The 128108-nt window shown below is 42.3% G+C and overlaps 1 protein-coding gene and 1 non-coding gene across 4 annotated transcripts; both read right to left on the reverse strand.

Annotated features, from left to right (window-relative positions):
* Positions 1-25065: 25065 nt before the first annotated feature.
* Positions 25066-108715, reverse strand: Ercc6 (ERCC excision repair 6, chromatin remodeling factor). Of its 3 annotated transcripts, none has more exons than XM_048339223.1 (21): positions 108624-108715; positions 105012-105447; positions 101794-101914; positions 99351-99459; positions 92864-93605; positions 76975-77103; positions 71493-71651; positions 64137-64272; positions 53924-54094; positions 53316-53492; positions 49616-49732; positions 47032-47127; positions 36246-36461; positions 35508-35618; positions 34616-34735; positions 34106-34200; positions 32432-32577; positions 31461-32084; positions 27581-27785; positions 27019-27097; positions 25066-25944 (listed from the first exon to the last, which is right to left on the reverse strand). In XM_048339223.1, the coding sequence occupies exons 2-21, from the start codon at positions 105431-105433 to the stop codon at positions 25522-25524; spliced, it is 4398 nt and encodes a 1465-aa protein (XP_048195180.1). In that variant the 5' UTR covers positions 105434-105447; positions 108624-108715; the 3' UTR covers positions 25066-25521. The 3 variants fall into 3 exon arrangements, with proteins under 3 accessions (XP_048195180.1, XP_048195182.1, XP_048195181.1); XM_048339225.1 differs by having other exon boundaries at positions 105012-105443; positions 108624-108711; XM_048339224.1 differs by lacking the exon at positions 108624-108715 and adding an exon at positions 107915-108280.
* On the reverse strand, positions 69768-69875 carry LOC125347386. The gene has a single exon (XR_007210174.1). It is a non-coding gene; the product is annotated as a U6 spliceosomal RNA (small nuclear RNA).
* Positions 108716-128108: the final 19393 nt, after the last annotated feature.

The following is a 128108-nucleotide window of genomic DNA, read 5'->3' on the forward strand; positions in this document are numbered from 1 at the left end:
GAAGGTGAACCAATTGATATTTGTTAAATTCACCCCCCCCCCAAAGGGCATTAGTAACGAGACGGTTCTTTTTCCTTAATTCTTGTGCAAGTAAAAAATATATTTTGCAATTAACCAAATTCGCCGATCTGTCCCGCTTGGACACTCTGATAATTCACAACCTAAAAGTGTACTTTCTTTATCTAAAGACCAAGGTGACTGCTTTTAATTTTCTCTAACCTTTTTACACTCGGTGTTCACCAGCCTCATAACGTTAATTGGCTTCATACACGGATCATCAGTTTAATGAAGAAATAAATCCTGTGTTGCTTTATGTTTTAACAGTGATTGCTTTAATGAGGAATGTGACGTGTTCCAAAATCAAAGCTGCAGGAGACATTACAAGGGGCTTGGGTGAAGACAGAAATGCGTAAAGTTAAAACACATTGAGTCGTATTTCAGCAGATTCTCCTATTTGGGAGGGGGCTCCCCGCCCCCACGAGGGGGTTTCGGTGGTCCGCAGTCTCCCCCTCCAGTTACTTCATTCCCAGCAGCTGCAGAAGAGGCTTTCCATACAAGCGTTTTCTGGTTACCAAATAGAGTGTGCCCCTTTACCTCCTGTCCAGCAGGGCAAAAAGAAGCCAGAACAGAGAACTCTCAAGGTTATTGGTGTTTTTAAATAAATAATAACTGAATAAATAAAGTAGCATGCACATCTCAAGACTTGTATGCAAATGTGCTGCAAACTCAGCTCCCTTTCCCCCACATACATCCTTAGTGCTGAAAACTGAAGCCCCTAGTTTTAAAGGGAGGAGACTCCAGCTGAGGCCAAGGGGGAACCCGGGGCTCTGCCCCTTGCAAATATTTACCAAAGAAGTGCTGGGCTCCCACCCAAGTGACGAGAGTCTTACATCTCTATACCAATTAATAGCAGACTAAATCCACTTTCTCTAATGTGTGTTTGATGTTTTTGCTCATTTTAAGCTGTTCTATGAAGAGAGAAAATAAAAGAAACCTGTCTTCACAAAAAGCTAAGAACAGCAACATCATGCAGGAAATAGGAACAGGCCACTGGAACCTTCCATTGCTCACAGGTGAATTAGGAGTCAGTTTAAACTGATTCTTAAAAAGAATCTAGGTCCGTAGAAAATGTAGGGATTTAAAGCTCTGGACTAAAAGTCCTAGCACCACATCCTGTATTTACTTCTTGCTGCTTGCCCTTGTTAGGGAAAGTATGTGGAGACACTAGGTAGATAGGTAGGTAGGTAGCTGATAGATAGATAGATAGATAGATAGATAGATAGATAGATAGATAGATAGAATGTATTTTTTTATTATTTTAAGTAATTGTACAAAGGGGCTTCAATTCAACACATCAATTAATGAATACAATGCATCTTCATCAATGTCACCCCTCATTTTGTTCTTCCCTTCATTTCTCTCGGCCTCAACCAACCCCTCAAGTTACTGGGTTGCAGACACTTTTGAGCCTCAACACATGAACATATGTAAGACTTGACAACTCATTTGTGCTCAGCAGGGATTTTCCTGGCTTCCTTTTGAAAACTTTCCTTAGCAAAAGCAATTTCAGTAAGCATAGCTCAAATTTATAACAGCGAGGATAAACAGATAAAATCATTCCATTAACAGAGCAAGGGAGCAAAATAAACCACATTGAATTTCTAATTATGTGTTTTAGAAGGGTGCAAATGTTTAACAGGGTTTTGGGTTTTGTTTCACTGCTGTTTTGATGCCCATTAAATGATTCTCAACTCAGGCTCCTGTGACTGCACCCCTCCCCGGACAGAGCCTACACTGGGCATGTGACAGGCTCTCTACTTATTGGCAAATCTCAATAAAGTTGGGGTTAGCTAAACACGATGCAATGTTAAAAGGAAAAAAAAAGAGTGCAGCTTGCTGAAATTCCAGATGAACAGGCAACTGATTAACAGAAACAAGTTTATACAAAGAGATAGATACACATTCGGTGTTGGTAGTGGGGTGTGTGTGTGTGTGTGTGTGTGTGTGTGTGTGTGTGTGTGTGTGTGTCTGTCTGTCTGTCTCTCTCTCTCTCTCTCTCTGTCTGTGTCTGTGTCTGTGTCTGTGTCTGTATCTGTGCCTGTGTGTCTGTGTGCCAGTCCTGAGGTTTGAACTTAGGGCCTAGGTCCTGTCTCTGAGTGTTTATGCTCAAAGCTGGTGCTTTACCATTTGAGCCACCATTCCGCTTTTGTCTTCTTGGTGATTGATTGTCTCACAGACTTTTCTGCCCAGGCTGACTTCAAATGCCAATCCTCAGATCTCAGCCTCCTGATTAGCTAGGATTACAGGCGTGAGCCACAGGCATCTGACTTACATTTTATTGTGTTGGAAATTCCATATAATTCTAGTAACTTCACTTTGTCATCTGGTGGCTGTAGGATAACATAGGTTCCATGAGGTTCTCTGAGACCTTGCAGCTCAGCTTGGGCTTTTGGCCTTGTCCTTGCTCAAGCTCATGAGCATCACGAGGAAAGCAAACAGCGTGAGAAGCAGATGCATAGCTCCATAGTCTGCATAGCCAGAGCTCCATCCTAGCAGAGCATGGCACTTCCTGCCTCACATGCTTCCTGCCTGAGTCATTTTGAAAGTGGGGCAAAAGTTTATTCCTTTACAAGTGCTAGTAGGAAGAACAAAAGATCTACAATATTCTAGATGTGTACCAGTAGCTCATGCCTGTAATCCTAGCTACTCAGGAAGCTGAGCTCTGAGGAGCACATTTTGAAGCCAACCTGGGCAGGAAAAGTTAGTAAGACTTTTATCTCCAATTAACCAGCAAAATGCCAGAAATGGAGGAGGAGGAGAAGGAAGGAAGGAAGGAAGGAAGGAAGGAAGGAAGGAAGGAAGGAAGGAAGGAAGGAAGGAAGGAGAAAAAAGGAGGAGAAGAGACTTTATCCAGACCCTGAGTTCAAGCCCCAGTAGTAGCACGAAAAAAATTGACACTATTATTAGGGCATTCAGACTATTCTTCATGGTACCTTAATGTCAGGCATATATCACTTGACATGTGTGCAAAGAGCAAGCTTTACTGTCCACGCTGCACTCTGCACACTGCACTCTGAGCAGCGTGATTCACCCATCTTAACACCCATCTTAACCTGGTGAATCTGAGTAATGATTGTGGAAGAGACTGCTCATGCATTCATCTAGGGATGTGTGCAAAATCTTTAGCTCTGCTTGATTTTGATTTTGTAGAAAAGGACTCTTAAAAACTAAAGGCGGGGCTTGGAATGTGGCTTAGTGGTAGAGTGCTTGCCAAGCATGCATGAAGTCCTGGGTTCGATTCTTCGGCACCACATACACAGAAAAAGCTGGAAGTGACGCTGTGGCTCAAGATGTACAGCACTAAACAAATGTCCAGCACTGAACACTGTAACATAGGATTATATTATTGTTATTACTGTTATTGTCTTGCTATTATGGTGCTAGACACTACTATACTTAGACACTCTTATTGTGTCTAACTTTCCTCCGGGCTTTCTGGGTGAGAGCCTACCAGAGCTCCTCTGGTCTTCCATGGTTGTCAAAACAGCCATGCCCATGGGAGAATTCTGTGGTTCTTCCACCACCCTTTTGCCTGTCTGGTTATGTTTTCTTTTTTCTTCTTTTCTACTTCTCACACTTAACTGCCTCATTTGTTGAGCTTTACTTAGCACAATTATTTGGCTTATTTTTAAAAAATCCAAACCAAGGACCTTTGAGCTGGCTTCCAGGTATTATATTTGTCCAATAGAGATTTAAATCCGTTCCCTTTAACCTGGGCATATCTCTACCACTTGGCCCCAGTCCTCACCATTCCCTGTGACTTTTCCTCCAGCACAGCTTCTTGTGGGCACACCAGGCTGAGATGCAGCACTATGTGCCCCATCACACACAGGCACACAATCTGTGCGAGTCTATCATTATTCTGGAAGTGTCAAATGTTAGGATGGGAAGGGAGTATGTTGTGGGGAGGGGGAGTCTACAGCTGAAGGAGAACAGTGACACTGATTTACGCTAGTGATGCAAGGAGCCAGCCATGGAGGTCTTGGTGAGGAAAGAAGACAGGGAATCAGGGAGAAGGGACCTTGGAATCATGGGAGAAGCATCCAGAAAGCAGGGGCTCTGGTGGAGACCCTTCTTAGGACTCTGGAGGGCAGTGCTCAGATGCAGCCCACCCCAGCTGGAGCCTTCCGCCTTCCTGGGCCTCCTGTAACAGCTCCAGATGGAGAAGAGCTCACAGACACCAGCTCCCATCCCCCGAGTTTGCAGCAGAATAAAGGAGTTTTTCCAGGACTCAACTCCCACCCCACTTCCTGCCTTCCTGCTATGGGCACAGCGAGACCACCCTAAGCCAAACCACACCGGTCTTGGCTGTGTTCTACAGGTGCAGGGACTAGGGCAGCTTCTGACATCCCACCCAACAGGGATTCTGCGATCACTCCACCAGAGCAGAACTGCTTCCTACACAGAGTCGCTAAGTCTCACTGGGTATTATTAAAACATAATAATGACTTGCTAACAGGAAAACAAAATCAATCCAAGGAAATCGCAGATCCAATCCAGTCAAAAATAGAATAAAGATGTTAAGCCTCTATATCTGAATTATCACACCAATAATCCACCACCTACTCACTCTCAAAAAACCAACAACCTTCGAGGTCAACTCTTGGGTGAGTAGCACTTCCCCACAACACTTGGAGAAGGGAGCCATGGACTCCACAGGACCATGGCTGGCAGATATGGTGAGCTACAGAAGCAGAAATTGCAAACCCCTCTCCTCATAGCTCCTCTCAGGAACCACACATGTTTTCCCTGAAACAATCACAGTCGATTGCCCACGCTAAGTGCTCAATAAATGTGCAGGATTTAATTGCAATGACTATTGAATAAATGAAATAAGTTTGCTACATGAATGATTAGTAAACACAGTAAAGCCTTCCCATTGCTAATAGACTTGAGCTATGTAAACAGTCGTGGCGGCAAGGCCCAGTTTCCCAATCAGGAGGACTTGGAGTCAAATGGGGCTTCTTAAGACTCCTACATTTCTGTATCCAGGACAGCCACTAGTGGGTTATTCTCCCAATCACAGAAATCCTTTTCTCTCCATCCCCACCCCACCCCACTCACACTCTCTTACACACACACACACACACACACACACACACACACACACACACACACACACAAATAAAACAAGAAGTTGGGATACTGGAAGGATGTCCCATGGCCATTGTATAGAGCTTGCCTGAGCCAGACCCTCAGCGATAGCAGTGGGTCCCAGAACACATCCTGGACAAGGACAGACCTTCATTTATCCAACACTGCCCTGCAGCCTGGTGTTCAGGTGTTGCCCGCCGCCCGGCGCCCGGCGCCTCCAGCATCTTCCTTCTCTGCCTCCCTGAGCAGGAGATGAGGCCAATCCTGGGACCCACTGTCATCTTCACCTCCACCCTCTCCTCCCTTCAGCAGATGCTTGCAAAGAACCACATTGGTCCCACTGTAGGTTAAAACAAGAGGAAAAAACAGTAAGATAACGTGAAAAGGCTTGCATGAGATGCTTATTTGGCTAATATTAGTGCCCCATTGGATTGTGCATTCTGTGAAGGTGAGCAAGTCAGCTCATACTCATCCATGTACCTGTACACAATAGGCATGCGGTAAGCATTTGTAGATGCATAAATTAATAAGGTCAGCCAGATTGGTGGCTCACACTTGTAATCCTAGCTACTCTGGAGGCTGAGATCTGAGGTTTTCAAAGCCAGCCTGGGCAGAAAAGTCCATGAGTCTCTTATCTCCAATCAAGCACCAAAAAAAGCCAGAAGTGGAGCCATGACTGGAGTGGTAGATTGCTACACTTGAGCAAAAAATTCAGGAACAGCACCCAGGCCCTGAGTTAAAGCTCCAGGACTGGCACCAAAAATAACAGAGACACCCCAGACACCGAACAAAATCAAGTGTCTGCCTGCTGTGTGGCCCTATGTCCTCCACTCCCCTCAGAACAAAAGTCAGCACTTAAATCAGCCAGTGAGCACAAGAGGACCAGCAATGGGCTCTCCTTCCCCGGGCTGCTCTGAGCATGCTGAAGGCTTTGAAAGTCACAAAGAGCCATCTCTAAGGAAGACATCAGGGGGGGAGGGGGAATGGGGGTATGGAACACAGGCCCACCAGGTCCTGTCTTATAAGAAAGGCATTTCCCTTATCTGCACCCCACTGAACCCACAAACCATTCCCATTGCTCCCTGTCTGCATTTGAAGCCTAAGGTGGCAGAGTCACAGAGTCTGCTGCCTGCGACTCTCCAACTCTGCTGCCACCCTTTGGAGCAGCTTTCTTCCATCTGCAAAGAGGAGAAACAGTCTCAGGTAGGGAGACGTCCTTTATGCAGCAGAGGAAACACCATGGTGGCCATAAACAAGTGTCACCTCCCACTCACAAAGCCAGGCAGCTAGGGGTGGTGACTGGGACAGCACTTTGCATCTGTGTTTCTGTCCTGTCCTTAGTCTAGAAATACCCCTTCCTTTGTCCCTTCCCTCCCTCCCACTTCTCTCCCCCTCCTTCCCCTCCCCCGTCCTTCTCTCTCTCCTTTTACTTCCCTTCTTCTCCTCTTCCCTGCCTTCTCTTCCCTTCCCCTCCACACTGTTCCCCGCTCCCATCTCTGTTCTCTCTCTTCTTCCTCTTTCTCTCCTCTCCCTCCCCCTCCCCACTTCCCCTCTTTTTTTCTCCTCCTCCTCCCTCTTCTCCTCTTTCTTCCTCCTTCTCCTGCTCCCTCCCTCCCCCCTCCCCTTTCCCTCTCCCCCCTTCCCACTCCTTAATCCCAGCCTTTCTATTTAACTGTATTTTGGGTTTTGCGGGTTTTTTTGCTGGTTGACTCGATATCATGGACTTTGAACCAAGATCCTCAGATCTCAGCCTCCTGAGTAGCAAAGAGTATAGGCATGAGCCACCAGCTCCTGATTCACACATGATTTTTTAAGGGAAAAACTGGGATAATAACACTACCTGCTTTTGTAAAATGTATTTTTTACACTTAGCAGTACATCACAAATATCTTTGCTATAAAATTTCCTTGCTGTGCGCCAGCAGCTCATGCCTGTAATCCTAGCTACCCAGGCAGCTGAGATCTAAGGATTGTAACTGATTTGATCTTTTATAGATTTTTTTTTTTTTTTTTTTTTTTTTTTTTTTTTTTTTTGGCCAGTCCTGGGCCTTGGACTCAGGGCCTGAGCACTGTCCCTGGCTTCTTCCCGCTCAAGGCTAGCACTCTGCCACTTGAGCCACAGCGCCACTTCTGGCCGTTTTCTGTATATGTGGTGCTGGGGAATCGAACCTAGGGCCTCGTGTATCCGAGGCAGGCACTCTTGCCACTAGGCTATATCCCCAGCCCCCTTTTATAGATTTTTTGTAGATTTTTTTTTTCCAGAGCTGAGAACTGAACTGGGGGCCTTGCCTTTGCCAGGCAGGTGCTCTTCCACTGAGCTAAATCCCCAGCCCCTTTGTAACTGATTTGAAGTCACCCTGGACCGGCAAGTCTGTGAGATCCTTGTCTCCAGTTAACCAAAAGCCCGGAAGTGGAGCTGTGCCTCAAGTGGTAGAGCACTAGCCTTGAGCACAAAAGCTCAGAGACAGTGCATAGGCCCTGAGTTCAAGTCCAAGAATGGCATGCATACACACACAAAGTAAATATTCTTCCTATGAGTAGGCAGGATGTATGCCTGGTAGCTATTTCAAAGACCTACAAAAATAGCTTAAGCAACATAGTTATTTTCCTCCAAGGCGAGTTCCAGAATTCTGTCCCAAGAGGATGCTATGCCACACTTGAATTTGATTTCTCTATCATGACGTACAACCCCCACCTACATAGTCCCAAGAGTCACCTCCCTAAATCTGTACCCTGCTCAAATAGAAAAGGGGAGCAGAGGGAACACCCATCCTGAGGATCCACACCCCTTCCATGATCTGTCGTGGCCTCCATTGCTGCCCACAGCTCTGGCCACACCAGCTGTTAGGGCAGCTCGGGAACCAATTTTATCCTGGCATTTCCATGTAGGATATATATACAAAGGAACTCCTATTATGGAAGAAAACAGAATAGATACTGAAAACAGCTGTCAGCCTTTGCCACAATTGTGTTTTACTTTGGAAACTACAAGGGACATTGATATGTCTATTATTTTCATGAAACAAAATTTCAGTTGAGAAATGATCTGATCGAAGAATAAGCATATCTGAAACTCCTCAGAACCACACCACTTCCCACTGACACTGAAAAACTGAAAAACTGCAACGCGTGAATCAACTCCTTTGTCTCCAAAATCTCCAAGAATGTGTCCATGGCACACAGTGGGAGAAGTACAATGGCAAAGGTCATTGCATGGCCTGAAGGCCTTATCAGTCCCCAGACCCAATCAGAGGCTTCACAAAGCCTGCAGATATCGTTTAATCTCTCTGACTGGATGCCTATACTGGCCCACACCACTGGGGTCCAAATCCATGGTTCTTGTACAAGTCTTCCAGGGGCCATCGTGTGATGCCCAAGGGTCTGCACACAGGGCTGCTCAGGGCTGTAGTGAGGGCTGCAGATCATTTATGAAAGGGAGCCTTTGCCCTGATTGCCCAGCCAAGCTCTTTTACTGCTCTCATCATCCCAAAGACATTCAGCTGGTAGCCACACCAATGTAAATAATTTTCTCTTTGGCTTTCCTTGCACCTTGAGTACCTTTTATCTCCTTATTCTGTGTGTGCGCATGTGTGTGTGTGTGTGTGTGTGTGTGTGTGTGTGTGTGTGTGTCCTGAGGCTTGAACTGAGGGCCTTGGTGTTCTCTCTGAGCTTCTTTTGCTAGTATGCTACCACTTGAGCCACAGTTTTACTTCTGGCTTTTGGTGGTTAAATGGAGATAAGAATCTCACAGACTTTGCTGTCTGGGCTGGGTTTGAACCACAATCCTCAGATCTCAGCCTCCTTAGTAGCTTGAACTACAGGCTAGAGTCATTGGCACCTGGCCATCTCCTTATTCTTTTAACAGGCGGGACAGTTATGGGTAGCTAGATGGAGGGCATAACCCTACCCATACAACTTTACAGCCTCAGGTCCCCCCTCCCCCATCAGTCATAGCAGAGCTGGGGCCAGGAAGGGACTTGGGGATGGCAGGCAGGTGTGAGGAGCAGGCAGCCCACACCACAGCTCCCAGCACCAAGCACTTGCATGGAGAAGCTGTCTGGGGACAAGAGTCAGAAGCAGGAAACTCAAGGCCAAAAGATTCTAGGCTAGGGGTTAGAAAAGTGTAGAAAGCCAGGTGCAGGTGGCTCATACATGTAACCCTAGCTACTCAGGAGGCTGAGACCACAGTTCAAAACCAGCCCAGGGAGGAAAGCCCTTGAGATGCTTATTTTCAATTTACCTGCACCAAAAAAGGGGATGGGGGCAAGGATACGGAAGCAGGCCTGAGGCCAGAGAGAAAGTCAATGTCAAAAGTCAAAGGTCAAAGGAATCAAGCTCCAGACTGACCTCTACCCCTAGGCAGTGCTCACCTAGCATAGAGTATGTGGTGAGCCTTAGGGTGCCACTCTGAGAGCCCCCCCCCCAGTGTATCCCCCCAGCCTAAGGGGCTGTTGCCAACAGATGAGACTCTGCCTATAGTGAGATTTTGTAACATCTTTCTGAGTCACTAGATAAACTCCATAGCATGTAAATTGAGGGAAAGTAGAGGAAGGCAGTAATCTAGGCAACCCTGTCTCTGGGAAGTGGAGGCCATGTGTGGGGAGAGGGGGGGTCCCTACATCCCTAGGGTTTTCCCATGCCCAGGGCCTTGGAACAGGGCTGAGGAAAAAGTAGCAGGCCATTTCAGAGGCAGCCTGTTTTCCCAAGGTCAAGGAATGCCTCAAACCTCAAATTACCCCCTTCCACTCAGCCAGTGCCAAGGACTGCCAGCAGGTGGCGCCAAACTGCAAAGAGAACACGGCTCCTTTTCCTCAACTATGGATGAAAGACAGGAGGGCAATCCAAATGACGCTCCCTTTAGTCCCTACTCCTTGCCTTGCTCCAACGAACGGACAGGTGAATGGGGTTCAGTATTCCTCTCAAGAGAGCCGAGCACCCCTTCTTCTGGTTAGTGAAAATAAAGATATCCCTTTCATGAATGGGTCTTATTGAACAAAAAGTAGGTACCAAGCCTGTCCTGTGTGCCAGAGGGTAGAGATCAAAGAGGTCACCCAGGCGTCTTCATACTGGATGTGTCCCCTGGGAACATTAGAAAGTCCTTCCTGCCTTCAGTTCTAAGCCCGGCCCTGCCAGCCACACTCAGCTGTCCTGCACCGTGTCCCTGCAGCTCCAGTGTGGGGAGTCACCCCAGGGCTGTCAAGGAGCATCAAGCCCTTTCTTCATCCTTTCAGCTCCAAGGCATCCCTCCCACTGACTTCAGGACCCTGGCTCTCCTCCCCTTACTGCTTTGAGTTGTCCTTGGCGATCCTTTCCAAATGTTTTTGTTTATTTGTTTTTGCTGGTACTGGGGCTTGAACTCAGGACCTTACACTCTTGCTTGGCTTTTTTGTTCATGGCTGGTGTTCTAACCACTTGAGCCACATCTTCATTCCAGCTTCATCATTGTATTTTTATTATTTTGAAGTAGTTATACAAGGTACTGACCATCCGACAAATGAGTTGATGAGTACAATGTATCTTGATTGATGTCGTCCCTTTGACCATTCTCCAGCTTTCTGCAGGTTGAATAGAGCCAAGAGTCTCTCAGATTCATCTGCTTGGGATGGCTTCAAACCAATATCCTCAGATTTCTGCCTCCAGAGTAGCGAGGATTAGAGGCAGGAGCCACTAGTCCCGTTCCTTTCTGCATGCTTTAGTGGCACATGCTGAAAGTCCATCTCCCTGCTGGCATGTCAGCCCCGTGCATCCCAAAGTCTACAACAGGGCCTGGTGTACAGGATATCCCCCACTCCTTCCCTGGCCAGCCAGTAACCAGGCAGGTTCTGGGTCTCTAAGCTGCCGCCTGCTGCACAAATAAGATGAGAGAACTGGGGAGCCAGCAAGAGTCACCCCGGCCACTCAGCTGTGCAAAGCCCCGCCCCACATCCACTAACCACTCACCCTGGGGCTGGACCTGGGCTCATGAATATTTGGAGGGGTGCTCAAGCAAATAGGGAATTTATCTGTCCCCTCGATTTTGGCCAGGGGTTGAGAGGGGTTGAAGTGAGCCCTTTTTGAATCTATCTCTCCCTGTGGAATTACAACTGTGGTTGTGCCCAAGGGGCCCAAACACGGCCAGGCGCCTGCCCTGAGCACCTTGGCGGCCGGTGCCTGTGGGAGCCACAAGCTGGCCAGGAACCTGCCCTCCCTTGGCGCCATCCGTCCGGCATCAGAGAATTCCTGAGCCGCTGCATGTTCCCTACAAACAAAAGCGCCTTCTCTGAGATGGAACCGAGGGACACTGGTGGTTAGGAGCTGGGGACCCGCAGGCCAGCGCCTCTGATGGCCACTGGGCTCTTAGACCCCTAGCCCCACACAAGATGGCCGGCAAAGTCATAAATCCATGGAGGGCCAGAGCTGGCTGCTCACTCTCTCCCCGTCACCCCAATCGGGAGCGGCTGGAACCCGCTGAGGGCCCAGGTGGTATGTGCTTGATAGGAGCCCCCTCCTACCCTACCAGAACCCAAGGGAGCCTCGTATAGGACCTGCCCACCCCTGCATCGCCGTCCTGACCCCTCCCCTGGAAAATTTCCCACTCATCCTTCTAGATGGGCCAGTCACCCTGCTGGGTATAGTATTTGCTTAGCAAACAGGTCCTCAGTTCAAACCCCAGTCCCATCACCACATGTTCCTACATAATTAATATCCATATCATTACTATATCAACATGTCAATTAATATAGTCATTAATATACAATGACCATATTAACAAATATAGTAATAAAGAAAATTATTAATATAATTAGTATAATGAATATAACAATTCACATAAAACTAACAATTCATATATAAACATGTATTCTATGTAATATATAATATATATGAATATATATGTGATCTATAATGGATTGAATCTATTAAAAATTAATATATTAATGAATATATAATATGAATTGTATAATGATAAGAATTAATACATTGCTTAATCACATAATTATGATTGTACTTCATTTAAATATTATGCATCTATATAATATATAGTATATAGCTATATAGTATATATGTATATGTTAATATATTATATTTACATATATAATATATGATATAGTATATACATATATATACATGCATGTATATATACATATGTTATACCTAGTATATATAATATACTATATAGAATATATATGATATAAACATTTATAAATACTATATTACATATAGTACATATTTTCATATACTATATATGTTATGCGAATAATAAAAGTAATATTCCAATATGATGCACACACAGAAGTAGACTCCTGAATACGATTTCCCACTGAAACAGGAGCCGGGTTGGTGCCAGTTCTATGCACAGGGAGTGACTCCAGGGTCAGGGCTGAGGGTGGAAGGGACAGGATGGGGGGCAGGGCTGACTGCAGCCCGGGCGGAAGACCTCGGAGCCAGGGCCAGGGGTCCCGAGGCTGCCAGGGCCGGCTCACCACAGCCCTGGCCACAGTCGGGTGATATCTGAACCCCAGAAGAAGGGACGATACTAATGGATGATAATCCACCAAATAAAATAGCATCTTCCAAGCCCACTGTGCTATAAATAGGTAAATCATAGCGATGGCTCTTGCTTTCCCCACGGATGCCAGTAACCCACGGAGAAGGAAAGATGAGGCCAGAGCCGCTTTGGCAGCCATCGTGGTTATAATGGATTCGGGCAAAAAAGAAAAAGATTATCAATGAAGGTTAAAAGAACAAACCGAAGTCAGAGCCGGGGCAAGATGTCCACGTCATCTCCAGTGATTTCCCCACAAGTCCCTGGCTGGCCACGGAGCCCTGAGGAGCCTGCCGTGCCCAGGGGGGCAACAGGGCTCAGCAGGGCGCCATGGACAAGATGCCCTGAGGCCCCCAGGAAGGACCAAACCAGGGTGCCAACACACTCAAACCCTAACAGCGAGGAAGTATTAGACAGCCACAAACAGGCTCTCTGAGCACTGCACATGGAAGGCCGGAAGGTAAGGAGGGAACACTGGCCACGGGCCCAGGTTGCAGGCAGTATTCGGCTCTGCACAGGTGGCAGAGGATGGAACTGGTGCTGCTGGAAATTGGGGTATAAGCCGTGTCTACAGTGACTGTGTCAGTGTGACCTGTTCAAACTTGGTAACTTCTACAAGAGTTTGTCCTTGTGTGTGAGAAAATCATGCGGCAATCCTCAGCAGCAAAGGGGAAATGCGTATGTGTATGTGCAGACAGAGAAAAAGAGGAAAGAAGGAGGGAGGGTAAACAAGCAAGAAGGAAGAACTAAAAAATGGAAGACCAGAGGAGGGGAGGGGAGGGAAGTGGAGAATTGGAGGGCACAGAGGGGGAAGTGAAGAGCGGAGAGGACAGAGGGAGAGGCGTATCTAATTAGCCCATTTTTTTTTTTTTTTTTTTTTTTTTTTTTTTGGCCAGTCCTGGGCCTTGGACTCAGGGCCTGAGCACTGTCCCTGGCTTCTTCCCGCTCAAGGCTAGCACTCCGCCACTTGAGCCACAGCGCCGCTTCTGGCCGTTTTCTGTATATGTGGTGCTGGGGAATCGAACCTAGGGCCTCGTGTATCCGAGGCAGGCACTCTTGCCACTAGGCTATATCCCCAGCCCTAATTAGCCCATTTTGATCAAAGACATATAAACATCCTCTGCCATTCTCATCTCTGCCATTCTCATAATTTTGCTTAAGTCTAAGGTTCTTTCAAAATGAAGATGACTTAAGAAAAACTGGTACTGGAACTTGAACTCAGAGCCTGGGTGCTGTCCCTGAGCTTTATCAATCAAGATTATCACTCTAGGTGCTGGGGATATGGCCTAGTGGCAAGAGTGCTTGCCTCGTATACATGAGGCCCTGGGTTCAATTCCCCAGCACCACATATACAGAAAATGGCCAGAAGTGGCACTGTGGCTCAAGTGGCAGAGTGCTAGCCTTGAGCACAAAGAAGCCAGGGACAGTGCTCAGGCCCTGAGTCCAAGCCCCAGGAATGGCCAAAAAAAAAAAAAAAAGATTATCACTCTAGCACTTGAGCCACAGCTCCACTTTCAGCATTTTGGTGGTTCATTGGAGGTAAGAGTCTCATGGACTTTCCTGCCCCGGGTGGCTTCCATCTAGGATTCTCAGATCTCAGCCTACTGAGGCATGAGCCACCAGCACCCAACTTGAAGATGACATTTTAAAATGAGCAGTATTTATATATACTGGTGCAGATATTTCTTTGGGGCACAAGAAGAAGAGTGATAAAAGGTGGGAAGAGGCCACACCTCTCTCATCTGTGGAGGTATCTGCCCATCTTGATCACTCTACCTGGAAAGGGGAGCTAGGTAGTCCAGGCTTTGGGCTGTGGATAGGAGCAGGCACTGGTCAGGACCAGGGGTTGAGAACATTGCTTTCCCTACCCCAACCCCACTGTGGATGGTGTTTGATATCACTCAACCACCAGCCAATCACGGTGGTCAGAGGCAGGTTACTATCCAGGAGAAAGTTCTCTCTGTGTGGAAAATCCAGCACTCTTCCTGTCAGAAAAAGGTCAGGAACTGGTGTTGAGTGAATTAGATCTAGGTGTGTGTAACACAATATCATCACTGGCTTGGCCGCAAACCATATATAAACAGTGTAATCTGAGAAATATTCATAGGAAAAGTCAGAAAGGCAATATGCATAGAAGGTAACTAAAGGCCCTACAATGTATGATTATAGGTGTCTTCATTAGTTTTTCAGACCATACATAATTTCCCTGCATTTTATCCTCATTACCTATGGGGTAAAATCCATGCAGAGCCTCTTATGATTACCCCCAACAGACTGCTGCTCACATTCCAGCAGGGTCTTCCTTGTTCCTGCCATTCTCCATTTCAAAGCATCTTCTCCTGTGCCTAACAATGTGAATGCATCTCCTCAGCCCAGTCCAGGCTGAGGGACTCTCTGGGATGACATTGGCCTCCAGTAAGGGCCCAAATAATGGGACATCCCAGTGCAGTAACTCTGCATCCAGTGATCCTTACAGTCTTACAATCCTGTCTGCACTGCCCCTTCTCTGTCTCTGTCTTTGTTGTCTCTGTCTTTCTTTTTCTTTCTCTCTCTCTCATCTCTCTGTCTCTGTCTCATACTGGTACTGGGCCTTGAGATTCAAGTCTGCATCTTATGGTCTTTTTGGTTTTTTTTACTCCAGGTGGTACCACTTGAACCACACCTCCATTTCTGGCCTTTCCCCCCCCCTTTTTTTTTTGGCTTGGTGAATTGGAGTTAAGAGTCTCAAGGATATGTGTGCCCAGAATGGCTTTGAAACTCAATTCTCAGATGGCAGCCTCCTGAGTATCTAGGGCTACAGGAGTGAGTAACTGGCCCACACCATCTCTTGAAGGCCTTTCCAGCTGTGTTCCCTGCGCACCCTACCACAGAGGGGGCCTTCATGTGATTCACCCTGAGAGATGGATAAGTCATATCTATAATTGTTACCAACAAACACAAATGAAAAAGAGTGGGGACAACAGGAGACCAGGGAAAGGGCTGAGGTTTGCTAAATCCCAGACAAACTACCATCAGCCACTTTTAGGCCATGTCACCCTGAGGAACTGGCCCCAGAGCTCAAGAGCCCTTCCTGGCTCTTCTCCCTCAGGGCCCTTGGGCAACCCAAGAAACTTCCCTCAGCCTAGTCTGGAGGCCCAGTTAAGTGGGGCTCATGCACTGTAGAAGCCCCAGGGGTGAGCATGCAGACCCTTGCTGCCAGAGGCCAATATTCCCATGCCAACTTTATTGCTTATACTGGTTTTAATTACTTGGTCAAGGAGTAGCTCAATATCTGTACTGTATACTTACCAATTTGCCTTTTATAAGTAATAAGTAATTTGTGGAGGTTACACTGAGACTATATAAATATGCTCCAGACTTACCATCCATTAGTGGTTCTTCTGTTTTTACTATGATAGATGCCAAATGGGTCCCCCCCCACCGAAGTCTATCATTCTTTTGACATTTATTAGTTGGCATTCTATAGTCACAAAATTTTTTTCCTTCTCCTTTGTCTATTTATTACCCGTCTACCCACTGGAGAGCCACAAGGATTCTTGCTTTATTTAATAATTATAATCCATTGCTGCCATTTTTATTTGGATGTCTAGAGTGTCCCAAATTTGGTCAACAAGTGATTTTTCCCATTTATACTTGTATCTGTTATGATTTAGCTCTGCTAATTTGTTGATATTACTTGCTCTCCCTTGCTTCCTTTCCTCCTTTCTACCTCTGGATCTAATTTGTGTGTGTGCTGGTACTGGGGTTTGAACTCCTTTTTTTCATACTCTCCTTTGACTTGTTTCCTCAGGGATGGCAACTCTACCACTTGACCCACAGCTCCATGGCTTTTTGCTGGTAAATTGGAGATAAGAATCTCTTGGACATCTATGCTGCCTTTGAACCACGATCCTCATATTTCAGCCTCCTGAGTAGGAATACAGCCACTAGCACCTGGCTGGATTTAAAAATATTTTGATTTAATTATGATCTTTCAATTTACATACTCATGGTATAATAACTATATCAGGGATATTTATCTATCACCTTAAATACTGGTCATTTTTTTTTGTTGGTAAGAATATTTAAACTTGCCTATTCTGCTGGTCACTGGTGGCTCACACTTGTAATCCTAGCTATTTCGGAGGCTGGGATTTGAGGATTGTGGTTTAAAGCCAGCCAGGGCTGTGAAACTCTTATCTCCAATTAATCAGCATAAAGTCAAAAGTGGAGCTGTAGCTCAAGTGGCAGAACACGAGCCTTGAGTAAAAAAGCTGAGACAGTGTACAGGCCCTGAGTTTAAGAACTAGCACCAAAAAATTGTATTTTGAAATATATACAAACCATAGTTAAGTATATTCACCTAACTATGCAATAGAACAGAACTACTTCCCATCTTGCTGTGACATCAAACTGATGATTTAATGTGTCAATATATTGACATGATATGCATTGATCAACTTCTCTTCATTTTCCTTCCTCCTACCACCCACAACCTGTTAAACATTCAACTCTCAACTCCTATGATGAGAACAACTTTCTTTCTGCTCCTAATTATTTCACTTAACATAATGATCCTCAGTTCCATCCATATTGTTACAGTGGACAGAGTTTCATTCTTTTTTTATGTCTGAATAATATTCCATTGCACAGATCATGTTTTACCCCTTCATCCACTGATACACAGTCTTGGCTATAATACTGCAATAAACATGGATATGGGAGCTGGGGATATGGCCTAGTGGCAAGAGTGCTTGCCTCAAATACATGAAGCCTTAGGTTCGATTACCCAGCACCATGTATATAGAAAACGCCCAGAAGTGGTGCTGTGGCTCAAGTGGCAGAGTGCTAGCCTTGAGCAAAAAGAAGCCAGGGACAGCACTCAGGCCCTGAGTCCAAGGCCCAGGACTGGCAAAAAAAAAAAAAAAAAAAAAAAAAACAACATGGATATGGCTTTGGCATAATAATTTTATTTCATTTGGATATAGACGTGGTGGTGAGATAGCTAGAATATACAATATGAAAAGCCATACTGTATTTTATAATTATGTGTTCATTTATATAATTCATGTGGTTAATTTATAATTTCATGTAGTCCTTATTCTGTCACCAGTATCCATTGCTTTTTTTAATGGCAAATATTCTGAGGCATCTGTGACTTTTCCCCCAATTTATTTTACTTTTATTTTTATTGTGTGCCCATCCTAGGGCTTGAGCTCACAACCTATATGCTGTCCTTGAGCTTTATTCTCAAAAGGGACACCCTACCACTTGAACCCACTTGGGGTTCAATCTATCATTTAACATGATAGATTATTGTGGTTTTGAGTTGCATTTCCTTGGAGGTGATATTGAGTATCTCTTCATATGTTTATTGGCCATTTATATGTCTTCTTTTGGGAAATGTCTATTCAGGCCTTTGGCTCGCTTTTTGAATTACTTACTGTATTTGCTTTTTGCTGTTGAACTGTGCAAGTTCTGTCTCTATTCGGGAGAGCAATCTGCAAATGGCTTTTCTGTCACACTGTTGTCTCATTTGCTCTGCAAAACTTTCCAGTTTGGGCGCGCGGTCCCAGCTCCCGAGTCTGGGCTGCAGCCCTGGCCGGTCAGCCTGCTTTTCATGGTTGCGATTCCAGCTCCTGAGTCTGGGCTGTGACCCTGCCCCGTCAGTATACTTTTTACTTCCCCAATAAATCCATCTTTTTACTTGAAAAAAAAAACTTTCCAGTTTGATGAAATCCTATTTTATATTTTCTCTGTGTCATGCTTGCTTTGTGTGCATGCTGGCCCTAGGGTTTGAACTCAGGCCCTGGTCACTATCCCTGAGCTTGATTTTGCTTCTTTATTTTGCTCAAGACCAGTGCTCCACCACTTGAGCCACAGCTCCACTTCTAGCTCTTTCTGAGTAGTTTATTGGAGATAAGTGTCTCATGGACTTTGCTGGCTTTGAACCGAGATCCTTAGATCTCAGCCTCCTGAGTAGTTAGAATTACAGGTGTGAGTCATCAGTGCTTGGTAATTTTGTGCTTTTACTGCCTGTGGTTTTAGGATTTTATCCAGAAATATGGATAAAATATGGAATATGGCCTAGTGCTAGAGTGCTTGCCTCGTATACATGAAGACCTTGGTTTGATTCCTCAGCACCACATATATGGAAAAGGCCAGAAGTGGTGCTGTGACTGAAGTGGTAGAGTTCTAGCCTTGAGGGGAAAAAAAAGCCAGGGACAGTGCTCAGGCCCTGAGTTCAAGCTCCACGATTGGCAAAAAAAAATCCTACTCCCGGCCATTATCCTGAAACATTTTCTGTTTTATTCTAGTAGTTTTGTGGTTTCTGGTCTTGCATTCAGGTCTTTAATCTACTGCCTTTTGGTTTTGTGCATTGTATGATAGGGGCTTTAGTTTCATGATTCTGTTTGTGGACATCTACTTTTCCAGCCTTGAATACTAAAGGAAGAACCTTTGGTTGGGTACCAATAGCTAATATTTGTAAACCCAGTTACTCAGGAAGCTGAGATCTAAGGACAGCAGTTCAAAGCCAGGAAAACCCATCAGACTCCAATTAAACACCAAAAAAGCCAGAAGTAGAGCTATGGGTTCAAGTGGTAGCCTTGAGGCCTAGATTTTAAGACAAGAAAGGAGAGAGACAGAGACAGGAGAGAGGAAGTAGAGGGGGAGGGAAGGATGGGGAGGGAGGGAGGGGAGGGAGGACAGAAGGGAGGAAAGAAGAGAGAAAGAGAGAAGGAAGGGAGAAAGGAAGGAAGGAAGGAAGGAAGGAAGGAAGGAAGGAAGGAAGGAAGGAAGGAAGGAAGGAAGGAAGGAAGGACCTTTTCTCCATTGTGTTATCTTGGCACTTCTGTCAAAAAAAAAAAAAGATGTTCTAAACTCAGCTTCAGCTTGAAACTGCCCTAGTGTTGCAGTGGCCCTTCTCCAAATGTTGTTTTCTTTCAGTGGAGAATGTCACGTACAAGTTCTGAAAACTTGTATATCTCAGCATGAATCCTTGAAAACTAGCTGACATCACCCAAGGCGGAAGGAAGCACTGGGCTCTGCTCTACTCCCCTGCTCCATCCAATTCCAGAGACACAGCCCCCAAGCTAAGTCCATCTTTCTCACAGGACCCCGGGAGGTGAACACACTGGGTAGATGCTTCCCTTCTTGGAATGATGGACAGGCCTCCAGATCTCAGACTGCCCACACCAAGATCCCGACTGAGGGAAACCCACCCAGCTTCTGTGACAACCCTCTGCTTCCCTCTCCTGGACAGCCCAAAAGCAGGTGACCAGGGACACCTTCAGTCCAGTCTCCCGCGGTTCCCTTGGCTTCTCTGTAGCACCAGAGTGCCTTTGGGAACACAGGAAAATCATGGAGTCTTTGCTTGCAGGATAAGGTCACTCATCACCCTGGGTACCTAGCTAAGGTCATGAGACCTCTCCAGCTCTGGCCAGGAAAGGTCAAGGAAGTGGAACTTTGTCCTTTGTCCCTCCTCCACAGCCACCAGCTCACTGATGGGTCCCATTGTGCAGTATGGAAGTAGGAGCTAATGGGAATCACTCACCAAAGGAAGTCAGTGCAAGTGTGGCAGGGAGAGATGGAAGAGTCCCTCAAAACAACACCACCATTTTTGTCTTTTTAATTTTTGAGGAGATGCCACTAGGATTTGAAAATGAGGCTATGTACTTGCTAGCCAGGTGTTTTACTGCTTAAGCTATAACTCCAGCTACCTCCCATTTAAAAAAAAAATTTTTTTTTGGCCAGTCCTAGGCCGTGAACTCAGGGCCTGAGCACTGTCCCTGGCTTCTTTTTTGCTCAAGGCACGCACTCTGCCACTTGAGCCACAGCGCCACTTCTGGCCATTTTCTGTATATGTGGTGCTGAGGAATCGAACCCAGGGCCTCATGTATACGAGGCAAGCACTCTTGCCACTAGACCATATTCCCAGCCCTCCCTCCCATTTTTTGCTCTTCCTTCCCTCCTTCCCTTTTCTTTCCTTCCTCTTTGCTTCCTTTTTTCCTTCCTCCTTTGGGGCAGGAGGGTTGATAGTGAGGTGAGATTTTCTACATTTGTAGATCACTTTTTGGAGTGTTTACTAGCTTCTCTGGGCTTCAGCAATCACCATTGAACACCAAGACTGCAGTTTGGGCATCCTTAAGATCTCCAGAGCATGTCTAGGGGCTTGGGCTCTGGGCAACTCTGCAGGGGGCACTGTTTAACAGTGAAGCCCCAGGGAGTCCGAGGAGGCAGTAGAACCTCCTCTAGGGCCTTCATTCTTATCCCTGCCCAGTAGCAGGAGGGCTGGAGTGGAGGCTGGGAGCCCAGCCCCAGCCTTGGAAGGAAGAACGTACATATTTCTGTGGTTTTAATACCTGCCTTCATGGGATTGGGGGGGGGGGGGAACCTCAGTCCATTTGAAAGAGCAGGGATCCCTAGATGTCTTGAGAGCATGGGGGGGGGGGGGGCAGGGGAACAACATCTTAGTCTGGCAAAAACAATTTCCAGAGTACTCATCAGGGATTTGTTCTGGCCCTAATTTAGGTCCGATGACCCCTAATCTGGAGTTGCTATAGACAGCAGTCCTCCAGAGGGCCCCACACAGCCGCCTCCACCACCCACCTAAGAACTTGCTGAAAATGCAAAACCTTGCCCTAACCCAGGCCTTTCCTAACACAGGAGCTTTGGAATGAGGCCCAGCAATGAAAAGATGATTTTTTAAAAAGTAATGATACTAGGAAGCTAGTTATCTATATGTAATTTACAAGAATATTTATGAGCATATATTGACTTTACTTCTTAAATAAGAAAACCCAAACATGGAAGCTAAGTTTATCATATTTAAATTTCTAAACCAGGCCTTGGTGACTCACGTCTGTAATCTTGGCTACTTGAAAGCTGAGATCTGAGGATCTCTGCCTGACAGAGGAGGAGAGTCTGAGACTCTTTTCAGTTAGCTACTAAAAAATCAGAGGTAGAGCTGTGGCTCAAGAGGTACCCTTGAGCAAAAGCAGCTCAAGGACTATGCCCAAGTACTGAGCTCAAGCTCCAGTACTGGCACATTTTTTTTTTTCTAAACTTGAGTGATGTAACAAAATTCATGGATGTTCTCATCTTCCCATATTTCTTACATGTTTTTAAAGGGTTGCTAAGCAAAATTAAAAACCTGTAACATACCTAGGAATAAGTCTAATAGGAAATGTGTAAGACTTTTATGAACAAATTAAAATTTTATCCAAGACTATAATGGACTTAAATAAAATGAGGCCTATCATACTAATGGGGACAATTTAATTATAAACAAGTCTATTATATTCAAATTAATGGATACACTAACACACCCTGATCAAAAGAGTCATACCACTTGAGTGGAAACTTCATAAGCTGCTCTACAATTTGTTTGGAAAAAATGAACAAGAATAAGACATGGGAGAGGGGAAGACAAAGTCAAGGAACTATACCATAAGCCATAACACACACTGTAAAACCAAACAGCAAACATTCAGTGTCTGGGAAAACAGACACTGTCCTAGCATAAGGCGAGGTGAAATTCAGATTTCAAAATGGACTACTGACTATATGAGTGAGGACATTTTTATCTGGGGGAAGCAATCTTTAAAAGGAAATTCTCCTAGAAAATTAGGCAAATACTACACAAACAGGCCATGTAGAGACCTACAAAACAGCCAATAAACATAGGTTTGGTTTTGTAACTAATTTGGAAAATTCAAGTTAAAACAAGACTATTTCTTTCACAAGGTTGGTTTGAGAAAACCAACACAGTACCTGCTGTTGGTCAGCGTGCACAAATGAGCCCCTTAATGGGTTGTGAATTGGAGGAAACAATTTTACTGCCTCCACAAAACCTATAGCAATTCAGTGAAAGGAATGCATAAAATGTTAAAATCAGAGGCAATAAGGATGGTATAATCCCATCCATGAGAATTATATATAATAAACCCACAGTTATAATAGTCTCTAAGAGCAAATGGTTTTTAACAAATTCCCTCTTAAGTAAGAGTCAATGGCAGGTAGTTCAAGGCTGACAAGGCAGCCTTCTTCATTCTCAGCTCATGATTTCCAGAACAACCCAGGGCCCACTGAGGCTCCAGTGGCATCTGAGCCAGCAAGAACAAGGGGAGGGGCATGAGGGGAGTGTACGCCCCAATTTCTTGTTTAAAGTCCAGTCTGGAAGTTGTACTAACATCTCATTGGCCAAAACTTTGTCATATGGACACCACTAAATGCCACAGAGGTTGGGAAGTATAGTTGAGCAACTACGAGTCCAAGTAAAATTCAGGGATTTAAAAATGAGTCCAAGTAAAATTCGGGAAGAAAAAGAAAATGGGTTATGAAAGGCAGGCGCCAGTGGCTCACACCAGTAATCCTAGCTACTCAGGAAGCTGAGATCTGAGCATTGAGGTTTGCTAATCTCCAATAAACAACCACAAATGGAAATGGCACAGTGGCTCAACTAGTAGAGTGCTAGTCTTGAGCAAAAGAAACAAGAGAGACAGAGACAGAGACAGAGAGACACAGAGAGAGTGCACACCCAAATGGATTATGGCAGTAATTTGTGTTACCTGTTGAATAAATGCCAAAGAAATAGGCTAGAAGAACACGTTCTGCCCACAGCTCTGGAACAAGAGCAAGGGCTGGTAGAGGAAATGAAGAGTTAAGAGTATTACCAGAATTTTTTTAAAATGATAATATACTCATAAAGTAACTAGGGAAATAAAAAAAATCTTGACATTTAAAAACTTTTATTTTAATGATATACATGTTAAATACACTGAATTTATTTACATTATACAAAGTGTCGAATGTTAAATGAAATTAAATGTTGTCTCTGTGGGAAAGTTACTATATATTATAAAGCTCTTTTACTTGGAGATCCTCATTCTCAGATCCCCACTCTGAAGCACACCTTCCCAGGATCATGGCAGGCCAGTGTGCCACTGAAGGGTGACACTGGCGAACCATGTCAGTACTTCACCATGAAAACTAGAGGAGCATGTTCTTGCACAAAAACTAAGAGCTCCCCAGAAACAAGCCAGTCATGAGTTTTGACTTCCTTCCAGGCAAAGTCCTTCCGTTTAGAACTCACCTGTTGAAAATCTCTGATCTTTAGATGATGATGGAAAAGTAAACAAAACAAAACAAAAACAGTATCATTCTTTCCCACCCCCCCACCCAGCCTTTCTATAGAACTAAAAACAGAGGAAGGGAGGGAAACCTACAATGCAAAAAATCCTCTTGGGAAACCTGACTGGGGCAGGATGGCTCTGTGGAAGAGAGGGACCCTTGGCTGAAGCTATTAAGCAACATTTAAGGAGAAAGCCAAGCCTGTCTCTTCTCTGGTCTGGGTCACAGGGAAGAGTAAATGACAGACTGATCACAGATGTCAGGGGTTAAGCATGAGCCAGCTCTCACGACTCAGCATGAAAGGGCAGGCAAGCACACCACAGAAAAATGAGAGGTAAAAATCACAAGCCAGAGAGCCCACATGTGCAGAAACAGATCGCCTGTGAAGCCTACGAGAAGACACTAACGAAACAAGACCCAAGAGATGACACAATACAACAACTGTGAGAGGGAAACAAGAAAAAGTTTGAGAAAAGTTAATTGAGGGTCAAGGTCAAAGTCACACCATGACAGCATCACAAACATAGAAACTGACTAGAAGCAGAGAAGAGCGCATAGCTGCACAGGGGCTATCCCAGAGCCCTTGGCAAAGCACCCTAAACAAACCAAACAGAGTGCTCACCATGTGATAAAGACAGGACTTACGCTGTCACTTCCTGTACTGAGGGCACATCTATCTAGGTGGTGTGCATGTTGTGGGTATTGGTGTGTGTGCGCATGCGTGCATGGTGTGTGTGTGTATGTATGTATGTGTGTGTGATTTTATGGCTCTAAGTTTTCCTTGTTTTCCTAACTTATCTCATTCTAAAGCCAACTGTTTGTGGGGGGTGGGGATACACTTCACGTTAATAAACAAGTATAGTTAGGTAAACTGAGGACATTGTAACTTGTCACAAATGCACATCTTATGATTTACCAAGCCATTTTGCACTGTCTCAGTACAAAAGCTTGCCAGCTGGGGGTGTCATGTCCTTGTATGGATACACAAGGTCCCAGGTTCCAGACCCAGCACCACAAACAAAACAAAACAAAACAAAATAATAATCTGCCAATTTAATAGGACTTTAAAAGGACTGTTTAAAGGCAAGTCATATGATTTATGAGAGAACAAATCTTTGAAAACTTGAAACATTTCAAAGTTAGGCATCAGGGATTGATTGTATTGTGGCTCAAGTGGTAGAACGCTATCCTTGAGTGGAAGATAGGGACAGAGCCCCAGCCCAGAGTTCAAGCCCTACAACAGACAAAAACAACAACAACAACAAAAAAAAACAAAAACAAAAAACAAAGTTAGGCATCAAAACACTGCTGCTACCAGATACTGATGAACTAATTTAGCAGACAGACCTGACTAAGTCTAAGACACATTTCTAGCACCAGTAGTACAAGGAACTGCATTTTTTGTCCCAGACTTTGAAGTGAGCAGTAATGTGGTCCCAACAGCATTTTTTGCATAAAGAAAGCAATGTGTTCCAAGAAGTAATTATTAGGTCCCTGATTTCAGAACATAATTCCTAGAGCCAAGAAAGAAAGTCAATATATTCTTAATATTTTCTTCTTTAGTTAGCATTATTAACTTTTCACTTGGGGAGAAGAGGTTCTTCTCCCTTCAAGTGTTCATTCTGAGGTAGAAGCCATTTAAAGTAAATGTCAAGTGCTGAGAATGCCTGTCCTCAAATGTGTGATCACGCATCACGGGACTAGTAGCCAGAAACTCTGCCAAGAGTAGTGTGCTCAGCAGAACTCTGGTTTCAGTTTCCAAATCCCTTCTCCACCGGAAGTTCTATGAAAAGTGCACAGATTTCTCAGAAGCTCCCGGAAGACACAAGACTGCGAGGTGGACAGCTTGGATTCGAACTCCTGTAGTATCTCCCGAGTGCTAGCCTGGCCATCCACATGGGCCTGAAAAGCAATGAAGTTCCTTATCTCTACCAGTAGGTCATCGTGTTCTGTGGCAGCAGGTGGTGGGGCAGAAGCCTCTGGAAGGAGTCCACTGTTGCTCTCCAATCGCTCTGGCAGAATCAGGTGGTTTCTTGCTCTCATCCTGGCCAAGAGTAAGGAAGAAGCAGGGACCCTAGAGGAAGACTCTGCCTCTTCTGCTTTGCCACTGAAGTGCTCTGGGGCACCATCTTTCCCCTCCTTCTTCAAGGTGCCATCCTAGAGAAAGAAGATCACTGCATTGATAGACTGACTCAGTCTCCAGAGGAAGTGGGAGGGTGATATAACCCAGGTAGCACCTGGCAGCAAGGTCCTGTGAGGCAGATAGCTGAGCAGCCACTCTAAACATGTCCTAAACAAAGCAGCAGAAAGGAAGGGAAACCAGGTGTCCCCTGCAACCTGCTCTGAGTGTGAGGGTGGAGGGAAGCAGAGAGTGGCTACCTCCTGAAGCATGCGAGAAAGACTCAAACTCTGGCTGCCAAAGGCACAGAACAGGGGAAGCCAGAAAGGTTCTCCATGCCTAAGTGTGTTTGGGTCAATTTGAAATTGGAGTTCAGGCCTGAGCTTTTAAAAAAGTTTTATCAGAAACCCATCCTCAATCAGAAAGACAGAGTGCTGGATAGTGAGGAGGGCCAGAGGTCCCAGAGAAGGGCTTGGAGCTCAGATGGAGCAACAGATCATGGAGAGACAACGGGCGCTCTACCTGGCAGTGTATACATATGGATACCATTCACAGTGGGTCTGGGCCTTCCTTATAGAGGTGGCCCTCTGGAACTGCCACATAGACTGTATTCTCACGGGCACTCCTGTCCTTGTATCAAGTTTCTAAGCGCAAACAGAGGCTCCTACAGATTCTATGCTTTAGGAAGTTAACTAGGCCTTTAGAGTCAAATGAAGACACATATAGGTTAGAGTTGAGAAGAGAAATCTGACTTGTCACTATGCCAGCAATAACCATTTTCGTTATATGAAAGATCCAGTGTATGCCAGATGGTAGTAGCTTATGCCTATAACCCTAGCTACTCAGGAGGCTGAGCTCTGAGGATCATGGTTTGATTCTAGCCCAGGCAGGAAAGTCTGTGAGATTCTCTTTTTTAACTAACCACCAAAGTGGAGCTGTGGCTCAAGTGGCAGAATGCTAACCTTGAGCAAAGAAACTCAGCCTGAGTTCAAGCCCCAGGAGCAGTACACTCCCACACCCCACACCCACACCCCACACAAATATCTAATGAAAATTTCCTGGCTCGTTCACCAGGTAAGTCTCATACATGCAAAGCACAAGGTTACAGTTACCTGGCATTTTTGTGTTGGAGATATTGAAGAAAGTGGCTGCACAGTTAAGTTAGAGTTCCTTTTCTGACCAAATCTGCTCCTAAGAAAAAGGATCACAGATAAAATGTTAGCTGCTGTAAATCAGAGACCAAAGTCCTCTTTGAACAATTAAACAGTTCCATCTTTGTGGCAAAGCTTTCAAAGCCTCAGAGCCATGTGTTTCTTCTCTATTGCCTTTGCCGGGTCCACTCTGCTCTCCTGGAAGTAAGGGCCACCTCTTGGGAGGGAGACAGCCCAGCACCCTCCATCAGCCACAGTTGGCATCCTGAGTTACTACTGACTGCTTCAAATGGCTGCTCCTCTTATTGAGTTTAGTCTTTCTTACTATTTTTATCAACTCTCTGATGAAATGAGTACCTTTCTCCCCTAAATAGTGGGCTCTGGAAAGTCAGGATGACAGTGAGGGAGAGGATAAGAACGCCATTTCCTCTCTTTACCCCAGTCTGGCGGTGGCTCTCTGAGGGCTTTTTATTATGATTGGCTTTAGGCTTGCCTGCAAGCACTGTGGGGAGGGCTCTCTTACTTTACTCCTGAAGGTGCGCCAGAAGTCCCCCTGTGGCCAGTCCAGGTGGGAACACCAGACGTAGCCCCCAGACATCGCTGACGTGAGAGCTTCAGGGCTCTCAGGGCCTCCTGGGCCACTCGGTTGGCTTCTGCCTCCACCAGCACATAGTCTGGGCTGGCCCCGTCCACGATGGCATCGTGCTTCACCACACTGTGCACGCCCACTGCCAAGAACAAGGAAACAGCAACAGTGATGTCTGTTTGTACCCTGGGTACTGTTTTCATCTGGCATAGGCCAGTGTCATGGGACAAATTAGGGACATTTTTAGCTGCCATTTTCAGGTGGTTACTATGACCTAGGACCTTCACAAATGCTGTTTCCATTCACTGCTACCCTATGAGGGAAGCTATTCATTATTCCTGCTTTGAAATAATTTCAAGAAAGACCCTGTGTTCCAACTTCAACATTTAACCTCTTCACTGCTACCCAGAACAAAGGCAAAGGTCTCCTAACAAACTCAGTGAAAGGGAATATATAAACCAGAGTTATAGAATTTCCAAAAAATAATCACAAAAATGCTATATATAAGAATCATTGAGGGGCTGGGGATATAGCCTAGTGGCAAGAGTGCCTGCCTCGGATACACGAGGCCCTAGGTTCGATTCCCCAGCACCACATATACAGAAAACGGCCAGAAGCGGCGCTGTGGCTCAAGAGGCAGAGTGCTAGCCTTGAGCGGGAAGAAGCCAGGGACAGTGCTCAGGCCCTGAGTCCAAGGCCCAGGACTGGCCAAAAAAAAAAAAAAAAAAAAAAAGTTAAAAAAAAAAAAGAATCATTGAGGGCTGGAGATATGGCCTAGTGGCAAGAGAGCTTGCCTCGTGTACATGAGGCCCTGGGTTAGATTCCCCAGCACCACATATACAGAAAACGGCCAGAAGTGGCACTGTGGCTCAAGTGGCAGAGTGCTAGCCTTGAGCAAAAAGAAGCCAGGGGCAGTGCTCAGGCCCTGAGTCCAAGGCCCAGGACTGGCCAAAAAAAAAAAAAAGAATCATTGAGGTATACTTGATACAGGAATCAATGGAAATGTTAAATCCTTGAATATTAATAAAAATAAAAGAACAAAAATAAATTTCCAAGTAGGAATTATAGAAATAAACAAAATTCCAAAACCCCACCAAAATACAACAACAAAAAAGCAAGGAATAAAGGGAAAAAGTTAATGATGTAGAGAATCGTGAATCCAATTTAATGAAACTCTTAGCTTGGACTGGGAATGTGGCTTAGCAGTAGAGTGCTTGTCTAGCGTGCATGAAACCCTTGGTTTGATTCCTCAGCACTACATTAAAAACAGAAAAATCCAGAAGTGAGGCTATGGCTCAAGTAGTAGAGTGCTAGCCTTAAGCAAAAAGGAAACCAAGGACAGTGCTCAGACCCTAAGTTTAGGCCCCAGGACTGGCAAACCAAACCAAACCAAAACAAAAGTTTAGCTTACTGAAAAAAGACATAAGATAAATAACTCAGTAAGCATAAGTAGGGAAAAGAAAATACATAATTACAAATGTGAAGAATGGAATAATTATCTTGGAACAGAGAGTACTTTGTACATTTGCATAAAACTTGAAAACTAGAAGAAAAAGGATAATTATATAGGAAAAGATAAAAATTTGTAATAAAGTCAATGATAAATATAATGCAAAGAAAACTAGAGGCCAATATCATTTATGAACATCGATGAGGAAATAAATATGATAGCAAATACAATCCAACAGCAATGTAAGAAATCATACATAATAGCCCAGGTAAGAGTAATTCTAGGAATTCAAGGCTGGTTCAATACAAGGAAATCCAGTATTTAATAACCCTTACTATATTGATTTCAAAGTTAATCATAGATATTTCATAGCTGCTGGGAATGCCTCTGACAAAACTCAACATCCTGATCTGATGAAAATACTCAGAACATTGGGCATTGATCAGTATGAAATAAAATATACAATAAAACCTATACCTTAGCCTTACATCAGACTAATGGGCAAATGCTAGAGGCTATTTTCACTAAGAACCAGAAAACTAAGGTGTCTATTAGCTCCAATACTATTGTTTTTTTCCAGAGGTGAGGACCGAACTCAGGGCCTTGCATTTGCCAGGTAAGTCTTCTTCCGCTGAGCTAAATCCCCAACCCCTCTAATACTATTTTGAGAGTTGTGGTTTTTGTTGTTGTTCTGGTGCAAGGGATGGAAACCAACCTTATGCAGGCTAAGTATGTGCTCTATCACTGAGATAAATTCCTAGTCCCTACTTTTACAGCTTTTAATGGTCATATAGCTAGAAAACTCTAGAGAATCAATGACAAAACTTAAAATAATTCACAAGAGAATAAAGCATAAAATTTGTATACAGAAACCTATAACCAGGCACATAAATGGAAGGAAGAAAGGCAAGCAGATAATTACATTCAATATGTGAAAGTTGAACTATTACCTTCAAAGGTAGGGAAGGATGGGGAAAGATGGGAGAGAAGGACAGAAGGAGTGACACTGATCAAGATGTATTATAAACCTGACTTCTGGAAAGGAACCCCTTTGTACAACTATATCATCATCACCATCATCACTACTACCACCACCACCACCACCACAACGAAATCAATAACTTTATTCACTAGCCAACTCAAGGATATAGTGGTAGGGAAAACATCTAATGCAGTCACAAAAGGTATAAAACAGGAATAAACCAAAGTCATGTCAACATTCCTGGGAAGATAAGATATACTTCCATATACACGGAGAGGCAGCCAGCCCTTGCCTTTGGCTGGAGAAATTCACTCATCAGTCTCCTTGAGCTCATTTGTACACTTACAGCAATTTCACTAAAATAACTTTTTGTTTCTTATGCAAACTACACACTGATACTGCAATCTATGTGGGAAAATGAACCAGCACGAACTTATGGGAAAACACTGATAAGGCAGGGGGCTTTGGCAGGAGCAGAGTCCTCAGGGCTGATCGCAAAGTCTATATACAGACAGCTCCATAGGAAACGGACTGCTTGGGAGGGAAGGCTTCCCAAGTCACTGGAGAACAGATTTGAAGTGCATGATGCTAGATTGGGGAGTTACTTGGTCCAAATGGATAAGAGATCTAAATGTGGAAAATAATATCACATAAGTGGTACATAAAATCATACAAGAAAACATGGTAACTTCCTGTCTTATCAAAGTATAGAAAAAGCTTTCTAACTACAACTCATGATGAGACTGATTTGCTACTATTATGTGTGTGTGACATAGTCCTAAGGGCTTGAACTCAAGGCCTAAACACTGTTACTGAGTTTTTTTGCTCAAGGCTATGGCTCTAGCAGTTGAGCCACAACCCTACTGGTAGCATTTTTGGTGGTTAATTGGAGGTAGAGTCTCACGGACTTTCCTGCCTGGGCTGGCTTAGAACTATGAGTCCTCAGATCTCAGCCTTCTGAGTTGCAAGGACTCTTAAGCATGAGGCACTGGTACCTGGCTTTAATATTTTTAAAATAATACTTTGATAAAAAAAAAAACGCAGTAAGAAAAACAAGACTAACTCAGAAAATATTTGAAACACATATACAAAATAAGTAAAAATAAATAGGGATATCAACTCTCTAAGAACAAAGGGAAGGCAGGTATTGGTGCTCCCACAGGTAACCCTAGCTACTCAGGAGACTGAGAAGATTTTGGTATGAGGCCAGCCTAAGAAAAGCTCACCAGACCCTATCTTGAAAGTAACCAGCAAAAAACAGGTCTGGAAATGTGACTCAAGTGATAAGATGAGTGAGTGTAAGGTCCTGAGTTCAAACTCCAGTACTACCAATAATTATTTATTTATATAAACAAGTAAACAGAAACAAATTTCCCAAAACTTACCTGACTTTTTGAAAAGCTTTTCTAAAACATAATCATCACTGTTTTGTTCTCTGGCCTGGCTCTCCTGCTCAGAGTCTTGCTTGTTGTACTGCCTCTTCCTCACCAAATGTGGAACACGGGTTCCCTCAAACTTGGCATCTCTACGGCACTTGGCCTTCAGAGGTTTCCCTGACATCGCTTCACCTGCCACATCTTGATGTTTTGTTTTTGACTTGTGCTTATGAAAATGACTTTCCACTCGTCCATTCTCCCAAAGGGGTCCTGTCTGCAGTGGACAGATCTTTCCTTCACAGGATGGCCCCTCCTTCCTGGTCCCACCCACTCTGGGCAAGTTTGAGCAGTCACCATTTACACTGGCCACCGGTAGCCCCTCAGGTCCAGACTCCCTGCCTGCTTCTCCTTCGCACCCAGCACTGCTTCTGCCACCAGAGGGTAGGGTGCCACTGTCGTTACACCCTACCACTCCCATGGCCTTGGGCTCCGCCTCAGTCAGTGTGGCCCCCTCAGCAGATGTGTTAGAATCTGGAAACTTCATGCAGTTTGGAATGGTGTGGTCTGTTCCAAGGGCTGGTGCGACTTTTTTTCTAAAACGGCGAGCGGGTGTCTTCACATCTGATCCAGTTCCTATAAAGGGGAAAAAACTCAGCTCCTGTTACCCTGCATGATTCTTTTGTTTGTGTGTGCCCATCCTGGGGCATGATCATACTCAGGGGCCTGGGTGCTATCCCCAAGCTTTTTTGCTCAAGGCTAGTGCTCTACCACTAGAGCCACAGCTCCACTTCTGGCTTTTTTGGTGGCTAATGGGAGATAAAGAGTGTCACAGACTTTCCTGTATGGGCTGGCTTCAAATCTTGATTCTCAGATCTCAGCCTCCTGAGCATCTAGGATTATAGGCGTGAGGCACTGGTGCCCAGCTCCTTGCACATTCTCATATAATCAATTATTCTAAATTAAACAACTTCATGTCATACCTGCAAAAATTGCACTTGTTTCGGTGCTCTGGCTTATGTCAGGGCTCGTCAGAGTGAACAGCTCATAAAGATCATTGGATTTGAAAAACCGCCTTTGTTTTGGATCTTTTAGCACTCGGTTTGTCAGAAACTGCTTGAAGATTTGTCTAAAAAGATAAAAGCAATACTGGTGTGAAACAATGCCTGGCTTGACCTCAAAATTTCCAGTGATGAAACGGTCACTGAGCTCTTCAAGTGGCTCAACAATGCCCTGTACCTGGCCTTGGAAATTTACTCTTAGGACATATGCAATGCATTAGGTGGTCATAAGGAATTTAAATTAGGAATTATACCATGTCATTTTCATCCAATGAGCCTTTTCCATTTCTGAACTTCATCATATTTCAAAAAAGATATTTAATGCATGTTTAGGACTCAGAGCCCTCCCTGAGCAGTCTCCTTCATGCTACAGTTGACTGTGGCTTCCATGCTCTAACCTGAGCAGCCTCAGTGAATCAAGGCTTCCTTGCTGTCAACATTCTCACTCTTCCACACTCTGCTAAAGCCCCACACCTTCATCCCTCTTACATAGATATCTCCATGAAACACTATTGCCCTTTCAGCTAAAACTCTCCTCTCATGGGAGTCAATTCATCTCCAACCCTCTACAACAGGCCCTTATAGGACAGAGATGGCTCCAATAGTGGCCCAAGGCTGGTGGGGGAGTTATGCAGAGAAAAGTACAAAGTCAATGTGGGAAAGAGGAGAAGCTGGCAATGTCTAGACCTAGCTACTAGAGTTATCAATGGCATAGAAAGTCAGTGAAGGAACAAGAATCCTGCTACCTTCTCTCCAAGGGACATCTGAACCAAACCCCATGGGACACACCCACACTGAGTACAACTGCCTCACATGTGCAAATGTTATTATGTCAGCTTCAACTCTCATTTTTCTCCTCCCCCACCCCCCTATCTTTCCTTCTGTCTTTTGGGTATTGGGTTTGAACTCAGGGCTTCATGCTTGCTCAGCTGGCACACTACCACTTAAGTCACTCTGCCAGTCCACCTTTTTCCTGTTTAAATAGAGATTACGTATCTAGGTCTTTTCTGCCCAGGTTGGGATCACATTGCAATCCTCTTCCTCTCAGCCTCCTAGGTAGCTGGGATTATAGGCATAAGATACCAGCCGTTGGTGACTCTTACGGTTTTTCTAAAAGAAAGTGGCATGCCATATTTGGTAGACAGGAAGAGCTCTCTTAGGTCACAATATCAAGATTTCATTTATCAGGCTGAAAGGCAATTTTGAAAACTCACAACAGTCCACCACAAGCTTATTTTGATAGAAAAGAAAAGAATACAAATTGAAACAAAACAAAAACCTGGGCTGGGAATATGGCCTAGTGATAAAGTGCTCGCCTCATACACATGAAGCCCTGGGTTCCATTCCTCAGCACCACATATATAGAAAAAAAGCCAGAAGTGGCACAGTGGCTCAAGTGGTAGAGTGCTAGCCTTGAGCGAAAAGAAGCCAGGGACAGAGTTCAAGCCTCAGGAATGGCAACAAAACAAAAACATATGCCCTTATATTACAGTAATTATCATTCTAAGATGAAAACATTTTTAAACAACACTTTAAAAACAACTTCCTGCACCACACTCTGGGTGTGTCATCAGGCTTGCAGCCCTTTGCACTGACCGGTGGTAAATCTTCTCCTCAATGGTTCCGGCCATCAGAAGCCTGTACACAGTCACCTGCTTCTTCTGGCCTATCCTCCACGCTCGCTCCCGGGCCTGCAGTGTGGAGAGAGAGACTTCTCAACAAGGGCCTGCCGAGAGCAAGGGACGAACGAAACAGAGCCAGTACCACCTTTAGCTCCCACAGTTAGAATTCTGTCTAAGAAGGCCACTTACACTTAGTCTATTAAGGGAAATAAACAAGCCAGCAGAAAGAAACAGAATAAAATATCTTGTTTGGGGAAAAAAGCTGCAAACTTTGTGGATGCTCCTTTCACCCCAAAACTAGGAGGAGGATGCTGGATAAACAGCCTGTGACTCTGAAAGTTGTTCTTCATGTGCAAGAAGAACAGGAAGGGACAAAAATGGAGACGGCACTTGGAAGCCAACTAGAACATCCAAGGATGCTCATGGTGCCAGGCATGAACTGTATTTCTACTAACACATTCTCACTGCGAAATGACAGACAGACCTGTGTGTCGGTGCTGGGGTTCCAGTCGGGGTCGTAGATGATGACTCTGTTGGCCCCAGTCAGGTTGACTCCCAGGCCACCCACCCTCGTGGTCAGAAGAAACACAAAGATGGATGCATCCTACAGGCAAGACCAACAACAAGGTGAACAGACCTGTGGTCCACGAAGGCTCCATATCTCTGCCTCTAGAGGCCCTACCCATAGCATCTGGTTGTTCCCAGTACCCACCACCTGGAGACCTCTGGTGAATGAAGATCCTACCCTGCAGCTCATGGGGGATGGGGGGGGGAGTGAGTGAGTGAGTGTGTGTGTGTGTGTGTGTGTGTGTGTGTGAGAGAGAGAGAGAGAGAGAGAGAGAGAGAGAGAGAGAGAGAGAGAGAGAGTGTGTGTGTGTGTTGAGGGTCTTGAAACTCAGGGCCTGGGAGCTGTCCCTGAGCTTTTTTTGCTTAAGGATAGTTCTCTACCACTTGAGTCATAGCATAGCTCCACTTCTGGCTTTTTGAAGGTTCATTGGAGAGAAGAGTCTCAGACTTTCCTGCGCAGGCTGGCCTCAAACTGAATCCTCAGATCTCAGCCTCCATAGTTAGGATTACAGGTGTGAGCTACTGGCACCCAGCTGCACCTGCTTCTATTATTAATCTTATTAATAGCATTTAAAAAGTGGGTTTTCAATTAGGAAAACACATATATACACATACACTCCTCTGAACAAGAACCTTCCCAGTACAAAGGCCTTATTTATTTACTTGCACACTTAATAATCCTGAGGTACATAGAAGCTAACTAAATGCAAAAAGCACCCTTACCCTCTGCCCAGCCCTAGAGGTGGAGAACACACTCATCCCCCACCTGCTGGCAGCAGCACCATTCACCTGTCATAATTCCTGGTTACCTCATTGTATTTTGCAATCAGAGGTTGCCGCGAAGCTATGGTAGTGCTCCCATCCATTTTGAGATAGGAGTAATTCTGGGCTCTCAGGAACACTTCAAGGATGTGTAGCATCTGTTGGGAGATAGGGAGACTAGTTCACAGATCAAATCTCCCCCGGTGAGAGCTTGTCCACCTGTGTCAATCCCACACCTTCCCCCAACAGACCTATACTGAATGGCTTCAAGCCAGACAAAACTGCTCTAAGGGTACACTGGTAAGTTCCTTATAGATTAATTCTCACAACTTTTCTAAGTAACTCGAGATTAGACCCAAGCTCATCTAGACAACAGATGTGATTAACTTCCAGCCAGATTACCAGTGGTTCCTATCCTTAGCTATTCAGGAGACTGAGATCTGGAGGATCAGGGTTAAAGGCCAGACTAAGCAGAAAATTTCACTAGACTCCATCTCCAAAATAACCAGCAAAAACTAGTCCTGGAGGTATGGTTCAAGTGGTAGAGTGCCAGTTGAGCAAGCACAAGGCCTCGAGTTCAAATCCCAGTATTGTCTCCACCAGAAAATAATAATTTCTGGTTTACATCTCTAGAAAAAGATTCAGTATCTCAGAGAGACTTGCTTTGGAGATATTATTTTGGATTTTGATATATGACGTGACACCTTCCTCACACCTTCTTTTTCACATTGGCAATCCTAAGTCTTAAGAATGGACTTGGTTTTGCATGTGGTTTGCATACTTACCTGTCTTGATTGAGAAAACAGCAGCACTCGCTGACCCTGCTTGTGCCATATTTTCAACAAAGACTCAACCACAATCATTTTCCCAGAACGTTTCCAGTACCCAAACTGATTTTCTTCTAGTTCATCATCTGTATGACCTCTAAGATTCTTGGGACCTCCAGAAAAGAGATCAGGGTGGTTGCAGATTTTTCTTAGGGCTACAAGTCCAGAGAAAATCTGTGATATAAAGGAACATAAGTGTGCTCAGGTTACCTCATATAAAATAGGAAGGGAGGAAAGCTACTCAGTATGTGACTGGATTCAAAAGTCATTCTGGGCAGCCTCTTTAGTTTCTTCTCTAATACCAGAATTCCTAGGAGCTATGTTTCAGCTGGATCTGGAATAGTCCACAAAGGCTCATATGTTGAAGGCTTTGTCTTCAACTCAACAACCTTCAGAGGTGACTCTTTGGGAAGTGACTGGATCATGAGGGATCAAGTTTTATCAATGGATGATCCTATCCATGGACAGGTTCATAATTCAATGGGCTATTGGAAGGCCACAGAAGCTGAGGAGGTGGAACCTAGTCAAAGTATAGTCCTTGGATGCGTCCTTGTTCCTGGTCCCTCCCTCCTTTTCCTCTCCTCCCCACTACCCTCTTCCTCTATAAGGCCAACAGCTATGTTCTTTCCTGTCATCATGTCTGCCTCACCACAGCCCAGAAACAACAGAGCCAAGTGACAGTGGACTAAAACATCTGAAGCCATGAGCCAAAATAAACATTTTCTCCCTTTAAGTTGATTTTTTTCACAGTGATGAATAACATAAGCTGCAACAAACCTAAGTTCCACTCATGTTCTTTTTCTGACAGGACAAGTTTTTCTGGAAATAATTCTTTTTTAAAAACTATGATTATTTTAAGTAGTTGTTCAAAGGGACATCAAGTCAACAATGTCACATTGGAACGACAATTCTATTTGAGTGAACACATTTACAAGGGTCATATCCAGTTGATCATTTCCCCTCACTAAAAAAAATTGCCATGCATGCAGTTCAGAGCATTCCCAACTTAATACATAAATCTGAACTTACCTCAAAACATATCAAAACACCAACCCAATCTAAATTTGGGGAAATTAGTCACATGACTTGTCAGATGCATCTAAATAGTACATTTTCAAGTGCAATTACAAGTTTCATAGCTTGGGGCTGGGAATATAGCCTAGTGCTTGACTCGTATACATGAAGCCCTGGGTTCGATTCCCCAGCACCAAATATATAGAAAATGGCCAGAAGTGGCGCTGTGGCTCAAGTGGCAGAGTGCTAGACTTGAGCAAAAAGAAGCCAGGGACAGTGCTCAGGCCCTGAGTCCAAGGCCCAGGCAAAAAAAAAAAAAAAACAAAAAAAAAAACACAAAAAAAACACAAAAAAACAAACAAGTTTCATAGCTTAATTATGCATCAAAGCTTGTTGAAGTTCCATCTGCCATTATATTATTCCTGCAGTGGAAAACAAATCTGAACAAGCAGTGCACAACTGAGAGAGACGTAAAGATGATCCACACACAGCAGAAAAATGAAGGAGGCTGGGATGTGTGCTCACTCCTAACCCCACCCAAGGTACTGCTCCAGACATCATATAAACCAAGAATGGGGGTTCTCTACAGCATCCAGAGTGTGTTCAAATCAAACCCAGTGGCCTGAGAGCTCAAGCAGAAAGAGAGAATGCATTAAGCCAATAATCAAGGGCCAACAGTAATTTTAAGTAGTAACAGTCACACAGTGACTGAAACTCTGAGCCAGGTGCCAGTGGCTCACACCTGTAATCCTAGCTATTCAGGAGCCTGAGATCTGAGAATTGCAGTTCAAAGCCAGCCCAGGAGAAAAGTTAGTGAGACTCTTATCTCCAATTAACCATGAGAAAACCAGAAGTGGGGCTGTGACTCAACTGGTCTAAAGTGCTAGCCTTGAGCAAAAAGGAGCTCAGAGGAGAGAGAAAGATGGCGCCGAGACAATAGGGAGGCACCCCGACTCGCACCAACTGAATAGCGAGCTGGGAACTCCAACACCCAACACTCCACCAAGAACCCAGCAAAACCAGCATCCAGAAGCAGTGGAGAAACGCAGGAAAACAAAAAGGAGCAAAAAAGAAGAACCGAAAACCTTCACGGAGCCGGAGATTAATCGGGGCACCCTCCCCCCACCAGCCGGCCCTGGCCCAAACAGGGTCAGGCTGGGAAAGGGAAACCCGGCGATCGGCAGACAGGTTGCCAGGAGCGCAGAATCCATATAGCGGGAGACCCCACGGACACAAAGCAGGGTGCGGACCAAGACACACCCAGCAGCGACGAGAAGTTCGGGTCCACACCGGATTCGGACAAGGGAACCCAGCGCGGCAGAAAGAGGGAACGGGGGAGCCACCACGACACTTCGCCAACCCCTGAAGGGCCAACGGCGGTGCGGGACACACACACAAAGCAGCAAAAGTGAGTCCCCCATAATCCCTTCCCCCAACGGGAGACCCAAGCCCGACAAAGACGATATATCTCCCTCCCTCCCCCTCCCCACTCCCGTGGGAACAAAGATTCCCCAAATCAGGCGGGAAGCTCCCAGCAGGCACTGGGAAGCCAGTCTAGCAGGGGAAGGGCGGAACAGCCCCAAGCCCCCAAAGGTTCCTGAACTGGCAGAACCGGCCCCGTCCCCTTCCCAACAGGGGCCAGGGACGGCCGGCAGGGCAAGCCCCACCCGAGGCGCCTAGACCTTGCGGACTCTTACAACTAAAATCACAGGCGCTGGTGGGCAATACCAGCCCAGCAGGGTCACCTGAGCCTGATCTCGTTCCCCCTCCTCGAAGCGGAGGCGAGGTCTGAGGGTGCCAAGCCACACCCGGACAGTCGATCCCACTGGGCCCCACACATACTGCTTCCCCCCCCCAACGGACTCGCGGGAGGGCGCAAGCACAACCCAACAACCCAGGGCTCGCTCTGGGAGGCAGACCCCACTTAAGTGCCTGTTGTAGGGGACTCACAGTGCACAGGAGGGCGGGGCCCCGGCGAAAGCGCCCGCTCTGATAGGCGTGCCCTGCACTGGTGGGCGGGGCCACAGCGACAGCACCTGCTGACGCAGACACGCCTACACAGAAGGGAGGGAAGATCTACACAGACTTCCAGATGCGCAAATCACAAAGAAACATAACTCAGTTCATCAAAGGACAAGCCAACTCGCCAGCTCCAAAAAGCAGCACGACTGGAGAGGAGATGGAGAATAAAAAAGCAAATGAGGACATGTTAACAGGAATGATCGAAACCGTCAGAAATGAAATCAGAAAACAATTCCAGGAGTTTAGAGCGGAAATCTGGAAGGACACCCAGGAAGCCAAGAAAGAAATGGAAGCAAAACTGGATACAATGCAAGCCTCGTTTAAAGAAATGGAAGCAAAAATGGATACAATGCAAGCCGCCTTTAAAGAAAATCTCCACACCCTGAGAATTGAAATGCATGAAAAAATAGATTTAAAATACAACTCTTTAAAGGAAGAAATTTCCACGATCAGAGCTGATATGACAACCATGAATAGCTCTCTGACATCCATAAACTCCGCAATTGAAACCATAACACAAAGAGTGGACCATATGGAATCCAGAATCTCTCGCCTGGACGATGAAGCAGCTGACAACAACCAGAAAATGACCACACTCCAAGAAAAGGTGAAGCTTCAGGGAAGATTACTCCAGGAACTAATGGACAAAGACAAGAGATATAATCTGCGCATAATTGGAATAGAAGAAGGAGCCGAATATCAGAGCAGAGGGCTTAATCATGTTCTCAATAAAGTTATTGCAGAAAACTTCCCCAATCTCACAGGGGACCCCATCCAGGTAACCGAAGCCTATAGGACACCTGGCAGGCCAGACCCCAGGAAAACCACCCCAAGGCACATAATATTCAAGACTACAGACCTCAAGATTAAAGAGCAAATTCTGAATTCAGCCAAAGCGAAGAAGGAAACTTTTTTCAATGGGAAGAGGATTCGAATAACATCCGACTTATCCACACAAACTTACCAAGCTCGAAGTGAGTGGAAGAACACCATCCAAGTACTTCAGAATAACAATTTACAACCTCGGATCAAATATCCAGCGAAACTGGAGTTCACATTTGAAGGGAGAACCAGATCTTTCCACACCAAAGAGGAGCTAAAGGAGTATGTGAATAAAAAACCAGCCCTACAGCGAATATTAAGAAGGGAAGCCCACCCAACAGAGATCGTAAAAGACACACAGACAGATTCAGAAAGAAACTTCAATAGCCAAAGTCCAGCAGAAACACAAGCTCACTAAAGACAAGAAGAAAAAAAAAAAAAACAACAGGAAAAAACAGCCCAACAAGAAAATGGAAGGAGAAAAAACACCCTTATCCTTGATCTCTTTAAATATAAATGGCTTAAACTCCCCGATCAAGAGGAGCAGACTGGCAGAATGGATCCGCAAGCAAAAAGTTGACATCTGTTGTCTACAAGAGACCCACCTTACAGCAAGGGACAAAAACAGGCTTCGAATGAAAGGATGGAGCAAGATCTACCAAGCAAATGCACCCACCAAAATGGCAGGTGTAGCCATCCTGATCTCAGACAAGCTGGATTTCTCTTTAAAGTCCACTCAAAAAGACAAAGAAGGACACTACATATTGATACAAGGAAAAATCCAGAATCAAGACATCACGGTGATAAATGTATACTCACCGAACAAAAGAGGCCCGACATATGTCAAGCAAATTCTCACAGAATTACAGAGCAAGATAGATGCAAACACAATCATAGTGGGTGACTTTAATACTCCTCTCTCTCCAAGAGACAGATCCAACACCCAGAGGATTAGTAAGGGAGCTGAGGACCTAAATAACACCATTGCCCAAATGGATCTAACAGACCTATATAGAACCTTCCACCCTACAGAGACCCAATACACCTTCTTTTCAGCAGCCCATGGATCATATTCCAAAATAGACCACGTCATAGCCCACACAAAGAACCTCAGCAAATACAAAAGAATTGACATCATCCCATGTATTATATCTGATCACAGTGGATTAAAGGTAACCCTCAACAACAAAGGATACCACAGAGCCTATACACACTCTTGGAGGCTAAACCCCACGCTGCTATCCAACACTTGGGCCACAGATCAAATTAAAGATGAAATCAACGAATTCATAAGCCACAATGACAAAGAAAACACATCACAAAGAAACCTATGGGACACAGCTAAGGCAGTACTGAGGGGCAAGATCATTGCACTCAGTACCCACATTAAAAGAATGGAAGCAGAGCAGGTGAATACCCTCACGATGAAACTAAAACAACTGGAGAAACAAGAAATGACAGAATCTAAAACGACTAGGAGGGGAGAGATTACAAAGATTAAAGAAGAGATAAATCTGATTGAAAATAGAAAGACCATTCAACAAATAAATAAGACTAAAAGCTGGTTCTTTGAGAAAATAAACAAAATTGACAGACCCCTTGCAAGACTCACAAAAAAAAGAAGAGAAGAGACTCATATTCGTAAAATCAGGGACTCCACAGGAAAAATTACAACAAATACACACGATATTCAAACAATCATAAGGAGCTATTTCCAAAACCTCTACTCAACAAAAAACAATAATTTTACAGAAATGGATCAATTCTTAGAGAAGTACAAACTGCCCAAACTGAACCAAGAAGAAATAAATCAACTAAATAAACCAATAACTTACGGTGAGATACAGGAGGTAATCAAGAACCTCCCTACTAAGAAAAGCCCAGGCCCAGATGGATTCACCAATGAATTCTACAAAACCTTTAGTGAGGAGCTAATTCCAATACTCCTCAAACTCTTCCGCGAAATAGAAACGGAGGGAAAAATCCCGAACTCATTCTACGAAGCTAATATCATACTCATCCCCAAACCAGGCAAAGATCCAACAAAAAAAGAGAACTACAGACCAATATCACTAATGAACACAGATGCAAAGCTCCTCAATAAAATATTAGCTAACAGGATCCAGAAAGTGATCAAGAATATCATACATCATGACCAAGTAGGCTTCATCCCTCAGTCACAAGGATGGTTCAACATCCGTAAATCAATCAATGTAATTCACCACATAAACAGAACTAAAATCAAGAATCACATTGTTATCTCAGTCGATGCCCAAAAAGCCTTTGACAAAATACAACATCCATACCTATTAAAAGCTTTGGAGAGAACAGGAATAGAGGGAACATTCCTCAAAACAATAAAAGCCATATACAACAGACCAACTGCTAATATCATATTAAATGGAGAGAAACTTAAATCATTCCCCCTAAACACAGGAACAAGACAAGGATGCCCACTCTCCCCACTTCTGTTCAACATAGTACTGGAATCCCTAGCCATAGCAATAAGGCAAGAGGAGGACATCAAAGGGATACACATCGGCAAGGAAGAAATCAAGTTATCCCTATTCGCAGACGACATGATCTTATATCTCAAGGACCCAAAAAACTCAGTACCCAAACTCCTACATCTAATAAACCAATTTGGCAAAGTAGCAGGATACAAAATCAATCCACAAAAGTCAGCAGCTTTTCTGTACACCAGCAATAGACAAACAGAAAAGGAAATTATGGAAACGATTCCATTTACAGTAGCCAAAAAAAGAATAAAGTACCTAGGGATCAACTTAACCAAGGACGTGACGGACCTATTCAATGAAAACTACAAAAATCTAATAAGGGAAATCAAAGAAGACACAAGGAGATGGAAAGACCTCCCATGCTCATGGGTAGGCAGAATCAATATAGTGAAAATGGCCATACTGCCCAAATTGTTATACAAATTCAATGCAATACCTATCAAAATCCCAGCCACATTCTTCACTGAAATAGAGAAACCAATCCATAAATTCATATGGAACAGCAAAAAACCTAGAATAGCCAAAGCAATTCTAGGCAAAAAACATAGTGCAGGAGGTATCACCATACCAGACTTCAAGCTCTACTACAAGGCCATCATAACAAAAACAGCATGGTATTGGTATAAAAACAGATCGGAAGACCAGTGGATTAGAATTGAAGACCCAGAAATAAAACCGCACTCTTACAGCCAACTGATATTCGACAAAGGAGCTAAAGACATACAATGGAATAAACATAGCCTCTTCAACTACTGGTGCTGGGAGAACTGGGCAGCCATATGCAGAAAACTCAAAGTAGACCCAAGCCTATCACCATGCACCAAGATCAACTCAAAATGGATCAAGGACCTCAACATCAGACCTGAATCCTTGAAACTACTGAAGGACAGAGTAGGAAAGACACTAGAACTTATAGGCACAGGAGGGAACTTCCTGAATAGAGTCCCAGGCGCACAACAAATAGGGGAAAGACTCAACAAATGGGACTACTACAAATTAAAAAGTTTCTGCACAGCTAAGGTCATAGCCACCAAAATAGAAAGACAGCCAACGATATGGGAAAGGATATTTACCAGCACAGCAACAGACAAAGGCCTGATATCTGTCATCTACAGAGAACTCAAAAAACTAAGCCACTCCAAGCCCAATAAACCTATTAGGAAATGGGCAAAAGAGCTAAAGAGAGACTTCACAAGAGAAGATATAAAAATGGCAAAGAAACACATGAGGAAATGCTCAACATCCCTGCTAGTAAAGGAAATGCAAATAAAAACAACCCTGAGATACCACCTCACCCCAGTTAGAATGGCCTATACTCTGAACTCAGGAAACAACAAATGCTGGAGGGGCTGTGGGGAAAGAGGAACCCTTCTCCATTGTTGGTGGGAGTGCAAATTAGTACAGCCACTTTGGAGAACAGTATGGAGGTTTCTCAAAAAGCTCAATATAGACCTACCCTATGACCCAGTCATACCACTCCTAGGCATCTATCCTAAACAGCAAAACCCAAGATATCAAAAGGACATTTGTACTTCCATGTTTATCGCAGCACAATTCACAATAGCCAAAATTTGGAAACAACCCAGATGCCCCTCCACAGATGAATGGATCCAAAAAATATGGTACTTATACACAATGGAATACTACATAGCGATTAGGAATGGTGAAATATTGTTATTTGCAGGGAAATGGTCAGAACTCGAACAAATAATGTTGAGTGAGACAAGCCTAGAACACAGAAAACAAAGGGGCATGATCTCCCTGATATATGACTGTTAACAAAGGGAGATGGAGAGACAGTAGAGACCAAGTCTGTGATCACTGTATATGTGCTTGATACATTGTATACTGCATATGGGTCTACCTGACCTAGACAAGGGATGGGAAAACAGGTTGTAAGATACCACAAGAAATGTACACAATGCCCTACTATGTAACTGCACCCTCTTTGCACAGCACCTTGTAAAAAAAAAAAAAATTTATATTCAATTGATAATAAAAAAAAAATTAAAAAAAAAAAATAAAATAAAATAAAAACAAAAACAAAAAAAAAAAAAAAATCTTTACCAGTTTCCTATAAAATTGATGCACCAAACTTTTAAGCTTCTAAAATGGTTTAAGAGCATCCTAAGAATATAACATTGTCTACAATAGAAAGATAAAGGTATGACATATAATTCTTAGCCAGGTGAAGAAATAGAATACTGCCTTCATTCCAAAGTAGCTTTGGCTAAAGGCTCATTTGATCAGGAGTAGCCACTACCCTAATTTGTAAGCGACTCAGTTTTTTATGCTTTCATCTCATGTTGTATATCCCTAAATAATATTAATTTTGCTTGTTTCTAAATTTTGTATAAATCAAACTTGTTTTTGAAAAAAAAAAAAAAAAAAAAAAAAAAAAAAGGAGCTCAGAGACAGCACCCAGGCCAAGTTCAAGCCCCAGGAACACAAAAAATAAAGTCTGAGAAAATCAGGAATATTATCAAAAGAACAGCCACCTGACAACCTGCAGTCCAGCCTCCAGCCCAACAACAGCAAGTGACATGAAACTCCTGAGCAGAAGAAGCTCAAGCTGAACTGAGATGCACCACAAATGAATAACTCAAATTCCAAAATTAGAGCCAGGCTCCCAAATGGTCAACTATATCAGTCATTTAAAATGTTTTATTACATATGAAGATATTTAGATGTATTAGGCTAACAGGGAGAGAGCAAGGGAAGGGGTGACATTGTCCAAAGAGAAATATACTCTTTACCTGACTTTTGTAACTAACTCCTCTGTAAACCACCTTTATAATAACAATAAAAAAATTTAAAAACACAAGATCAAAATTAATTTTACTTTTTACCTTCTTAAGGTAATTAGGAAAACTCTAAGCTGAGAGAGTAGATTGCATCCTCTATCTACTGGACAGTATGAGCCAGACCACCCAGCTTAGAGACGCAAGAAGTGAAGGGGAGATCCAGGAGAGCTGAAGAAATGGACATGATTTAGAAGCTTCCTATGGATATGTGGGACATGAAACAAGAAGCCAGATGGAAACGACTGGACCTGAAAGCACAGGGTCTGACATTGAGAACATAGTGTGTGTTTGTCTCAAAGTGTGGGAGTGAACCAGGAAGGGCTTTTGAGCCCACAGTGCCACTCAGCTCTACCTCCAGCAGGACAGGACAAGGACCGTGGCTGCAGACCTCAGTATGGTCTGATACGATGGACTGGATTCCTAAGGCTAATTTTGGCCACACACACAGAAACAGATCTGCCTAGGGTAACCGCAAGCAGTCTGGTCCTCAGCCTTAGGAGTCTTAAATACCAAATCAGTAAGGCACAATTCACAGGGTAAGATACTAATGCACAAAAATGGGACAAGCTTCACTGTAGGTTTAGAGGAGATACTGATCATAAGCCTATCACATATGCTTATTGAACAAAGACGCCAGAGGCTGATCACTGCCCACAACTAATGATGCTATTACAGAACAATGTGCAGAAATGCTCTTTGTGTGCCTGCTCAACCCACCAGGTTGGGTTGTCCTTTTACCAGAAGAGTGCTGGATTCAAGTGCAACCATCCCACAGTGGAGACAAAAAAGAGCATGCTTAAATTTATTGTGTGTTCTCTAACTTTTGGAAGGGATTCAGGTTCAAGGTTTTCACAGGAAACTGCTGACCCAGTGGTAGCACGTGTCATTTAAACAAAATCCAGATGCTAGGCCTTGGCACACATTCCTCAACTGGTCCATGATGCTTGCTTGCACAAGCTATGCGGTCCCTGCAACACGTTCTCATCAGCAAGGCCACAGTGGAAGTGACCAATCTCCATTACATTCATGTCACTTACATAATGGGTTTTCTCTGGGAAGATACCACTAACCCCCATGTTCTAGACAGTAGTAGAAAGAGCTTTTGAAGTATTAAAAGGAACAGAATGACATAAGTGAACTCTTTTCCCACTCTGGGGAGAAGGAGACTTAGTATCAGAGACATCTGAACCAGAATTATATCCAGCTACCATTGTAACAATGGTCCGTCAACATCTGAGAAGTGGATGAAATATAAATCCTCAGATTGGTGAATTTTGATACAAATTTTAGATAAATTCCAGCAATGGACCCATACCCACCTATGAGGTAAGACCCTGGGTTCTAGCTCCATAGCTTCAGGCTGCTACCTCTTACCAATGGCCTCACTTGTCTGCCCCAAGGTCTCTACATTGCAGCTATGACTCCACTGCCATGCCACAGACCATACACACCCGAGACATCATACCAGTTTCCTTCCACCTAATGTCTCCCTTCATCTACAGTTCATTTCCCTACATGCTACTCATTCATAGCTATTAGTTCATCTTCTATTTTTTGGCTGACCTGCATGTCTCCATTGAGAATCCCATAAACTTCTTTGGAATCAATGAAATTCTGGTAAACTTCATGTTGCTCATCAGTAAGACGACAAAATAAGACCTAGGACAGCGTGGGGGGAGAGAAAAAGACATGATAATCTTTTAAGAAATATTAGAATCAAGTAATTAAAAAAAACAGAACATATGAAGAATGTACCTTGTATTAAGAGCACAAGTGAGGACAAGGCCTTTTTCTCCTGTTCTGTATCTATCTGCCTCTTAGGCCTTGACCTACCACCTAACAATGCCCCTAGTTCCCTGCTCATGACTAAGGTGCGAAGACCACCTCTCATTTTCACCTTGCTGCTGCGTAGTACTCAGACTGCCCCTCCTGATCCACCTGGTGCCTGCACTCTGCTGACACACCTGGCAAGACCTATGTCTCACCTGGGACTTCCCCATTCCTGAGTTCATCTATTTACCAGACTGATGGCAACCCCTCTCCTTCCCAGCAACCCAATGTCATTGTGTTCACCGACTTTCTTTCGAACTCCTCTTTCCCCAAGGCCACCTCATGCTTTGACTTCTTCTATGGCCAGCCATAGTCCCCTGGGATGCTCTTTCAGCTATTTCTGAGTCCTTTTCAACCCACTACACTTTTTCAATGAATAACAAAATCAGATTCACATTCCCATCTGGTCAGTGTCCCATGGCAGCCTGCCCTGCCTATTTCAAAGACTCCCCTGTACATCCAGCTGCACAGCATCTTCTGAAAGCCTATAACACTTTGCCAACACTCTTTGTCCTTCCCAAGACACTTACCCATCAGGCACCTTTGTCTCAGTATCTATTCAACAATGATCAAATAGGGCTGGACACACTAGTTAGTAGTAAGTGCACCTGCCTTAGTGGGTGCAAGATGCTCACACTATAATCTTAGGTACTCATGAGGATGAGATCTGGAGGTTTATGGTTCTGGGCCCAAAATAACAGAAAAGTCCTTGAGGCTCCATCTCCAAAATCATCAGCAAAAAAGCAGGCATGGCATGGCTCAGGTGGTAGAGTGTTAGCTGAGCAGGTAAGCAGAGCGAACACAAGGCCCTGAGTTCTGAAAATAGGAGAGAAAACCCAAACTGAAGTTTTAGAATCCATATGATTCTCTAATCTCCACTACCTAAAATGCCTCTACCTAATCTGAGTTTCCTTTATTCTCCAAGGAAGAATTCAGTCAAAGTCAACGGCAATTCTTCACCTTTTGCACAGAACCTGAACAACCTCTCATTCTTCTCAGCACAGTCCTTCTCTAGAGGAAGACAGAAGAGGGAACACTCCTCACCACACTTGCTCTGCACGAACTTCTGAAGCCAAAACCTGGTGCAGGTCTGGAGGGTACCCAGTGATGCCACTGAAGTTGCAGTATGTTTGACTTTAGAGTTGTCAAACATACTGGATTCTTTCCATGTTGGCCTGGTTATCCTTTGTTCTGGCAGCTAGTGCTCTGAAGCCTCTGCTTCTCCTACCCCAGCTCTGCCTGTCGATGGAGCCTGCACCAGTCTTCCCAGATGGCTCTTCTTCCCCCTTCTTGTTTATCTCTTTTCATGCTCCATGTAATCCTCGAGAAAACCCAACCTTTAGAATGTTCCCCACGTCTCAGTTTATGGGTCTTATATCTACAGTCTAAGCTAGAGTTCTCCTCAGGGAGCTAGACCATTCTGTGGCTTTGTGTACATGTGGATATGGAACAGACACGCCCTACATATCCTAAATTAAACCTGGCAGCAATGCTCTAAGCTGGCTGTCCTTCAAAAGCCTCAATGACAGCAGGTCCATGCAGTATCTAAAGAAGTATGGGCATCTCTGAACCCTTTTGATCTGTCCTTCTAGCCCCAACCTCACCATGGTACACAACTTCTCTCTGAGGTTTTATAGAGTATGGCTGGCACATTGTTCTATTCCTACTTTCTTCCTCTCCCCAGAACTTTCATTTGCAGCCTGAGTAGTCTTTCCAAAATATGAAGCTGAGGGTTTATAATTCTTAATTTAGCAAACTCATATTTTGGTCCTTTAAATACAATGACAACAAAGAAAAAGCTTTGCCACTCAAATGCATGATTAGTTGAAAAAATTCCACAGGTGCCTAGCATCTACAAATCATTGTGATAGCTGTCATAAAGGTATACAAAGTCCAGTTAAAAAGTCAAGCAAGAGTTAAAAGGCTCTAACACAAAGAATGAATGTGAGTTCCAGGTTAATATGAAACTTCAGTTTACTCACTGCTATGTCCCAGTGCCTAGAGTCGTAAGGGGCACTAGGCTCACATTTAATATAATGTAAAAAACAGGGATGAATGGGGAGGCTTATGGAAAACAAAGACACTTAGGAAGAGCAGCAATAGGAATCTATGTGTTAACAGACACAGACCAGACAAAAGGCTTTCAGAGTCCAGGCAAGGGTAGATGCTACAGCAGGTACACTTGCCACATAAAAATGCACACAGATTCAAACCAGCCTGCCCATAGGGCCAGGACAACTACTCTAGGTCTGTTTAATCCAGACAGAAAAATCATCCTGTGCTTGAGAAATGGCTGTTTATCTCCTGATTTACAGACCTGTTCATTTTTATCAGGCAAAGAAAGGCTCATCTTGACATCTGACTTCATTCTCCGCAGCAGGTATGGGTTTATGGTGTCCCGTAGAACACATGCACACTTATAGGCAGTTTTAACCTGTAATAAAAGAAAAAGGAGGCAACTGGCTCCAGGAAAACATTTGTTCTTACCTCTCCAGTTAGAAAATAAAAGAATGACCAAATGCTGTACAAAATTGATTCAAAAATGTTTTAGTAGCCGGGTGTTGGTGGCTCACATCTGCAATCCTCACTATTTGGGAAGCTGAGATTGTTGGAATCATGGTTCAAGGCCAGCCCAGGCAGCAAAAAGTTCTCAATACATCTTTCCAACAGAAAACTGGAGGCAGTAGTGCATGCCAGTAACCCTGGCTACCAATTTAACACAGATGGGATTCAGTCAGGAAGTGAGGCTTTATCTCAGAAATAACAAGCAAAAATCTGGGCTAGAGGAATGGCTCAGCATTAAGAGTGCCTGCTTAGCAAGCATGAGGTCCAATTCAAATGTCTAGTACCAGCAGTACCAGAAAATGGCTTGGAACAACTCTATACACTCAGAATAATACTTTCATAATAGCATCATCAGTGAAAAAAATTAAATCTCATTAACTAAAATATACAACAGAAGAAAACTCAGTAATTCTGTACCCCATTCCTTTTCTATACTTGCTTTAATTATTACATAGTTAGACCCTAAAGTAGAGATTTGTTTGGTTTTCACTACCCTCGAGGGGGAAAAAAAACACTCTGAAACAAATCTCTCTTCATAATCTTGCATTCTCCAAAAGCTACAAAGGACTGCAAATCTGCAAGACTGAAGATCAAAAGCCAAGTGTGGGGGAAGTGGTAGCCATGGGAGCCACCAGCTAATAAGCAGAGATTACTGCCCACTGGAGACACCGAGATAAGTTCAAGAGGAGCTCTATACGCTCAGAAATGAAAGGCTACTCAGGCTAAAGTGGAGCATATGGCTCCATAATGGACACACACAGAAGAGGGGTATTAACTGCAAGCAGAAAGACAAAGGAAAAAAACCATTCCCTCCACAATTCACTTAAAGCAAAGACTTCAATACATTATTGATAATCCCCTCAATAATCTAAATGACCTTAACAACTTAGTAAATTAGTGTTTCATAGAACAAGAGAAAAAAAATCCAAACAAAATTTAAATGTAAAAAAGTCAGCTCTAAAGTGAATGATAATTTAAGCTATAAGATACACAGAAAATTTCAAATTTAAAAAAAAATTGACATGTTTACCAGGCAGAGATAATCCCAGCTCCCTGGGAGGCAAAGACAGGAGGATCATGATTTGAGGCCATTCCAGGCAAAAGCTGGTGAGATCCTATCTCAAAAATAACCTGCACGTGGTAGAAAACACCTGTAAACCTAGCCAGACATGAGGCAGAGGTAGAAAAATCACAATTCAAGGCTGGCCAAATCAAAAAACATCACTCAATTTGGGGAAAAAGATAAAACAACAACAAACTTGAATCAAAAGGCTGAGGGATAGCTCAAATGGTAGATAATTTGCCTAATAAACCTAAGAACTATAGTTCAATCCCTAGTACCATCAGAAAAAAAAAAGTTAGCATATAAAAAAGAACATTATAAAAGAACCTACAATAAAGAGTTTCACATTAGCTTAGGTTATACATTGAGATCCTGTCTACAAAAACAAAAACTCCTTTCAAACTTGTACCTATGTATGAACCTATGTGTGCAGAAGTGTGATAAGCTAGTATATACAGCTGGGATGACAGATAAAAGCAACAACTTTCCTTACATTATATGGCTCCTTAAATGTCTTATTTGGATATTGATAAAAATTACCTTTAAGATGGTGATGAAGTACATACAGTCAGTGATTCAGAGACAATTACATACCACAATTTAGCAACATACTATAGTCCTTTTGATGTTTTCCACATCCCCTCCTCTGCCCACACCTGTCCAATGCTGGCTGAGGACAATGGTAAACTAAACCAGGGCCTGGGCAGTGGCCATCTCCCAGCTCCTGCTCCTTCCAGTGTGGACCCAAGATGTACTTATGTTTAATTCTTGCTAGGCTCTCGGGTCTGGCCTCTATAAGCAGGGAACCAACTATATTTCTCTTATTCACTCCCAATTCCTTGGTGTGTGGAACCCAGATTCCTTGCTGAGAGCACCCATGCTCTCCCAAGGGGGAGGATACCATACCCATCTCTGCCTCTGTCAGAGAAGAGTGACCACCTCCAAGCCATCAAAACACAGAAAGAATCTCAATATGGGAAGGTTTAACGAATCTTCTTTTAACAAATGGTTCTTTTTAGTTCTGAAATCAGAATCCAGGGAACAGCCACTACTGTAAGCTGTAGTTCTCTACCCTCATCCTTCTCAGCACATCAGTTCTGGCTTAGATATCTCATCACAAGGCCTTTCGTGACCCCATGAGCTCTGGTGTGAATATCTCCCCTGGTTACAGTCCTTGTCACCCTATTCTGAAGCCATTTACCAGTTTCCCACTTGCTTGCCCCTCTCACTAGGCTGGAAATTTCAAGAGAAGCTTCTAGCTGCCAGTTGCCTCTCATCATGTTTGCTATAGACTGATAGAATAATTATCTGTGGGTAGAGAATCTTCTTAGGATTTAACAGCATAGGGCCTCCATAGCTTAAACATAAAGAAGCAAATCAAAGCAACACCCTGCTCCCAAGACCTTTCCATCTAGATAGGGAAAACCCCCAAATACAGTGGTCTCCCCTTACATAGTTTTGCTTTCTGCAGTTTTAGTTACCTAGATCAACTGCAGTGTATAAAGATTAAATGGAAAGTTATAGAAATAGCATAAGTTTCAAGTTATGTGCTGTTATAATGTGATTTTTAAAAAGCTGCACTTCGGCTGGGATATATATAGCTCAGTGGCAAAATGCTTGCCTAGCAAGCATAATGTCCTGGGTTTAATCCCTGACACCAAAAAGGACAAAAGAAAAAGGTTTTTTTTTTAAATCCACTTTCCAACATACTAAATTACATGCTGTCCAACACTGCACATCGACATATTTAAGTAAAACCCTTTTGTACTACTTAATTTTTTTAATAAAGAAAAACTCTAATTAAAAAAATTATATGCTGTTGAGAACAGAAATGTTCTTTTCCATGAGACCTTACTGCTCCTGTGACATCATTAAAAAAAAAACTCTTGCCTAACAGAAATATCCAAACAAGGACCAACACCAAAACTGTTTCTTTTCTGTCATGCAAAGGGTTTTATTTTAGGGATTCCCACCAAGTGAATACTTTATGTAGTGTTTTTGTTTGTTTGGTTTTGGTTTTTAGTTTTTTTGCCCAGTCCTGGGACTTGGGACTCAGGGCCTGAGCACTGTCCCTGGCTTCTTTTTGCTAAAGTCTAGCACTTTACCTCTTGAGCCACAGCACCACTTGTGGCTTTTTCTGTCTATGCTGAGGAAGTGAACCCAGGGCTTCATTGCATGCAAGGCAAGTACTCTACCACTAACACATTCTCAGCCCTATGAAGTATTTTTTTTAAAGAGAAAATCACTTTTTAATCTAGAAAAATATTTATCAAGCAGAAATAATTTCCTGATTTTATGAAAATCTAATTTAATATTCTGAATGAGAATAATGTTCAGTAGGAGCATTCTCAATACTGACATGCCAAGGTGTTACTGGCAACCACGTTACCTGGACAGGAGAAGCGTTAGAATATCCTCCCATAGTGATGGGAACGGAGAACTGCTCCATGAACACAGGCAGCGTGCCCAGCTTTCCTGGGAAGACAAAGTCGAAGAGCGACCACAACTCTCGGAGGTTATTCTGCATCGGTGAGCCAGACAGAATGATCCGATGGGGTGTACGGAACTGTTTGGGGAAATAAAATATCTTTAAATTCAATTCACCTTTTAACAGATGACCTTAACAGATGACACTCCCACACAATATTGTTATTCAACACGTTTACTGGTTATTTTAGCTCTCATAGCATTTTGGCCCACTAAAAAACACAGACATTTTATGTAATTATAATCCTTTTAGCTACATCTTGATGAAAATCTGGAGAAATTTTTTAAATTATTTACTGTTTATTAGGGATTAGAGATAGATTTGATTACATTCTTGCAATTCACCCTTATAGGAGACATTAAGTAATTTGAACAGTCAAAAATTTAAAAACAGGATTAAGGGTAAGCATAAAGAAGGTAAGATACAATAAGTGTTCTATAAAAAGCAGATAACTGATTCTAAACTACATACTATACACCTGGAAATGCCCCAGTTATGAGAGGTCATACCTGTTTGCAAGCGAGGGTGACAGCAGCATTTGGGTTTCGAATTTTGTGTCCTTCATCTAAGATCACATAGTGCCAGTCATACCTGCTAATGGCATCTTGCATCAGTCGAATGTAGGAGTAAGAAGTGATCAAAATTCCATGGCAATGAGCAATATCTCGAACTAGCTTCTCCTAAAAGCACAAGAAAATAGGAAAGTCAATTTTAAATAAGTAAGCATGATTTAAAAGGACACTACTTCAATCATGAGAATGTAAAGCACTTTCAGAAATGTATGGCTACAGACGCAGCATCTGGGCTTGACATACAGGCTTCACTTAGGCAAAGGTTCCAAAACTAAGCAGCTAGAGGTTGGCTACAGTGTGCCCAGTACGGATGGGGTGGTCTGAAGAAGATTCAGGGCAGCAGTGCCCCCATCTTGCACTCATCACAAACAGTATGCTAACAGCAAAATTTAGACCAAGGATAGACAGTATGACCGCCACTGACCCCCTATTTTACACCTGGAGATTATGGCCTGGATTTGGTAACCAATATACCAGGCCATGTAGTTGGTGGGCAGTGGAGAGGAGGATTCTGGGATAGAAAAACAAGCTGAAGGCATAGCTGAAACTCTGAAGTGAAGGCTGAATTGCCTCTTACTGTATTACAAAAGAAAACTCTGAAAAGGGAAATGTATATGCAATAGACACACCATTTTCTTAATCACTAAAACGTAGTAATGAAGTCTAAATACTTAACACTTTTAAATAACAATAAAACGGTTAGGAAAGTGTCTAAAGTATATTAAGGGGATATATTTTCAAGTGTTTCTATAACAGCTATCTGGCTTAATAGAACTTGGAGTAAAATTAGGGGAAGATAAAAACTTTACCCTATCCAAGGATAATAAATACTGTTGGATACTTAATGGTGAGAAAAAAAATTGTTATAGTACATTTGTAAAACTAAAGCCTGGTTGAGTTACTGATTAATAGCTGCTACTTCCATGTAGAAAGCAGGAAAGAAAGGCAGCTATGATACTACTATAGAGGAAAATGCAAGCTCCATAAAACATGATAAAAAGAAATTAAGGCAGCACACTTCAGACACACATCAGACATCACATCAGACACACATCAGACACATGATACTGAGAGAGAAAACACTGTCCACCAGGTAAGGAAGACAAAAATCTAGACTTGAGTTTGAAGAAACCATACTGGCACAGAGGTGAACCAGAGGAATTATCAAAGACAGCCAGGAAATGCTTTAAACAAGGGAAAGGATTAGCTGGCAAATAAGTATCAGAAAAACAAAAATGGATAAGAAGAGTGATACTTTGTATTTTGAAGAGGAGCCTTTGCCTATACTGTAACAAACACAAAGCAAACCTCTGAGAGCTGGCTGGACTGAGGACATCCCTGGGCCTACCTGGAGATGTGGCCAAAGCCTCTCTCACAAAGCAAGACTAAAGTCAACTAAGTTGGGGTTGGAGCATGGCTCAGTGCTCAGTGGGAGGCAACCTGCCAATGAGCAAAAGTGTCAGATACGGACTTTGAATCTCCTAGACAAACACCAAAATTAATGAATCATAAAGAAGAAAATTGGTAGGATTGACATAGCAAATGAATAAGCAAATAAATGAATGATAAAAAGAAAATGGTAACTTTAAAAACAAACCTCAAAAAAGTCAACTCTAAGACATTCACTTAGCTTCAGATACTTACTCAACTGAAGGAGAGAATACAGAAACACTAATGCTATGTGCCTGAAAATGTGAAAATTTCACAGAGTATCTCACATAGTTAGACAAAGAAATTACCAGCCAGGCACAGGTGGCTCATTCCTGTAATCCAAGCTACTCAGGAAGCTTCAACTTGAAGACTGTGTTTCAAAGCCAGCCCAGGCATGAAAGTCTGTGACACTAATCTCCAGTTCACCACCAAAAAAGCCCAAAGTAGAGCTATAGCTCAAATGGTAGAGCACCAGCCTTGAGTGAAAAAGTCTAAGTGACCGCATCCAGGCCATGAATTCAAGCCTACTTGAAGGCTACTAAACCCTAAGGGTATCATGACACCACAGAAATAGACCTAGTTAAAACTCTCACCAGACACAGAAGACAGAATACATTTCAGATCACTGTTGTAAGGCCAGCAAAACCTGGTTTTCACAGCTAAAAGAGGAACATGTAACTTCCAAACTAGAGCCATTACCGTAATGAGTCATTACCATATAGATAATATCTAGCAATATGTAAATCTAAGGCCTACCATAGGAATATACGAACAGCTAAATAATAAAAAGCCTGCTAACAGTATATAATTACAACACCTGACATAATTATACAGAAGTCAAAATCTTCTAAAATGGTTTGATTAATATCATCTTAAAGAACTAAGTACTTTTTCTTTTCTAAGTACTTTTTTAAGCCAGATATTTAAATAGAAGGGTGAGGCAGGAAGATTTTTAGTTCATGGCCAACAAGACAAATGATCTTATCTCAAAACTGAATATATGTATATACACACATGCACGCACATTCACACACACACACTATCTATCTATCTAACATAGTAGAAGAGAATACAAAGCAACAAAGAGATGAGACTTCCCCCCCCCGCCCCAACCCGGTACTGGGGTTTGAACTCAGGGCACTGTGCTTGCCAGGCAGATATGCTCTGTAACTTGAGCCACACATCTCTCTCTGCCCTTTTTTGTTGCTGTTATTTTTAGGATCGAGTCTCACTATTTGCCTGAGTGAGTCTGGATCTCCATCCTATTTACATGTCCAGTGTACCTGGGATGACAGGGACACATCAACATACCAAGTTTATTCTGTTGAGATGAGGGTCTCAAACTCAGTAACTGGGATCCTCCTGATCTCAGCTTCCCATCTAGTTGCAATGACAGGTATGCACTGCTGCACCAGCTATGAACTTTTGCCCCACTGGACTCACAACACATAGTTTCCCTAATATTCATCTCCTAAGTAGCAAGAAGTATAGGCATGAGCCACTAGCGCCTAGTTGAGAAAATTTTGGAGAAGAAAATAAAAGGGGAAATTGTCTTCTGAAGTGTCGCAGTAGATTTTTACATAAAACTGCTTTATAGATTCACTACAATGCTTGGTATTTGTTACTACTACTACTATTGTGACTACCACTACTCTTTTACCACCTTCCCATTCATAAAGTTTAACCTCCATACACTATCAAATTCAAGGCTACTACCCTACTTTCCCTAATTCTTGGCCTAACTTTAGAACAATGCAGCAGCTAATACTTTAGGGTCCACAGCCTTGCAAACACACCAACAGACTCACCCAGGACTGGCCTGTTGCAGCCCCCCCACCCCCACCCCACAACTACACTGCTATATTCAGAGGCCAGAGCAGAGCACTGTTGAAAGAAAAAGCCCCCCAATCCCAGCCTCCTTCAGGTGGGCCACACTGTGAGACACCACAGCTGACTCCACACTTTCCCTACACCTACATTTCCTACCAAGGGCTGGGAGCTAGCTCAAGCATGAAGCCCAGTGTTTGTCCCACAGCACCAAAAAAAAAAAAAAAAAAGGAAAACAGCAACAAAAGAAAACCCTAAAATCTCCCATATGGATTCTGGGCAGTCAGTGCCCTGCTGAGGCTATGGCTGGCTTTCCCAACAGGAGGGCAGGGGTTGCCAGAAGCCATGACAGCAGGTGGGGCATGAGGCGACAGTACACACCCAGCCATGGGAATACTCCATGGCCAAGGCCACTGCACACACAGCTGTATATGCACAGAAAACAACTACAGCTGTCCAGAGCTTGAAACAGAGCAGGAGTGAAATTACCACTCACCTTTATAGAATGTCCACTATGCACAACAAACCCTGCAAGTGTGGGCCCACTGCTCATGAGCCCCAGGACTCCTGTCTGCTGGACGCAGATTCCACCATGGCCATCCCATGAGCCTCTGGCCAGTTCTGGACATCATTTGGAGGAGCCTGAAGCTTTACTACAGTTGAACAGATAAGATGCTAGTGGTTTTTTTAAATGTATGCTACTGAAGCAATGTGCAGCTTCTTTTGATTGTGGAAGGATTAATGTTTATTTGGGATACTCTGCAGTGTTAGCCTTAGATACAAAATTCCTATTATATTCAGAAAGGCATATTACAATTAACAAAACTTAAGAAGATGCTTTTATAGAAAAAATAATCAAAAAAGTTGTTTCAAATGTCCCTATTGAAAATATAATCTCTATTTGGCCAAAGGGTAAAGACACAGCTAAGACTGTTTTTACCTGATTCAATCTCCAAATTCTATAATGGACTGGACTAGAGTTGCAATAATGGTGAAATGTTGAATATTATGGACGTCTCTATCCAAACACTTAAGACAAATCATCTCGGGCGGTTTCAAATTAAAAGCTTGTAAAATATGTAACCTCTCCTAGTTTTTGCAATTAATAGGGTACATCTGCAATTAGCCTGACTTACTGAATGCAGTGCCGTTGTCATTAAAAGATGTCTGTGGAAGTGCTGCTGTTATTATGGAGGCTCAGGAGACCAATCCCTCCTAGAGGGCAAACAGTGGACTGGTAGAAAACAACAGCCATAAATCACACTGTCAGGCAGCGGGGAGAGCGGGGAAGCACAGGCACATGAAGGCCATTCACTGTAAACACAGCGCGGCAGCTTCCCAGGCAGGACTTACTGCACCTGTAATTAATTAAAATTTCCTTCAAGCTAAATCTTTAATAAACAAGGATTTGTGCTGACAATGATGAAAAAAAGAGGGGCTCCAGCAACATAATTTTACAATATAGCTCTGAGAATGAGCCGGGCATCTATCATTTCTCCTATCAGGTTTACACCAACTTTAAAGCTAGCAGCAAATAAAACACTTCACATGCTATAATTGTGTACTTGGAATGGCTCTCCAATATTTTGGCCCACTTCCCATTTGTTACTTAAGGTTTTGGTTTTTTTGCTTGACTCCATCCCTTTCAGCTATTTAAAAAGCCAAGTCTTTTGGCTCTAGCAATTCAGAAAGTAGGAATTTTGAAGACTACATAATGGCAATTTCATGTGGACATGAACATTACTGATAAAACAGAATACATATCAAATCAATCTACAATGTCTCACTCAGCATCTTGGCCTGTGATGATATGCTTTGCTTCTGACAAGAAATAGCAGTGTTAACACCATTATGTTATGCAACCATTATCACAAAATTCTTCAGCACAAGTATTAATCCAATGAACCTTCCCCAAATTACTTTTAAATTCCCATTTTCAGGTCACCAAATCAGGCTCAGAGAAGCTAAGACTTGTCCAAGGTCTCAAAATTATAAAATGGCAGATCTGAGGCTCCAACTCTAGATGGTGACTACAGAACCATGCTCTTAAAACTGTAAACCAGGGCTGAGGACATAACCTAGTGGCAAGAGTGTTTGCCTCATATACATGAAGCCCTGGGTTCAATTCATCAGCACCACATATATAGAAAATGGCCAGAAGTGGTGCTGTGGCTCAAGTAGCAGAGTTCTACCTTTGAGCAAAAAGGAAGCCAGGGATAGTACTCAGGCCCTGAGTTCAAGGCCCAGGACTGGCAAAAAACAAACCCTGTAGACCAGAGGTGCTTTCTCCACTCTTACACCACGGAATGACAGGAACTGAATGAAATGAGATAAAACACTTTGAGTTAGCTAACATATTCCACAGAATTATTGATTTTACACAGCAGAAAAAGATGGCGGAGATAAAGTGACAAGCATTGCAGAACAGAATCAGTTTCCCATTACACATTTTCTAACAAATTGAAAGAAAATACTTAATCATTAAGAAAACTTAACAACACACACTTGGATGCCACCACCCAGTGTTATGAGGTATCACACAACTGCCCTCTTCCATTGTGTTTTCATACATACTTTCTGTTCCTTAAGGTAAAAGCTGGCAAAGGTTATAAACACATCCATGTTTTAAGGGACTTAATAATATCAAGTACCAGGAATAGCACTCAACTCACATAAAAGTTTTTCTTTTTTTTGCCAATCCTGAAGCTTGAACTCAGGGCCTCAGCACTGTCTCTGGCTTCTTTTTGCTCAAGGCTAGCACTCTACCACTTGAGCCATAGCACCACTTCAGGCCTTTTCTGTTTATGTGGTGCTAAGGAATCAAACCCAGGGCTTCATGCATGCTAGGAAAGCACTCATTCCAGCCCTCTATGCTAGAAAACAAAAATCACAAATTATATGAAATTATATGAAAAAAAGAAAACCTTAGACCCCCAATTAAATGCGACTTCAACTGAAAATCACATGAGTTTCAGAAGCCTGAAAATTTTTGTTAGAGTTGATCATTTGGCTAAAACTATTCCACACATCTTTTCTTTTTCAGTCACTCACTCACTAGGTACACATTTTACAACTCCCAATTATGCTGCATATCAAAGAAACTATGAACAAAAATAACACTGGATAAATAGGGAGAGAAGTGGGAAGGTAAAAGGCAATTTGAGGAAGAAGAATAAATGTACACTATTAGGAAATTGTGTGATCATCTGACATCTACAGAATATCAACAAGGCAATGAAAAAACAAGACAGAAAGGTTTAACACAGTCAAGTCAAGATACCTGTAAGGATTTAGTTTGAGTAGAAAAACCACCTATTTCTCAGTGTAAAATCATTTTCCAGAAAAAAAAATAATCACAAACAGACAGGTCTTAAAATCCAAGAGTCTTTACAGGCCATACAAAGAGTAGGAAACCAGGTGCTAGCCACCCTTCCATATCTGGGAAAGCTACAAATTCCAGATATGCTACGGCCCCCACCTACATTCAAGCTATCTGAAGAAGCTAGGCTACAGTTTATAACCATCTTCTACTTGGGAACTAAAAGCCACATACCCCAGTGCTGCTAATCTAGACTGGGAATAGAGTTACAGAAACTCCAATTTCTTTTTTTAAATTAATTTTTATCTTCACTGAAGAGGTGATGAGCAGGGGGAATTACAGTTACATAAGTAAGATAATGATTACATTTCTTTTTAAACAATGTTAGGCCATCCTTCATTTTCTCCTGATTACCTCCTGGCTATTCCCCTCCCACCCAAGTTGTAAAATTGATATCCAACCTATTGTTAAGTGAGTATCATTGTTATATTAGGTTGTCCTTTGACCTGCTATGTCTGTGATTCCCTTTCCCTTCCCCTGGTCAATAATCTTTGAGCTTTTTTATTTTTTCTTTTCTTTTTCTGCCAGTCCTGGGGCTTGAACTCAGGGCCTGAGCACTGTCCCTGGCTTCTTTCTGCTCAAGGCAAGCACTCTACCACTTGAGCCACAGTGCCACTTCCGGCTTTATATATGTGGTGCTGAGGAATCGAACCCAGGGCTTCACATATACGAGGCGAGCACTTTACCACTAGGCCATATTCCCAGCCCTCTTTAAGCTTTTCTATTTTCCAGAGCTGAGGAGCAAACTTGCCTTGCACTTGTCAGGCAGGTGGTCTTCCACTGAGCTAAATCTCAAGCCCCTCTCAAATAATCTTACATACAAGACACAAGGTACAGAAAATTAAGAGATGAAAGAAAAAAGTTAAACTAAAAATAAAAAATTAAAAACTGTGTTCAGTACATAATGAAAAAAATTTTAAATCACAGCACTTAACTCTAGCTCATTAATTATCCCAACTCAGTTTGCTTTCCATTTATCCTTTAGAATCCTATGCAAGTTCTGTTGTTTTTTAATCTTAAGAGCTAGTATAAGCAAGATAACTTCTCAGCCTATCTGGGCTACCAAATCACAGATATTCCTGATCCACTTGTATCACAGGTTTTGTTCACACATGATCATGAGCACATGGAAGAAAGGGAGCAGTGTAGGCCATGGCCAGAGACACTGGAGCTGAGAAGCTCTTGAATGCCTCTCTGAGCAAGGTGAGCCTTCTGAGGCTGTTACAGCTGGCACTGCTTTTCTGGGTTGCAGGGACACTACTCAAGAGTGCAAAATACTAAGAAGGGACAAGCTGACAATTCTTGTCAATAACATACGATGCAAACCTATAGTAAAACCATGACTTTTATTTATTCAGCAAATGCCTACCCACTTGGGATGCAAAATGAGCTTATGTGTATAGTCACAGTCAGGATGGCAAGGCAGAAGAAAAGGAAAAAAACCCAGTATTGCACAACACAGACAGCTATCTATACACCTAAAGAGGTGGCAATATGGCTGTTAATGGAGCTACAAATAAGGGAGAAATACAACTTTCAATACACGATGGTCTAGGATTTGGGGAGCAAAAAGCAACAGTGAAAAGCAGTGATGCCTGTGAGATTCTCAAAGTATCAGGTTTCTTCTTTCCTTCATCAAAACCACAGTACAAGAAATGTACCCAAAGCCTAATGTATGAAACTGTAACCTCTCTGTACATCACTTTGACAATAGATAAAAAAATAATAAAAAAGGAAACAATAAAAAAGAGAGTTTGGATTTTTTAAGGATTTGGGAATATTAGTATATACAAAATCTCAGGGTTGGAATATAAGTCTAAATAAAACATCTATGTTTCATATAGACCTATACACAGCCCAAAGGTACTTGCTTTTATTAGCACACATCAGCTGTACAGGGTGGGAGGGGGACTTCCTTGTGACATTTCTATTCATGTATACAATGTATCACAACCAATCTCACCATCACTCTCCTGTACTCACTCACCCCTTCATGTCTGAAACAATTTCAGTAGGTTTCACTGTTCTATTTACATCCATGCAAATAAACCACTTCCCACCACATTCATCTTCCTTCCACCACTACCCCACTGTTTGCCTAAACCTGTCCACCCTCCCCAGAGTCTTATTTCTCTTTCCTCATTCCCTAACTTCTTAACATCTTTCACTGAGATTGTTTATATCTTCATATATAGTTGCAATGTATTTCAAAATCATTCACCCTCTTTATTTCCCTCTCCCCTTTCCCTCCTGAAGGCAGTTTTATACCTGCATTTTGTGCCTGACTGTTGATGGTGACCTGTTATAGGAGATATAGAATGTTCTAGCCTTATTGGTACTCAAAAACTTTCAGATGTAAAGCCAAGAACAGTGGCTCCTACCTGTAATCCTAGCTACTCAGGAGGATTATGGCAAGGCTAGCCCAGACAAAAATGTGCACAACCCATAGAAGGCTGGAAGTAGTGATATGCACCTTTCATCCAAGCTCTTGCAGAAGCATAAATAGGAGGATCCTCGATCAGGCTGGCCTGGACATAAATAAGACCCTATTTGAAAAATAATGAAAGCAAAAAGAGCTGGTGGCTTGGCTCCAAGTGCACAGCACCTGTTTGGCAAGCATAGGACCCTGAGCTCAAACCCCAGAATCATACCCTCCCCCCCCCACACACACAAACACATGCTCCAGATGCTAGTGGATTAGGCCTGTAATCCCAGCTACTCAAAGAGGCTGAGAACTGAGGATCACAGTTTGAAGTCAGCCTGGGCAGGAAAGTTGGTGAGACTAACCTCCAACAAACTACTAAAAAAAGTGTGGGGGGGGCGGTGGTAAGTAGACCTTTGGCTCAAGTGGTAGAGCAAAAGAAGCTCAGGGACAGCACCATGATCCTGAGTTCAAGTACCGGGATTGGAAAAAAAGAAAACACCTGGGGCTGGGGATATGGCCTAGTGGCAAGAGCGCTTGCCTCGTATACATGAGGCCCCCGGTTCGATTCCCCAGCACCACATATACAGAAAATGGCCAGAAGTGGCGCTGCGGCTCAAGTGGCAGAGTGCTAGCCTTGAGCAAAAAGAAGCCAGGGACAGTGCTCAGGCCCTGAGTCCAAGCCCCAGGACTGGCCAAAAAAGAAAAAAAGAAAACACCTTTCTGAGTATTTCAGAGTTGAGATTAAAGACATTCACCTTGCTATTACTGTGGACCAACATTCCTAAAACTGCCAACTAGCAACTTTCCTAAAACTTTCAGTTAACTGTTATGTAAGCCCTGTGGCTTTCAATCCCCTCCACACAATCAGATTACTCCTTGTGTCCAGCTGTGTTACGCAGATAACAAACATGTCTTAATTGATTTGAAAATACAGAAATTATGTCAGTAATTCTAAGTGCATAATTCTAAATGAATAAAAGACAGAGGAACACGGACATGAGAAATACATGGCTCAAAGGAAAAACAAGTTAAAAATGGAGGGCTTTCATATAAAATGAATGAGGAGTACTCAAGTACTGTAACGTTACCTTTTTGTGGGTGTAGGAGCCGGTTTCGTGCAGAATTGCCACTCTGAATGGAGGCCACCACGTGTGGAATTCTTTCACCCACTGATGCATCACTGTTGTTGGACAGACAATTACGGTGGGGCCTAACCCCTCGAACCTGTACCCAAAGGTTCAAGACATAACCATGAAAGACAGCAAAGAATAATCAACTGCCCCAAAATAAAACCTTTTAATGGTTCAAAAAAGAAAATCCAAGCTACAGAAACTTACTGGCATTTTCTTTAAAGCATAAAAACATCAAAGGGCTGGGTATGGTGGCACATGACTATAATCCCAGATAATAGGGAGGTAAAACTAGGAAAATCGTGGATTGAAGACAACCCAGGCAAAAAGCTAGCAAGACTCTATCTAAAAAAAAAAGATAAGTGTGATGTGTGGTGGTTCAGACCTAGAACCCCACTTATAAAAAGAGGATCATAGTCTGAGACTGGCTTAAGCAAAAATGTGAGACCTCATTTGCAAAACAAAGTAGAAGCAAAAAGACTAGGGACATGGTTCAAGTGACAAGCTTAGGCTTTGAGTTCAATCCTCACTACAGCCAAAAAAAAAAAAGGAAAAGGATATTGAGGTAACACATAGTAAATAAAATCTACATGATTCCAGTCAACACAAAAAGAGAAAACATCAATGCATAAAAGCTAACACCTATAATAAAGGGAAATCAAACAAACATAACAAAAACCATTTTTCTCTCCTGTACTGTTTCAAATTAGCCATGTCACTACACAAACTACCCTAACCTACAGGAATATAACAGCATCTCAGTGTCTCTGAAGTTTCACCTTCTACCCAAGTTTTCAGCCCATGGAACTTCAGTGCACTTCACCACCCTGGGAAGTAAGCAGGGCAGAGTGAGTTTAGGGTCTCGGAAGGCTGAGGTGCCCATGGACACATTCGCCCCAGAAGCACTCTCCCTGGTATGCTGCACTGCTGGAGTGGACCACACTGGCAGTACCTTGCTGGCAGTCACATGACCCAGCCATCCCAAACTGCCAGGATGAGCACTGTAGTGCTGTACATAGTATGGAAATGGTGGATATGACCTGAATGTTCAGTTCAGGGATGAGGGGAGGGCTGAGAGAATTATGTCACTAGCCCAGCACAGACCAGTGGTCAGGAGCACTGCCTGGGTCCTCTCTAAGCCTCAGTTTCTCACATTCAAATGGGAGTAATGACAGTGCTGAGCATAGGTACTAGGTAGATCAAGTAAGTGAACACCTGCAAGTGCTCAGAATGTGTCCTATAGTAAATACTGTCAGTTTATTAAAGTCTTGAGGAATACTTAATAGTCTAAGATAATGCTAATAAATGTTTATGAAGCAAAATTATTTATGGGATCACTTCCATCCCTGACATTCAGAAGTCACTGTGGTATGTGCCCCTCTCTACTTCTTCACAGAAGCCAGGTGCAGCAGGCAAGGCTCCCCTCCCACCTCCAGCATTACAGATGTGCTGCTTATGGAGACCTGACCACTGGTATAGCCTTGATGAAAGAATCTCACTCCTCGAAAGACTCAGTGCAGAGTATGCCTCTACAACCCACCCACAAACGGTGACCTGGTAGGACCAACTAACCTAGGAAGAACTTACACTGGGGAAGACATCCCTCCCACCTTCCTCCTTTTCTCCATTGGTCCCTCCAAGGCCAGGGGCCAGGTGCTGGCCAGGCAGGGCTCAGGTCTATCACCAAGCTGCAAGGAAGGCAGAGATAGAAACTGTGGTCTAACTGTGGTAAAAACTTAAGATCCTATCCAAAAAATAACTACAGCAAAAAAGGGCTAGAGGTACAGCTCAAGTGACAAAGCACCTGCCTAGAAAAACAAGACCCTGAGTTCACCCCCCCCCCCAAAAAAAGGTGAAGTATAAGTTAAATGAACTGCAGCCACCAGAGTGATGACACACTTGATACACATGCCTTCAAGGCTACAGAAGGTAGCTGAGAGCCAAAGCTATTAAGAGGTCCATGGCCACCCGGCCTGCCTTGCCTCCCTTACTGGGAGCACAGCCACCAACACTGAAACAAAATGCACACAATCACTCCACAGTCTACACTTCTTACACTCTCACTAATCCCCACTCTTTCAACTCTCTATACCACCAGGACACCAACCTGATCTCCAGCCAGATCTCCTTTCCTAAACTCCAAACTACCCTGCACTGGCCATCTAACTGCACATGCAGACAAGCTGTCCTAAAGTAGGACCCCACACATACTGTCCCTGTGCACTGTGCCTTCTTCTTAGGCAATGGAAGAGAAAAGCAAGGCCTTCTCTTCGTGGAATGGTCTCACAGCACAACCAATAGAAGGTAAGGAATGAACACGGTGCTGGTCCTAGGGCTTGAATTCAGAGCCTGGACACTATCCCTGAGCTTTGTTGCTTGAGGCTAGTATTCTACCATTTGAGCCACAGCCCCACTTTCAGGTCTTAGGTAGCTAATTGGAGAGAGTCTTAGAGGCTTTCCTGCCTGGGCTGGCTTTGAACCCTGATCCCACATCTTAACCACCTGAGTAGCTAAGATTACAGACATATGCAACTAGTGCCTAGCAAAAACATTTTTAAGTTGGATGAAAAATACATCCACTTAAGAGATAATTTTTGAGTTGTGGCAGGGTCATGTCTAATCTTTACTTTTTTCCTTTTTGCTAAATGATTCCTAAACTTAAAATAATGTTTATAAATGACTCAAAGTAAACCACACAGTGCTTGAAATGCTAAAACACAAAATGTACAAAACAGAAAAATAGTAGTTCTGCCCCCAAATAAGCTTTTGGGCAAGCCCTGACTTAAAGGATGTTTAAGCCATGAAATGTATTTGTCACTCACGACTCTTCCTGCCATCTGCTATACAGCCAGTCTTTGGCTGGAAAGCCAGGGATGGACCAGCAGTCAGAGGCCGCAACAGACTCCACATTTCCTACAGAATTTTCAAACCATGTCATCACCAAAGGCAGGGCCCAGACAGGTGTCCCTGAAGTTCTCTGGGGAGAGCAGACTCTGCCCTAGCCCTTGGCCCCTTCCATGATGGCAATCCTTTTTGAAAGGATTAAATGCATCAGCTTCTTTACATCTTCCGAGGGGAATAAAAGAGAGTTATTATCAATATGCACTTAGCAGGGATTAGGGACCAACCAATCAAAACCTGTGTAAAATATTTAAAACAAGCTCACATCACATAAGCATTAATCCATACATATGCCTTTCTAGGCTGCATAGAGTTTTTCTTTTATAATATACCTTCTGCAAACTGCAACATTTAGTGGCACACTGTCACTGAATGCTACTATTTTCTTCTGGGTGAAAATCTATCTGGCACTATTATGCCCTTTAATTTCTGCCATTCTCCCACGAATGGAAGAATGACAAGGTATTTCTGGCTCAGCTGAAATCTCACCAGCTTTCCTGTTCCACAGAAGGGGTGATCAAACCCATTAACATTCTTGTCAACTGAACCACCGTTTCCAACCCCAGTACTAGTGAGATGAGCATGAGAAATGGCTAAATGTACTAGAGTAATTATCATTAACCACCAGACTATAGTTCCTTTCATCTTTCAATACCATTGACTGTGCAATGAATTTAGGACATGTCAATAGCTCCATGGTCAAATATTTCAACCTCCAGGGTGGAAACCTGCTAGCTATAACCTAGAATTTACTAGAAATTACAAAGCATATTTACCTTTGAAAGTTTATTAACTTTCTAGGATACTTATTCTTCAATATAAATTAAGTAATAACTAAGATACTAGAGTAGTAACTGAAATTTGAAAGGTAACTTACTTCCCCTTCACCATAAAATTCAGGGTAGCCATCATTATAAGTATGGTAAAAGTTAACACCAATGGCTTATGTCTGTAATCCCAGCTGCTCAGGAAGCTGAGATCTGAGAACCCCAGTTAAAAGCCCGCCCAAACAGACAAATCCAACAATCATAGCTCCAATTAAACAGCAAAAAGCCAGAAGTGGATACATGGCTCAAATGGCAGAAAGCCACCCATGAGTGAAAAAAACTAAAAAAGAGTGCAAGGCCCAGTCAAGGAATGCAAGGCCCAGTTCAAGTCCCAGAACCCATATGCCCCCTCCACAAAAATAAACAAATAAAAAGAATGGCAAAGGGAGACATTGTGTCCATATTTGCTATGAACCATGAATATGACAGTAGATGTACATTTTTTTTTTTTTTGGCCAGTCCTGGGCCTTGGACTTAGGGTCTGAGCACTGTCCCTGGCTTCTTTTTGCTCAAGGCTAGCACTCTGCCACTTGCCACTTCTGGCCGTTTCCTGTATATGTGGTGCTGGGGAATCGAACCCAGGGCCTCATGTATACAAGGCAAGCACTCTTGCCACTAGGCCATATCCTCAGCCCCCAGATGTACATTTTTTTTAACCATGTGTTTTTCAATCTTCTAAAAACCAACAGACATACAGCATACACAAAATAACAACAATAACCAAATTGCATTGCCATGAAGTTTCTTGGTATCAAAAACTTGCAGAGTTCCAGAGCTCATAGATTTTAAAGTTGCAACACTCTATCTCAGATTAGGACTCCAAGCCTGCAAGAGTTCAGAGGAAATGCACACAGCCAGTATGCAGTGGCAGCTCACAGAGCTCACAGCCTTTGACTTTAAAGACTATTTTCTTCAGGACAGAACATAGAGAACTCCAAGACCACCAAGGTTTAGAAGATACCATGTTACAAAACTTAGGAAATGTTGCCCTGTGGATGGGCATGTTCAGTAGAAGGGAAACAAACTCCTCAGTTCACCACAATTCATAAAGAGTCCTGTTGTTTGGCTCATACATTGCTACATTTTCAGAAACCACTTCTCCCAACACTATTCTAATAAAGATGACCTTGGGGAAAACTGGGGGAAAGTGAAGGAAAAGGTGACACTGTCCAAAAAAGAAATGCACTCATTATCTGAATTATGAAATGATAACTCCCCTGTACAACACCTTAATAATAAAAATAAGGGCTGGGGATATAGCCTACTGGCAAGAGTGCCTGCCTCGGATACACGAGGCCCTAGGTTCGATTCCCCAGCACCACATATACAGAAAACGGCCAGAAGCGGCGCTGTGGCTCAAGTGGCAGAGTGCTAGCCTTGAGCGGGAAGAAGCCAGGGACAGTGCTCAGGCCCTGAGTCCAAGGCCCAGGACTTGCCAAAAAAAAAATAAAAAAAAATAATAAAAATAAAATTATATTAAAATTAAGAAAAAAAGGACAAACTGGGCACAAGTCCAATATGGCACACTATAGCATTATGGGAAAGAGGATACAAGCATTGATAGTTAATTGATTACAGCTGATGCTCATTATTAACCCAACTTCTGTCCTAGCAGGATCATTACCATTCCAGAGAGAACATGTTTTAATTTTTAGATCAAAACTACCCTGCAGGGATGACTTTAGATTTCCTAGGCCCAGAGTATCAGTCTTCACACAAATTTTCATGATAACAGGAATTGTCTGAAGAGACATAGTCCTAGAAACCATTTGAATATTCCAGCCTTCAACGCAGCCCAACAGAGTCACCAAGGCTGAGCCAACCAAAGAGCTTATTTAGAAGAGTGATAGTATTTTTTTTTTTAAATGTGGAATGCTTAAACGAATTTGCGTGTCATCCTTGTGCAGGGGCCATGCTAATCTTCCCTGTATCGTTCCAGTTTTAGTGTATATGCTGCTGAAGTGAGCACAAAAGTATTTTAAAAATGTAACACTAGTAACAATCTTAGGTAATAAAACCTTAAAGGAGTGCACAGGTGAACCATGCCTATATAATCCTAGCTAGTCAGGAACTGAGATCTGAGGACCATGATGAGAAGCCAGCCCAGTGGACAAATCCTTATGTTTCTTGACTCCAATTTACCAGCCAAAAAAGAAACAAAGCCAAAACTGGAGACATGGCTCCAGTAGTATAGAACCAACCATGAGCAAAAAAGCAAGGGGAAAGGAGGGGAGGAGAGGAGAGAGGAAAGGAGGGAAAGGGAGGGAAAAGGACGGGAAGAAGAAAGGAAAAGAAACTTAAATGCTCATTTTTCAACTGTGAATTTCCCTTTAGGCTTGAATATGTTCACACTCCCTGGTAAAATGGAATATTTGAAGAAAATCTTCTGCTCTGGTACAACTTCAACATTCATCTTCAATATTTTTATCCAGATTTCCATGAAGCCAATTTACAGCTGAAATAAGGAAATGCTAACAGTTCTTTATTCCAAGATCAAGCATTTTGTGCTACTACAATGAACAGATTATATACTGATTTATTTATTTATTTGTCATTGGAGAAACACGACAAAGTTCTGCTTTTATTATCTGTAATATGCAGGTTTTAAATTCTTTTTTTCCCTTTTTTATTAATTAAATTTTGTTGACAAGGTGTTGTGCAAAAGGGGTACAGTTACATAATAAAGCAATGAGTACATTTCTTGTGATATCCTACACCCTCGTTTTTCTTTCCCTTCCCTAGATCAGGTAGGCATATATACAATACCCAGTGTACCAAAATCACATACAGTATATAATGATTTATTAAATACACACTATTTTGGAATATCAAAACCTTGATTAAAATTTTAAGAAAAGTAAAGATTAAAATGCAAGCATACTTTTCTAGAAAATCATTTAGGTTTTGTTCTTGGGATATATATATAATATACAATATATTGATATATACAAATAGTGTGTGTGTGTGTGTGTGTGTGTGTGTGTGGTATAATGATCAGGAAGGGAACCCAAAGCAGATTGAGCAGATAAGTAACTTCATTCAAAAAAAAGGGCTATCTATAAATGCTATTCGCACACTGACTGTAAGGGAAATTAGGGGGAATGGCTTCTTCAAAGCTCAACTTTCTCCACAAATAGACTTTGTACTTACTGTAATGCTCACCTGGTCGCCTGCCAGAACAAATATTTTAATGTAAAATTTAATAAATGGAACAAAAGGTATTATGTCTACTTTAAAATTCCATATTGTGTAAACTATTGATATTAACATAATTGAGTTTGTAAACAATCCATTTGCAGGAGCTAACCTTAGACATTGTATTGACCCAAAATATCTAGTGGGGCTCATCTGCAAAATGAAGCATCAATGCCTGGAATTCATTAAAAGTGTTACATGTTTAATTTCTCCTGCCCTACAGCTCCACTGTCTCGTAAAATTTTTCCTTTGATGTCCTCCACTAAAAGAATTAAAGGAATATTGTAATTGAAATGTCATCAATAATTCACAAGACCCTCCTCCACAGCAATACATCTGATGAAATATTAATTGAGCTCCACAGACTGACAGTCTGCAGAGGAGCACTTGCCTGTAATTTGAACCACGAGTCCTGATCTTGCTGTAGCTCAGACCTGCCAAGAAGGCAATTATCTGGATGGTCTTGCCCAATCCCATTTCATCTCCCAGAATTCCTCCTGCCTGCTGGCAGTGCAATTCCCACAGCCACCTAACACCTGTCTGCTGGTACCTACAACAACAAACACCAACAAGAAAAGAGAAAATGGCAAGCAGTGGGTAATACACATCATAACAGAAAGTACTCATGAATTAATCATTTGGCTAGGTTCTAGTACCAATCAGAGAAACATGCGGATGTGTGTTTTACATGAGTATTATATTTATAAGGTCATACATTTTTGATCACCTAGGCATAAAATCACAATTTTTTCTTTACAGAATGTTAACACATTTCTAATTAAACTGATAGATGGGGGTAATTAGGGACTATTTCATTTCTTTTCCAACATTACAAAGAGCTGGGTAAACAAGCATAAACTTATTACCTCTTATTTACTCTATTTCTAGGGAAGGAATCCCAAGTATTTTCAGCATATAAATGTATGGAGCATATATTTTTCTACAAGAAAAGTTACTACTTTTTTTTCAATGAATAGCATCAACAGAACAGAGAATAGCAGTTTATAGTTTATGCTATTGTAAAGTCACTTGATAATCATTATATTTTTATAGGAAAAATTAAATTAAAATTTAAGTCCATAAACAAGTCTGAATAATAGAGTTGTCCTCAAATTTAGTCCATAACAGATGATTCTGTCATATTACCAGCAGATGCAAAAAAGAAAAGTTTAAAGACTCAATAATACAAAAGGTCTTTTAATATTTCAAAGCAGAAATTGATTCAGGGATTTTATCATAGGTACAAAAGGATCAGAGCTGTTAAAATTTTAAATAAGGAATACAGGTCAAAAGGAAACAATATATCACTTTCTCCTCTCAAAACAAATAGGAGTTGGTGTTTTCCTTTTTCCACCAATGGCAAATTCAATCTATAAATATAAAGTGTTGTTTTTCTTAAGAAAAAGGAATAATGTGAAAATGTTTTCCAGGGGTAAAAGAATTAACATCATAAAACTGTAGAAAATGCTACCTAATTGGAAAAACTACCTAACTTAAAAAGATAAAAGCCAATGTATTTTTTTTACTCAAAGCCGAAAAGCAAGGCTACTGAGCTACCTACTATAAAAGAAAGTAGGTATACAGCTATTCTCTTATGGCCTTAACATTTACTATTGGGTAAATGGTATGCCTACATTAAAACAAACAAACAAACAAAAAACCCCTCATTTTGAGTACTGGTGGCTCCCTTTGTAATCTCAAGCTACTGATGATTGAAATCTGAGGATCCCAGCTTGAAGCCAACCTGGGCAGATAAATCTGAGATAATCATTTCCAATCAACCAGCAAAAAGCCACAAGTAGAGTTGGGACTTAGGTGGTAGACTACCCATCCTTGAGCAGAAAAAGCCAAACAAGAAAGGAAAGCTCTGAATTCAAGACTCAGTACCAACATGCACACACAATCTCATTTTGTACTTCAGTCATGTTGAGCTGATTTTGTTTACTTTCTTCTCAGTAGTCATAATTAACATTCCCTCAAAATTTTGTAAGTCAATTTTAGAAGTTAGACTCTAGTTGTTGTCATTAGTATCTATAAAAAAAGAATATTGAGAAGTTTATTGCTTACGAAGCTTGCCAATTATAGTAGACACATTGTACATGCACATTAGAGAAAAAGATTAAAAACCAAACCCTAATAAAGTGTGGGTATAAGATCATTTAGTTTGGGAAAAAGGACAAGTTCCACTAATGTGTGGTATATCATCAGAAAATAATGGTGACCATGTGAGGAGCCTATTGCAGGGAGATAATCAGCCAGGTGGCTTGAATGCAGCCTCTCACCTAACCTGCACAACTGTCAACACATTTTATAGGTCAGAAACAAATGCTGAGAATGGCTAAGTAACTGGCCAAAGGTCACACATATTTTATTTTTTTAAGAAATCCACAACTGAAACCCAGAATTGTAGGACTCCAAAGTGATTCTCCTTTGGAAATGATCTAGACCAACTTAGGGGATATCTGGGGAACAAATATGGCACTATCTGAAGACATTTTAGTTACAATTGGGAAAGTACAACTAGAAAGTACTAGTGGACAGGGGCTAGAGGTCCTGTTCAACATTTTATAATACATAAGACAGTCATAAGACAAATGGCTGCAAATGTCAAGCAGACTAAGGTGGAGAAAACCCTGAACTGGAACAAAGGCTGGCTCATAAATAGGATCCACCTCACTTTTTATAAAAGAAAAAAATTACAAAAGCCTTAAAAAAAATGTATGCTCTCAGTTTCCCAATTCTAACTGACCTCCTCTTACTAAAGTGCAAAGAACCCTGGTCATGGGGCTGGGGATATGGCCTAGTGGCAAGAGTGCTTGCCTCATATACATGAGGCCCTGGGTTCAATTCCCCAGCACCACATATACAGAAAATGGCCAGAAGTGGCGCTGTGGCTCAAGTGGCAGAGTGCTAGCCTTGAGCAAAAAGAAGCCAGGGACAGTGCTCAGGCCCTGAGTCCAAGCCCCAGGACTGGCCAAAAATAAAAAAAAAAAAGAACCCTGGTCATGGACCAGAACATTCCAGTGTTTAACCCAGTGTTTTACTTCTTCCCACATCTCACGGCCTCTATCCAACAGAGGCCAATGCCTCTCTGCCTGGGGCCCAGAGTCAATTAAAACAGGACTACTCTGGAGAGTATCAATTGGATAATTATGAAAGAAACAGTAACCAGTATGCAATCCTAGAAGGATCCTGGGATGGGCTGGAAAACTGTCTTCTGTGTGATCCTGGAGAGGCATGAACAGTGTGTCTGCTAGGTGTCTCCACATCTTCAAAGCTAGATATGTCTTACAGGAAAATGTGCACCAACACAGAAATAACTTAAGAAGGAAGAACTAATAGGCAGCCTTGTCCGATGCATCATCAACAGGTAGGATTATATGAAGATGGTGCTATGCTGCTCTCTAACCACCCACTGCACAGGCAGCTACTCAAAACTGCGGCTACAGGAAACACAAACACAAGCAGAAGCAACCACCAACCTGCTAAGTAAGTCTGTGTGCTGAGTGAGGAAGGGTCTGGGCTCAGGTTCCAGTGAAGCCACTAACTGATTTTGGTTGCACTGCTTCTCATTCTTAAAAAGGACCTTCCAAAAGTATGTAAGCTTGCTCTTTAGAAACATTAAAGCTGCTTATAAATGATTGTACAACTAGTCTGCACTGCCCATGGGATGAGAGCATCAGAAAATACCACAGAGAATTGCTCTAAGTATCTTAGCATTGTTGTAATAATCAACAACTGCATTTTCCAGTCTGGCTGAGTGAAAGTAAATTAAACAGATTAATGTCATCTGTCAGACAAACTTTCAAAACAGAAATTTAGAGGTTAAAAATGATGTTGCAGAAAATAGCATTTAATGGAAACTACTTTCTTCTTCCTAGTGTACAGCTATATGCCTCATTAATTCAACTCCCCCAGAGTACAGTAAATATAGTTAAATATATATATATGTTTAAGGTTAAATTGTCTTGGCTAAAACTTAATCATAAAATAAAAATAGGAGAGTTTACCCTCCTCTTAATTTCTTTTTGTATAATAGGAAAAACAATGGATGTTTTATAATACATATAAAATATTTAAAATCCTGTTGGTATGGATATAGATAAAACAAAATACTTTCCAGCAAAGTGTAATTAAGGCTAATTAAAAACACTAGCATGTATTTATATGAACTATAATAAGGTCATGACTATATAACTAACTATAAGAGCTAATGGCCAAAACACTGACTCCTATAGCACATTCTAAGTGATGTTTGGTTCTATTAATTGAAATTTCCTTCGTAGAAGATCTGACATTTGTACAAAAATGCACATTCAACTTGACTCTTGAGGATATTTCCAAATCACTTACTACACATGCAGAAGTATCCTGTCTTTATTAAATCAATTTAATCTATAATTTGGGTATTCTGTTTTGCTAGTACAACACTGATACTATTTTGATTGTTCCTTAATAAGCAATCATTTTAGAGGAAATGAAAAGAGTTGCCAATAAATGCTGTCATTACTTACCTTTCCATAGTTAATTTTCATTTGGGAGAAGCAATAAACAAAACAGTCACCTCTCCAGGCTATGAAATGACTTCTCTGCAGAAATTACTAGAGCGCTATAGATTTTGCTTTCTATACATTTCTTCCTCTGTCCTGTTACAGCCACTCAACCAAGTCGATTTACATTGTGAGGACTCAGCTTTGCTATATGCTTAGCAGGATAAAATAACTTCTACCTCTCCGACCTCTCCCAATACAGAGAGAAATTAAAACTTCAATATAGAACTGGGACTGTGGCTCAGTGGAAGAGCACTAGACTAGACTAGCATGAACAAGGCCCTGGGTTCTGTCCCCAGCACCACAAATGTATGTGTACATGTGCGTATATGTATATATACACACATACTCTCAGTTCTCTGACAGGAAATATAAGAGCATCCTATTTTTAAAGTAGGTATCTTCCATAACGTTAGGGCACAGTTGATGGCTGAATCATCTATAAAGAACAGTAAGTTTAATTATCTCACAGAAAGAAGTTTGCATCCTGCTCTGAACTACAAATTGATGATACAAAAGAAAAAGAAGCTGTTTAACGGTTTAACTTCCTGTACACATTTAAGAAACCCTCCTAAAGCATCTTGTTAAGTAAATCCCAGGAGTGAGGAGACTGAAAATGTTCCTGGGTTTTTACATTCATCATGGGAGACCTACCCAGCTATATAGACCGAGCATACATTTATTAGGCAGCATCCGGTGTTTTACAAGTAGAACTTAAGTCAGCTTCCAACAGCGACTTAATCCTTGAGGTGCTGCCTATGGGTTCTCTTTTGATATGAGAATGACATCTACATAAAATATTTAGATGCACATTTGGTCAGCTCAAAAGTATTATACCCTTAGGTACAATATAAGACACTTAGGATATAATCTCAATAGTTTATATCCACATAGAAGGAAAAAAAAATTCCCAATGTTTGGTTTTAATAAACAACTCTTGATATTGATTTTAATATACAACTCTTCTTATTAAATTAGTCTGACTTAAGAAGTTAAAAGTTTAGTCCTTTAAAATTACCATGAACAACAACAAAAAAAATTGAATGGTGAAGCTTTTAAATGTGTTGCTTTTAGTCTGCTGAGACAGGTCCATATAGATTCATCAGCTTACAAACATACCCCATGCACACTTTAGTCAATTTATTATCATCTAATTTTAATGAACAGCATGCGGCTAAAATTTCATTTGACAGTGTCTGTACTTGCAATAAATTGCTGCAACTACCTTAAGGGCCCACAGGTAACTACTGTGTAATTCCTAAAACATTAATTTATACACATGACCTGGTGACAAATACAAAAGACAGAATAAATGGCACATACTTAAAGAGCTTTTTGAACAGAAAACCTGGCACTTTAAAACCTTCATCAAATTCAGCATCACTTTCCTCAGAATCATCATCCAGGTTTAGGCATTGCACTTTGTCTTGCAGTCTCACTTTATTCCACCTCCTATAATGAAAATAAAAATCATGTCCCTGTTATTTTGGTTGTAAGATGGATTAAAACAGCATTGTTCTGGATCACGTACTAGAAGAAACAGAAAAATAAGAATGGTCTCTCAAGTTTCTGCTGCCAGCATTATCCCAAACACTGGCATTCAAAGAAAACCAATTCCTGTTCTGTCTTCTCAAGTCAATTCTTATGTGAATTATTATAGCTGCTCCAGAAATATCCAGTTACGGTCTCAATTCATTATCAAAACTACTTGCTCCTCTTTTGGCATACCCTAAGGGAAATTTTCTTGCTAGTTCCCAAGATAAATGTACTTGGTTCCAGAAAAAGATTGAGAAAATTTTCAGTTAGCTTCATATATCCACAATGATGACACAGTATAATTTTTAAAAGTATTTATCACTATTTCCATGGTAGTCATTAACATAAAGCAACACAGTATCTTCTGCAAAGGATAATTTCTTGGTCAAAAGGACCACATCTGATTCCCTTTTCTAATTATTTCACTGAAGCAGAGCATTAACAATATCAACATAATAATATTATACCACTAAGAAAAAATTGGGCTCATTAGGTAAATTCTAAGTTATGGAATTAGAACCATGTTGCCTTTACATACAAAATAAGATGAACATTTCTATTTTAAGAGCATGATGTCATGATGTTTGATTCACGTCAACCTTGAGTCTCACAACAGCTTGGATATGGAGAAGGTACATCCATTAGACAGATTACGCTCATGTTCATACAACTATACCGAATCCCGGTGTCCTAAGATTCTACTCACTTTCAAAATAAAAGGATGATGTTGTTCAGCACGAGTACAACTGATGCTCCAAATGTCACAAAAAATAGTATGGATAGAATATCACTACTGATAAATGCTTCCAAGCTAAAAAGCTCACGGGAAGGGAAGGAGAGCAGGAGCATCTACAACAAGGCATTCACCTGTCAGTGACTAATACAAGGAAGGGAAGGGAAGGGAAAGCAGTAGAGGAAAGGAGAGGGGAAGACCATACACTGAGGCTGGAAGGATGGTCCCTTCCCCAGTACCCGTCACAGAAGCAGCAAGGAAACCAAATGCCAGAGAAGGGCCACCCACCCAGGGCACTGCTGGCAGGACCATAAAGCACATCCTCTGATAAACTCTTTTTTTTTTTTTTGGCCAGTCCTGGGGCTTGGACTCAGGGTCTGAGCACCGTCCCTGGCTTCCTTTTTGCTCAAGGCTAGCACTCTGCCACTTGAGCCACAGCGCCACTTCTGGCCGTCTTCTGTATATGTGGTGCTGGGGAATCGAACCCAGGGCCTCATGTATACGAGGCAAGCTCTCTCGCCACTAGGCCATATCCCCAGCCCTCTGATAAACTCTTGACTGGCAAAGTAACAATGGAATAACTGAAATGTACTTGTAATCCAGAAGAAAGCATGAGCTGGTGATCTGAGACTGCACTGCAGGGTAGTGAGAGGACACAGAAATGAGATCAGTGAAGCCCCCTTGGTAATTTCCAGAGAAGAGAAAATGGAGAAGGTAGTACATAGCCAAGTCTAGGGAAATAGCACATAAGCATGAGGTTTAATATGTGATAATCTTTCACATAAAAAAATTGAATGTCTTTTTAAAAAATGATTAACTTCTAAAGGCAATCTCTTCCTCTCTTTTATTAATATTTTCCTTCCTTAAAAATTATCCCCACACATCTGACAAAATGAAGAATCTCTAGATGGCTTTCACAGCCTGTTACTCTTCTAGGTTTCATGTTATTTACAAATTTAGTTCAGCCCAGTGGTGTCCAGTGGTGATTCTCAATAGGCCCAGGGAAATCTGACAGAGACACACTTGGCTGCTACAGATGTGGAGGGAGTGGCATCCTGCAAGAGCCCAGGGATGCCTCTAAACATCCTACAACACATGGCACAGCTGCTCCTCCCACTAAAAAAGTTACCTGGTCTCACATGTCAGTCATGTTGACTCAAAGAAACCCTCAGGTTTCTTACCTGACTGTCAGAGCTCCAAAAGATGTCTTTTCCTGATGTACATATCTGAATTCTTGCTACTTGCTCTCTAAGTAACTTAAATGGCTTAATAGTCAATCAGTGTCAGATAACCAGATATTCCTTGGTTTCCACACCTCAACTAAGAACTAAGAAGTCAGTACCAAGTGTCTGCTGAACAAAGGACACTTACTTGTATTAAGCAGATTTGCAGGTGAGTGAAACTCTGGGAGTCACAAAAGCTACCAAGGCCCCTTAAAAAGAATTCATTTTGTAATTTCTCAAAGATGACTTTATAGGAGAATTAAAAACACCAGACAATATCAGCTTTAGCAGTTCAGCACAGCAAGATCACAATTTGCCACACAAGAACATCATACATTAAACTCCACTGGGAGAAGGCAACTATTTCCTCAAAACTCAGCCAGTAGATTTTTGTGTCTGCTAAGCTTCCCAGCATATCACTCTATCCTGACAAGGTCTCCCAGTCTCCTCCCACCTCCCTTTCGCTTCTTAAACACACAGGCATTGTGTCACCACAGGACACAGTACCTAGGAAACCACATAAGCCACCACAGAAATTATTGCCTCCTAGGGCTTCCGACTCATAAAGACAAACCGGCTGAACATTTATTCTGTTTGGCCAAAGGATGAGTAAAGGTGGAGGAGGGGCCTCATTATGGTCGACAAGCACCTGAACCATTGTGAAGACAAACTGCCCCAGTAGAATCATACACGCATATTAGAGACAAAAACCTACAACCACATGCACATGTGGCTCCAGCTGAGAATCTGTTATATACCACTGTGCTTCCTCATGAGACTCAGAGCTGACCACTGAGGGGAACCCCCAGAAGCAGCGGGTTCCAGAAGGACCTGGCCAAGAAGGACCACATGGCCCACCAGGGAGAGGGAAAAGAGGCAAAATTATCTAAATACAGAAACAAGAGCTGGGCATGTCCCACAAATAACAAGAAGAGAAGCAATGTCTCCCCTCCTGATGTGCTGACCAAAGTCTTATAAGCACCATCTTCACCACAGTGGTCAGCTTGCCCTGCAGCCTGGCAGGCTGAGCAAGATGGCTATCAGGAGATATAATAGGGGAAGCCATGCTATAAATACTCTGGGTTGGATTCAGGCATAAGCTCAGGCTGACACACAAAAGTCTGGGTGCAGCCTGGCTAGAATCAAATCCAGTTACATTTATCATTAGCACCAACTCTGTATTTGGTCAGCTTTCCAGCACTGTGACAAAATTCCTGAGAAAATCAATTCGAAGGAAGAAATGTTTATTTGTGTTCATGGTTTCACAAGTTTCAGTCCACTGCGACTTAGCTCCATCATTGCTGGGCCACAGTGAGACAGAACATGATGACAGGAGCATGTGGTGGTCAAGAAGCAGAGAGAAGAGCAGAAGGGGCCCAGGACAAAACATAATCCCCAGCCCAGTGCTGGTGGCTCACACCCATAATCCTAACTACACAGGAGGCAGAGATCTGAGGATCATAGTTTGAAGCCAGCCCAGATAGGGAAATCCAAGAGACTCTTATCTCCAATCAACTCATCAAAAAGCCGGAAGTGGAGTTGTAGCTCAAGTGATAAGAGTGCTGGCCTTGAACAAAAAACTTCAGAGACAGTGCCCGCATTCAAGCCCCAGGAACAGTACGTACACACACACACACACACACACACACACACACACACACACACACACACAGAGAGAGAGAGAAATTGACATTTCACCCACCAGATTGTCAAATTTTGAGAACTGAAGACAACTGCCCTTAACACACACAGAGAGAGAGAGAGAAGGAGAGAGAGAGAGAGAGAAATTGACATTTCACCCACCAGATTGTCAAATTTTGAGAACTGAAGACAACTGCCCTTCACCAGACACCTACTGGAATGCCTCACTTCAAAAAACTCTGCCAAGGGGCAGACCTAGGGCTGCAGCTCAGTCCCACAGTGTTTATTTGCTCAGGCCTCAGGTTCCATTCCAAGCATCAAAAGCAAAAAAGTAAAAGTGTTGCCATAGACTTGTAAACAGTAAACTTCTGTGAGATATAAAGGACTTTTATATGACAGTAACAAAAGATAGATAATAGAATGACTTGAAACTGACTAGAGGCAGGTAGAAGTTAAGATCTCTTTGCCCAACTGAGCGAGAATCTAAAAAATATGAAATAGCTTCAACTTTCAAAATTCTGTTCCTTCAATATTAGTTAGCCAAGAAAAAGTAGAAGGGAGCAGTAAACTGTTCAATATTTACCTTTTTAGAAAAGAAATTACTTCCTCATGTTCTCTATCCTCTCATTTAAAAAAATCCACACATGTAATAATCACAGCTGCAGCCACATAAAACGAAGTGGGCCTGGTGTTCACTGGCAGGGGTTCTAACTTCTCACACGGCTGCCATACTCAGCCTGCTGTCGGCTCCACTGGCAGCCACTTAGAAGAGAAGCCAGTAAAGAGCATAAACTTCCAATCTCAATCAGATGTGGGCACAGAAACATTCCCTGGATCCCCACATTTATTCAGGAGGAGACCCTGGCCAGGCTGGGGGTCTGGGACTCATTCTGTAGCAACAATCTGTCAGAAGAAATGCAGACCCACTGTAACTAGTTGAACAACACCAGCCATAGTATAAGCTACAGGGGTGCCTTGTCAATGGAACTCTAAGCATACACCTGAGAGTGAGTTGCCACTATTGAAAGTTAGTTTATTTTACAATTTCCAGTATTTCACTATGCTCAGATTGTATAAGCAGAAACCCCAGGGAGGTACCACTATTCCAAACCTTGTTTGTGCCATCTCAGTTCTGTCTATTTGCATATCCAGTACTGTTTGTCTATTGCCTCCTCCCAACATGCACTTCCACACACCTGGTAAGCCCTTCAGACCCCTGCCAGGCAATATCTCCCCTCAGAAGAAGACCCCTGACCTGGGAGTCAGGCACCCTATGTTCCAAGTATCTCCACCTGGGCACACTGTGGTCTACTGGACCCATCTAGTACCAGCATATTATGAAATCCAGGTCTGTCTCCCATTAGCTCGCCTGGGAGGGCAGAGATTAGCATGACAGACATGCAATAAATGCAGAATGAATGAGTGAAGTTCAGAACTGGGCTAGAGACAAAGAAGCATAGTTCAAAGATCAAAGTCAGTCACATAAATGGTCATAAAGCTTCCTGTTCTGCCTCACTAGAAGCCTACTACTCTGCTTTCTACTCTTATCTGTTGTACTCCAAGGCTTGATACATTGTTCTATCCACTAGGTAAACACAGCCAGGGGCCATTAGAGTGACCCAAGGAAGAGGGCAACTATGATGTCAGAGAAATTCATATTTTACAGTGTTTTAACCAAAACACTGAAAAAGCTCACTATATGAACAGTTTAAAAATAGACTGTTTATTTTTGAGCCTGAGCTCCACCTCTCAGGTTCCCCAGTGGGTCCAGTTTGGAGCAAGGTTTGGAGCAAGTTTGTGCAAGCCACCTAGTGGGAAGAATTAGGAGCTGCAAGCCTAGTTGCAGCTTTTCCAGGACCACAGGAAACACTGAGCCAAAAGATCTGACAGCACATGCAAGAATTCTGATAAGCAAAAAAAGTTTAACCTATATTTACATTACATTGCTTGTTTTCGATGTTCCTATCTTCATGTTTTCCTTTAGACTCTGGACTTGTAATAGCTCCAGCTGCAACCCAATAAAACAAAGTGAATGCATTATTCTGTGGAAATGAGGAGATGGATTCCTACCTCCTGTGGGCCATCAGACTTCACACTGGCACTACCACAGAACCCAATAAGAAACACAGATTGGAGACACCATTGAGAAAGGAAAAGCAGATGCAGGCCTGTAACTTTAGAGAACATCACTGCCACTGCTGCACTTCTGTACCCAACCACAACATGAGCCAAAAAATGGGCCTGTATAAGGACTAAATGAAATAGTACATGTACAATACATCTAGGAAACTAAAGATCAGATGCAAGCTTGTAATTATTATCATTTTACAGAATTATTAAAAACAGAATAAAATTTTTAGTTAATTCCAGGTTTAATGTGAAGGGAAAATAACAAATGTCAAAACATCTACTTCAACACTGAACAGGTCTCCAAGTATAGATGACTGACAGGACTGATACCATCCTCTGCACCTAGGACGGCCAGGAGTCTGGAAATCAAGGTACCTGAGCAGACAGGAGGGATCTGACACACCTGTTTGGAGCAGAGCTGAAGGGACCCAGAGCAGTCAGTGCCCAGAACAGGCTGTATGTATAGTTTCAACAGCCACTGCACAGAGGTACACTGCCCCCTAGTGTGAGGAGAAGGAACTTTCCCTAAAACAATTTCACTTGTATAAATATTTTACCACTAATTATGCCCTACTTACAGTCACAAAAAAAAAAAGTATAAAAGGCACAGGAAAAAAAAAAGAGTAACATTAACACGAAGTTGCATGTGCATGCCAGTCCCAAGACTTGAACTCAGAGTCTGGGTGCTATCCTTAGTCTGGGTGCTATCCTTAAGTTTTTAGCTCAAGGCTAGAGCCAAAGATCCACTTTTGGCTTTGTGGTATTTAATTGGAGATAAGAGATTTAATTATGGACTTTCTTGCCCAGGCAGACTGCAAACTGTGATCCTCAGCTCTCAGATTCCTGAGTAGCTAGGATTACAAGCATGAGCCACTGGCAAACAGCAATACAATGAAGTTTTATCAGCTAATGTATCCATGCGTATCTGTATGAACTCTTAAACTACCTCTCACCTACAAAAGATGCCATCTTTTTATATACATCATTATTTCTAAGCTCTTCTTCATAGTTTCCACAGATCCTTGTTTGAAGTATCATCCTGGCTTGATGGAATCTTTTTCCTTCCTTTTCCAGTTAATGAATGGAACACAGGAACAGCTAGTAGTTATCAAATGCCTGACTATTACCTCCTGGCATCTTGCCCCCTGGAGCAAGTACAGTCCCCATTTCCTGGACGGGAAGACACATGGGATCGCCAGGCCTCCAGGTGAGGCTCTGGCAATCTCATCCCACCACCTGTGAGTTCCAGGCCCAGTGCAATACACTACCTCTAAGTGAAGTTGGCTAGCTCTGGACATGTTTTATTTTGGGATTATGCACATGTATGTATTTATGTGTATGTAAAGATTTAAATTTAGAGTCAGAAAACCAATGGTAATGACTAGTGGTCAGTGGTGTTCACTGCATGTTGGGCTCAGATTTAAGTATTTCACATTTATTGCTCCATTTAAACTTGCCCTCTACAAAGGCAGATAGGCAGGAGAAATAAAGGAGCCTGTCCAAGATCACCAATGAAATAATGAGGAAGACTCCAGTCAATGAGGCTGTCCAATCTTGTCCCCTCTGGTGTACATTTGCTCTTCAAAAGTGTTTTCTAAACTCCCTAGAAAACCCAGGTCAATAATAACAACAATAATAGTTAACAGCAGTAATAACAATAATCAACTCTGTATCTTTCACATCATGAACACAACTGCACAAGGACAAGTGAAGTCTAAACCTTCAAATTTTGTTTTTAAAAACCAGCGCTGGAGTTTAAAGTGGAGAGACTTCCTACATTCTGCAACATGGTGCAGCAACATGGTTCTTCTCTCTTTTCGCCACCACACAGGGCAAGTCACAGCTCCTCTTCTCCAGACACCTGTTCTTTCTCCCAGGTAACAAAAAACTGGTCTGGCAGTCTGACTGCAGATTATTGGACCTAAACCATCACAAGACACATTTATACCAGACAAATCAATATACACCACTACTTATACCAAGCCACTAACAAGACAAAGTACACCTAATAATGGAAACTGCCAATCATGCAGCATGGGAGGATGCCAAATGAATAGCTCCCTACCTCCAAACTATAAAGAAGTCCCACAATGAGGTGGTTGAAATTCAAAGCTGAACCTACTACTCTGTCTTAGAACTGTTTTTATGTTGCCAGGGTTGCTGAGCCTGAGGTACAGTTTTAAATCTGCACTGATTGGAAAGGAAGAACTACACATCACAGAGTCACTCTTAACATAAAGTGAAATTTCCACCTCAGAATCATTCTCCACTTATTGAAATCTCCATGAAAGAACTCTACATCAGTAACACAATGAGTACAATTTGATTTTTAAAAATATATTCAGGCACCAAGCTGGGTATTTAATATAGTTTGCATTTTTGTGGTGCAATAGGTTTTCTATTTCAGACAGCTAAGAATCCCTTACAGATTAGTCTAATTTGCTAAATTGAGGTACTCAGTGTTTTACTTTTCTGATCTGCCTTTTTATGGTCTATCTGGGTAGACTTAATTGGCACATCTGAGCGATGAAATACCCTCAGATAGGAGTTCAGATCTCACAGAGTAAATTAAGACTGATGCAGACAATTATGCCCGGAGCTGAGAATGAAAGGTGTACGTAGAGCAGGAAGCAGAATTAGTCTTCATTTGTGTCTCAGCTTTGTCATTTCAAAGAAGCCAACATGCTCTCTAAGAAAATATACTTAGGGGAATAACTTTCCTCTTTAAAATACAGATTTCTAGACAAAAAAAGAAAATTAAAAAGAAAGGCTTATTTTAGAGAAAGAAATGAACTCTGGAAATAAATGATAAGGACAATCTTAAATTCATTGTATTTAGGCTTCTGAGTCAAATCTAAGTTAAACTTTTGACTAAATTCAGACATTTCAGAATTACTGCATGCCAATTATAAACAAACAAAAAATGTTATATCAAATTGAATGGATTTTCCTTAAGTACTGCTGACTGCGTCATTTAGTTCAAGCAAAGTCTAACTAGAAAACAGATGGGAGCAATCTCAGGGCCAATGGGCTAAGAGGGAGAGAAGGGCTCCTGAACAAGGCACAATGGAGACACAGAAGTTAAGAGCGCAGTGCTTGGAGCACCATGAGTACAGTCTCTGGCTAGGAATGGGGGCCCTGAAAGGTGTAGAACTGGCTCCCATCAAGCAAAGAGGGACCCATCCCCAAGTGGCCTGAGGCCACCGCAGCAGACCAAGCAGCTACTGCTTAATACTGAGACTCTATAGGCACTGATTAACTGGAAAGAGATGCGATAAAGAGTTTATAACAGTCCACCGACCTGTTATGATTATAGCAATGTAAAAATATATGTACACAGAATCAAAGACTGGAATAACCCTGCTTCTTTTTTTCTAAGGCTCTTCCATGGACTGTACCTTGGGAAAAAAGTTCATCTCAAGAAGGATTTCTATTTCCTAGGAGGCTGTGAAGACTAACCAATCATACATGTGCCCTAATACATCACCAAGTAGGCAAAGCATTCACATTTCAATCATATTAGCTATGGTTGCTCTTATGTCCCCCACCCCAGCATTTATACACCCTTGCTCAGTCACAGAAGCCTCCGACCTTCCAAATCTACATAAATCCAATATTTACCCTATTTGTTTGAACCCTCCCAGCAACCTGCCCCATCCTGGAACTACACATGTATGCAACCAAAATTTAACTAGCCTGCCAACAGCAAAGTCCAGTGCTCAAGTAGGAAGGCTGATCAGAAAGCCGTATAGATGATGTAAACATAGGTTGTAACAGTTACACTATGAATTGAGTCCCTACCAGCACTTTCCAACTCCAGGTTTATGCACATACAAAAAAGGAAAACATGTGGTACAAGGAAGGAAAACCTGTTAGGATCAAAACTGAATTAAAAGCAAGTTGCAGCAAGAGTTTACTCCAGGTTCTGAGGCAAATTCTAACCTCACTTCCACCACATTTGGCAGGTCTTTAGGATTCCTATCTTTGATACCAAATCCCAAATCCTGGCTCATGTTTTTGCTTTGGTTTCCCAGCCCTGAAGGTAAAGGCAACTATGTGTTGTTAGCATCACCTTGTGGTCACCTCTATATATTGCACTTCCTACCAGATCCCACAACAGCATTGACCTACTTCAAATCTCAGCTCTACTACTTAATACTCAGCCTATGCAGGCACGGATTAACTAGAAAGAGATGTGATAAAGAGTTTATAACAATCCACTGACCTGCTACAATTATAGCAATGTAAATATATGTGTGCACAGAACTGAAGAGTGGAATAACATGTAGAAAAAACACTCAAAAATATAAGTAACCCTTCTCTCTCTTCTCTCCCTTCTCTCCGGCCATGGATCATCTCGGCCACAGGCCAGCAGTTTGGTAATAAACCTTCTCTCCTGCCTGAATACCACGTGGCGTTCTCCTTTACCGGCTACCTACTTTAAAAAACCTAACATATATGGTGCCGAAACCCGGGATAGGGCTTAAGAGTCAGGACAGGCGGAATTCCCCTCTATTTTTCTCCTTTTTCTGGGAGTATCCCCAGTCCTGATGGCCCTTTTTCCGCAAATCAAACTGCTGCGAGATGCCACGTGGGACTTTTCACCAACACCATTGCTGGCCTCCACATCCACCTCCACATCCACACCACTTGTCTACCCTGGTGAGTGAAACTGCTGCTGCTCAGGTTCTCTGCTGCTCTGTCCGCCGCTTCTGCACGGTAAGCTCTCATCCACTCACCAGGCGCCTCCCTCCCATGCTTTTTGGGTTTTTGCATCACAGTCACACCCAAGCCAGGAAACTGCTAGCACGCCTCTTGACAATGCAATGAGGCCTGCTCGAAATACTCGCACAGATACAGTTTTTGCCACTGCAACGGTAAATGGTCAGAAGTCACTTATATTCAGGTTCTCTCTCTTTTCCTCTTTCTCTTCCTTTTCTTCCCTCTCTCTCTCTCATCTGCCTGCTTACTTGCTTATTTTATAAAACTCCCAAGTTGAACCATCCTTGTGTGCCTTGCTCACAAAGCTGCCTCTTTTCACAGACCTCCGAAACTGAGGCTTGACCACCAATGTGCTTTGTCAGCAAAGATATCTAAAAGTTATTTTCTCTAGCATTGACCACGTGGTGGATATTGGGTTTAACAGGCACCAGCTCAGACGCCACTATGCCATACTACGTGTTCTGTTAATGTGTTTGTGTCCTCCTGTAACACCCCCTTCAACATGGCATCCCACTGGATATTATAATCTGAAAATTTTTGTTTGCTAGCAAAATTGTTTTTCTAACTGACCACGTGGTTCTAAAATATTGGGCAAAAAAAAATGTCAATTACTATTGGAATTCCAAGAGTCTACTGCTGAAATTCATTTCTGCATGGTGTAAAACCTATGTGCACAGTGTGTATGTCTGTGTAAATGTCATTTGTTAGTATGTCCATCTAGCTATATATCTGTGCTAAAACTCATCACATCTACTGAGTTTTGTCATTGCAGAATTCTGGCAAGTATTTGGTCAATTCTTACAAGGTACAGGTAAGCTCTAGTCCCCTTGGTCTCCTTGCTGTTTTAATTGGAAATAAAAAAGGGCTTTTGTGGCAAAGACACCTTGGATTGCAGTTCGAAGCCAGCCCGGGCAGAAAATCTCTCAAACTCCATCTCCCAACTAACCAGCGAAGAACCAGGCTGGAAGCATGGCTCAAGAGACTTATCTCTAACCAGCCAAATGCTGGAAGTGGAGCTGTGGCTCAAGTGTTAGAGTACTAGCCTTGAGCAGAAGTGCTCACAGACAGTGCCCAGGCCCTGAGTTCAAACCCCTAGACCACTGGGACTCAGCCAGTTCCAGGAACAAGGATCATGGAGTGGAGTAAGAGGAAAATGATCACATCCTAAATGGAGTCACTTTGTCTAGCCCTTTCAAAATTAATCAGAGTCGGGGAGCAAGAGATAGTAGCTTGTCCATCTACTGTCCATACCTGAGTATAAGAACTAGCCAAGTCATCCAATTTTTAATTTTGTGCCCTAAGCCCTTCCTTTTGCCTTAATATTTTTTTTTTGTCCAGCCCCTGCCTCATGAGACTTCTTCCAGGCTTCATTCAAGGACTGGCATCTACCACCAAGGGAGCCTGCTGCTCACCTTCTCCAGGAGGGGCCACATTTCTGCCTTTTACCCCTAATGCCGACACCCCTTGCCAGCAGGAAGCAGCCAGAGAGAGTCTTCGTCCTTTTTCGTAACTATTAAAAGGCTGGAATGTAAGGTCCTCTCCCTGAGGGCTCCATGTAGATGCCCCCACCTCATTAAGTCTCCACCCAGTTACCAGGGTAACCAGCAGACCTGGAGGCAGCTACCTCCCCTTTCCCTAAGGTCACATCCTAATCCACCTGGCCACACCCCTTGCCCGTGCCCTAGATATAAGGCAAGGCTGGGTGGGGGTTGCCTCTCTCTTCCCTCTCTCCCTTCTTTCCCCTCTCTCCTCTCTCTCCTCTTTCTCCCCTCTCTCCCCTGTCTCCCTTCTCTCCCTTCTCTCCAGCCATGGATCACCTCGGCCACAGGCAAGCAGTTCGGTAATAAACTTTCTCTCCTGCCTGAAAAAAAAAAAAAAAAAATATATATATATATTATATATTTGTAATTTTTTTCATCCTAATATTGTTATATTTTTGCAGTTAAAAAAAGATGCTAAAGGCACAAATGGGTAGAAAATTTTCATTGCATGCAGAGCTGGGCAGACAGGCACCTGTGAAAGCTATTTCTCATATCTCCTGTGTTTTACTGCCTTTGATGCAGGTAGAGGTGAGTTGGGGATTTTCCCACAAACACTACACTGACTATGGGCTGAGTAGAGATAAAAGTAGTACAGGTCAAACCGAACATCCTTACCAACAGTTCTTTCCAATAACTTCAAAGGCCTCCTAAATCAGAGCACAGTTCTTTTTAAACAAGAAACTAGCCTGGTGGCTCAAGACTGTAATTTTAGCCATTCAGGAGGCTGAGATTTGAAGATCACAGTTCAAAACTAGCATGAGCAGATAAATCCCAAACACTTTTTTTTTTTTTTTTGGGCCAGTCCTGGGCTTTGAACTCAGGGCCTGAGCATTGTCCCTGGCTTCTTTTTTTTTTTTTGCTCAAGGCTAGCGCTCTGCCACTTGAGCCACAGCGCCACTTCTGGCCATTTTCTATATATGTGGTGCTGAGAAATCGAACCCAGGGCTTCATGTATACTAAGCAAGCACTCTTGCCACTAGGCCATATTCCCAGCCCCTTCCAATAGACTCATCTTCAATTGAGCAGCAAAAAGCTGAAAGTGAAAGGAGGTGTGGATCAAGTGGTACAGTGCTGGCTTTGAGCAAAAAAGCCAAGCAAGAACTCAAGTTCTTGAGTTCTAGCCCTAGAATAAAAACAGAAAAGAAAGAAAGTAAGAAGGGAAGGAGGGAAGGAGGGGCGGGAGGGAAAAAGAAAAGAAAAGAGAAGAGAAGAGAAGAAAAGAAAAGGTAGGTAGGCAGGCAGGCAGACTGAGCAGAAGACTTGAGCCAAATCAGAGAAAGCAGGGTCCCAGCTGCCATGGCCCCAGTCCACAGAAGGGATAGGAAACCCCACAAAGTACCCAGTTAAACAGAGATATCTAGTTAGGATGATCTTAGGGCTACTAGTGAAAGGCCAATTCTCCAGCTTAGTGGAAGAAAAGGGGATGAGATGTCTAGGAGTCATCTGTTCTTCTAAGAATTTTAAAAAGCACTAGAATTAACAGGCTATAACCAACACGTGTTTGTTAAGTTCTGTAAGGTCCCCAGCCTAGGTATACAGGACTAAATTCTGAGGTACACAGGACTAAGCTCTATACACTCCGAGTATACAGAAATTCATCTTGTATACTGTAACTGAAGAGCTTTCCTGTGATCATCTGTCATCAATCTACTGCTAAGACAGGCAATCCTGAAGCTCTTCTTCCCTCCATGGAATACTACTGTGAGTTCCATCTATCATAAAGATCAGCAACAAGTAACAAAATACAGTGAATGGCAGTTCAAGAATGTTCTTAATATGATTCTCAATCCTAGGCATTTTATTTTCTTTTAACATCCCCAATCCAAAGAGCACCAAAGGAGATATAATACAAACAGTTCAATGTAGATATATGCAGTTTAACATCCTTAATAACTAGCTATAAAATTCAAAGAGCTATCGTATTTTGATGTCAATTAGACTTATTGATATTTCAGAAATTCATTTGAGATTCTACTGTAACTTTAGTGAAAAAAACTAGCTTATGATATGGCTCTGGAAATAATAAATTTTTACAATCCTAACGTTATTAAGAAAAAGTGCTGTGAAATTAAACTATACGCATATTTAAAATCCAATCAAATAAATTGCTCTTGAACAAAACACTGATATTACTTAAAATATACTTAATATTGACCAAATTTAATGAGAAGAATATATATTGCTCCATTTATAATCAATATGTTGAGATAAACACTTTCATTAATTTTCTATAGTAGTTAAAAAAGACTGACACTCACTGTTCAGGAGTATTGAGCCACAGTCCTCAACTGACAGTACAAATATCAAGTGCATGCACAAACTAAACTTGCAGTAGAAAGTAAGCATACTCTTAATAGATTACAACCTAAATTGCTACTGGAGTGTGAGTGAAAAGCTCTCAATAACTGGATTTAAATAATTGATCCTCAAAAAAAAAATTCAGTGTGTGTGGTACCAAAGCTTGTACTCAGAGTCTTGCACTCTCAATTAGTTTTCTTGCTCTACTGTTCGAGTCACTACTTTAGTTCGGCATTATGCTGGGTAACTGGAGATAAGAATGTCACAAAACTCTTCTGCCCAGTCATGGGCTCTGAATGACAATCCTCAGATCTCAGCTTTCTGACTAGCTAGGATTATAGATGTGAACTACCAGTGCCAATCTCAAATTATTTTTAAAAAGTTTGTGTAATATTCATTCAGACTTGACTCATGAGCAATTCTAAATAACAGAAGAGAAACAGCAAATCAACATTCACAAAGGCCAGTGGAAAGCTAGGAGAAATGCAATAAACTAGGTTTCCCCACATTGAGATGTAAAGGAAACCTGTTGAGGACTGGAGGAAAGGTACCCCAATATTAATACTTTAAAAATACTGTGGTTCCTTTTTCCCTCTGACTTCCTGGGCACTCCTAGAGAGCAAATACTGTACTGCTTTCTGGCAGTGGAAACTTTGATTCCATGCCATACACATTCACACTGTTCATCTCACAGTAGATGCTGACAATGCCATAGAGGTAAAAGACAAGGACATGCCAAAAGTCGGTACAAAGGGAAATAAGCTGTGCACACTGGGACACAATGGTGGTTTACAATTCCACCAATGACTATTTTCTCAAGACAAGGAAGGAGGGAGTTATAAAAGTAAGTTTCATATACTAATCAACTGAGGTAAATTTGATCAAAACACATTATATACATGTACGGTCTTATAGAAATGAAACCCCTTTATATAGTTAACATGCACTAATAAAAAGTAAGTTTATTCTTTCATCTGCCAACACTAAATTTTCAAGGTTTTTGAGTGTGTGTGTGTGTGTGTGTGTGTGTGTGTGTGTGTGTGTAATTTAATTCCTCTCAATTACTATCCTCCTTCAAAAAGAAAAAAAAAACACCTCCATTTAATTTGTCCATTTCCTGGCACATCCCCCAGGTGACTACATAATAAAAGCCACACAGCTCATACTTGGTCCTTTCCATGCACTTGCCTTAGCCTTTCTCTAAAGCTCTTCATCCTGGATTATCTTCTAGAATTCCTGAGGCCTCAGACTCCTAGTTCTAGCAAGCTCCATCTCTACAGACGTACAATTTTAGTACAGGAAATAGATCTAGAATGCTTACACATTAATAAAGCTGCTGCCCACAGAAAACAAGCAGTACAATCTTCCTACAGCCTCTGCAGACTGACCTTAACCGCTGCTTGTAATAATCTTCATCCCCATCATCTCGGCACTTCTCTTTGCGACCTCCTCCTCTTCCTCCTTCCCCTGTGGCTTCAGCTTCTTCCCCCGAACTTGGGAAAAAGTCATCATCAACTTCCTGTGCAGGGGCTTTTTTCTGGCGTTTTCGGCCCTTGCATAGAGGCTTCAGTTCATAATCTGTGCCATCTCCAGAAAAATCAGCCCCTGCCCTGTCATCTTCCTCCTCCTCCTCTTCCTCCTCCATCTCCTCCTCTGTGGGGAAGGAGCCACACTCCTCACCCTCAGAGTCTCCTTCTGTTTCTGGCCCTCCCTGGGGCTCCGGGAACTTCTGCCCCTTTTGCAACTGCACTTTGCCCTGGAACTGCAGTGCCTGTCTCTGCAGCTTCCTCATGTGCTTCTTCAAGCGTTGGTCTGTTCTTGAGACAAGTTTGTTCCCCTGGCTTGGTCTGTTTTCATTTGGTCCTGTGTTGGACTCACAGGCAACCAGGGCTTTTCTGGTTACTCTCTTATTGGTAGCTTGCTTCTTCCTTTCAAAAGACAGCTTTGCTTGATCAGCCAGATATTTTTCAAAGCCCGATGCCTCATTGAGCATTATTTTTCTAGGCTTTTTCTCCTGTTTTTGAGGGACCTGGGTTCCAAATGGTGTCATCTGACCAGTGCGGATGAGCTCGTCCCAAGCGGTTTCCTGAGCAGGCATGAGCATACTGCCCAAACAGGAGGGCCCTGGCTCTAAAAAAGAATTGACAATACAGATTGCTATAAAACCTTCCAGAGCATATTAGAAATATTCACTTATTACAGAATAGCAGCACCTACCAATAACTCACATTAAAAAGAATCAGAGCACTAAAGCATAACATAAAATTGATGATAACACATTTGGCACATTTTCTCAGTAACTTTGCTTCAAAATATGACGCTATATAATTGTAGTACATATGTACCACAAAATACTATTTTGCCATAATACAGAAATTCTTTCACCTGTGGTTGCATTGAAATCATTATGCTCAGTGAAATATACCAGGCATAGAAAAATCTCACTCCCATCTAGAAAAGTTAATCTCATAGAATGTGAGCTTGGAATGGTGGTTGGCCAAAGGCTGGGAAAAACAGGGTGAGATGGAAAGGAGAAGACTGGTATTGTTACAGTTGGATGAACAGGAAGTTCTGGTATTCTATTGCACAGTAGGGAAACTAGAAATAATAGTGTACAATGTGTTTCCAATAGCTAGAAAACTTGAATGTTTTTACCATACAGCAATGAGGAGAGGAAAAATATAACATACCAGCTCTGCACAGCCTACTACAGTAGCTAGCAGTCCCCTGTGGCTTTCTGAAATTTAAGTTACCTAGGTGCCAGTGGCTCATGCCTGTAGTTCTAACTATTCAAGAGGCTGAGATCTAGGGATGGAGGTTCAAAGTCAGCCTGGGCAGGGAAGTCCCTGAGACTCTTACCTCCAAAAAAAAAAAGAAAAAAAGAAAAAGAAAAGAACCCTAAGTTAAACACTGAAGTGTATAGTTACACTCGCTATCCTGTAAGTTCTCAACAGCTACATGTCCCTAAAGGCCATATACAGACAACAAAGAGATTATGTCTCTCAGTGTAAAAAAGGTCCAATGGTCAATGACTGGAAGAGATGAACTAAAATTTAAAGGGTTGCTGTGAATGTAAACTCATCCAGAAATTATTCCTCTTTCATTAAAATTAATCCCCAGCAAAATAATTATCACACAATCAGAAAACCCAAAAGATGTAAGGCTTAACAGAAAAGAATTCATGTCCTAAAAGATGATTTCTTGTTTGTATATATACACCTCCTTTTTTACTATGTTTTCTTGCAGTAAAATATACCGCACTTAAAATGGACATTCTAAAACCATTTTTAGTGGCATTAAGTACCTTTGTGGCATTGCACAGCCATCACTACCCCCCTGCTTCCAGGTCTTATTTTCCCAGACCTCTTCTCTCTGCACCTATTAAATAGCTCCTCTCCTACCTACCCAGGGCAGCTATCTCTGTGCTCTCTCTGCAAGTAAGCACTCTAGGTAGCTCCTGGGACTGGAATCGCTTAGCCTAATGCCCTCATCCTTCACCCACACTGTAGCATGTTTCAGAATTTCCTTCCTTTTCAAAGCTGATTAAATCCATGAAACAATTCTTCCCTGGTGCCTTAGTTCTGCACTGGTTATTCTTAGGCTGCTTCCAGAACCTCTTAACTTATATGTCATACTGTTCTCAACATGAGTACACAAGTATTTCTTCTAGTTCCAGCTTTCTGTTCTTTTGGGTCTATACTCACAAGTGGGAAATAGAAAATCTGTTATTCGTGTAGGCCAATGACCCTGCAACAAGTATTGTTGTTCTTATTAAAGTTGTACTGAATATACATCAGTGTGTACGAATGGTAAAGCCCAATGAATATTCAGGAAGAAAAGTTTTACTCATTTAACAGCATCAAGATGAAATAATGTAAATTACTAGCATCCCCAAAGCACCCTTCTTGCCAGATCAGATTTGACAGGTCTGCTTTTACAGATGAGTTGTGCCTGGCTCTGAACTTTGTGTAAATGGAATGTTTTTACTCCTGTGTCTGCCTGCTTTGCTAAGCATTATACTTGTAGATCCATATTGATTTGTTGAGTGAAGCTGAAGTTTGTTAACTCTCCCTGTTGCTAGCAATCTATATGACAATACTACAATTTTTCCATTTCACTGTTAATGGACATCTGGATGCCTTCCAGGATTTGACCACCAAGAATAATGATGTTACAAATATTCTAGTACACATCCTTTAGTAATAAATGTATGTAGTTCTTTAGGTATGTTAAACTTCGACCCTGTCAAACAGATACGCAAAGTGGTACTAGTGGTGTAAGGGCTATCAACAATTTGGTGCCCGCCATTCCATTTAGCTATTCTGATAGGTGTGAGGTACAACACACGGTGGCTACAATCTGCATTTCCTGATGACTAGTGAAACAGTCATCAGGAAAAGATCTATTAATCTCTTGAACAGCATCTTTAATGTAAAAAATGTGAATTATTTTCCCTGTTGTTCTCATAGTCTATCTTCCCTTAAAAAAAGTTCTAGGTCTTCATTTCTCTTTAGAATAGCTTCAACAATAAATAAATAGCCTAAGACATTAAAGAAGTAGTTTTCTAAAATGAAAACTATAAAACCTTAAAGAAGGAAACTGAAGAAGACCTCCTATGTTCATAGATTAGCAGAAAGAATATTCTGAAAATGGCTATACTACTGAAAACAATCTATAAATTCAATGCAATCTCACTTAATAATAAGTGTGAAAATAAACTGAACAATTATCAAAAGAAGAAATACTAAGAGCCAATAGCACATGAAGAAATGCTAAACATCCCTACCATAAAGTAAATGCAAATCAAAACATATCTGCTTAGAATTTACTCCTGTATATAGATAGCATTTATATTTTATTTTCATGTGGATTAAGGCATTACCAGTGATTGAAAAGACTGCTTTTCTGTCTCACTTTCTCTGTCACAATTGAATGACCATACACAATTGGGTACTCTGTCCCATGAATGTCTCCATGCATCCTTGTGCCAACACACTGTCTAAATAGCTTTATAACGTATCTTATGTCGTTCTTTGGGATTTCCTTGGCTCAATGCATCTATATAAAAATTGTAGATTCAGCCCGCTAATACCTCTACCCTCAGCCTACATACACTTCTACCTGATAGCTTTTGCATTAAACACCAACAAAAAAACTATCATGAAGAAGTGATGAAAATTGAGTTACCTCAAAAAAACTGAATTTATACTGGTGTTACATTGAACTACAGCTGGCTGGGAAATATGACATCTTTACAATGTTTGCAATCCATAGCCACCCTAAACTTCCCCAATTACTGGGTTTCTCTAACTTTCTAGTGACATGTTGTAGTTCTTAATGTAGTAAATACACTTCAGAAAACTGTGGAGTTTTTTGCTAAGACTTATTTCTAAGTATTCAATTTTAATTGTGATTGGCATCTTTATTAAATTTTTTAGCATACAAAAATGATTAATGTCTATGAGATAAAGATAACATAAACAAACTCACAGAAAGCTACTGAAAATAGGTGTAGGGGAGAAAAGACATAACAATAGATATAGGTTAATCTGACTAAATTATAATATATACACATGTGAATTACCATGGTAAAAACCCTTTGCACAATTAATATATGTTAAAAATAAATGAAAAAAGAATCATAATAAAGTAAAAGAAGCTTAGGGTGAATGCAGAGGGTGTAGGAAGGTGAATATGGTTGAAGTACTTTATATGTACAAGAAGAGAATAATGAAACTTGTTGAAATTGTTTTAAGTGGGAGAAAGGGAGATAAAGGAAGATGGAGCAGGTGAATTTGGTCAGGATACATTGTTTGAATGTCTGGAAATATCACAATGAAATCCCTTCTTGTATATGAATAAAAATCTTCTTTAAAAGATGACGAATTTTTATATCCTGTGTATCACTTAACATTATTGCTAAATTCATAGTCCTCCCAATAGATTATCCATCAATTCCTTTGAGGTTTATTTTTGTTTTGTTTGATTTGTTTTGTTTTGCCAGCCCTAGAGCTTGAACTCTAGGCTTGGGCATTGTCCCTGAGCTCTTTTTTTGCTCAAGGCTAGCACTCTATCACCTGAGCCACAACACTACTTCCGGCTTTTTCTGTGATTAATTTGAGCTAAGAGTCTCACACTTTCCTGCCCAGGCTGTCTTTGAATCATGGTCCTCAAATCTCAGCCTCATACTCAGGAGGCTTAGCTACTCAGCTAAGTTTACAAGCATGAGCCACCAGCGCCTAACTCCTTTAAGTTTTCTATACCCATAACCATACTATCTTGTGAATGACGGTTTCACTTCTTTTGTTCCATTCTCATGTTTTGTATTCTTTCTTCCTGCACTATCCAGTACAATGCTGAATAAGAAAGTGAGTACCCTCACTGTCTTCTAGATCATAGAGGCATTTGTCATCTGTCCTCATCCTACCTTCTGTCAGTGAATCTTCACAGTTACCATGTACAGAGCAGGAAAAAAGCCTCAAGAGAAGTAAGTGGACAGCTGGGAGGAACTACTACATTCATGCCCACTGCCAGGCTTCAGACAGGCTGAGGGGTGAAGGATGCAGCAAGGTCCATACTTGGCAGTACAGAGCTGGGCCCCCAAGCTATAGCTCTCAGACATTCAGCTCTATGTCCTCTGTAGACAGGGCACAGAAGAGAGGGTAGTGAGAGAGGCCAGTCTCAAGTGATGCCTGGTACCCTAGACAAAGATACTCCATGGGAAGAGGTGTTTAAAAAAAAGTAATAATAATAATCTATGAGATTATTCAGAGAGAAGAAATAGAAGAGAGCTCAACAAGAAATATGAAAAATATCAGCATTTAAGGTAACATTTAAAAGGCTAGCCAAAAATAATGAACTAGCCATAGTTGGAGGGCAGAAAGGAAACCAGGAGAGACACAGGGGTCCCAGAAGCCTTAGGAAGTATCAGCTGCTGAGGACAGGCAAAGTAAAGCAAGGGTGAAATGGGGCTTTCAAGGTGGAAGAGGTATCTATTATTCTGGGCAAAGTTTCACTGAAATAGCAAGAGGAAGCTGAAACAGCAACAAGAGGTACTAGTTCTAAAGCTGATAAATGCTGTGAGGCTGAATTTCAAAAGTACATCTGAAGAGGCACAGGAAGCACATGCCTGAAATCCCAACCCCCAGGAGGCTGAGACACATGAATCACATGTTCAAGGCAATAATAATAATAATAATAATAGTTTTAAAAAAACAACCAAAAATGTACACCTAGCATTTTTCCTATTATCTACTGCATGCTCTTCATAACAATCCTTGTCTTAGAGACTAAATGTCTGGACCCAGTTCTAAGTATTCACCTCGAGATTTCAAAAATTAGGGAGCCTCAGCCTATATTTTAAGTAGTAAAAGACAGGACAGCAACCAACAATTTCTAACCCTAAGAGTAATGTGAATAAAATCATGGCCATTGTATAACCTGACTGTCTTTTCTTCTTAAACAACAGAATGGAAGGTTGGAAAGCCTGCCAAGTATGCTCCTTGAAGATATGTGAGAGCAATACTACAGATGCTGATTGATGATGCTGGGCTTCCAAAATGAAATTCAATCAAGATGCAGATCTCTTTATCAAATTAACTGTATAAGAATGTTTAACATTTTCAATTTATTAAATGCACACCAGTAGCCTCCAGTGAACTGAGTTAAAAATGTACTTTCGTTCTCTAAAAGCCCCATATGACTTAGGGACTTGATTCTACAGGAGGATAAAATTTTCTATTATGACAGAGAGGCAAAGAAATATGTAATTCTCAAAGCTCATGATAAAGACTAGAGAGACATCCTCCCCTGAATATAGACACCAGAAATCAAGTCAAAAGTCAAGAACACCGAGGGCTGCTCTCACTTCCTTACCTGCATCCTCCTCCAGGCTGGCGTGTTCCAACTCTACTTGTACCTCTGCTCCTCTGAGAATGGCCTGCAGACGTTTCTGCTTTGCAGTGATCTTCTTTATCTGCTGTTCCTTGAAGGGTAAATCCCAAGTATAGAACATAGCCATGAAGTGACTTATTGCAAAATATAAAAGGCAACACCATGGAATTTTAAAACTTTAATCAAGAGTAAAATTAAAAAGGAAACAGAAATCACATCTATTACTATCATTATAGAGCACCTTATATGAGCACCTACCAGTCCAGCTTTGATCTCATCCTGCCAGGCAGCCAGCTCTGACCACAGGCTCTCCTTTCTGCACATATAGCACACACTGCTTTCAAGTCATATATACTGACTGTGGAGGAAGAACTATCCACTGGGGTCCACCTACTAGAACTGACGACATCACTAGATTTCTCATTTCTGATCTTACCAGCCAACAGGCAATGGAGGGCAATAAGACACAGAGATAAGAATTTTTTTTTTAAGTCAAACAGCTAAAAACAAGTCACTCCCATCTGATAAATGTCCATGGTTTCCTTCCCTCATCCCACTCTACCCTTCACAATCACACAAGTTTCAAAGACAAATACGTTTGCTATACCTCTTTATACTACCTGCCCCAGACTTCTCTTTGCCTTATTTCCCCTGATATTATCAGAACTTAAATATGTGCCCATCCCAGAGCCTCTCACTTAACAGAGCCTGGAGTACTGGGATCATCTTCACAGGAAAAATAAACTACCAACTCCACATCAGTAAAATGTTGAGGCATATGTGAGACTCGGGGTTTGGTCCCCAGCATCACAAAAACAAATAAAATTCAACTCCAAATATGAGTATAAGGCAAAAAGAATTCCTGAACAAACATAAATAGTATACTACATAAACTTAAAATTTATCTTCTGCTCAAGACTTTCAGCAAAATCCCATTTAAAACGTTTTTATTCTGAATAGTTTATCTCTAAACACCAAGGCATTGCTAAAGGAAGACAGGAAAATATAATTGCAACTAGGACCTAAAGTGGTCTAAAGTTTGGTAATCTCTACTGTTGAGATGTCAGCCTATCAGAAGCCCAAGATGGCCAATGGTATCTCTGCACATTAATTTACATGCTCCCACAGAGGTCAGATGTTCCCTCTATTTTGGGAAAACCCCATCTGCACTAAGCTGCTGCTAGCTCTAACCTTTCAGGAAGATAATGGACTAGTGTGTAAAAAGCAAAAGAAGAAGCACATGAACTAGTTTGTACCCATTTTCACCTCTCTCACCCAAATCAAAACTGCAAGGACCACTGACTTTATGTGCTGCAATAAAACCAATGATTATGGGGCTGGAAATATGGCCTAGTGGCAAGAGTGCTTGTCTTGTATACATGAAGCCCTAGGTTCGATTCCTCAGCACCACATATATATAAAAAAAAAACAATGATTAGCACAGGATGTTGCTAGTCATTTTGGATGGCAGAAAATACCATAATCAACACCAGTCATCGCTACCTACTGAAATGTATCAGTCCAAAACCATGTTTCAAATCTCCTAAAACTACACATAAACCCTAAAACAAAGTTTCAAACCTCACAAAAATAATATTCTAGGGGCTGGGGATATAGCCTAGTGGCAAGAGTGCCTGCCTCGGATACACGAGGCCCTAGGTTCGATTCCCCAGCACCACATATACAGAAAACGGCCAGAAGCGGTGCTGTGGCTCAAGTGGCAGAGTGCTAGCCTTGAGCAAGAAGAAGCCAGGGACAGTGCTCAGGCCCTGAGTCCAAGGCCCAGGACTGGCCAAAAAAAAAAAAAAAATCTAAATAACAGATTCTCCATCCTCCCAACTTTAAAATTCTTCAACCCTAAGTGCAGCTCTAGTGTGGCTGGGTACTGACTATAATACCCCAGGCAAGGATAATGGGCTAGCCTCTCAAAAGTGGGAGCAAAACATGCAAAAGGAGATAGTTTTATCAACAGCACACGAAGGGGAAATGATCAGTGTGAACAAGCAAAAAAGCAAGGTCCCATGAAACAAGGTGACTGAGCGAGAGACCAGCACACCCAGGAGAAAGGGGTGGAGGAAAACAGTGACAAGATGAGGGGTCTAGAAAAGCACAAGGGTGAGGAGGCCACACTGGAAAAGCCTCTTTGGAACTGCTCTCAAATATAGACATTATGGATACATGTGTGAATGGATCAGTGTGCTCATGGCTTTATGTGTGGGGCTTTATAAAATACTGTATAATAGAAAATGCAAAGGAGACTCAATTGGCAATTTAAACATACACAAGGAATTCAAAAATTCCTCTACAATAATTATAAATATTTGTTTCAAAGATTAAAAGTACTTAGCAAAACACTTTCGACATTATAAAATGGGCTATAATGAAGCCTTAAAAATGTAATCCTTAATATGTAATTTTGAATCACCTTATTATACTTCTGCCGCTTTACAGACTCTAATTTCCTGCTGATGTCTCTGCTGGTGGGAGCTTGAGGGCTAAGTTGTTCAATAATTTTATCGATATGCCTTAAGGACTTCATACATGACCTGCAAAAGAAGATAAATTGTCTACTTTTCATACTACAGTAACCTTTCTTTTAGCATAATACAAAGAGAAAAAAAAGATCAAAAACCTGTCACCCCCTCTCCTCCTCCTCCTCCTCCCCTTCCCCCTCCTTATTATTATTATTCTTTTGCCAGTCCTGGGGCTTGAACTCAGGGCTTGAGCACTGTCCCTGGCTTCTTTGTGCTCAAGGATAGCACTCTACCACTTGAGCCACAACACCACTTCTGGCTTTTTCTGTATATGTGGTGCTGAGGAATCGAACCCAGGGCTTCATGTATATGAGGCAAGCACTCTTGCCACTAGGCCATATTCCCAGCCCCGATAGAATTATTATTAGTTGGCAATAGTCCCAGCCCCATGTCTGTTACTTCTACGGAACTAAACTTAAAGAAAACTAAACTAAAATGCACATTTTTTTGTTGACCAAAAAATGGTTAGAGGTTGAAGATTACTACTGTTTTTCTCTGACTGACTTAGGTCATACCCACTTGTAAACTTGTTCATTCCTCCCAGCATTTTTGCATGTGTGTGTCAATCCTTGGGCTTGAACTTGGCACGTAGGCACTATCTCTAGCTTCTTTCCTCAAGATTGATGCTCTATTTGAGCTACAAATTCCACTGCTGGTTTTTTTTTGGTTGTTAATTGGAGAAAAGAGTCTCATGAGATCTTTCCATCTCAGCCACATGAGTAGCTAGGATTACAGGTATGAGCCACCAGTGACTGCCCTACTAGCATTTTTTATGTGTCTACTTCACTTAAGACATTTGGCTAGGACATGGTGTAATAAGGTATACTTTTATATATGAAGAAATGCATATACACACTTTTTAAAGCCCATTCGGAAGCCTCCTAAAGTTAGAAAAGTCTAAAGTACTTAAACATTTATTTTCTTATATAAAGCATACACACGTTTTTATTTCATACAACTAGAAGATTTATCTACTATAGCATTACACTGCATGGTATGAGGAGAAAAAGATGAATTAAAAATAAATTGCTCCGGGGCTGGGGATATAGCCTAGTGGCAAGAGTGCCTGCCTCGGATACACGAGGCCCTAGGTTCGATTCCCCAGCACCACATATACAGAAAACGGCCAGAAGCGGCGCTGTGGCTCAAGTGGCAGAGTGCTAGCCTTGAGCAAAAGGAAGCCAGGGACAGTGCTCAGGCCCTGAGTCCAAGGCCCAGGACTGGCCAAAAAAAAAATAAATAAATAAATAGCTCCTAAAATAGACATCACAGAATTACAGATTCCAGTTTAAAAACAGAAATTCAATCTTCTGCATATGTATCTAATTTGCCACTTGCATTCTTTCTGGATTTCAGGATGAACAATTCAAGTTTTTTGGCCATCTAAGGCATCACATGTCACCATCCATGTCATAGCATTCTGTCTTGTCACCTCTGTAGGAAGAGGAAGCAGGCAGGCATCCAAGGTCAAATGTAAAAGGTTATGTGACAACAAGGAGCTGAGGCTGATCTCAACATTGAAGGCCACATTACAACTATGCAAGAGTATCTGATTTTCAAGAGACTAAAATCAACAAAACTAAATTAAAAAGAGCCAGGTGCTGGTGGCTTATGCCTATAATCCCAGCAACTCAGGAAGCTGAGATTTGAGGACCATGGTTCAAAGCCAGAAGGAGCAGTAAAGTACATGAGATTCTTATCTCTGATTAACCACCAAAAATACCACCAGAAGTGGAGAGGCTCAAGTGTTAAGAGTACTAGCCTTGAGCACAAAAGCTCACAGACAGCACCCTGATCCTGAGTTCAAACCCCAAGATAGACATACACATGCACATGCACCAAGGAACTGTTAGCAGAACGAATGTCCTTTAAGCACCAACAGTTACCTATACATGGCTCCCATTAGGATAGCTACCAGCACCATACCTCTCTTCTCTAGCCATCCTAGAAACCACTCCTTTCCTCTACCTAGTCCAGTCCTCAGGTTCTCCTTTGCCTAACCCTGCCCTAAAGATCCCCAATGGCAATAATGAGGAGGCTCAACTCTCCACCACTTCCTCACTCTTGTCCTCACTCAGGCCAGGTCCTCCTCTCTCCAGCAATACTCTGTTTGATAAAGTCCATGTCTCTCTTCTCCATTACAATCTTTCAGAATCAAAGGAGCACAGAAAAAAGGAATGGTAGGGAGTTTGTTCTCCTTAGTTATAGAACTGAAGATCTGAAAAACTGCTAAGACAGCAAGCTGTCTTAAGAAACTACAGCACAGAGAACAATGTGATGAGGGGGCAGGAAGTATTGCTAGTATTTCAAGGAGGACACACTCAAAGTGCTGGTGTACTGCTGCTGAGACCTTGGTGCACATGCTGGTGAGTAGCAGAGCATTTATAAAGGACATCCCTTCTCCCCAGTATGCTAGGTTAGGAGACAGACCTTTGCCAGCTCAACTGATCCTCTACCTAGCATGCACAATGCTGCACCTGAGGGGAGGGACAAGGCTGTCTTTACTACTACTGAATATGAGCTTTCGTTGTTGTTGTTGGTTTGGGAGCCAGTTCTAGAGCTTGAACTCAAGGCCTGAGCTCTGCCCTTCAGCTTCTTTTGCTCAAGGCTTATGCTCTATCACTTGAGCCTCAGCTTCACTTCCGCTTTTTGGGCAGTTTAGTGGAGATAAGAGTCTCACAGACTTTTCTGCTTGGGTTGGCTTTGAATCATGATCCTTTTATCTCAGCCTCCTGAGTAGCTAGTATAAAGTAGGAGTGAACAACCAATGCCTGCCTCAGGATAAGTTTTGTTTGGTTGTTTGTTTTTGCCAATCCTGGGGCTTGGACTCAGGGCCTAAGCAATGTCCCTGGCTTCTTTTTGCTCAAGGCTAACACTCTACCACTTGAGCCATAGCACCACTTCTGGCTTTTTCTGTTTATGTGGAACTGAGGAATCAAACCCAGGGCTTCATGCATGCTAGGCAAGCACTCTACCACTAAGCCACATTCCCAGCCCCAGGATAAGAAGTTTTATAAGCCTCCTACACTTTGGAATAGTACAGTTCTGTATTACATTAATTTCCTTGCCACGATTAAATATGAACTCTGAATAAATGGACTATACTCACGTGAAGTCATCCAGGACTGACTGGTACTCCTTTTCAGCATCAGCAAGCTGGGTGGCACGACTGGCCTCATGCATTGCACTGTCCACCTGCTGAAGCACACCCTGCTCTAACACAGCCTGGTCATAGACATCCACTCCCAGGCCCTGTAGCTCCAGGGCCTGTGCACTAGGCTCCACTGCTGGAATCTGATGTCTGTTGATATGCAGCAGGCCAGGACCTCTCCTCCCAACCACTGATGCACAGGCCTCGGCTGGGGTGGGAAGACCATCGTCAGAGGAAGGAGAGGGGAGGCACTCTTCTGCCACCCCGTTCCCACCATTTTCTGGCTCAGTTGACGTTTCTTTACTAGCACTGACATGGTAACTTTGAAAGTCATCTTGCTCCTGTGCTTGACTTGAGTGAGGGATTTCCTCATGGGGCATCTTCTATAGGCTATCTGAAAAGAAAACACTTAAAAAAAGGATAAGTTTCTTGGTTACATAGAATTGATTATTATATCTTTCCTTAAACAATTTATAATTCACTGATTTCTCAAAGCATCATCAAGTAATAAGCACTAATTACATAAAGGCAAGCTTCCAAGTGCTAATTTCTAGCTATTGTTTTTATTAATTACATTTCCTGAAAATGAATTTGAAAAGTTAGCCAAAAGAAGAAACCAGTATGCCACCAACAAATAACATCTGGGTAGCCAGCTGAGAAAGCCAGCAACCCAATCCTGAGGAACATGCACATCAAATGAAGAGGACTGGCTGCTCTCTTCCCTCACATTAGTAGTTTCACTGTGCCATGGCACAAATGATTTATATCACTGGTCTGGTCAACTGCAACATAGAGGATCAATGAAGAAACAACTTTATATGAAGGGATACTGGAAACTCTGAACATCTACCCAGTAAACAAGAACTCTAAACAAGATATTAATTACAATGTTCCCAAAACTAGGCTCATTTCAATGTAACCTATCAGGTTGGCAGGCAGGACAATATCCAATATAAACTAGAAGGAGGGCCTGCCTTCACATGCTATGGATGAGAATATAAATTATACAGCTCTTTGGGAGACAATTTAGCCATAAATGTCAAAATATTCAATGCATAGACCATTGCACAATTCTCATTCTACATATTTATTTCAGGGAGATATGGCACACTGTTGTCTCAGTTGTTTGCCCTCAAAATTATATAGCTGATGGATGCCACTTGCTGCCAAAGCCAAATACTGTGAGACAGAGAGGACTGGACAGCCATGCTAATCTTAAAAAAGATGGGGGCAGGGGGTAAAATTCAAAGTACAGTTTCTACTGAGACTGGGCTGCTTTCCCAGAAACCATCATAAGGACAGAAAGCATACACATTCCAGATTGTCTCTGATTATACCTAACTGGAAGAATGCATATTGTGGCATGCTTTACTAGTTCCATGTAGCCACCAAGTATTTCCTATAGTAGTAGAGCTTGCTATGTTGACTCAAAGTAGTCAAGGGCAAAGTATGAGTGCATCTATATATCTGTGCACATGGAATGCACAGAAACATACTAAACCTACCAAGTTGGGGAGGGAAAGCAGGGACCAAAATTAAGAAAAGTTTTACATTTTATCCATACTCAGGAACAGCTTGAAGGAAATCATACTCTAAACTTGTGTAACAACTAACAAATACATTAAAAAGCAACACAGTAACCAAGAGACAGACTTGCTTTTTATTTAACTGAAAATGAAGAAAGTCTCTTTCAGCACTGAAACATTATTTCTATGAAATGAGCACAAGTTCCCTCCCCACCCCCCATCCACATATACCTACCCATTCACTCTTTAGTAAGTAAACATTCCCAGCAACCAAGCATGGGATTCAAAGATGCCAAGAATTTTGTATTATTGGCCCAGAGTGGCTCACTGAAGCCACTTCCTACTGAAGCGCATGAGTAACAAGACAGCAGAATGAGCTAAGATCTGAACCCCAAGTCCCCCAGCTGCTGCTGAGGAGCTCAATACCTGTTAAAGGGAAGTATGGTTCAGAGAACAAGTCAAAATAAACAGTAAATAGTCACCAAAATGAGACTTTCTGAGAGGAAGCAGACAGGAAGCAGGCAGAGAGACTTCTGAGGAGCTTACAAGTCCCAATACTGGTACATCAAGTGGTCACAATGCAAATCTGAGCTGGCAAGAGAGGTCTGGGCAGAATGTGGATGACACTAGAGTGAGCAGCAGCAGAGGCTCTAAGGATCTGACAGGTGTCCCAGGTCATCACTTTGAAAGGTTAGAAAAGGCCAAGGCTGAAAATATTAAAAGTGAATAGCAGAAAGAGGTTTCTTTCCTTAGGGGTTTTCTGATTATCTTCAGGAGAAAGGCTACAGTTGGGCTCCACTTCCCTTGCCCAAGAGAAAGGAAGGAGGGAGGGATGGAGGAAGTACAAACTCCCTACAAGTGAATATGTAGTGGTGAGATCAAAAAAGGCCTCTCTGATAAAGTGACAACTATCTGAGCCACTATCTGAAGAATGTACAGGGTTTTCTTTTGGTTTTGTCTTTGGTTTTTTTTTTTTTATGTGAGGACTAGAGCTTCATGCTCCGCTTTCTTGCTTATGGCTGATACTCTACTACTTGAGCCATCAATGCCATCAGGCATTTTGCTGGTTAGTTAGAAATATTCTCTTGGACTTTTTTGTCTGGATTGGCTTCTAACTTCAGTCTTCAAAGATCTCAGCTTTCAGAGTAGCTAGGATTACAGGTTTGAGTCAGCTGCCAGTGACAAGTAGGATTTAAGCAGACGTAAATTAAAGCTAATACCTTGAAATAAAATATGGGTAAAGGCTGGAAAGAACTGGTGACTTTGAGGAAGTGGAAGGCAGCTGGAACATGGTTAAAGACGAGATAAGGGCTCAATTCACAGTGTAAACCTTACAAAGCATCTTCTGGGAAAAGTGCCTTCCAGTCCTCGCCTTGAGCGCTGGGGTTTGTGTCTGGAGACAAGGTGGACGCTGGAATGGACACCTGTGACCACGTACGGCTCTACATTTTCACCTAGATCCGGGAAAACACGAATCTGGGGTTTACTCTCAAATGTACAGCACACTCTGATGGGTTTCAAGCTGGGTGGCGATGACATGATCCGGGTAAACTCTGGAAAAGGAGAGTTGGGCGACTGAAGAACGTATGGGAGGAAGGGCGGAGGAGAGCCTGGCCGGCCGTCGAGAGAAAGAGTGCCCAGAGCAGGACACTGGGCGGCAGCGGTCGAGAGGGCCGCTCCGAGGGCCGACGGCCGGGGCGCGTTCACAGACGACAGCTCCGGCCTCCGCAAACCCCGGCCAGAGGCGCCCGACGAGCAGCTTCCGGACCCCCGTTTCTCCTGGGACTGGAGTACCTGACCGGAGGCCGGGCCGCGCCCGGCCCTCAGCAGGAGCTGCGTCCGCCCGGCACCGGGCCAGCGCGCGGCGCAGCGTCACTTCCGGCCGCAGGTGCGCGGACCGGGAGCGCCGGGCCTCGACCCGCCAGCCGCTGCGGCGGGGGCTCCATCCCGAGGCCTAGGTGCCAGGACATCGAGCGGCCACTCGGGGAGCCGGGGGACACCGACATCTCCCGCCCGACATCCAGCCGGGCCGCCGAGCACTCACCCGGAGTCGTGTGGCCACCCAGACGCACGCGAAGACTCCACAGACGCCGCCGACGCCGCCTCCGTAAAACGCGACGCCACCGCCGCGCAGGCGCCCTGGCGCCGCCGCACACTCCTCCCCCACACCCACAGCGAGGTCGACTGCGCATGCGCCCGTCTGCCTAGCTGCTCAGGGACTTTTGGAGAAGAGTTTAAGGGGGTAATTCTGGGCCTACTTTTGTGCCCCCAATTTGGGTGTGGCAGTGATTACCGCCATTATCTAATTAGGGGCGAGAAGCCTTCGTCTCACCTCTTACGAAGAATACCGGGCTAGTAAATTAAAAACTAATTTCAATCTAGGCACCAATGGCTGACTTCTGTAATGCTAGCAACTGGGGAGGGGGAGATCTGAGGATCACAGTTAGAGGTCAGAACAAACAGAAAAGTATATGGAACTCCTGTCTCCAATTAACCACCAAAAAGCCAGACGTGGAGTTGTGGCTCAAATGATAGAGTGCTAGCCTTGAGCAAAAATTCTCAGGGACTGCACCTAGGGCCCGACTTGTGGCAAAGTTATATGTTTACAAGTAATTATGGACCTTAAAGCTTGGCAAAGAAAGGGACCTTCAATAGAGTACCTTCCTGCTAGAGCAGTGGGTGAGACTGCTAATATCTGTGTTGCACTTGTGAGTGAGATTTGATTGCGTGAAATTATTTACTGTCTGTCCTTAGATCCTAGTGGTAAGAGGATTTTGTGCCAAGAAAGAATTTTAGCTTGCAGTGTTTAAAGAAATGAGATGTACCTACATATAGGTTCTAAACAAAAGGAGGAAGCCAAGTTTCTCCTAGGGAAAGTGGTGGTTGAACCAAACTAGGAACTTTTCAGATAAGGGATAGCAATACTGGAAGAAGGTGGATTTCTCAGAAAGTTTTGTGTGAATCTAAGTGACTTGAGGAGGGATCATTGGGGCCTGAGGAGGGGAGTGTGTCTTTGAAAGGCCCCAACTCCAAGTGCCAGTATGGGCACACACACACACACACACACACACACACACACACACACACACACACAATGCAAGTATACAATAGATATTAAAAACTGATTTTGCAAAAGAAAAAACACACTGACTCTTACTTGAGCCCAAAAGTTAGAGAAAGTAGGAGGAAAATGTTGGCATCCCTGTCACCATTTTATGTCTTTATGTTGAATGGTTCTCTTCTCTCTTGAATCACCTTCCAGTCACATTGGTTCCAAAAAGTACACAACTGATGGATAACATCTTTATAATAAGGGAGCAAAAAAAAAACTCCCAAGGAAAAGAACAGCAGAATCTCTTCCCCCACTAAATGGAAACAATTATTTGTAATGATGAGGCTGTGTCCTGGAATGGGAATAATCACTCATGGGAACCAGGTTGCTCCCCCAACAAGTGATGAGAATAACTTTTGGAGAAGTCTCTTACCCTGGAAAAACAGAACTCAGATAATGACCAAAGAGGCAACCCTTCACCTGAAACCCTTTATGCATACTTCTCTCCCTCTGTCCCAGTTCTTCCTCTATTTTTGTTTTGTGTCAGTACTAGAGCTTGAACTCAGGGCCTCAAGCACTTGCTTGGCTTTTTCCACTCAAGAGTGGTGCTCCATCACTGGAGCCAAAGCAATGCTTCCAACCTTTTTGGTGGCTAATTGGAGTCTCACAAACTTTTCTTCCCCTGGCTGGTTCTAACATTGATCCTAAGATCTCAGTCTAAGTAGGTAGGCATGAGCTCCTAGTGCTTATCTTTTTCCTCTTTTTAAATCTGAAACTCATGTTAGTACCTGAAAGATAGGTTGAAATGCTTAGTCTTTTCCCATAGCATGTCTGTGATGAATGTCTGCCCTGTTAGGGGCCGGATTGCACTCTTTTCCCCCCAACTCATAGGTTGAAGTCCTCACCAGAAGTATTTCAGAATGCATTTGGAGACAGATCATTAGGAGGCGACTAAGTCACATGTGATCACTGGAGTGGGACCTAATCCAATGTTCCCACAATCTTTATAAGAAAAAGAAATTGAGACACAGACATATGCACAGAGTATGTGCAGATGAGACAAGGAACTTGAGAGAACAATGAAAGGGAAATGCAGAAGCAAGTGAAATGGAAAACAAACCTTTCCACATTGTTATAATCATTCCTCCATATAGAGTCTGACCTCACAGAGACTTACATTAAGATAGAAGATTCTAGGCTAGGCACCAGTGGCTCTCGTCTGTAATCCTAGCTACTCGGGAGGTTGAAGTTCAAACAGCTCAGGCAAGAAAATCTGTGAGGTTTTTATTTCCAGTTAACCACCAAAAAGCTTAAAGTGGAGTTGTGACTCAAGTGGTAGAGCCATAGCCTTGAGCACGAAAGCTCAGGGACAGTGACCAGGTCCTGAGTTCAACCCCAAGGACCAGCACAAAAGCAGAGAGAGAAAAGAGAAGAGGGGTAGTAGGTTTGATTGGAACACATCCTATGTTTGTCAGAAAATATCACAATGAAATTCCTTTGTACATTAATATATGCTAATTAAATGTAAGGGGGTGAGCTGGGGCACTGGCTTATACCTGTAATCTTAGTTACTCAGAAGACTGAGATCTGAGAACTGCATTTTGAAGCCAGCTTGAGCAGGAAAGACCCCAAGATTCTTATCTCCAACTAACCACCAAAAAGCCAGAAGCAGAGCTATGGCTCAAGTGCTAGAGTACAGCTTTGAGTGAAAAGAGTAATGGACTGGTGCCAAGGCCCTGACTTCAAACCTCGGGACCAGCATGAAAAAAATTGGGGGAGAAGAGATTAAATAAGCTTAGAAGTCTGAATGTCAAAAGCTGTCTTACCTTTTCCTACCTGTATCCCATCAGTCCCCAGGTTGCAATGGCTGCCTCCCCTACTACTGATAAACCTATCTCCTCCAGCCCCTCTACCCAGTTGCCTTGACTATTGCAACCATCATCCCATGTCCAGTCTGCATTTTCATTTATCTACTCACAGTTTCCATAGAGATTAGTCTAAGATACAGCTATGATCAGATCACTCTTCTACCTCAGATTCAATCTCCACCCCACCTCTCTGCACACAAGATGGAATCTAAGCTCCTTAACAAGTCACCCACAGTGTTCTCCAGCCCTGGGCCATCTAGTATTGTGTGCTTATTTCTGTCCCTCATTCCATGGACAGCTATGCCAAGATTTGGGGAACTACTTCTCTTGCTAGCAAGCCTGTCGTGTGACTGCCTTAGCTCTGGCTACCATAACAAAATGCCACAGGCCACACAGCTTAATCAGCAGAAATTAGTCTGTATATTTGGGGTGACCAGGAGCCCAAGGTCAAGATGTAAACAGCTTTTTCTCCTGGTAAGGGCTATCTTTTGGACACCTGACTGTCCTTCCATGGGGTGAAGGGATGACACAACACTGTCTTAAAAGACATTATCAGTCTAACCCAGCGCTAGTGACTTATGCCTATAATCCTAGCTACTCAGGAGGCTGAAATCTGAGGGTCCTGATTTGAAGCCAACCCAGGCAAAAAAGTTCATGAGACTCTTACCTCCAATTAACTGACAAAACAACAACAACAACCGGGAATAGAGCTTTGGCTCAAGTGGAAGAGTGCTTATCCTTGAGCCAAAAATCTCAGGAACAATGTCCAGGCCCCAAGTTCAAGCCCCAGGAGTAGCACAAAAAAAAGAAGAAAAGAAGACATCTGCCTGAATGAAGATAGGAAGGATGGGAGGAGAATGCAGTTATAATATTCAATGCATATCAAAATTGAGGGGATGGGTAGAGATAGGAGGGATGGGAGAGAATGATGAAAGGGGTGATATCAAGGTGCATTGTACTCATAAACTGATATGTTGAACAGTAACTCCTTTGTACAACTACTTAAAAATAATAAAAATATAATTTAAAAAAAGATAGCCCTATTGGATGAGGTTCCTACCCTTACGATCTCAGTTAACCAGAATTACTCCCTAAATGCTCCATCTCCACATACAATTTAGGGGTTAGGGTTTCAACCTAAGAAATTTAAGATCACACAAGTCAGTCCATACCCCAACTCTTTCACTAATGTTCTTACATTCGTTAACTTGAAATTTCCCCGTGGATTATATCCACACCACAGAAATAGGCTTGATAAAGCAAAGCTTTGTGGGATGCATTGGGACCATTGTTAATGCTTCCAGCACACCTCCACTAATTACTCTCAGGTTTCTGTGGCTTTGCTTGTGGATTCCTCTGGTTGGAATTCTACCAGCTATAAACCCAGCCTAAAGTTTCACTTTTTAGTCTGAAGCATTCTTTGATGTTCTCAACAGAATAGAGCCTCATCCATCAGCACCACATCCACAAACCAATATTTCCATCACCTCTATTATTGCACTTATTGTTTATATCTTACTGATTACTTACTCTGGTCTGGACATTGTCTCAAGTGCTTTACAAATATTTAAGTGACTATTAATATTCACTCCTTTGTAGATAGACAAAATTATCTTTGTGCCTTCATTTTACAATTAGTGTTTAGTGTAAGAGACTCTTTGTCCTCCTGCAGAGCAGAAGCACTAAGTTGTTTTTCAATCTTCAAAACCATGTTCATAGTTCTAACATTAGCATGAGGGCTTTTCCGCCATGACCTAATCACTTCCCAAAGGACCCAGCCCTCAATACTATCACATTGAGATGAACTTTCCAGCACACATGCAAGCCACTGAAGTGGTACCTGAGCAGGAGCTTTTTTTTGGGGGGGGGAGGGGAGGAAGGGAGCCTTGAACTCAGTGTCTGGGAACTGTCCCTGAGCTTCTTTTGTTCAAGGCTACCATTGAGCCACAGCTCCAATTCCAGCTTCTCAGTGGTTAACTGGAGATAAGAATCTCAGAGACTTTTCTGACCAGGCTGGCTTTGAATCACAACCCTTAGATCTCAGCTTCCTGAGTAGTTAAGATTGCAGGCATGAACTATGGACATCCATCTCAAGGAACCATTTTGGGATGACAAAAGGCAGGTATAGAAGTGTCAAGCAGAAGGGGAACTTAGGCAGGAAATGATTGTAAAAAGAATAAAGCAAAATATATTTAAGGGCTAAACACTGGCTGAAATCAAGATCCAGAAGTTCATCCCCTTCTTACATCTACAGTTCTACATTCTAGACATAAAATTTAGATATTATTCTTTCATAAACTTAATTTTATTGTCAAGGTGATATACAGAGGGGTTACAGTTACATACATAAGGTGAGTACATTTCTGGACAAACTTGTTACCTCCTCCCTCATTTTTCTCCAATCCTCCCCATTTCTGCCATCCTCCCCAATTTCTGCCTCCCCCCAAGCTGTACAGTTAATTTACCAACATTTTGTCTTTGAGTATCACTGTTGCATTGTTTCACCTTTTATCCTTTGTCTCACCATTTTGATGTTCCCCCTCCCTTCCCTAATTCGATAAATGTATATACAATACCCAGAATACCAAAATCAAATACAGTGACAACAGGGGCTAAACCATAGGTAAGAAAAATGCAGGAAAAAAGAAATAATTTGACATAGCACATTAAAAATAACAACAATGAAAAACCATTTGTTTCTACATCTTGGAGTTCATTTCACTTAGCATCATTTTATATGATCATACGTACATAGCTATTGAGCTATTGTGATCATCTGCTAGGACTATCCTAGACCCATACTAATTATTATTAATGAGGGAAAACACAGAGTCTATGTTTCTTTGGGTCTGGATCATTTCACTTAGTATGATTTTTTCCAAGTCTTTCCATTGCCTTATGAATGGAACAATGCCATTCTTTCTGATGGAAGCATAGAATTCCATTGTATATGTATACCACATTTTCTTGATCCATTCATCTAACTCCATTGGAAGTTTTCAATACAGAGATGGCAAGGTTGAATTTGCATTTTGTAAACATTTTGAATTTGCACTTAAAAATAGTGTTCTGGACATAAGGATACACACACACACAAACACACACACACACCTATAGTTGGTTTTTGTGTGCATATGTGTATATGCCCATCCTGGCTTTGAACTGGGATTTTCAATCTCAGCCTCCTGAGTAGCTAGGATTACAGGTGTGAGCCACTAGTACTGGGAAGAAAGTAAGTGACATTTATGCATTGCTGGATTTAAACTCCAACTCAGCCTATTGCATTCTCTCCTTTGTTTTTCTCACTCTACTATTGGAACCAGCATCCTGCCTGGCCCTGGAAATAAACTCTGAGTCATTGGTCCTGGCCTTACCTCAGGGTATTAGTCTGCTACTCCTGGAACCCTCTGTGGTTCAACTCAAATTCCATCCCATTTGTAAAGTTTTCCCAAAACTAACTTTCAGGTTGCCTGAGGACTTTTTTCTGCTCAGTAGTGTCAATGGCTCGTCAAGATCTAATCTTGCAAATGACTGGGAAGGACCTGCTGCCTCCATTACCTCAAGCCTGCAGGATGTGCTGTTTAGGCCCATGCCCTCTCCCACAGCCTGTGGGAGCACCAGGTGGTGCAGACATTCTCACAAGGCACTAGCCTTGGTTGATTCAGACCCTCTGCCTGTTCTAAGGTTAAACCAAGTGGAGAAGTCTGTGTGTCCCTCCCCCCCACGCATGTGCACACGTGTGTGTGTGTGTGTGTGTGTGTGTGTGTGTGTGTGTGTGTTCCCATCCTAGGTCCTGAACCTAGGGCTTGGGTGCTGCCCCTGAGCTGCTTTTGCTCAAGACTTATGCTCTACCACGTGAGCCACAGCTTCACTTGACACTTTTGTTGTTGTTAGTTTATTGGAGAGAAGAATCTCAAGGACTTTCCTGCCATACTGGCATTGAACCGCAATCCTCAGATCTCAGCCTCCTTGTAGCTAGGATTATAGGGGTGAGGCACTGGTACCCAGCTAATGAAGTGGAAAACTTTTAGAAGCTCATCTCCTCCAGTCTGGCAGGAGCTACACCCACCTCATTTCTATAAGGTTTGTGGTTAGACACCCACATTTTCTCAAGGTACATTTTTTTAAAGACTTCTCCATCAGATCTGGGATGTAGCTCAGTGGCAAAGCACTTGCCTAGCAAGTGCAGCATCCTGGGTTTGATCTCCAGTACCAAAAAGGGAAAGGGAAAGACAAAAAGAAAAAAAGACTTCCTGGTCCATGCTAGCAAATTGTTAATCACTTTGTGGCAGCATAAATAAATTCAAAGGGTTTTAAAACTAATGAATGAGGGCTGGGGATATAGCCTAGTGGCAAGAGTGTCTGCCTCGGATACATGAGGCCCTAGGTTCGATTCCCCAGCACCACATATACAGAAAACGGCCAGAAGCGGCGCTGTGGCTCAAGTGGCAGAGTGCTAGCCTTGAGCGGGAAGAAGCCAGGGACAGTGCTCAGGCCCTGAGTCCAAGGCCCAGGACTGGCAAAAAAAAAAAAACAAAAAACTAATGAATGAGTAGAGACCATTGTGGTCTCTGTGCACAGTAAATGATGAAGGTGTCACACATGGACAGAGGTGTTTTACCAGAAGCAAAGGGCAGCCAAAACAAGGCCCAGGGGTGGCAGCTCTTCCTGGCACAAGTGGAATCCCCATTTTGATGGTTTTTGTTTTTTGCTTTTTTTTTTTTTTTCCATAGGCACTATATCCAGTTTCCAGCTGCAAGAACAGAATGGTGCAGATCTGGTTGTTTATAATGAACATAAATTTATTTCTTACAGTTCTTGAGGCTGAGAGGTCCAAAATCAAGAGCTGGGCTCTGATGATTGCATTCTTCATCATCATCCCATGGTAAAAGGGGGAAGGGCAAAAGAGCATAAGACCATGGGACAGAGGGAGGAAGGGAAAGCCAAATTCACTTATATATCCTGCTCTCAGGATAACAACAACACCCCCCAACACACACACACACACACACACACACACACACACACACACACATATACAGTAACAGAGTTAGGACAGAGTCTGCATAACCTAACTTCCCAGGATCAAAGGTACCACCTCTCAACATGATTGTATCCAGGGTTAAATTTCTATCACATAAACCTAGGGGAAAACACTCAAATCATATCATGGCCCTTGCAAAACGGGGCAATGGGTTGGCCACAGAATGCTGTTCTCTTGCTCAGGAAGGGAAGCAACAGACTGTGGTGAAGCCACACCATAGACATTTAGTGAACAGGGATCAAGAATTGAATGGTTTCCAAAAGGAATTGTCATTTATCCCCCTTGAGTTCCTAATGCTTTCCAGACATTCCTGTAGATCAGAAGCCTGCTTATCATGATTTCTGCTTAGATTTGAATTCCATGTAAACAGAAAGTCCTTTTTGCATAGGTTTTGTTGTAGGATTTTTGCGGTTGCTTTTGGTGGTAGTGGTGGTACTGGGTTTGAACTCAGAGGTCTTAAGCTCGACAGGGCAGACACTCTACCACTTAAGACTAATTTCAGCCATTTTTCTTTTGCTTTGCTTTAGCTTTTTTTTTTTTTTTTTTTCCAAATAGGGTCTGTGCTTTTGTTCAGACCCAGCTTCAAACTGCTTGTAGCTAGGACTACAAGAATAAACTAACATGCTCGACTTGTTCTTTGAATACAGTGTCACCAAATGGCACATTTTTCTCTCATATGTGGAAGCTAGATCTAAAATATAACTGGACATGATAACATGTGCAGGACTCTAGGCATTCATACATAGTCAGACTAAAGGAGAATACCATTAGGGGAGGAGCACAAAGGTATAACTTCTTTGAACATTTAGAATATTTATTGAAATGAATTATATGAAATGAAAATATGGTTTTTTTGTTGTTATTGGTGGTGGTGGCAGTGTTATTGTTTGTTTTTGCTTTGGGATTTTTTTGCTTTTGGTGGGGGGCAAAGGGGAGTATGAAAAGGGAGGGAGGAAGGGTGAGAAAATGCAAACATGCCATACTCAGTATGCACTATGTGGGAAGTGACCCATGTTACTTGTGGGTAAGGATGGAAGGGGAAAACTGAAGGAAAACAAAGGAAGAGGTGACATTATCCAAAAACAGAAATGTACTCATTGTCTGACTCTTGAAATGGAGACCCCACTGTACACCTTAATAAGAATGAAATTATATTTAAAAACAAAATACCTCAGGCATTTTATTCCTTCTCTGTCTCGATGGTAAAATGACAATGTCTCTGGAACTCCTAGAAAGACAGAAGGAGATAATATCAGTCTAACCACATGTACAATCTGGGAGGTGATGATGCATACCTCTCTTACACCCTGCCCTTAACCTGATGCTGAAGCCTGTCTCCCTGAAGACTGCGGAAGGTGAACTCCACTTCCCATGGCCTCCATGTAATAAACCTCCCCTGCTTGCCCTTCAACAAAGAGAGAGAGAGAGAGAGAGGCAACAGTTACTATAGAGGCTGAGTGCTGGTGGCTGACATCTGTCATTCTTATTGCTTGGGAGGCTGACATTAGGAGGACCATAGTTCCAGCCATGACCTGGCAGAAAAGTCCCTGAGACTTCCATGTCTGCAGGGAAGCTGGATGCTGGGTATGTCTGATGCCCTCAAAGTGGATCATGACTGAGACACATGCCTTCTGGGGAGCGGGGAGAGACCCTGCTTCAATGATAGCCAGGGAATCTGTCCATGGGTTGCTCATGCCTGTCATCTTAGCTACTCAGGAAGCTGAAATCTGAGGACTGCTGTTCAAAGCCAGCACAAGCAGACAAATTCAAGAAACTCCTATCTCTAACAAACCAGCAAAAGCCCACACTGAGATATGATTGGAGGGGTATATGGCAACAGTTAGTGAAAAAGTGAAGCAAGTGTGTGAGGCCCTGAGCTCAAGCTCCAATACTGGCTGATAGACAGACAGACAGACAGACAGACAGACAGACACACACACACACACACACACACACACACACACACACACACGCCTGCTATGTAACTGTATACTCTGACCTTCTGGTCTTTCTGAAATTTAGACAGAAGTTCATACACTCAAACCTTTGGTCTTTTCTTTCTGCCACAACTTCCGCAAGCAGTCTCTTAATTTGAGTCTTTTTTTCTCTTTCTGGATAGACAGTTTTCCAAATGACCAACTGTTTGTTTAATCATGTTCTTTCAATTTATTTCTCTCCCGTTATATGTTACTATAAACAGCATCAAGCTACACCTTCCATGATTTCTTTGGAAATCTCCACAGCTAAATATTCAAGCTTATAACTTACAAATTCTGCTTTTCCCAGACAAGTTCTGCTAAACATCATGGCACAGTTAGTTTCTCTCCAATTTCCATTAACACATTCCTCACTTCCTTTTGAGCCCTCACTTCTGACATCCTTAGCATCCAGGATTCTAAATCTGTTCAAAGTGACTCTAATTTTCTTTACCAAGATCTTGGGAATTCTCCCCTCAATCCCTGCAAGCTGCCCCCAATCCTCATTCCAGATCATGCCTGCAAGGTGACACTCCATAGTACAGATTCAGCATCTGTCCCAGTCCTTATTGCTGTGCAACAAACCACTACCGCTTTATTAGCCTACAGTCCTATAAACTGGAATCCCACAGACAGCATGACTGGACTGTGTGCTCAGTCTCCCCAAGTCCACACCAAGGTGTTGGTTGAGGCTGCATTTTGCAGGTGAAGGTCACCTTTACAAATTCACCTGCAGCTCTTTGCAGCTGTAAAGCAGCAGTTCCCATATTCTGGTTCCCTTTGTTATTCAGTTCCCTTTGCCTTCAAAGCCAGCCACTGAGAATCCCTGTCAAGTCAAATCCCTGTCAATTGTAAACATCTTTCAGAAATCAAGAAATGCCCAATCCCTTTTAAGGATGTACCCAAATCTTTAAGCTCTGACTCATCCCAAATGACTTTCTCCTGTTAAGATCAATTTACCTGAGACCTTAAAGACATCTACAAAGCCCCCTTTGCCATATAATTAACACAGGGGACTGATGTGGTATTCAGAGATTCTGCCCATACTCAAAAGGAGGGGATCATCCAAAGAAAAAAGATTCACTAGAATCATCTTAGAATCCAGCCTCCCATGAGTCTCTGCCTCATAGTGCTTCCCAGGCCCCTTTCAGGCCACTAAACCCAGAGTCCCCAGGGTTGCTTATCACCTGCTTTCTGGTGATAGGTAGCCAGGAGCCAGACCCACATCTATGGCTCTGCCCCTCAGTGGGAAAGCGACTTCTTTGTTGCCCTTCCTCCCAGTGGGTCTCCATATTGGACTGCAGTTCTCTTCATTTCCTTCTACTTCCTACTATTATCTTGGCCCGTCTTACATCAAAATAATATGTCAAAGCATGGTCATATGCTTTTCCCAAGCTTCATCTTACTTCACATTTCCCACTGGAGAAACATGTTTTCCTTGGAGCTGGCTGTTCTAGCCTAGGAGTCAGTGTGGAAATGACAGGGATACGGAACAGAAGTCAGGGTACAGAGATCAGCATCTGTCCCAGGGAAAATCTCAATGGAACCAAACAATATTGAAAGGATGGGTGTAAACTCCTCTCAATGAACACCCTGGGATTCTAGCTTTCAGTTAAAAATGTAAAATCCTTACTAGGGTTAATCCTAGGGAATCAGTTAGTATTGGGAAGTGCTACTTTTTTGACTAATAGAAGAACTGAAGCTTTGGGTTCAGCAGCAAACATGTTGGGCTCAGCATGTTTCCAGTGTGGAAGCAATATGGAAGTGGAGATGTGGAGAAAATCAATTCCCTGCCCCAATGCTTTTAAACAAACTCAAACCCTGGCTTTTTATACAAATGATGAGAAATTAAAGCAAAAATTTTATCAAAGCAAAGGTGTGCTTTCAACATATTAGCCCCTGGGTGCCATTTGAAGGAAATTAATGTGGAGGGTCAGAGAAATGGAGTTGGCAATATGCAATACTCAAGAGAACCTACCTAGAATTTTGTTCCTAGTGTAGCAGAAATGAATACTCCCAGCTAAATCTTCAGGGAGAAATAAGACACATGCATAAGGAAGATTAATCAGTCATGCTGGCATCAACCTGATGAGTCATCTTTGACATCATCAAACTAGAAAAATACAAGGCTGTGGCCTATCAGGTCTGCATGCTTTCAGAAGCAGCAAAGGGGGGACCTTTGCAAATGCACAGCGGTAGAAAGCTCTGAGCACACTGAGATCAGCAGAGGAGAGGTGACAGACAAATGAATGTGTCCTGAGAATTATCACCATGTTTAGAAGGAGACTTAGACTGAGGGAAACAAAATAAAATAGGATTGGAATGAGCTGAGACCTGGTGGCCCAAGCCTGTAATTCTAGCTATTCAGGAAGCTGAGATCTGAGGATCAAGATTTGAAACCTGCCCAGGCAGAAAGTCCATGACACTCTTGCCTCCCAATAGCTGCCAAAAAAACCAGAAGTAGCACTGTGGCTCAAGTGGTTGAGCACTGGCCTTGATCCAGAAAGCTCAGGAACAGTGCCCACGCTCTCTGTTCAAGCTCCAAGACTGGCACACACAAAAAGAAAGAGAGACCATGAACCTCTGTCCTCAGGATCCTTTCTATTTACCTCCAGTAAGGCTCCCAAAGGAACTATTTCCTTCCAGACAAATCATCCCTTACAACTTCCTGGGATGCAGTGCTGGCTTCCAGGAGGTTCCAGAAGGAGGACGGCCAAGGGCTTCCTAAGCTGTGCTCTCCACATTTGTCATGAGCCTCAGCTGCAGCTCTGGTACATTCAGGAACTGCTTGAGGTTGAGCATTGCTATTGGATCTGTTTACAGCATTGGTCATCTTTTCATAATTCTTTATAGCTTGTATTATTTCACTTTTCAGATAAGTAGGTTGAGTTATCAAGTCAGATAGCAAGGACCATGTGAGCTGAGGGTCTAAGCCACTTCTACTGCTATCTCCAGCAGATCTTACAGATCTGCTTTCAGTAGGACACTCAAGGAGGAAGACTTTCTGAATATTCTGGCCATCCCTTGCAAGAATGTTCGAGGGGAATCTTGTTCACCCACGTTGATAATTCTCTGCCCCAATATCTCCATTCTGTGGGCCAGCCTTCACCACAAATTAGCACTCATTTATGTACCTGCTTACTCACCTGCCAACAGGAAATTATCTGCCTCCAGAGCAAAAACTGTATATCTTAGCTGGATGAGCTTTTAAACAGAGTCTGTTTAAACAGTAGAGCAATGTGAACCCACAAAAATGATGGTCTTATGCCTGATTTCATAAGAGCAGTTCCAGACTTATTTCACATCAACCATTTCCTTTAGTATCTGTGTGTGCATACATACATACATACATACATGTTTCTTAAGTTCTTAAACCTAGGATAAGTGCAAATAGTACAACAACTTGAACCTGCTTGATGTCACTCCCACATTGCTTTTACGAGAGCAGTTCCATGGAGGATTCAAATCAGTAATTCTACAGATATAGTCCATAGGACTATATCTGACTCTAAAACAAAAATAGCAAATCTTAACTGGATGAATAGCAAACATATCAGTTTCTTTCTTTTTTACCACTTTCATAAGAAAATGTTTGCATTGCTTCCTTTTCAGCCAATATTCTGCGATAGCCCATAGTGAAATATTCAACTCTAAAACCAAAAGTCTACATCCTAGCTAGATGAACTTTGAAAAAGAGACTTGGATCCAGTGGTAGAGCAATAGTAGTATTGAATCTATGCAGGTTTCATAAGTGTAATATAAACAGATTTCTAACCAGTCATTTCTCCTTGTATAGCCCATAGAAAAAACAAACAAATGCACCTCTCAAACCAAATGATGCAACTTTACTGGGTGACCTATGAAACATAGATTCAATTCATTCTTTTCATATGAGCAGTTTGAGACAACTTTGGTTTCAATCAGTCATTTCTACTGGTTTAGGTACAAGGAAATATCAGTTTCTAAATCCTAAATGGTTAATTTTGGCTAGATAAAATGCATACATGTATGCATACATGTTCAAGGAATGAACCAACCTGAAGGCACTAGAATCGCACTAGTTACTGTTTCCAAGTAGAGCTATTTGGGATAGCTAGGAACTCAATTGGCTAAATACTTCCAGTGCGGGCCCCAGGAAAATATTGCCTTCTAAATCCACACAATTAATGTCAGCTTGATAAACTCTTACATACAGATTTAGTTCAAACAATTGAGCAATGAAAGTATGAAAACCTCACTGGGGGAGGGCAAAGGGACACAGAAATGGCAAGACAAAGGATGAACAAATGCAGCAGTGCTACTCACTAGACACTACGTTGAAAGTGAACTATACACCTTGTGGGGAAGAGAGCTTGGAAGAAAAAGTTGGGAGTAAACAAAGAGGTGACACTGTTCAAAAAGAAATGTACTCATTACCTGACTTATGTAACTGTAACCCCTGTGTACATCACTTTTACAATAAATAAAATAAAAAAGAAAATCTTGCTGGGCTATTCTGTACCTAATTTTTAGATTATTTTGGTCTCAGCCATTCCTGCCCATTTAGGTCTCAGGGAGATATCAGTTTTTTTTTTTGTTTTTTTTTTTGGCCAGTCCTGGGCCTTGGACTCAGGGCCTGAGCACTGTCCCTGGCTTCTGCCCGCTCAAGGCTAGCACTCTGCCACTTGAGCCACAGCGCCGCTTCTGGCCGTTTTCTGTATATGTGGTGCTGGGGAAGCGAACCTAGGGCCTCGTGTATCCGAGGCAGGCACTCTTGCCACTAGGCTATATCCCCAACCCCGGAGATATCAGTTTTAAATCCCCAGTGGTTAATATTAGCTGGATGAATTTTTACATATACAACAGGTTCCTATAGTGAGTTGTTGAGAAAACTGAAAGCAATAGAATTTCACTGGGGTATTGCTTTCATAAGATCCGCTGGAACTAAATCACAAGATATTTCCAATATAGTTCCCAGAAAAATATCAGCTTCTAATTCTGAAAAAGAATCAGTTTAGCTGGATGAATGCTTATACATAGTTTTATTTTGAGGAGTTTAGCCATCTGAAAGCATCAGAATCTTGTGGGGTTACTGTTTTTGAAATAGCTATTCAGGACTACTCTGAACTCAATAACTCAATACTGCCTATTTAGTCCTTAGGGAAATATTAGTTACTATTAGTAGGATGAACGTCTACATATAGACTCATTTCAAGAAGTTTGGCAATCTAAAAGCACCAGAATCTTGCTTCATTACTTTTTCCCCTCCCTGAACTCAATCAGCTGGTACTGCCGATCTATTCCTCAGGGAAATATTAGCTTCTAAATCCTGAAAGGTTAATATTAGCTTGGTGAACTCTTTGTTTTGTTTTTGCAAGTCCTGGGGCTTGAACTCAGGGCCTGAGCACTGTCCCTGGCTTCTTTTTGCTCAAGGCTCACACTCTACCACTTGAGCCACAGCTTCCGGCTTCTTCTATATATATATGTGGTACTGAGGAATCAAACCCAGGGCTTCATGTATATGAGGTGAGCACTTTACCACTAGGCCATAATCCCAGCCCGCTTGGTGAACTCTTAAGTGTAGATCTTAATTTGAGCAATAACCCAATCGGAAAGTACTACAATCTCACTGGATTACTGATTTCATAAGAGCTATTTGAAACACCTTTGAACTCTATCAGCCAATTCTGTTATGGCCTCCAGGAAAATATCAGCTTCTAAATCACAGTTAATGAAGGATGGGTGGAAGCTTATACATAGCTTAGCTCAAGAAGTTGAGCCATCTGAATCTCTCTGGGTTACTTTTGTCATCAGAGCCACATGGGAGAGCTTTGTACCCAATTAGCTAGGACTTTGGGTTAGGCCACAGGGAAATTTCAGCTTCTATATACCAAACAGTTTTAGCTTAGTTCAATGATTAGACCAATCTGAAAGCAACCGAATCTCACTTGATTACTAATCTCCTAAGAACCATTTGTAGCTGCTTTGAACACTGTCAGCAAATATTATCTCCAGGACAATATCAGCTTCTAAATCCCAAATGGTTAAGGTTAGCTGGATGAACATTTACATATAGACTTAGTTTGAGGAGTTGAGCAACCTGAAAGAACCAGAATCTTGCTTGGTTAACTGTTTTCATAAGAGCTATTCATACTACTCTAACCAAATCAGCTTCTACTGGCCATTTAGGCCCCAAGGATATATCAGCTTCTAAATTCCAAACAGGTAATATCAGCTGAGTGAACTCTTCTTACCTCTACACTTAGTTCAAGGAAGGGGCAGTGAAAATGACAGAACCTCATAGGATTATCTGTTATGTAACAGCATCTCAGGAACAATTTGAACTCAATCAGGCAATCCTATTTAAAGGTCAGAGTCTCATGGACTTGTCTTCCCCTGGCTTGCTTTAAACTATAGTCCTCAGATCTCATCTTCCTGGTTAGCTAGGATTTTAGGCATGATACCTTGGTGCCTGGCCCAATACGCTTTTAACACGAAAGTATTGATATGTTTAAGTGCTATAAAATATAAAGCACTGAAACATTTATATGTGGATAATAGGAAGTATTAAACAGAGTGCTGATGGCTCTTGCTAGTAATTCTAGATGCTTAGGAGGCTGAGATCTGAGGATTGCAGTCTAGGCACACAAATCCTCAAGAGTCATATTTCCAATGACCAGCATAAAGCCAGAAGTGGAGATGTGGCTCAAGCAGTAGAGCATCAGCCTTGAGTGGAAAAAAAGCCCAACTAGAGGAAGAGGTCCTCAGTTAAAGCCCCACTATCTGCTCATACAACAAAATAAGCCTCTAAGTACTTTGTCCTGGAATAAGGAAGTAGGCCTTGAGGCTAGCACAGCAGTAAGCAAGACCCGACCCATCTCAGACTCAATGGTATAGAAGTAGAAACTGGCTGCTAAGATTGCTTGGGGAAGCTACCCTGCTCATCCAGGGAGCTTATAGAATGGTTGTTCTAAGAGTCCTTTCCCACCTTGAGTCCTCAAGGTCCTCAGAGGTTGTTCCAGCCAGGCTTCAAACAAAAAGAGGTTCCAGTGTAAAGGCCTGTAGTGAGAATGACTTCACCAGGAAAAGTTGGCATTCTTATTCCTTTCAGATATCACTAGTTTGGGGAACATGAACCAGCTGACTGCACCAACATTGTCCCAAACAGACATTATAAGTCGCAAACAAGAGGCTAGATGTCAATATGCCCATTTGAGCTTTTCAAAATACAAATAACAAATTCAGTATTGCTGGTAAAGAGGGCAATGCATTTTGAAAAATGTAATTGTGAATAAAAAAACATATGGCATAAAACAATGTATCTGACTAATAATTTAAAACTAAAATAACTAATATATGCAATAACATAAAAGATCCCATCCTGGGGCTGGGGATATGGCCTAGTGGCTAGAGTGCCTGCCTCGTATTCATGAGGCCCTGGGTTCAATTCCCCAGCACCACATATACAGAAAATGGCCAGAAGTGGCGCTGTGGCTCAAGTGGCAGAGTGCTAGCCTTGAGCAAAAAGAAGCCAGGGACAGTGCTCAGGCCCTGAGTCCAAGCCCCAGGACTGGCCAAAAAAAAAAAAAAAAAAGATCCCATCCCTCTCAAATTCCACTGTAAACTATCTCTTTTGACAGCCCTTATCACTGATCCTTCTCTTCAAAATGTTGTCAACATATTTTTCTTTATCACAATGGAAAGAATAACACTACAGAATCAATTTGGACTTCAAACAAATTATTGGTTATCAAGTAATCTTTGTGATCATATATTGCCTTAATTAAGAAATTAATATATAAATTAAAATGTCTTTGATTCAATGTTAGTGTGAATTAAACTAGTGGAGCTACTGAGAATTACTGCATGGGTTTACTTTAAAAACTAAAAATATAAACCAGAGTTTGGTGATTCACACTTGTAATCCTAACTACTCAGGATGTTGGGATCTGAAGATCATGCTTTAAAGCCAGCCTGTATAATAAAGTCCATGAGACACTTATTTCCAATTAACCACCAAAAATCCAGAAGTAATACAGCACTAGCCTTGAGCAAAAATGCTCAAGGACAGCTCATAGGGCCTAAGTTCAAGCCCCAATACAGGCAAGCATACATGCACGTGCGCACACACACACACACACACACACACACACACACACACACACACAGAGCCAGGCACAATTGGCTCATGCCTATAATAAAACTACTCAGGAGGCTGAGATCTGAAGGTCACAGTTCAAAGCCAGCCTGGGATGAGACTTTCATCTTCAGTTAACTACCAAAAAACCAAGAAACAGAGCTATGGCTCAAGTGGTAGGGTACTAGCCTTGAGCAAAAAAGCTAAGGGGTAGCGCCTGGCCCTGAGTTCAAGCTTCAGTACTACCTTCCCCAAAGGGGAAAAAAACAAATAGAATTCTATCCACACTCACATACACCCAAAATACCAGCATATTCCTAGACACTTAAATATATCACAAAACTCTCAATAGCTGAGGTGTGTAAGTTGTCTGGGCAACTGACCAAGAACAGGTAAATGGATACAGCAATGTGTCAAATTAATAAAACTATGAATCTTGAAAAAAATTTTAAGTCTTAATAATCAAAATATATGGAAATTGAAAAAATAATTTGACATCTAATTTAAATAATAACTGATCACTCCAGATTTTTGAAGTAAGGAATTCAATTCCAGACCTGGATGAGAAAGCCAGCAGTATGGATGAAAAATTCCATAGCGAAGAGCAAGGAGCAGAGGAAACAGCAGGTGAGGGAGGTGAGCAGGATGTAGCTGAGGGCCCAGTTATTGGCCTTAACAATGGGGGTGTCTTGGTACTTGACAAAGACTCCAAGAACAGCAGCTGTGAGTAGGGAGAAGCAGAGTGCCAGGCAGGCCAATGCCATGCCCAAAGGGTCTTCATAAGCCAGTACGTTCTCCATTGTCAGCAGGCAGTGTTTCCTCTCTGTGTTGGCATTCTGATAAATGATCTAGACCCTGCATACACTGCTCCATGTCTAAGAAGGAATGTGAGTTATTATCTGTCTTTTATTAGTATTTCCCTTTCTCCTCAGCTCATTCCCTAAAGCAACTAATGTGCCGGAATCACACATCTATTCTCCTTTGTTGCTATAGACATTAAATAATTCTATGCAAATTTCTCAATAAGTCCTGCTCACTTTTCTACCTCACAAAAATGGTCCAGTCTCTGCTACCCATTCAGAAAGTATACTATTCCTGATAAATAAGTGCATATATGTAATGGGGGAGATAATTTGATAAACTCTAGGGGAATCAGATGAACAATGACTCTGTATCTTTTCTAAGTCCTCAAGTCCTAAATAAGTAGGACTTTTCAACACAAGCATATTGGAATTAACAATAGCTGCACCGAATCATGTCACTAATTAGGGGGGAAAGTGACATTTTTCAAATATGAGTCCTTCCAGCCAGAACCATGCTTTAAACCTACACTATTCTAATCTGTTTATATTTTTCAACATCTTTTTCTATAATTTTGATGGAAAGACTTTTCACACCAATCATGCTATGTGAGTGTGTGTGTGTGTGTGTGTGTGTGTGACAGTCTTGGGGCTTGAGCTCAGCCTGGGCACT

The sequence above is a fragment of the Perognathus longimembris genome, chromosome 2 (assembly GCF_023159225.1).
Source record: "Perognathus longimembris pacificus isolate PPM17 chromosome 2, ASM2315922v1, whole genome shotgun sequence".
In the NCBI taxonomy this organism is placed as follows: Eukaryota; Metazoa; Chordata; class Mammalia; order Rodentia; family Heteromyidae; genus Perognathus; species Perognathus longimembris.

Excerpts from the sequence above, each read along its gene's own strand:
- Ercc6 (XM_048339223.1), bottom strand. The coding sequence starts at position 105,433 with ATGCCCCATGAGGAAATCCCTCACTCAAGTCAAGCACAGGAGCAAGAT. Across the intron at positions 93,606-99,350 it reads CAGCCTGGAGGAGGATGCAG|AGCCAGGGCCCTCCTGTTTG; the intron begins GTAAGGAAGTGA and ends ATTCTTTTTTAG. Across the intron at positions 77,104-92,863 it reads TATTACAAGCAGCGGTTAAG|GAGGTGGAATAAAGTGAGAC; the intron begins GTCAGTCTGCAG and ends TTTTCATTATAG.